Source organism: Trichosurus vulpecula, chromosome 5 (genome assembly GCF_011100635.1).
Source record: "Trichosurus vulpecula isolate mTriVul1 chromosome 5, mTriVul1.pri, whole genome shotgun sequence".
NCBI classification, from domain to species: Eukaryota; Metazoa; Chordata; class Mammalia; order Diprotodontia; family Phalangeridae; genus Trichosurus; species Trichosurus vulpecula.
In genome coordinates, this window is record NC_050577.1 from 44,014,308 (window position 1) to 44,116,601 (window position 102,294).

Sequence of the window (102,294 nt, forward strand, 5' to 3'; positions counted from 1 at the left end):
GCAACAGGGTAGGGTTGTGTGACAGTTAAAAAGAGAAGACAGCTTTCAGCCTTCCCCGACTCTCCCAGAAAGGAAGTGGTATTCTCTGTCACTGAACTCCCTCAAAGGGGTAAGCAATGGGTGGTGACCTTCCTCCTCACCATCCCGACATAGAAATGAGCCCAACTAAGTGACCTTGAGAGCTTGCGCTGCCTTTAGGCTGCCTTTCCTTTTCTGAGAAGGTGATCAAACATTTTTTCTTGAGGCAGAGTTTCTAAGCTCAGAGGTGACCTTCCCAATTCAAGAGGTTTTGGTCCTGAGTTAAATGAGTGGAGCTGACTGGTGGCAAGAGAAACTTTGGCAGTAAGATGACAATCACCGAAGAGGAAGAGCCCAAGGTCCTGGCTTAGCTTGCCAAAACTTAGACTTAGGGACAGCTGGGTGGCACAGTGGGTAGAGCACCAGCCCTAGATTCAAGAGGATCTGAGTTCAAATCTGGCCTCTACACATACTAGCTGTGTGACACTTAACCCTGACAGCCTCCCCACCTCCAACATTTTTGTCAATTCTGTCTCGTCCCCCTCAATCCTCTCTTCCTGATCCCCATTAGACTATAAACTCCTAGAGGTCAGGAATTATGTAGCTTTTTCATCTTTGTAATACCAGTGCCTGGCATATGATGGGCATTGAATAGAATGAAAGAATCTCCCATTTGGGACTGAGAACTCATCCACTCTAGCCAGGATCTGAACAAACCTTCTCTACAACTTATCAGCAAGTGGTCATCCAGCCTCCACTTGAAGACCTCCAGGGAGGACAGAAGCCACTACTGCTTGTCTGCTTTGGGAGGGCTCTGAGGACAGGGGGTCTTTCCTGATATCAAGCTTCAATTTGCCTTCTTGTAACTTCTGCTCTTTATCTAGTTACTGTGGTCATGCATTCCTTCCTCACCTCCCCTTCTTGAAAATCTGAGTAGCCTTTGAAGTTTAGCTTGAATGCTTGCTCCTAGATGAAGCCCTTCCTGACATTCCTCAACTGTTAATACCCTCCCCCACAAAATTGCTTGCATTTATTTTGTATATACATATATATGTAACTGTGGTTGCCCAGGCATGCGCAAATCAGTAAATAGCACCTTGTAAAAGATAACTGAAAGGGCAGCTAGATGGCACATTGAATAGAGCACCAGCTCTTGAGTCAGAAGGACCTGAGTTCAAATCCAGACTCAGATGCTTGCTAGCTGTGTGACCCTGGGCAAGTCATTTAACCCTATTGCCTCCAATAGATAAATGGAACAGGGGCACTATGAGCAGCATACACTGAAGTGGAGGTTTGAATTGATACCATAGAGAAAAATTACCTGACCCTTCAAGGGTATCCCTAGAACCCTGAGAGGGAGATGTGGTCAGCTCCTTTCTGGGATAGTGAGGTCAGGGTCTTACTATCTATTTTTGGTGGCAGAAAATTCTATTTTCCATGGAATGTAGATAGTTAATTTCTGCTAAGCCACATCACACCTACTGTAATAAAGGCTTCTAGTCTCTGGTGGATAATTACTCAAAGAGCATCATTTTTGAGGTTTGCTTAAGAGACTCAAATGCTTTGTCTCAGATCTAACAAACACCTTCTCTTTCCTCGGTTTAAGTCTTTTTCACATTCATATTTCCCCAGTGTTTTCAGGATGTGTCTGACCAGCAGCATGCCTTAAAATGTTTGAAATGCTTGAATGATTCCCAAAGCTAAACACCCTAGGAGAATTTGTTCTTTTCCTACAGAAAGTGAGACCACAACAATTAAAGCAACAAGCCAGGGATTGTGGTACCTGGGGAATAGCTCTGAGGAAGAGATAAGCTTCGGGGACTCCAAACAAAGAGTGAGTTGGACAGCTGGGTCACAGCAGCCACAACTGCCTTTGAAATCCCTCTCAGTAGTTATTGCTTAGGTTAGTTGGCCAGTTTGAGAAGCCACATGGCTAAATCTAATATAAAGCCCCTAGTCCTAAGGTCAAAGATCATTGAATGGGAGAAGAAAGGGACCTTCAAGTTCCCTTCTCATCCAACCCCCCTCAGTTTGTATTTGAGGAAACTGAGGCCCACAGAGGTGAAATAACTTGACAAAGGTCACCCAGGGAAAGAATAGTAGAGTCAGGATTTGAACTAAGGACCTGACTCCAAATATAGGACTCTTTCTCCTATAGATCTCCAAGCACGAGTAAAAGCAATGTGATATTACTCCTCACCACCAGAGACACAGTAACCTCAAAGGTGACCTCATTGACTTTCTTACCCAATGGAGTTACAGGTCAAAAAGAAGTTCGCATTCAGGTATGGACAAAGTGAAAGCATACCACCACTTGTCCACTTCTGCTCAGTATTTGTCTCTTCCCGAGGTTATGTGCCATATAGTCACAAGTAATTACTACAAGAAATATTAATAATAATAATTAGCATTTCCATACACCTACTGTGTGCCAGGCACGTTTTATACATATGTCATTGATCTTCACAACAACCCTGGGAGGTAGATGCTATTATGATCTCCGTTTTACAATTGAGGAAACTGAGGCAAACAGAAGTTACACAGATAGTAACTGTCAGTGCTCTCTCCACTACACCACCAAGTTGTGAGGAAATGCTGTGGATTCTAGCAAGAGAACTGTGAGGAAGCATTTTGGCATTAGCTGCTCAGGTACAGGAGGCTCTCAGTTCTGATCACCTTCTCTGAACTTGTATTGGTCTGTGATGTCCTCCCAGGCAACAGCCTTGGTACTGATGTTTGCCCCAGTGGACCAGGTCCTCTCCAGAATCTGCCAGGTTTCCAGGTCAACATTCATTTTCTTCTTCGCCTCCCAATAGACTATGTCACCATTTACTTCCATGAAAACAAAATGGGTATCATATGGCAGGAAGATATCACCTTGGGACATGGCTCTGAGAGAGGCTGGCACATGCTGGGAGGCAGCACAGGGAACATTAGTATCTTCCCTGGGTGCCACCACTCCTTTATTCTCTGAGCCTCATAGATTGTCAGAGTTTTGAAAAGAACCCTCATCATCATCAAATCCATTTGGATGAAAAAAATGAGGTTAGTGGCTTGTCTAAGATCACAGAGCTCCTTCAGCTCCATTCCACCAGGAAGAGTGACTTCCCAATACCAATATTAGTGTCCTGGCATTTCCGCTCCTGGGTCCCACTTTTCTCCTCTCTTTATCAGAAGGACCAGTCTTGGCCATAGAGATGAGATAAGAAAATAAAATTCCTTTCTTTGGTTGAAGAGGTTGGAGTCTATGGATGTGAAATGTTGCATAAGCTTCCAGAGTTGGCTGATGTATGCCTTGGTTTTGTTTTGACTTGGGTTTTTTTTTCTTTATTACAAGTGGCATTACATAACGTAACAGCAAAATAAATCCAAAAAGCTTTTTAAATTACGGAAAGTGCTTACATCTCACAGATGGCACCTACTACCTGTGTGTAGGTTATTTTTATTCCTTGGCTTCCTCATCTTTAAAAATGGAGGGGTTGAAATAGATGAGATCCCTTCTAGCTTGGGATCTTTGATCTTATGATTTCCCCCTTAACTACATTAATTGTAACCAAGTCATTGCACAATCCTAGAGACTGATCTTCCTAAGGTGCGCCCCCTCCATCCCACTTCAATAAACATCAAAGGCTCCCTGTTAGCTCCAGGATCAAATATAAAATCCTCTGGTTTTTAAAGTCTTTCATAAACTTGCCCCCTCCTGCCTATCTAGTCCTCTTAAACCTTACTCCTCTCACAGGCTCTGTGATCAGGGGACACTCCCTCTCCTTACTGAGTATTTTCACTTGGACCCCCGTGCTTGGAATGAATGCTCTCCCCTCTCATCTCCTCCTCCTAGCTTCTCTGGCTTCCCTCAAGTTTCATTTCAAATCCCAGTTTCTGCAAGAAACTTAAGTCCTTAATCTTAGAGCCTTCCCTTTGAGACCACCCCCAATTTATCCTGTATATGTCTTTTGCACAGAGTTGTCGACATATTGCTCCTGCCAATCAGATTGTGAGCTCCCTGAGAGCTGCAGCTGTTTTTAATTTCATTCATTTATTTGTTTGTTTCTTTTGCCTTCTCTTGCATCCCCAATGCTCGGCACAGGGCTTGGTGTATAGCAGGTACTTAGGTACTTAATAAACGCTGATTGACTGATTTTCTTCCTTTTTTTTTTTTTTTTTTACCCCAGAGAAATACCTTCAGTGCAAATAAACAGGTTCACTCTATGCTCTTCTCCTTGGATGCTCAGCCATCCAGCTTCTTAAGAAGTGTAGCCACAGAGCCTGCCTGTGCAGCCCAATGCACTGTATTCCCTGTTTCCCTCCAGAGGGAAGCTGAGTCACAGGCTGGCAGCAGCATGGAGAGGGTAGCTATGGTTGCCATTCCCTGGCCAACTGATGCTGTGGGGAATTTTCCTCTGATCCACTTGTGAGGCAGGAGGTGGCACAGCCATTCTTCCCAAAGGCTCTCCCACACAGCTTCCATTCTCCCCTGTCCCCTGCAGACCTTAATCTGCTTGGTCTCAACCTCTTGGCCAAAATTCTCTACATTCCAGGTCTGATTATATGTGCATCCTGAATGTGATGGCACCAACAAGGGAGTACATAGACCCAAGGCCCTTTCCGCTGAAGGTTTGACAGCTATTCTCCGGAGAGGTCACATTTGGGTTTTGGAATTAGACTTGGAATCCATTGACACAGTGTATTACCCAAAACAAGTCTGTGGGACTCAGTTTCCTCATCTGTCAAATGCAGCAGATCAGAATATATAGGACTTCCAGCTGGCAAGTCTTTAACACTTAGAAAATGCTTATTGATTGATCACTTAAACAGTTTTTAGCCTACTTTTTTAAAAAAAAAATCAAGTCAAATCGATAAGCACTAATTAAGCACCTACTATGTGCCAGGCACTGTGCCAAGCATTGGCAATATGAAGAAAGGCTATAGCAATCCCTGCCCTCAAAAAGCTCGCAGTCTAACGGGCGAGATGATGTACGAACAATGATGCACGTACAGGATACGTTGTGATACTTTCAAAGGGAAGGCAGTAATATTGAGGGAAACCAGGAAAAGTTTGTTGCAGAAGATGGGATTTTAGCTGAAACTTGAAAGAAGTCATCAAAAAAAATACTGACAAATAACTGGACAGAAATATAGACTCACATAGATGAATATCAGCTACAGAAAATGAATTTTCTAGCTCCCCTATAGGTGTGTCCAGAAGGCAATAGAATGGATTCTGAAAGCTACTCCAATCACATGACCTTGGAAGATCTCCATCCTCCCTCCCCATTTCCACTCCATAAATCTCTTGGGAGTCAGCTAGTGGGTCTTAGAAATTCTGAGAGTTTGAAAGAAGTAGAAAAGCCTTGCCCCCGAGCACTTGCTGATAATCTCAGAGTTGGACCATTGAGCTAATCTGATGCCCTATTCAGTGCATGAATCCTTTGTGCACTATCCCCTATAAATACTGTCCAGCCTCCATTTGAATCCCTGCAGTGCTGGGGGAACTCACTTCTATTTTCAGACAGCTCCAGTTGGTCATTTTTATCCTTAGGATTTCCATTGTGAAATCCTTCAATATGACCCTGCTCATGGGTGTGTGCTTCAAGCTGAGAGAATCCTTTAAAAATGTAGGAGCCTGAGATAAATCACAACAAAATCTGACAAGGCCAAAGCCTGAGGTGGTCAGCTGCATTCTCGTCCATAAGTCAGGTCCCAGTTGACTTTAGTCACGCATTTGCATGACCTACATTTTCTTAAGACACACCCTCTTTCATTCATTTGGTCCCATGCTGCCCTCTTCTGGGAGAAGCATCACAGTCAATGGGTCCCAGCAAGCAATTGACAATAGCTTAAGTCTGATAGTCACTAGAAACTGAAATGGAGGGTACCTCTGAGGTACACCCTCCCCCCCCAACACACACACACACACACAGGATCCCCAGCAAGTAATCAATCAGCCTTCTTCTGAAGAACTCCCATGAAGGAGAATTCGCTACCTCTGAAAGTTAGCCATTCCACTCTGGGGCACTTTTAATGATTAGAAAGCTTTTTACAGGGTCATAGATTTTGAGCTGATAGAAACCTCAGTGTCTAACCCTCTCATTTTACAGATAAAGAAACTGAAACTCAGGTCACAAAATCAAAGAGGTGAACTGGGATTTAAACCCTCTTCGAATTCCAAAGTCAGTGCTTAATCCACAGCACATCCACTCTTTGCAAAAAGAGTCTGAATCTGTACCTCTGCAACAAGGCAATATAAATAAGCTGTTTCCCATCAGCTTGGGCAGCCATATGGTATAGGAGAAAGAACGCTGAACTTGGAGTCAGAGCTTTGTTGTTCAGTCGTTTCAGTCTTGTCCGGTTCTTCATGACCCCATTTGGGCTTTTCTTGGCAGAGATACTAGAGTAGTCTGCCATTTCCTTCTCCAGCTCATCCTACAGATGAGGAAACTGAGGCAAATGGGGTGAAGTGACTTGCCCAGGGTCACCCAGCTAGTAAGTGTTTGAGGCCGGATTTGCACTCAGGTCTTCCTGACTCCAGGTCTGGCACTCTACCCACTGCACCACTTAGCTGCCTCAAATCCCGGCTCCACTGATTACTACATTGCTCCATTACTACGTCTGTGATGCTGGACAAGTCTCTTAATCTCTCTAGGTCTCAGTTTCTTCATGTGTAAAATGAGGGAGTTAGAGGATGAGATCACCTCTAAGGTCCCTTCCAGCCCTAGAGCCATGAGTCTCTGATCTCAGCCAGTGGTTGGCGCACCTGGGGCCAGGCAATCACTTTTCAGGATTTAGGGCAATAAGAATTTTGTAAGGTTTACATCTCTAGGGTACATGCATTTAATGCAGATGTGCCCAGCTGTGTTCAGATACAAAACCTAACACATCTAGAACAGCAGCACCTAGAGGGCCTCTTGTTCCTCTGAACCACATTTATATGGCTCTACAGTGCCAGACCTGGAGTCAGGAAGACCTCAGTTCAAATCCGGCCTCGGACACTTTCTAACTGTGTGACCCTGGGCAAGTCACTTCACCGTTTGCCTCAGTTTCCTCATCTGTAAAATGAGATGGAGAAGGAAATGGCAAACCACTCCAGTATCTCTGCCAAGAAAACCCTAAATGGGGTCACAGAGAGTCAGACACGACTGAACAACAGCATAAGAGCTTACCAGGCTACCCAACTCCAGGTAGGCAAATAAACACACCGGCTCGATCTAGAGACCTATGGAATATCAGAGCTAAAAGGGACCTTACAGATCATCTGTCTGGTGGCAACCTCTCCCTTTTTGCAAACAAGGAAAGGGAAGCTTAGAGACGTGATGTGACTTGCCCAGGAGTGCACACTAGTAAATGGCTGAGCTGGGACTCAAGCCCAGATGGAAAATCCATCTCCCGCTGTGACGCACCACGAGGGCTTTGCCGTACAAGGTAAAAGGCTTCTGAAACTGAATGGTACAAAAGGTCAAAGAATAAGGTGAGCCCCAAAGAAGAAAACACACCTTCCTCAAGCCTTCCCTGTGAGGTTCTGGTCTCATGGGTGTGGAGATAATGTCCAATTTGGTTTCTCGATGTCTTATTCAGTTTGGCTGATTTCTCCCCTCTTCTTCCACTTTGAAATAGGCTTCTTTGTTTAAGATATGGCTCTTTGGTGGGGGAAGGACTCACAGGGAAATCTAAGTGATATAAAAGAGAAACAATATAAAGAAAAATCTTTTTTTTTTAAAAAAAAGGAGAAAAGTGAGCTAGGTCTGCAGCAAATAGCTGTTGCCAAGAGAGATGCCAATTAGTGAAAGCCAATTAGTACATCTGCATTGTTGAAAAAAGGAAAGACCATAGGCGCAGCTTTTCAGGAAACCATTTCAAGATTAAGTCAGTCTATCAGACAGTTAAAAAAAACCAACCCACTGTACAAGTTTTTATAATTGTTTAGTGGAACACCATGGTTCTGGAGGAGAAACACTAAGCACATAGGAATAATAAAAACTATCATTTATATTGCACTTCAAGGTTTGGAAAGCACTTTAAACATGTTATTTCATTGGATTTTCCCAATGACCTTACCAAGTAGTACCTTATACTGATGGCAACACCGAGTCTGAAAGAGGTCCATGGTCCCACAGCCTGGAGCTGCATTTAAACTAGGTCTTCCTGGTTTTAAGTCCAACACTCTATCCACTGTGCCATCTACCAGTCTTTTTAAAAATTTAAAGCAAATAAGAAAGGAAGGAAGGAAGAAGAGAGAGAAAGAAAAAGAAAAAAGAGGGAAGGAAGGAAAGAAAGAAAGAAAGAAAAAGAAAGAAAGGGAAGGAAGGAAAAAGAAAGAGAAAGAAAGAAAAAGAAAGAGAAAGAAAAAGAAAGAGAAAGAAAGAAAAGTTCTGCAGCAACATTGCCAGGTTGGGCTAGATAGCTCTGAGGTCTTTTTCAGTTCTAAATTTATGGTTGTTGGATCCTAAATTAATTAGGTTCTTTGAGCTCCAGTTTCATGATCTGTTAGATGGGAATAATATTTGTAACACCTACCTCATTGGGCTGTTAGGAGAGAAGTACAGCTTATCTCATAGACACCAAAAATCAAACAAAACAAGGTACGACCCACTTTCGCAGCTTGGCTGTGGGTAGCATTTTGGAGTTGGAATGAAGAAGGCTTGGATTCAAATTCATACAAGAATCCCCTTGCTGAGGGAAAAATTTGGATATCAATGTACTGTTGGTGGAGTTGTGAACTGATCTAACCATTCTGGAGAGCAATATGGAACTATGCCCAAAGGACTAAAAAACTGTGCCTACCCTTTGACCTAGCAATACCACTGCTAGGTCAGTATCCCAAAAAGATGAAAAAAAGGAAAAGGATCTATATGTACAAAATATTTATAGCAGCTCTTTGTGGTGGCAAAGAATTGGACATTGAGGTGATGCCCATTAATTGGGGAGTGGCTGAAAAGTTGTGGTATGTGATTGTGATGCATTATTATTATGCTATAAGAAATAATGAGTGGGGTGCTTTCAACAGTAATATTTTACAATAATCAACCATGAATGACTTAGCTATTCTCAGCAATACAATGATCCAAGAAAATTCCAAAGGACTCATGATGGAAAATGCTATCCACATCCAGAGAAAGAACTGATAGATTGAATGCAGATCATAGCATACTTTTTTTTAAACTTTATTTTTCTTGTTTTGTTTTGTCTGTGTTTTCTTTTGCAACGTGGCTGATACGGAAAAATATTTTGCATGACTACACATGTATAATCTAGGCAGTGAGGTGGCACATTGGCTAGAATGCCAGACCTGCAGTCAGGAAGATCTGAATTCAAATTCAGCCTCAGACACTTACTAGTTGTGTGACCCTGGGTGAGTCACTTAACCCTGTTTGCCTCAGTAAAATGAGCTGGAGAAAGAAATGGCAAACCACTCCAGTATCTTTGCTAAGAAAACCCCAAATGGGCTCACAGAGAGTCAGATATGACTGAAACAACAGAACAACAACATATACAATCTACATCAAATTTCTTGCCTTCTTGGGGATATGGGAGGGGAGGGAGAGAAGGGGAGAATTTGAGACTCAAATTTTTTTTTTAAATGTTAAAAATTGGTTTTGTAGGTAATTGGAAAAAAAAATTTTTAAAAAGAAGCCCCTTGTTAAAGAAAGGGTAATCCAGAAACAGACATTTCCACAGCCACTCTGCCCTGGACACAGGCTTGGTTACCTGTTACCAACGCACCTTGAGGGGATGTTCCCTAAAGATCCTCCCAAACATTTACTATCAGAGTAGATGGCTTAATTTGTTAAATGACTTCCCCATCCCCTGTTGATGCTCTTTGTGAAAAGGAAGCAGGGAGGGAGTGTCACATATCTGTCCTTGATTCTGACAAGCGTTTCCTTCTCCACAGTCGTGTCCTCTGACCTGTTCTTTCTTTTCTGAGAAATTGGCGGCCCATCCACTGATTTCTGGATTCTTAATTTTCTCCACAGAGCTCATCTCCCTTGTATGCTTCCATGGCAACCTGTCATCTTTTCTTGCTCAGAGGTTTCTCTGATTTGTTTTAAGGTGAAGGATGTTGGACTGTTACAAAGGTGCTTCTGGGTTCTTCCAATGCTTTCCCTTGACCTGAAGCTTGGTGGGGGGGGGGGGGAATGAGACAAAGCAGCAAAAGGGCCCCCACCTGCCCAGCTCACACCCAGGAGCTGGTGTGGCAAAGCAGAGAAGCTGTGGAGCCAGAGAACCTGAGTTCTGGTCCTGAGTCTGATACCTGTGTGACTTTAGACAAGTCACTGAACCTTTTAGGGACTCAAGGTCTGTAAAATGAGGAGATTGGACCTAAATGACATTCAAGGTTCCCTCCTGCTCCAGCTCAATGATCACTGGATGAGGGAGCAGAGACCTGGGTGTGGGTACTGGCTTTCTCTCTAATTACTTGTGTGAGCTTGGGGCAAGGCAGAAGGGACTCCAGAAACCATTTGTTTCAACCCCTTCCTGAGCAAAATCTCCTTTACAGCCTGACTGTCAAGTGGTCATCCCCTTTTGCTTGAAGACCTCCAGGGATGGGAAACATATGGCCTCCCAATGCGTAGCTCACTCCATCCTAATTGTTTGGAAGTTCTCCCCTGTATCAAGCCTAAGTCAGCATCTCTTCAACTACAACTCAGTGTGCCTAGTTTATGTTCTATGGCCGAGGAGAATGGGTCAAAGCCCTCCTGCTTCCATCCCATCTCTCTGGCCCTCCAGTTTTTCATTTGTAGAATGAGGGGGTTGCAGCAATTAACGTCTAAGGTCGCTTCTGACTCTGATGTTCTGGGCCTCAAGGACAGGACAATAGAGAAGCTCTGGGGGCGCTGCTTTTTACCATTCAGTCCTTACTGGTATCATCCCCATTATTAGCATCATTGTTAAATAGTCTTCGGTAAACCCTTGGCTGAGCCCTGAACCGGACAAGCTGCTGCCCCCTGTCTAGCTCTGCACACAATAGGAATTTTGGTGTAAATGGGGACCCATATAAGAATGTCATATTACTGTGGTGTGAGGAAGGAAGTAGAGGAAGATTCACTGTATCCTGGACATATCCAGATGAGGCAATATCCCTGAAGGCTTCAGTAGGATAAATGTCCTGTTAATTGACCTCATCAATTAACATTTATTAAGGCCCTGCAGTAGGTTAATCTCTTTGCTCTGAGAACATAGAGGGCAATCAGGGGTGGGACGGGGTGGTTTCGGGAGAGGAGCAGAATGGGTGAGGTTTTAGAGTAGCCCATCTAGGGTGTGGCTATAAGGTGGGGGAGAAATCACCATCTAATAGTGTCTTATTTCTTTAAATAATTTTATTTCTTCCTTAGTTACATATAAAGAATATTTTAAACATTTACTCTAAAAGAAACCTTGAGTTCCAAATTTTCTCTTTCCCTTTCTCTCCTCCTTCTTTGAGTGGGTAAGCAATTTGACATAGGTTATCCATGTTCAATCATGCAAAACATATTAACATATTAGTTATGTTGTGAAAAAGGACACAGACCCAAAGGAAAAAAGAATCATGAAAAAATTACAGAAAGTGAAAAATAGTATGCTTCGAGCTACATTCAGACTCCATCAGTTCTCTCTCTGGAGGTGGGTAGCATTTTTCATCATGACTCCTTTGGAATTACCTTAGATCATTGTATTGCTGAGAAGAGCTAAGTCATTCACAGATGATCACTGTACAGTGTTGCAGTTACTGTGTGCAGTGTTCTCCTGGTTCTGCTCACTTCCCTTTGCATCAGTTCATTTAAGTCTTTCAACATTTTTTTTCTGAAATCATCCTGCTCATAATTTCTCATAGCACAGTAATATTCCATTACCATCATATGCCACAGCTTGTTCAGCCATTCCCCAATTGGTGAGCATCCCCTCAATTTCCAATCCTTTGTCACCATAATAAGAACGGCTATAAATATTTTTTTTGTTTTTTTTTAATTTCTTTATTTATTTTTAGTTTACCACATACGGTTCTACATAGTTTTGAGTTCCAGTTTTTCTCCACTCCCTCCCCCCTCCCTCCCCAAGATGGCCTGGAATCTCATATAACTGTCATGTATAACTTCGCATTGAATTAATTTATGCACTAGTCAAGTCGTGGAGAAGAATTTTGACCAATGGAATGAATCATGAGAAAGAAGAAACAGAACCAAAAAAAAAAAAACCCAAAAACAAAAACAAAAAAGCAGCAAAAAAGGCGAGCATGTAGTGCGCCTCGATCTATATTCAAACTTCGCAGTTCTTTCTCTGGATGAAGATAGCATTCTCCATCGTGAGTCCCCTGGAGTTATCCTTGCCCCTTAGGTTGCTGAGAAAAGCGCAGTATGTCAGGGTTGGTCCTCACAGAATCCATATATCTGTGGCTGTGCATAACGTTCTCCTGGCTCTGCTCCGTTCACTCAGCATTATGTCGGCTATAGGTATTTTTGTACAAAAAAGTCCTTCCCCCTGCCCCCCACACACATTTTTTATTTCTTTGGGATGCTAATCTAAGCAATGGTTTTGCTGGACCAAAGGGTATCCAAAACCCTTTGGACATAGTTCCAAATTACTCTCCAAAATGATTGGAACAGTTCACAACTCTACCAACAGAGCATTAGTGTCCTAATTTTCGCACACCTATTCCAATATTTTTCTGTCACGTTAGCCAATCTGATAGGTGTGAGGTGGTATTCAGAGTTGTTTTAATTTGCCTTTAATCAATAGTGATTTAGAGCATTTTCTCATATGACTATAGATAGCTTTGATTTCTCCATCTGAAAACTGCCTATTCATAAACTTTAACCATTTATCACCAGACTGCGAACCCATCTGACAATGTAGGTGGCATTCTGCCCTAGCAGTCTGCCGGGCAGAGACCTTTCCTGGTTACTTAAGGGTCAGTAAGTACCCTCTCTTCCCAGCCACAAGGGCAATGGTGTCCAAACTTTGCTGATTGAGCACCTTATCAGTAATTTTCTGCCTGGTGTGTATGTTGGTGGGGATGGGTTGGGGGAAGGGGAGAGAACATTTTCCAGGTGATGGCTGGGGTTAGGTTATAGCTACCCCAATGGGCTTACCTCAGGGTCAGAAGTAGAAGAGCTGGGAGCTTGCAAAGCAGTAAGATGGGGGTAGAGTTGAAGGGTGAGGTGCTGGGCTATAATAGGTAAAAGGTAGATGTGGTTGTGTTGGAAACAAAACCCTTGAATGGCTAGCATTAGCAGGGTAGGATGTGATCCACCTTCCCACTCTGACTAGTCAGTTAAAGGTTAAACCCCATCTCTGCTGGGGTCACGTCCTAGTTAGCCATCACTATGGAGACAACTATGCCGGAGCTCCTTTCAGAAATCACACTGTCACTATTTAAAGGTGGATCAAGTGGCATTTAAAAAATAGTTGTTGAGTACCTACTTTAGCCCCTTTGCTGAGCATTGTGGGGCAGAAGAGAGGGCAATGGACAGATACAGAGGTTCCTAACTCATGCGCCATGGAGTTGGTGCAAGGAGTATGGAATCCATATGCAGCCCTTAAATAAGCAAACATATCTTCTGTATAATGAATAAATGGCATTTCTCATACACATATGTTAATTTTTCAAATACATATAGATAATATTATTTGTTTCCTCCTTAACTCACTCCCTTATAATCCTTAGTCTTCCAAGCTCACCTTGAGCACTACCTTCTACACGAAGCCTCTTTGGATCCCCCAGCTGTTAGTGCCTCCTCCCCACTTTACCAAAATTACATTTACTTATGTGAGAAGCACAGAGCTTCTCAGACATCTCCCCATGCTGGAGAGCCTGGGGAGCCTGCCTCCAGGAGAGCTGTGGAAATGCCTTGGAGAGACTTAAGAACATGGAGACATTTGGTAACTGGAACACATAGTTAGGAGAAGACTTTTAGATTTGCTGTAGCTGAAACTGGGATTTGCTTCAAATGCTATCATGAGTAAAAGCTTCGTTATTCATTCTGTTTGGCTGCTCTGCTCTTGGTTTGACTCCTTCACTGATGGCATCTGCTGAGATAGAGTGATGAATGGGAAGAGGCCATCCCCAGTGATGGAGGGGAAGTTGAGGCCCACAGATGGGCCCATTAAATGAACCTTGGTCCTTTCCCTTGGTATTTATTCTTTTCTGTTTTAGATAAAGAGATTGGAGACCTCTGAACTTGTGAGTTTTGAAAGGTCAAGAGAGTAAGTCTCTGGAATCTGAGGCTCTATGCATCCTAAAGTCCTAGCACCTAGTGACCTTTGGGACCAAGCCCAGTGGAGCTGAAACCTGAGTTCAAATACAACCCCAGACACTTCCTAGCTGTGTAACCACTTTAACCTCTGTTTGCCTCAGTTTGCTCACCTGTAAAATGGGAAAATAATAGCACCTACCTCCTGGAAGTCCAATGGCCAACTCTGAAGCAAACAGTAAAACTGAATCTGGTGTAGGCAAATATTGATCCCCCCAAGTAAATAATTTATTCATTGATGAGGATCACATCTCTCAGAAGCGGGGAAAGCTTCAGGAGGGCAGGCACTGCATTTGTCTTTCTTTATATCTCTATCGTGAATAAAACTGCTATTACTCTTTGTGAATGTACAGTTCCTCCACCACCAACCCCCAAGCTCCAACCCAAGGATGTTCAACATCCTGGATGGCAAGCTGGCTGCCATCTTCCTCCTCTCCTGCCTGGATTTTGACTCCTTCAACGTAGTTCCTTTCAGCAACTTTTAAAGAAAAGGAAAGATGATAATAGAGGAAATCTATCCTGAGGGCCAGAAAGAAATCCCTGGCTTCATTTCATTCATTCAGCACTTCGAAAACTATCTTCTTCTTCTTGTTACTCAGTGGTGTTGTCCAATTCTCTGTGACCCCATTAGCATTTTCTTAGCAAAGTGGTTTGCCATTTCCTACTCCAGCTCATTTTCCAGATGAGGAAACTGAGGCAAACGGTTAAGTGACCGCCCAGGGTCATACAGCAAATAATTGGCTGAGGCTGGATTTGAACTCAGGTCTTCTTGACTTCGCACCAGGTGTTCTGCCCACCACACCACCTAGATAGAGGCCCTTCTAAAACTATCAGACTGTATCAATAGCACCTTAAACTTTTTGTTTTGGTTTGGTTTTTTTGGAACACCTTAAACTTTTAAAAAATATGTTCTGGATCTGTGGGTGCCCCAGATCCTAGTGAAGTACGTTAGATGCTTAATAAATGTTGGATTCCACTACACTGATTAGGGGAGAGAAGTATAGTGTTTGCTTTGGCTTGGTAGTCAAGTGCTACTTGGATTCATTTTCAGGATAGTTTTATTATTTTGCTATTTTATTATTTTTATTTTCTAAATCACTTTCATTTGTGAGTATATCCCTTCTCCCTCCCCTACTCAGTAAGCATTCCCTTGAAACAAAAAAAGGAAAGAAAAAAGAAAAAAAGTAGTTCAGCAAAATCAACCGATTAAACAAAAATAAGATATATGAATATTTGACACCCATAGACCACCCCACCCCCAATTTGAAATGAAAGGAGGGAGATCCGTTTTCTCAACTCTTCTCCAAGGCTAAACTTCTTGATCTTTATAACTGTACTGTGTTCAGTTTCTTTCTTCCCACCTAAACTGTTGTAGTCATGTATATTGACTTCTTGATTCTGCATCTGTTCATATAAATCTTCTCATGCTTCTCTGAATTCTTCATATCAGTTATTTCTTACACCATAGTTAACCATTAGGTTCGTGTATCACAATTTATTTAACCATTCCCCAAATGATGGGTATCTATTTTGTTTCTATTTCTTTGCTACCACGAAAAGTGCTGCCATGAATATTTTGGTATGTACGGGACCTTTCTTTCTGTCTCTGACCTCTGAAATGTCTCACATGTCCCACCAACTCCTGTTGCAGGCTCACAGGCCCTGCTTTCCTCCCCTTGTGCTCAGGCAAGTCTTATTACCCTTCCCAGCAATTGGGCCTGGTTGTCTCTTGGGGGTTCTTACGGCATCTGCTATCAGGACCTTCTCTCTTTCCCCAGGCCCCCCATTCTCCTCCTCCAAGTTAAAGCCTCCAAGAAGATGTTCCCAGATGCAGAGCTGGATAGGACCTTGGGTCCTACATAGAACTTCAACCACTTGCCATCCCTGGGTTACTTTTAAAGCAAGAGTCTTGGCTTCCCTAATTTTTCATGCTTTGGGGACAAATCTACTACAGCTTGGTTGTGGGGCCATTCACTTTGGTATATGTCCTGCTTTAGATAACCACTTAAGTACATAGATAATGTGTTGTAGGAGTTTGTTGCTCAGTCTCCAAGATGGTTTCTCCCAAGACATGGGCCAGACTAGAACCATGTTTGTGCTTTTTGAGGAAAGAAGAAGTTTCCCTTTCTCTCCCCCCTCCCACATCCTTTACCCCTTGCCCTGTTTTCCCAAATAGAGCACCTTAAGTTATTATTGTATCAATATTTAGTCAAGGCTCCAACAGAGCCAAGAGATAATCTTTGTAAAGCACTTAGGATGGTGCCTGGCACATAGTAGGTCTATATAAATGCTTCTTCGCTCTCCCTTCCTTCAAACAAGCCTCCCTGGGTTGACTAGATTCCCAAAGACATGGCTGACCAGTCTGTGCTCAGATATTGCACAATGTATAGTTAGATATCAGAATCCCACTGTTGGAAAGGAGATCAAAGGCCACCTTGTTCAACCCACACCTGCCCTCTATAATAGCCCCCAAGAATCGTCCAGATATCACTAGAAGACTTGCTGTGCTTCCCAGTTTCTGTGCTTTAGTGTGTGCTATTTCCCTATGTTGGGAATAGCCCCTGCTTCCCTCTCCCCACACCAACATCCACCCTTTGGTCCTCCTTGAGTTCAGCTCAAATGGCTGCATCTTCCCTGAAGCTGCTAACCAGATGGAATCCCTCCTTCCACGGGCCTCTTCTACTGTTGTCACTGTTAGGACCTTATGTTCTAGACTATTATGTTCTTCATGACCCATGACATGCTCGAGGGAGGTAGTGCCTACCTAAAATGAAGAAGTTCCTTTCATTTTGGAGTTGAGGAAATTCAGAGAAGTTAACCGACTCCTCAGTGTTAATAATGTGTCAGAGGCAGGATGGAAACCCGTGGCGTTAGCATCATGACTTGACAAGTTTTAACATCACTATAGTAAATTATTCTAATCTCACACAAGGGGCCTTTTTCCAGTTCAGTTGTTCCATGTTTGTGTCATAGAAATGAATGGGAATCATACTTTTTTGTTGTTTAGGCACAATATGGCATTGAGACATGTGAAATAATCTCTAGATTTCTTTCAATTTTGTTGTAAATTTCCTTTTCTCAATATTAACATTTCCATTCTTGCTTAAAAACCACCACCGCCACAACCACCTCTTTTTGATTGCTAGATTTATTAAGCACTTACATGCCAGACACTAAACTATACGAATACAAGCAAACAAGTGAGTTCCTCCTCTCAAGGAGCTTACAACACATAAAGAGGGACTGGGGTAAGATTTGGGGAATCAAGCCGGGGTGAAGCTGCGAAGCAGGTGGGGGCAGGGGGGAGAGAGAGCTGGGCATGAAGTAAGCACAAGCATGGTTGGGGCTCTTCAGGAAAGGGGGATCCTGGCCAGGGATTCACCAGTGAGCTGAGGAAGCCCCACAGTGGTATCAACTGTATGTTTATCAACTCTAATTTTTTTAAGAACTAAGTTTTACTTAACATTTCACTTATTCTTTGAATATCCATTATAATCATATTCCATCCTTCTCTGAACAATCTCCTTGCTTATGTTTTCCTTCTTGGGGTGACTGTTCTTTTATAGCTGAAGAGGAAGATGGGAGCCAGACTGTGTAGAGCCTCCCTAATGTACTTTGGGGGTGTTCAAATCAATCTCAGAACTGAAAGTTCTATAAAAGAATTATGAGGAAATGCAGATTCTCCTTTGAAGGCATGGGAGTGGAGGGGTGATAGGGAGTAGAGTCTACAACCACTTTGTATAGATTTATATTTAAGTACTTTATACAGTCTACAGTCATATCTGTACTTGTCTAACAAGTTGGGATGGTTCATTTTTGTCTTGATGTCACTAATACTTAGCACTGTGCTTGGCACACAGTAGGAGGTTAATAAATACTTGGGGGTTAGGAGACCCTGTAGCAGGTGCACCTGGCATTTTAGGGTCCTTTATGGTCTGGCTCCTACCTCCCTGTCCAGCCTTGTTTCATACTACCTTCTTCCATGAAGTCTATCTCCACACAAACTAGACAACTACCTGCTCCTCATTCTCCTCTTCCATTTGCCAAGGCTCTTTTCCCTACCTGTAACTCAATTCCTCCATATCTCTTCTTCCTGAAATCCTCTTTATGACCCAGCTCAGCAACCACCTCCTCTGTGAAGCCTTCCCTGATCCCTCCCTAGCTGAAAGGGACTTCTTCCTCCTCAAATTTTTTACGGCACATTGTCTTAGACTAGGGGGTCTTAACCTGGGCACCCTCCTTAAATGTTGTATGGCACATTGTCTTAGATTAAGGGTTCTTAAACTGGGCATCCATGTATTTGTTTGTTTGTTCTAATTTTTTATAACTGCATTCCAATTGAGTTTCTTTTCTAATTCTATGTATTTTGTTTTATTGTTTTTAAAATCTTATTCTGAGAAGGGATCCATAGGCTTCACCAGCCTGCCAATGTCCCCAAAAAGGTTAAGAAACCCTGGTCTTAGATCTTTTCTTTGCTTTTATCCCTTCCCTCCTTTTTTGGGGGGGGTGCTTTTATCACTTTCTAACCAGTATCATTCTTTTTTGTCCCCTCTCAAACAGACTGCATATCCCTCAATGGCAGGGAATGGCATCTTCTCACTAGTTTGGTTTCCAGAGCCTTGTCTAGCCTAGGTGCTTAGCAGTTGTTATTGGCACATAGCAACACCAACTGACCATAAATCCCCATTCAATTAAGATTTATGGTTTGTGATAAACATACTACTGGTGTCACTGGAGCTCCACAGAGAGAGAAAGCAAGACAAACTCGGACCCAAGGTCAATCCCAAGGTCAGCCTTCTCCATTCTGTCTAGGATGCCCCAAGGAGAAACACTCACCAGAGGCAAAGCCTCTTCCTGACATCTGTCCCCTGGGCACAAGGAACATCTGAACATCAACTCCAGCAAGAACAATGCTTTCTCCCTGGGGTTTCTAGACTTCTAGCGGAATTTCTCAACTGAGTTAGAGGCAAAATGCACTTGCCAGAGGCCTAGTGGCACAAGCACGCCCTGCCTGAAGAGATCCTTAAAGCATGAATCAATCAGATGGTATCTAGCACTGGTTTCTTCCATGGATAGGAATTAAAACAACAACAACAACAATGGGACAACACTGCTCCCCAGAACTCAGTGGCCCTCTGGAGGCCTGGGGTTTGGGAGGGCTGACGAGAGCACGAGGAACGTTGGCTTGCGGGTCTGTCCCTACTGGTTCTTCTTTTCCTCCAGCTCCTCTTCAGCGGCCGAGCTTAAGTGCATCAGTGCGAGTCCATAGAGGATGAGGACGACTCCAGCCCACCACATCACGGCGCAGTACTCTCCATACAACAGGTAACCCAGGAAGGCCTGAAGGGGCAGAGGACACGGAGGGGGGAAAACACATTAATTCAGTTCCTCTTGTTGGGCAGCCTCGACAAATTGGTCTCAGTGCAGAGGATTCCTTGTCCACTAGCCTGGGGCCTGTTATGGAAATATGCTTTGTCAACCCAAGCCGATTTGATACCAAGGGAGCCCCCGAAGCTCCACCTACCATCCCCAAGTCCTTGGGGTTCTAACCAACCAGAAGACTCTCTTAGCAAACAGTGCATGCTCTCCTAGCTACTCATCACAGGCTGAGCCCTGGGAAATAGAGGAAGGATGTTGCCTTATATCCAGCCCCTACTTAGCAAAGGTTTGCTTGAGTGTGATGCCAGGCAGCATTGGGACATGGGGACGCAGGATCATGGGTCTAGCGCTCAAAGGGCCTTCAGGGGTCACTCAGTCTCATTGTTTTGTTTTACAGATGGAGACATTGAGGTTTGAGAGAAACTAAGGGACTTGCCCACAGTAGCACAAGTATTCAGTAGTAGAGCCGAGATTCAAACCCAGGGGCAGGGCCCTTTCTACTACAAATGTGAGCTACTAGTACCATAACTGCCTCAGTTTCTCCCTCTGCTCCCTCATAGCTCCACTCTGTCCCACTGAAAAGGAGAGATGAGTGAAACATGTAGTCAGTACTAGCGTTTTCATGTATGCTCTGGAATCTTAGAAGCAAAATTCCCAATGTAGCAGCAGCCCCCTCTGCTAGAGCCTGCAATGAATGAGGTGGCTTAGCCATGATTTCATTCTATGTTTTCAGGCCCCCTTGTGGGCAGCCATGCTAATTGCTCCATCACAGGCTCTCAGAGACCCTGCAGGTTCTCCTAGGCTGGAAAGGAAGGTCACATGAGCCTTAGGATGGAAGGCCTGCCTCCCATCTGAGGACCAGCCTCACTAGGTCTGGAGAGCCTCTAATCGGCTCTGTCTTAGCCACACAAGTACCTCATCATGTGCGTAGGGCCTAAATGTAGTTGGCCACAAGACCAGGGATTGTTTTCATAATAGTTCAAGCCAAGTCAAGAAGCATTTATTGAGCACCTGCCAAAAAAGAACATTAGTGCCTGTTCTCAAGGAGCTCATAAAACAACAGCCTGCTAAAGGGGAGAGGACTTAAGCTATGCCTTGGTGGATAGTATACCCACACAGATGGGTAGAAATCAGCAATCCTCAGAGAAGTTATAAAACTTTGTCAGTATGATTGGATCTCAACAAACAGGTATCATTTCATTTTTTTGTAATCCACATCTGTGATTCCACTGGTATGGGAAAGTCTCAGTCTAGAAACTTCCTCTCCTAATGCATATTAACACTTCATCTAGGACAGTCTTGGCAAGTTGCAGCTGGCACTGAGGTTAAACAATTTTCCCTGGGTCACAGAGCTAGTCTATAACAAAGGGCAGGACATGAATTTGTGATCTCTCAAGAGCCCTGCCCCTTCCCTTCCTTTCCTTTCCCTTCCCTTCTCTTCTCTAGATTTTCCTTGATTTATAAAATGAGGAGGCTGGACTAAATGACTCTAACCATCCCTTCCAGGTCTAAATATTTACTGGCTCCAGGACTGGCCCTCTCCTGTGTACACTACCCATGCCACCTGGTTGTTTTTTATTTCACATACCAAGAAACAGAGCTCAGAGAAATTAAGGGCATTGTACAGGCCCCAGTCCATAGGCACTGGTCACTTACCGAGGCAATGATGTTAGAAGCAGTCATTGTCAGCGAGGCGGTGGCAGAAGATGTAGAAATACTGAGCGCCTTGGAAAAGAAGGCCCACATGAGGGAGTTGCTGACAATCATCAAAGAAAAGGCCATCAGCCGGAACATCAGGGTCAGCTGCAGGGAAGTGAAAGATGCCCAAAAGATTCACTTGAAGGGGCAGGACCTTACAGAATATTTTCACCAATGAGACACTGATGCAAAATAAGAGGGTCTCTGAAGCCCCTCGTTCTAAATCCCAGGGTCCTAAGAATGGGCATTTCTATTCAGACACCTACACCACGTTCTCTTAGGCGTCCAGCAGGACACAATGGGTGAGATACAGAGCTGGGAAGCAAGGTATCAGGGAGCGGAAGGCCTCTTAGGGGAACTGGACACAAACGCAATACAGTCACACACGTTAGAATGCAAATGAGATAATAGAAGTAAGTAGTTTCGAAAACCTTAAATGGCTATGCAAATACCCATGGTTATTCTACCGGTGGCAGGGACTGCATCACCAAAAGAACAATAGATGGTGAGGGACACAAGAGAATAATGACAAATACCAGAAATCTGAGTCGAGGATAGAGGGACATTGATTACTGCGGAATCCTTGATCTTGAGGGGGAATGTGAGGAGGAGGAGCTGACATTCTCTCTCAGACACAAGACTCTGCAGTATTATCCGTTTAAATCAGGGCTTTGGCCAGCGTGGACAAAGTCACCTTTCCTTCCGCAAACCTGCCCCCAACAAAAATCCAGTTCCTCTGTGAGAGAGGATGCAGAGTCATACGCCCCTCCCCCCTCAATCGCTCTCCAAGGGGGAAATACGGCGGGGTCTGGCCCCCTCTATTCATCAGTTCTGCGCGGAGGAGGCGCTACGGGGGCGTTAGCCTCCACTGCCTCCCCAGTAGCAGGTCTGCTCCGAGGGAGTACTGCAGAGGGATCCGTCCAACCCCCATTCAGCTCTGCTGGGGGCGGGGAAGGGCGCATAGGGTCCACCCCCGCCCTCCATCCGTAATCTCTTTCCGAGGGGGTGCAGTAGAGGGGGTATGCCCCCGATCCCCCACCCCCATCTGCAGAGCTATTTGGAGAACTCTTTTCAGAGGAGTTCGCCTTCCTCTCCCCTCCGCCACCCACGTCAGTCACGTTCTAAGGGGGTGCTGCAGAAGGGCACCCCACCGTCTTCGCAGATGCAGTCCTGCTCGGAGTGCGGCTGTAAAAGGATTTTCCCGCCCGCCCCCCACCCTGCAGTCCGGCTCTGAGGGGACTGCGGAGGGCTCAGTCCCCGCCCCTTCCCTGCCCACAGTCCCGCTCCGCTCGGACTCTGCAGAAGTCTCAGTCCCCGCCCCTTCCCCACTCCGCAGTCCTATTCCGAGGGGGCGCTGCAGAGAGCTCAGCCTCCGCCCCCTCCCGACGCTGCAGTTCTGCTCTGAGGGGGCGCAGCAGAGGGCTCAGCCACCGCCCCCTCTCCACTCCGCAGTGCGGCTCCGAGGGGCTCTGCAGGGAGCTCAGCCCCCTCCCTTTCCCCACTCCTCAGTCCCGCTCCGAGGGGCGCTGCAGAGGGGTCCTCCTCGCCCGCATTCCTACTCGAAGGGAGACCTGCAGAGGGCTCTGCACCCGTCCCCTCCTCACCCCGCAGTCCCGCTCCCAGGGGCGCTGCAGAGGGCTCAGCCCCCTCCCTTTCCCCACTCCTCTGTCCCGCTCCGAGGGGCGCTGCAGAGGGCTCAGCCCCCTCCCTTTCCTCACACCGCAGTCCCGTTCCGAGGGGGCTCTGCAGAGAGCTCAATCCCCGCCCTCTCCTCACCCAGCAGTCCCTCTCCGAGGGGCACTGCAGAGGGCGCCCCCTCCCCAGACGTCGCGCCCTACCGGTCATCTGCTCTGCATGGGGCACCTCCCCCCTCCCCGCCAGCACCCTGGACAGCGGGTGCTGCTGCTTCCCTCCCGCCCTGCCCGCCTGCCCGCCTGCTGGCCCGGCTCCGGCTCTTACCCAGGCCTGCATGGCGGGCGGGTAAGGGAGCTCCTGATCGTCCGCCCCCTCCAGGCTCCGGAATGTCGGCTTCAGGGCCAGCTTGGCGAAGGCGGCCCCGAAGGCTCCCAAGTTTCCGGCCGCGATGGAGCAGAAAGCCGAGCCCCAGCGGAGCCGAGCCAGGGCGCTGGGTCCCAGGACGGCCTCCATCGCTTCTGGCACCGGGAGCGGGAGGGCGACGGGGTCTGCGGCGGAGCCGGAGCCGGGAGCCGAGGCCGAGCCCGAGCCTTTGCCGGGGCTCCGTCTTCTGCGACAACTACGCCCCCGCGCCGCCATAGGCTACCTGCTTCACGTGACTTCTGCGGCAAAGTGACTAGCTCTGGGTGAGCTCACCCTTCTCTGAGCCCGAGGCTCCTCCTCCTGCCCCGTCCCCGCCCCGCCCCCGCGGCTCTGCGTGGGAGGCAGGGGGGTGGGGGTGAGGGTTGCTTCTGTTCTCATCTCTGAGCATCCTGGGGATGCAGGAGGCGAGGCAGCCTCAGGGCCAGACCCAGGGCCACTGACCTAGGGCAGTAGGGTTTAGGGATTGTTTGGCTCAGTGCTCTTTCTGCCCTCTGAGTTTCACTGACTCTTTTTCTTTTGTCACGATTCTTTTTTGAACCCCTCTTTCTCCCTCCCTGCCATAAATAGGGGAGTTTCACTGCTCACCCAGATTAAAAACAATAGCAAATAACTACCATTTCTAGAAAAGCGATACTTCCTCGATTCCTGACTGCAGGTGCACCACGTCACACCTACAGTCTCCCACAGCAAGAAGGAAAGGATGGAGGTATATCTTTCTTTTCCCCTGGGCCAAACGTCATCATAATTACAAGGTTTCCAGTTTCCTTTCCTACCTTAGGTTTTACATGGCTGTAATCATTCAATTTTTCCTAGTTTTGCTTAATTCATTCCACCTCGATCACGTGTCTTCCTTTGTTTCTTTAATCCAGCATATCCTTTTTTCTTGTGGCATAGTAATGTTTCCGTACATTCAAGTAGCCGAATGTGTTTAGCCTTTACCTCATCAATGCAATCCCCTTCATCTGTTAGCAAGAAACCGAAGCTCAGATTCGGGAAGTCACCTATCAAAGGTCGTTAACTTAGCAAATCAGACTGTTTCCAATGGTGCAGTGCAGGACTTCCTTCAAGGCTCAGCTCAAGTGTTACCTCCTCCACAGAGCCTTTTCTGGTCAACATGGCTGAAAGTGAGTTTTTATCCCCTCCCTCCAACAGTGGAAAGAGCACTTGTTTTGGAATCGAAAGCAAGTCACTTCTTTTTTCTGCCTCGGTGGCCCCCTTCTGTGAGATGAGAGGCCAGAGCACATCTAATATCCCCTCCAACTCTAAATTCTATGATTCTCAAATGTCCTCATGAGATCAAATTGGCTGGATCCCTCCTTTGTTCTTTACTAGGTTGTAAACACCAGAGCATAGGGCTGCTGTCTATCCTTAACAGGCTTACAGTCGTTGATGGGGGGTGGGGATGAATTGTATATGTATATAGGGAACTAATACAGGCAGAAAGTGAGAGGATAAAGGAGAATCTGGTATTGAGAGACAGCATAGAGGAAATATGAGTTGCAGGAAACCAGGGAAGTTTGGAGTCAACAGTGAAGAGAGAGAACATTCCAGGCATGGGGAGAGCTTGGCCAAATGATCAGTGAAGAATTAGAGTGTCATGTGTGAGGAACAAGCCAGTTTAGATGGATTATAGAAAGAGTGGAGATAAATAAAATGTAAGAAGATTGGAAAGGAGGTGCAGTAGATAGATCACCAGCCCTGGAGTCAGGAGGACCTGAGTTCAAATCAGGTCTCAGACACTTACTGGGCAAGTCACTTCACCTCAATTGCCTAAAAAGAAAAAAGACTGGAAAGGTAGGAAGGGTCCAAGTCATGGGGGACTTAAATGACAGAGGACTTTATATTCAATTTTGAGGGTAAATGGGAGCCACTAGACTATCTTGAGTACGGAGTGGGGTAACATGGTCAGATATGGGTTTTAGGAAAATCACATTAGAATGGGAAGAGGCTTGAGGCAGAGAAATCAATTAGAAGGTTACTGCGATAGTAAAGGTGAGAGGTGATTTGGATCTGAAACAAAGTGTTTGTGTGAGCTGAAAGAAAAGAATATAAATGGAAGGTGTTGTGAGGGTCCAAAAGGCAAGATTTGCCAAGAGTTTGCATGTGTGGGGTGAATGCCAATGAGAAGTTGAGCTTGACACTGAGATTATGAGCTACTAAATGCCCTATGGAGAAACACAGCATCAGCGTGCTTGAAACGAGGTCTTTGTGCCTCCAAGACCAGCCCTCATAGCTTTTTCTGTGAGTTAGTTACTCAATGAGTTTGTTTTGTTTTTAGATCTGAGATTTCACTTGCCAGATCTCTAGAATTTACAGCCTGAGTGTGTTGGTACTTACAGAGACAATAAAGATAAATGACTTGCCCAGAGTCACATGATTCTCAAGTGTCAAAGGCAAGGCTTGAACCCAGGTTTTCCTGACTCCATGGTCTGCCCTCCACCCACAGAATTACACATATAGTCAGTCTTCACCCTCCACTCTTCCTCACCCTACATGTTCAATTCTTTTCCCAGTCTTGTCAATCCTACTTCCTCGACTTCTCTTGAATCTATCCCTTCACTGTAGTCACATAGCCACTCCTTTAGATTAGGCCCTTCCTAGACTACTGCAACAGCCTCCTGACTGGACTTCCTTTCAGTCCCTTCCTTCTCCTGGTCTTCTCCCCAAAACACCCAAAGTCAAACTTTGAAGACAGATTTGACCAAGTAATTTCCATACTATGCAAACTTCTATGGCTCCCTACTGATTCTAGGATAAAATATTAACCCCCTTTTAACATTTAAAGTCCCTCACAGTTTGGCTCCATTTTACCTTTGGAGGGTCATTAAACATATGCACACACACCATGCTCCAGCCTACTTCCTATTGGCCACAAATGACAGTTCATCTCCTGTTTTCATGCATTTCCATGGGCTAATGCCAATGGCTGAATGTAATACCTACTTTACATCTTAGAATCCATTTCTCTCTTAAAAGCTTAGCTCAAGTGCCAGGTCCTCCAAAAGGCCTTTCTGGACCCCCACAAGCTTTTTAATCCTTCTGATACATTACTTGGCTCAGAGTAGGATCTTAATAAATTTTTGTTGCATGCATAAATTAATACTTTAGAGTGAATAAATGAAGACTTGGTCTGCCACTTCTGACAACATGCCAACCCTTGTTGTGCAATATTGTGAACAAAAAAGAGAAAACAGGGATTAGAACAAAATCCACATCAGTGAATAAATAAGCATTTATTAAGTGCCCCCTACGTGACAGACTGGGTATCCCAAGACAAAACAGAAGTCTCTGACCTCAAGGACCTCCCATCCTAAAGGGGAAGGCAACAGATACAAAGTATCTTTATAGATTTAGAGCTAGAAAGGACTCTGGAGGAAACTGAATCCAACCTACCCACTGTATAGAAGAAGAAATTGAGGCATAGAGTAATGAAGACTCACAGAGTCACAAGACTAGTGTTTGAGGTAGGATTGAAACTCAGGACTTTTGGAATCCAAATTCAGCCCTCAACAAACTCTGCAACCTCATAGCAACAAAAAAAGAAATGTGGTGCCCTCTGAAATCACATCTCTGCCTCCCCCACACCAATTTAGGGATTTTGGATTCCAGAGCCAAAGTTTTAAAAACAGCCACCTAAAACTAGAGCGCTGTGAAAAACAAACAGCCTGGGGCACAGGAGAACCAAAAACTAGCAAAAGCCCCAATAAGAGGCTGCTGCCCTTCTATTCTAGGATTTAAATGATTCATCACCGATGGTAACCTCCTGCTGCAGAGCCCAGTGGAGAAGGGGCAAGACAGGGCTGGGAGAGGGCCAGTGCTGAGTACCAGTTACCACACAACAGGGAAGGACCTCAGCAACACTACATAGGTGTCTTTTTGTTTTTCTCCATCCTTCCTCTGACTCTTCATTCTCATTCTTCTTAAATCACAGCTCATACCCCAATCACTGCCCTACTTGGCAAATTCCAGTGGCTCCCAATCACCTAAAGGACCAAATAGAAAATCTTACTGGCACTCCAAGCTCTTCATTAGCTGCCCTTTCCTCACTTTTCCAGTCTTCTCACACTTTACCTGTTCCCATGTATTTTATGCAGTGACATTGGCCTCATTGCTTTTCATCCCACAGGCTATTCCACATTCAGACTGTTGACATTTTCACTGGTTCCCACCTTCTCTCTCTCTCTCTCTCTCTCTCTCTCTCTCTCTCTCTCTCTCTCTCTCTCTCTCTCTCCCTCCCTCTCTCCTCTCTTCTCCCCCTCTTTCTGTTTCTCTGTCTCTTCCCCTCCCCTTTCTTTGTCTCCTGGCTTCCCTAAAATTCCAGCTAAAGCCCTACCTTATACAGAAAGATTTTGCCAATTATCTTTAATTCTAGAGCCTTCTCACAGTTGATTATATCCAATTTGTTCTCTACATATTCTTTTTTTTTTTGTATTGTTGTTTGAATGTTATCTCCCCCATTCAGAATAGGGACTGTCTTTTGACTTATTCATTAACCGCCTACTAAGGTGTCAGGCATTGTACTGAGTGCAGGGGATACAAAAGATGTTTGACTGACATAGTTCCAGTAGATTCTTGGAAACAAAGAGGAAGCAATAAAACCTGGGATCCAGTATGAAACCCTGCTATAGTAGAACTCTCCATTGGGAACAAAGCCCTCAGGATGCTCCGTGGTTTAAATAGACTCCCTCTCTCCTCCCCATCTCCACATCTTCCAGCAGTTCAAGCAACTGGTGTCCAAGCTAGAAAGGTCTGCAGCCATCACCCAATTTAACAGTGGAACAGAACTAAACAGTGTCTGCCTAACAGAACAAGGACCTCCATGACAAGAAATCTTTCAGCCTCTTTTTTTTTTTTTGAAAAGCTACAGAGACGGGGAACTCCACAATATCTAAGGTAACCTACTTTACCTTGGGAAATATCTAATTATTTGAAAAATGTTTCCTTTTATCCAGAGGAAATCTTTTTCACCGTCCACTCAGTGAGTCCCCCTAGTTCTGTTCTCTGAGGACAAACAAAAGCAACCTAATCTCTCCTCTACCTGACATCACCTCAAATGTTCTAGGCTAAACGTTCCCCCTTCGTTAATCGGATTCTCACTTGATTGCTGGTGCCCCCATCCTATTTGAACCTTGGATGCGGTCCAGACTATCGATGGTTTTCCCTGAAAAACGGCCACCACAAAAGTGAAGAGGAGTCTAAGTTCCCTTCCTTCCCGACCTAACCCAGGATGGCAGGCACTACGCCAAGCCGTCCTTCCCTTCCGTCACTTCTGTGGCTCCCCCCACCCCCAGTCCTGCTCCTACTAGGACTCTTGCTGAGGGGTACTTAGCCGCCACCTCCACCATATCCCAGTCAGTCCCGCTCCGAGGGAAAGCAGCAGAAGGGTCAACTCCCCGCCCGCCCCCCGCCCAGTCAGTCTCGGAGGGAGCACTGCGGAGGGTTCCGCCCCCAATCCTGCAGTCGGTTCCTCCCCAGCTCTTGCAGTCCTGCTCGGAGGAGCACTAGAGAGGGCTCCCTCACTGCCCCTGCGGTCTCACTCTGAGAGGCCGCTGCAGAAGGGTCTGTCCCAACCCCCTTCCCACCCGGCAGACACACTCCGAGGGGGCACTGCAGAGGAGTCCACCCCAGCTCCTTCCTCACCCCACAACCCTACTCGGAGGAGGTGCTGCAGAGGGCTCAGCCCCCGTCCCTTTCCCACCCCGAAGTCGCGCTCCGAGGGGGTGCTGCAGAGGGATCCTCCCCACACCGCTGTTCCGCTCCGAAGGGGTGCTGCAGGGGACTCAGCCCCTGCCCTCTCCCCACTCCGCAATCCTCCGAGGGGGCGCTGCAGAGAGCTCAGCCCCCGCCCCCTCCCCATGCTGAAGTTCTAATGGGGGGGGGGGCGCTGCAGAAGGCTCAGCCCCCACCCGCTTCCCACACTGCAGTCCCGCTCGGAGGGGCGTTGCAGAGGGGTCCTCCTCGCCCGCAGTCCTACTCGAAGGGGGCGCTGCAGAGGGTTCAGCCTCCTCCCCTCCCCACTCCGCAGTCCTCCGAGGGGGCGCTGCAGAGAGCTCAGCCCCAGCCCCCTCCCCACGCTGCAGTTCTACTGCGGGGTGGGGGGGGCGCAGCAGAGGGCTCAGCCCCTGCCCCTTCCCCACCCCTCAGTCCCGCTCCGAGGGGCGTTGCAGGGGGGGTCCTCTTCGCCCGCAGTCCTACTCGAAGGGGGCGCTGCAGAGGGCTCAGCCCCAGCCCCCTCCCCACGCTGCAGTTCTAACGGGGGGGGGGGGACGCTGCAGAGGGCTCAGCCCCCACCCGCTTCCCGCACTGCAGTCCCGCTCGGAGGGGAGGCTGCAGAGGGGTCCTCCCCACCCCTCAGTCCCGCTCCGAGGGGAGCTGCAGAGGTGTCCTCCACGCACGCAGTCCTACTCGAAGGGGGCACTGCAGAGAGCTCAGCCCCCGCCCCCTCCCCACCCTCATTACTGCTCCGAGCTGGCGTTGCCGAGGGGTCCTCCCCACGCCTCTGTCCTACTCGGAGGGGGCCTGCAGAGGGCTCAATCCCCACCCCCTCCTTACCCCTCATCCCTCTCCTAGGTCGCCCCTCCCCAGAAGTCGCGCCCTTTCAGTCATCTGCTCTGCAGGGGGCACCTCCCCCCTCTCCGCCCTGCCAGCACCCTGGACAGCGGGTGCCACTGCTCCCCTCCAGCCCTGCCCGCCTGCCCGCCTGCCCGCCTGCTGGCCCGGCTCCGGCTCTTACCCAGGCCTGCATGGCGGGCGGGTAAGGGAGCTCCTGATCGTCCGTCCCCTCCAGGCTCCGGAACGTCGGCTTCAGGGCCAACTTGGCGAAGGCGGCCCCGAAGGCTCCCAAGTTTCCGGCCGCGATGGAGCAGAAGGCCGAGCCCCAGCGGAGCCGAGCCAGGGCGCTGGGTCCCAGGACGGCCTCCATCGCCTCTGGCACCGGGAGCGGGAGCGGGAGTGGGAGCGCGACGGGACCGGTGGCGGAGCCGGAGCCGGTAGCCAAGGCCGAGCCCGAGCCTTTGCCGGGGCTCCGTCTCCTTCGGCAACTACGCCCCCGCGCCGCCATAGGCTACCTGCTTCACGTGACTTCTGCGGGAAAGTGACTAGCTCTGGGTGAGTTCACCCTTCTCTGAGCCCGAGGCTCCTCCTCCTGCCCCGCCCCCCCCGTCTCGCCCCGCCCTCACCCCGCCCCCGCAACTCTGCGTGAGCCGGGAGGTAGAAGGATGAGATGCTTCTGTTCTCATCTCTGAGCAACCTGGGGATGCAGGAGGCGAGGCAGCCTCAGGACCCGACCCAGGGCCACTGACCTAGGGTTTGGGGGCATGGGGATCGTCTGGTCCAGTGCTCTTTCTGCCCTTTGGGTTTCACTGACGCTTTTTCTTTTGTCACGATTTTTTTTCTGAACCCTCTCTTCCCCTCCGCCCCGCAAAATTCAGGGAAGCTTCACTGTTCACACTGATTTAACAACAAAACCAGTCCATGAAAAATGACGCTTCATGGGCTCCTGCTGCAAATCCGCTTTTCCCTCTCACAATCTTCCCCTTCTCTAAGAAAAGGTGTCTTTCTTTTCCTGAGGCCAACGTGAAGGCCAGATGCAGGAGGTCACTCATTCAAGGTTTTTGCTTTGAGAATTAGACCTTGCCCAATGGTGCGGCACTTCAATCACCCCTCCACCATGATGCCTCACCTTATCAATACAAAGTGAACTTCTCCTTTCCTCAGAGGAGAGAGCACGTTTTGGAAGAAGCCAGGAACTCATATCTTGAATTTGGCATTTAATAGTTCTGTGTCCTTGGGTAAGTAATTTCCTCCCTCTTTCAACGTTCCCATCTGTGAGATGACAGATTAGATGATTCCTAAGGTCCACTCCAATTGTAAAGTGTAGGGTTCTCTAATTTCTTTGTGGGACTTTGTGAACTTCTTCTTTTTCCTCTATTGGACTGATGTTCTAGGCCCTGGCCTTACCAAGGACACAGCACAGGTACTCTCTCTGATGTTAACCAGCTTAATGCCATTAACAGCAGATATGAAACATGGACACAAGTAATCGTGAGACAGGCAGAATGTGGCAGGGTAAAGGGAGCCCTGTATTGAGGGGTAGTATGTCAGGTACGTTATCTGTTGGGAGTCACAGATGAAGAGGGAGGACATTCTAGACAAGGGGACAGAACGGCTAAATGCAGAGAATCAGAAGACGGAGTGTTCCTGTGTGAGAAACATCAAGTAGGGCAGTAAAGATGGATAGAATGCAAAATGAATGGAAAAGTGCCCAAGTTGTGAAGGACTTTAAATGACAGAGGACTTCAAATTTGATGCTAGAAGTAACAGGAGCACTGAAGTGTATGGAATGAAGGCAGAGTTGACATGCATAGATTTGACCTTCAGGGAAATCTAACTGGAAAATGGATTGGATTCAAGAAAGACTTGAGCCAGGGAGAGCAATTAGAAGACCACTGACAATATGAGAGATGACGAGGTTTTGAACTAGGGTTGTGGAGAAAAGGGGGCACATAGATAGAAGAGATGCGGCAAAGGTAAAAATGACAAGATTTGACAGAGGTTGGATATGTGAGGTGAGTGTCCCTGAGGAGTTGAGGATGACGCTGAAACAGCGTGCAATTTATTAAGTGACTTACCCAGAAGCCCATCGAGCTCGTGTCTTCCTGTCTCCATGACCAATTCTGACTGCTGTATCAGTGTGTTACTTACCTTTTTTTTTTTTTTTTGCTTAGACCTCAGATTTCATCTGCAACTCATATGTAACTCATAGTCTAAGAGCATTTGTACTCTTTGTGGCACTGGAGGCCAAGACCTTGTCTAGAGCTAAACAACTGGCATGTGTCAAAAGCAGGACATGAGTCCAGATGCTCCTGATTCTCAGGCCTAACCTCCACACACTAAGTAATACAGCCTTCTGGCAGCTATTCATGTTCACAGCCTCAGTCATCACGGACTCTCCACTTCACCCTTACTCTCAATATCCAGTCCCTTTCCAAGTCTAGTCAATTAGAATTCCACAACCTCTCTTGCATCCATCCCATCTCTCCATTCCCACAGTCACTCCCCTAGTCCAGATTCTTATTGCTGCTCACCTAGCAATAGCTTCCTAACTGGTCTGGCCTCCAATCCCTCCTCTCTCCAATTCATCCCCCACATGGCTACCAAAGCAATACTCCCAAAAGACAGGTTGGACCAAGAAATCCCCATACTATAAAAGCTTCAGTGCCTCCCTATTGGCTCTAGGACAAAATATAAATTACTATTTAGCATTTCAATGCCCTTCACAATCTGGCTCCAGCCTACCTTTCCAGGGTTATTACACATTACACTCATACACTACATTCCAGGCTACCTTCTATTCCCTATACATGACAGTCTGCCTCCTGTCTTCATGCATTTGAACAGCCTATTCTGCCATGCCTGGAATGGATTCCCTCCTCAGCCTCTTTGAATCCCTCCTTACTTCCCAAGCTCTCAGATCAACTGCTCCCTCTGACTTAAGGCTTTTCTGGATCCTACCAGCTACTAGCGCTCTTATAAAAGTACTTTGACCACAGTAGGTGCTTAATTAATGCTTGTTGAACAAATACTCTTGGAACACAAAACTGTATTGTGAATAAATGAATAAGTGGCCTGCCCCTTCTGAGATGTTGCCAGGCATTGTTGTAGAATACTGTGAACCAAAAGGAGGGAATGGTGATTGGGATAAAATCTGTATCAATTAGTCAATAAACTCTATTAAGTCCCCATTATCTGACAGGCACTGGGTATAGACAAAAAAAGAAACAGTACCTTTGAGGGCCTTACATTCTAAAGGGGGAGGGGCAACATATACCAAGGATGGTTATACATTTAGGGCAGAAAGGGGCTTTAGATGCCATTGAATACAACCCACTTAAAGATGAACAAGGAAACTGAGGAATACAGAGATTAAGTGACTTGTCAAAGGTCACAAAGGTAATAGTGTTGGAAGTGGGATTAGAATTCAGGTCTTTCTGACTCTAAAGGAAGCATGATAAACACTATTCTGTCTAGTGAAAGCTTTTTTAAAAAAGTGATATTGTCCAAAAAGACCCCTGTTTTACTTTCACATGAATTTAGGGGCTCAAATTCCCAAAGCCAAAATATGAAAATAGGTAAACAATTCTATAGCTTGATGAAAAAAAAACTCAGGCTATAGTAGCATCAGCAACTGGCACATGCCCCTTTCAGAGGCTGTTGCCTTTCTAATTGGTCTAGGACACAAAATGGTTCACCATCCAACTAGTCAACTTCTTCTGCAGAACCCAGAGGTCTGGGTGAGGACCAACAGGTGACAAAGAGTCACTGGGTGTCAATCAGCTCTAATTGGGGAGAACTTTGGCAACACTGCGTGGGCTGACCCTTGTTCAAGTGACTGAGTCTCCTCCCTATCCCTGACACTCCACTGTGGGAATTTCAGCACCAGTTTAGAAAATGGAAGATGGCAAGGGAACCCAAGATATCAATGCAAACCTTGATAAGATAGAAATGTCAACTGGGAATAAAAACCTTAAGATTCTCTGAGGCTTAAACATTCATTCTCCTCTATCTCCATATCTTCAAGTAATTCGAATATCTGGGGTCTCCGTTAGAAAGGTCCTCAGAAGTCACTCACAACCCACATAGAGACAGTACTGCCCTCTGAAACATCCCTGACCAGAGGTCATCTTGTTGAAGGACTCTGGAGATGGGAGACTCTGGACTTAATAAGACAACAAGTTCTATCTTGGGAAAGCTCTAATTGTTTGTAAATGTCCCCTTTTATTAAGGTGAAATCATTCTTTTTGCTATCCTACAGTGAGTTCTCCTAGTTCTGTTCCGTTCAAGCAAAAGGAGTCTAACAGCTTCTCCACCTAATATCCCTTCAGATGTTTCAACGCAGCCATATGTCCCTGTGTCATTCACACTCCTAGTCTTTTCTCTAGGCTAAACATTTTTCCTTTCCTTAACCAGGTCCTCATTTGGTTGCCAATGCCGCCCCCATCCTGGTTGAACCCTGGATGTCCTCCAGGCTGTCTATGGTTCTTCCCCAAACATGGCCCTCACAATAGCGCAGAAACGTCTAAGCGTCTTTATTTTACAACCTCACTCAGGATGGCTGGCACTGCACCAAGCCATCCCTCTTCCCTCTTGCCATTCCTCAGGCTCCACCCCTCTTAGTTCCCTTCCCACCCCGTCTTGCTCAGAAGTGGGGCTTCAGAGGGGTCTGCTCCCACCTCCACCCCAGTCCTGCTTCCTCGAGGGTGCTGTAGAGTGGTCGCCCTCGCCCCCACCCCAATCCCTCTCCGATGAGGCGCTGCAGAGGGGTCTACCCCCGCCTCTGCTGCAGCCGCAGTCCAGCTTGGGGGGGCGGGGGAGGCTGCAAAGGGGTTCACCCCCGCCTCTTACTCAGAGGCAGTCCTGCTCCAAGAGGGTGCTGTAGAAGGGTCGTCCCCATCCCCGCACCCCTAGCCCTCAGTCCTACTCGCGGAGGGCACTACAGATGGGTGGTCCCCACCTCCGCACTCTCCACTCACAGTCCTGCTCCAAGGGGCGCTGCAGAAGGGTCCTCCCTGTCCCAGCCCCCTCCCCATCTCGCAGTCTTACTCCGAGGGGGCGCTGCAGAGGATTCCACCCCGGCCCCTTCCCCACTCCGCAGTCCCGCTCCGAGGGGTCGCTGCAGGGGGGTCTACCTCAAACACCTCCCACCCTGCAGTCCGGCTCCGAGTCGGTGCTGCGGAGGGGTCCGCCCCGCTAGCAGTTCTACTCGGAGGGGGCGCTGCGGAGGTATCTTCCCCCTCCCTTCCCACTCCCCGCAGTCCCGCTGCGAGGGGCGCTGCAGAGGTCGCCCCCTCCCCAGACGTCGCGCCCCATCAGTCATCTGCTCTGCAGGGGGCACCTCCCCCTTCCCCTCCCTGCCAGCACCCTGGACAGCGGGTGCTGCTGCTTCCCTCCCGCCCTGCCCGCCTGCCCGCCTGCTGGCCCGGCTCCGGCTCTTACCCAGGCCTGCATGGCGGGCGGGTAAGGGAGCTCCTGTTCGTCCGTCCCCTCCAGGCTCCGGAACGTCGGCTTCAGGGCCAGCTTGGCGAAGGCGGCCCCGAAGGCTCCCAAGTTTCCGGCCGCGATGGAGCAGAAGGCCGAGCCCCAGCGGAGCCGAGCCAGGGCGCTGGGTCCCAGGACGGCCTCCATCGCCTCTGGCACCGGGAGCGGGAGCGGGAGGGCGACGGGGTCTGCGGCGGAGCCGGAGCCGGGAGCCAAGGCCGAGCCCGAGCCTTTGCCGGGGCTCCGTCTTCTTCGGCAACTACGCCCCCGCGCCGCCATAGGCTACCTGCTTCACGTGACTTCTGCAGGAAAGTGACTAGCTCTGGTGAGCTCACCCTCCTCTGAGCCCGAGGCTCCTCCTCCTGCCCCGCCCAGTCCCATCTCGCCCCGCCTCCGAGGTTCTGCGTGGGAGGGTTGCTTCTGTTCTCATCTCTGAGCATCCTGGGGATGCAGGAGGCGAGGCAGCCTCAGGGCCGGACCTAGGACCACTGACCTAGGGCTAGGGGGTGCCTTAATCAAAAAGCGCTGTCGTCACTACGCCAGTAGGCTTCTATTGGCTTTTGAGTGTTAGTCTGACTAGACAGTCTTTTCCTCCTCATTCATCTATAGCTGCTCAAACCAGATTGCTAAGACAGGTTTGAGCACCTATCTGCAAATGCTTCATGGGTTCTACAGCAAACTAGATGTTCTCCTTTAGTACTGAATGCCCTTCACAATCTGACCTCTACATAATGCCTTTCTTGATTCCACCATCTACTAATGCTACTGCTCTATTAAGTCGGCACATAGATGATTACTTCATACATGAACAATTAAATGTACATTAGTAACAATATCTACAATACATGTACAACAAATACATGTGTACAATAATAAATGTACAATAAATGCCAGTCTAGAAAAGTTGTTGACCCCTTTTCAGGACGTTAAGGAACTTGCTAAAAAAGGAGGAAGAATTTGAACCCTAATTTTCTTGCCTCTATGTGTAACATGTAAAATAAATGCAAGATAATTTTGGGAAGGGTGGTGGCAGCAGTTGGCAGTGGAAAGGTGCAGAAGATCAATAAATACTTCACTGAGGTATTTTAGGCTGAAATCTTGAAGGAAATCAAGGATTCTATGATGTGGAGGTCAAGCATTGCCAACCTAAAGGCAAGGATGGACATGGAGAAAGTGTCATGTGTAAGGGAATTAGTTCTGCCAAAATGCTTGTTTTGACAAGACACAGTTTGATACATTGGAGTACAATTTGAGCATAATTCAAATTTCCAATTTACTTATGCAGTCAATAAACATGAACACCTACCATGTGCTAGGCACCAGGTTAAGTGCTAGGGATATAAAAGAGGCAAACAGAATGACAGTGAGCCACAGCCATTGTTGGCAGAGGTTACAGGTAACCTTCTTTCCACTACTTCGCAGTGACTCGCAAGCTACAACCTGTCTGGCACCACTTCACAAGCAAGTTTTGGGTGTTTTTCAAGGTAAAGAGCATTCCTAGTGCGGTGGAGTTGTGGGCAGAGGATTGGGCTGACTGACCTTCCCCTCCTCCCTGCAAGGCATCCTGGTGTCGCAGCCCAAAGTGGTTGTTCTCTCACACGGATATCAACTATGCCCACTCAGGCCTGTTTGAGAACCAGAATGCAGGCCGAGCAGCAGCCTGAGACAGCCTCACTACGTATTCTAATTTTTTAACAATTCAACATGTATAAAACTGTGCTACCACGTTTATTAGGTTCCTACTTTTTTTTATGTGTCACTAACAAAGTACTGGAGTATGGCCCCCAACTCTACTTTGCCTTTAGGGCATTTTCTATTGTGGAATGTGATTTTTAGGAATGTATATGTTGTGTTATAGCAGAACTGACTGTAGTTTGTATTATGGCTGCAAAAGTTGAAACCAGGTTATGAAAAATATTTGAATGCCCAGAGTTTCTATTTAATCCTAGAGGCACTAGGGAGCCACAGAAGTTGAACAAATATGGCTGTGACATGGCTGGATGTCTGCTTTGGGAAGAGTGAAGAGAACTAGAGCAGGCAGACCAATTACTGATCGCTTTTGAATAGAAAGGGAGGAATGGAAGAAATACAGAAGAGGAAGAAATGAAAAGATTGGCAAATGACTGGATATGTTGGGTCAGAAGGAGGAAGCAAAGAAAGTGCCCCTATTTGTCCACAGCTAGAAAGGTGCTATCCTAGACAGAAATGGAGGGTTGGAAGAGGGGTGGGTTTGTAGCAGGGACAGGATGATTTGTCTTTTTAACGTGCTGAGTTTGAGAGGCTTGTGGATTTCTAGCTCAGAACATTCAGGTGAAAGACCAGGGGCAAGATATACATCTCCGTGAAATCACCTGCATAGGGAGGAACCATTTGCTAAATACTGAGCTTACATCCATCTTGCAATTATTCCCAGCCACGCAAACTGTGTGTGCTCAAGAAGTAAGCATAACAACAAAATCTGTACAAAATCCATTGATATAAACTTTATTTTCAATTCTAACCTGAGATTTCTGAACAATTATTATCTAAAAGATATAAAACAAACAACAATGAGGAATTTGCTGGTATCCTTTAAAAAAACATAGCATCATTATTCTTTTCTTCAGGTGCTAAAGGTGTTCTGGGCCATAGTTAAGTCTAAGGTCTGTGTTGTCCTTCCCTGATGGATCTGGCAAGAGGTACGAGGCCTGATTTGTGGGCTTTCATTCACCAAAGCTGGAGGATAAATGGGGTGAATCCTGAGGAAGTGAATCTACGGAACAGTCACGTCTGGCTTTGTGATGTACACATATTGGCAGACTGACACTGCTACACTAGGGGAGACAAACTGGCAAATCTCTAAGGTCTGCTCCAGGCAAGACGGAGCCCCGTAAGGCCCAACCTGGAGTTCACCATGCCTCTTTAAGGCTCTATCTCCAGATAAGAGGTGGCAAGATGAACATATCCAACACTCCAGGTCTCTGATTATGTTTCATAGTTAACCATATGAATCACAGAACTACAGGAATGTTTGAGGAAAACAACACATGTGCACACTGCACACCTGTCTTTATATAATAAGCCTCAGTAAGAGAGAGACCTATCATTGGAACAAGCCAAAAAGTCAAAGATGTTTTCCGCTGAAAAGAAAAGATGACAGGTTAAGGTACCCCAAAGGGAAGAAATAAAAGTTATTCTGTCTCAGGAAATTTATCTCCACATTAAACAAGAGTATCAATCAAGTGGTTGCTCATTCATATGTGAGAAGCTGAAGTCTGGGTTTTGGGGGACAATAGCACTTTTTTGCCCATTCTCTAAGCTGTTGTCATGTACCATCTTCAAAATTATTTTATTCCCAGATAACAGAAAAGTATAAAGCATTTCCAAAATTTTATTTATGTTCTACCAGATATACTTTGCTAGTACATAGTGCTAGAACAAGTATTTTCTGCTCAACAGACCATACAGTATTAAAAAAATCTCATCAAATGTTTGGCCCAATGACACCAATTGATGCTAAAATAAGTAATAAGAAAAGCTGCTTTTGAACATTCATAGGAAAAATATAGAAAAGAGCAGAGAAGAATGGCAAGAAATATAGCTCAATAACACTGAGGCACATTGAGAGTGACTCCTGTAACCTGTACACCAGGAGCCTCAAGTGAAAACAAAAAGCAATGGTAGCACCAGAGTCGTCATGTAAACCACAGTTCCAGGCTGTGTTTTATTTTCAAAACAGAACCAAACCAAACCAAACAAACCAACAAACCGTCTCCAGCATTTGCAGCTGGGAGGTCTTTTCCAGGAACCTTGAGATGTAGGAATTGGAATGGCATCAGAAGACTGTTAATTACAGGGAGACAAAAATGCCCCATTAGACTTTGAGCTGCCACTTCATTTTTTGTGACAAAGGAAACACACACCAAAACCATGAAGACTTTTAGGGGATTTGATGAGAATCTCAACAAATGTCATATTTTCTGCTTTCTTTTAAGAAGACATTTTCAACACGTAATTTTTCAGCTTCCTGAAAAGAAGAGAATAAAAAATTAAGCTTTAATTTTCAAAGAATTACATGTTTTTGGCATTATTAAATTTAAAATATTAAATCAGAATTACCAAAAGTTGCAGTTTTTCAAACTATTTGTTAGTACAATTAAAGTTAAATGCCTGATGGTTATGATACCTAAATAAATTAGACAGGAGGCATATTTATTGTACAGTAAAGCAAGAACCTAATAAGACTTACATATTTTTAAATGCCTTGAAGTGAGTGGGATTTTTTAGTCTATGTCAGTTCAATAACAGAATTCTGATCAATTTTAAACACTTATGAAAATCAGTGTATTAATGATCTCCACATTAAACATACTTCAGTGAGTCTGGCATTGTCTTTCTTCAGTTTCACCAGGTACTGAATCTTCTGGTTTGGATTTGTGTGCCCTACTAATTTTCCATTTTCTTCTGCAAGAAACTCCACCTGCTTCCTTAGCATGTTAGTCTCCTGTAACGAAAGGGGCAAAAATGAAAAGTGGTTTGTGGCTTGTTATTTATACTTCCAGAGTACTGTGAAGAGCATTTCACCGGGAGAAGACAGAAGAGCACATATACCTGGAGCACAAAATGTGGCTAAGGTCCTTTTCTTTAATCATAAGGCTTTATTTATTTATCATGAGGGCTGCAGCAATTTCCAGCCATGGAAAAATGAACATAATAAACAGAGACTTTTGTACGGATGAGTTCTACAAATATAAGTGGGCTAGACAATACTGAACACCAAACCAACCCAAACCTGTAAAATTTTGTCTTTTTCTTCATAGAGTTCTTCCAGCTTGGATCTCAACTGCTCCTTCTCCTGGAAAGCTTTCAATTCCAGAGCTCTTGTCCGTTCTACTTCCTCCATCATTTTAAGCCAGTCAATTTCTTTGCCTGTAAGGACATCTTTGACTTCTTTTAATCTAGAAAGACAAATGTAATTTTATGGGTAGGTGCGATGTTAAAAATATTAAATGGTCTTCACATATGTGAGGTTCCCCTCAAAGCTCTAAACCTGGAAGGGCGCCTCTATATTGAGCCAATCAAAAGGAAAGTATGGGGAAGATCCTTGCTTACTTCAGGCATCTGTGATTACATTGGTAACTCCCCTATACATAACTTAATATATCATGAATTGTTATGGCTGAGACAACATCATTATGATTATTCAAAGCTCTGGTGATGACCTCAACACACTTAGCTGGACTGGTCCTTAATCAGAGTTAATTAGCAGGCCTAGACCTAACTGAGCTTTTCCAGTTTGGTAGAGCCAGCGAGAGCTGACAGCATTCTATTGGAATATCCTCCAATAATCCAATATCACCTCCATGTGCACAGTAAGCACCTCATAAATGCTTATTCATCCATCTATAACAAGATATGGCTTTGCTAGTGCAGGCACTTTTTTAATAGCAAAAATGACTCTTGACCTGTTTAGTGGCCACATTAACTTGTTTACCTGATCTTTGGGTTTCCCCCTTGCTGGATACAAGAGGATTTCTATTTGGCAACAGAAATTCATGTGGTTTCAGTCTAGTCAGAAACAATACAAAGGAAAAGCAAAATCCCACCATCCCCACTGTTACAAGTGGCACAACACTGTCAGTCCCTTGAATATAAAAAATAACAATTTCTAGGAGCAGACAACATTCAAAATGGGTCCTGGGGCAAGAGAAAACTGGTCTATGGTTCTTTTAGGCTCTGCTGCTCACAGTAATTCTGCAAGCTATATAAAACACAAAGCTGGACTTTCTCATGCAATGTATAGGATTTTTCATTCTGTCACTTTGCTTCATCTTACAGGTTAGGAAATGAAGGCCCAGAGTCACTACTGGGGTGGAGCCAAGATGGAAGAGTAAAAGCAGGGATTTGCTTGAGCTCTTCTCTAACTCCTTCCAAATAACTCTAAAAATGACTCTAAACAAATTTTAGAGCTACAGAACTCACAAAATGACAGAGTGAAACAAATCTCCAACACAAGATAGCCTGGAAGGTTGACGGGAAGGGAGCGGAGTGCAAGCAGGAAATGAAAGCCCAGAGAAGTAAATTACTTAATGCCAGGTACAAGTGAGTTCTAGTCAACAAAAGCACATTTCTAGAGCCACCTGCTAAAAAAGTACAGGCTTCCTTCCTCCTCAAATTTATTTTATTCATAGCAGCCAGAGAAGTTTTAGTACTGAGTGTTGGCCAGGATAAAGAAAAACTGAAATTCTGTGAAAATGATTGAAGATAATGACAATTCACACACACACGCAAGCACGCATGCGCCAAGGGCTCTAGAGAAGAAGTGTCACACTCAACCAGAAATGGGAGTCACCAGATCATACTTAAGGATTCCTTTGGGCTGTATATTGAATTAGAAAAACACATATAAACATTAACCATGTTCTAATGTATTCTTTTACTTGATTAAATATTCCCCAATTACATTTTAATCAGGTTCTGGTGTGGGTTGCACGTTCAACACCCCTGGTCGGCAGGAAACCATTCTAATAGTAACCTTGCAATTTGAAGGCTCAGGAACAGGTGCGGGGGAGGGAGCGAAAAGGAGGTTAAGACGCCCTAGCTACAGGAGGGCATTTGAGAGCTGACCACAAGTGTTTCTTTAGAATCAAAAAAATCACTTTCATACCAAGGTTGATAAGTCAACTTAGCGATAGTTTGACTTTAATTTTTCTGAATACAAACACGAAGTGACTAGAATGAAGGTACAATACTTCCCCAAGCTTTTAAAACTCTAACACTGATCAACAATCTTCCTGTTTTTGACTAACTGGACATTGAATTTGTAGTCTTTCTGACCAGTAAAAATAGAAAAAACACACTACTATATACCTCTCTGGTATTACTGTGCAAGAATATTACATAAAATATATGTGTAATATAAATATGTATGTAAAATCCCTCTTTAGTCACTTAGGAAGTTATATTATGTTATAAAATCTGACATTTTTATTACATAAAAAGTTGCAGTAGGGCCAAAGTTCATACCTTATTAATCTAATAAATGTTTCCTCCTTTATGACTGGAGAATGAAAATAAGCAAAGATTTAGAAGAATTAAATTTTAAAATCATGAAATAATATTTAACTTACTCTGTTTTTATTTTCAGCATTTCTTCAATTGCTTTATTCTGTATAAGATCAAAATGGAAACACATTACTTTGGTTTCTAAAGACTTGTTTAAAATAAATTTTTTAAAAAGATAGAAAAACTTAACAGTCTCCTTTGTCCCCAACAGTGAAAATGAAAGCATGTCTTTGCTCTGTTACATGCTATCATTTCCTGAGGGTGTGCTAAAATGAACAGTGCTGTTTACCTGTAGGAAGATAAGAAATAGCAGGTAACTGAATGATCATTTGCTCCTGTCTTCTCTTCCTGATCATGCCCTGTTTGCCTCATCTCCTCCATGAGAACAGGAGCTCCTGAAGAAGGGGCTGTTTTTACTTTTACTTTTCTCTGTGCTTAGCACAGGACTTTGCATATATTAAATGCTTAATAAATATTTGATTTTTGAATGATTCCAAAAGAAATATTAAATCTTTACTTCAAAAACTTGGAACTCAGGGAAGGGCCCTCTGTGGCTATCTAGTCCAACCCACAACTGAAAAAGAATCTCACGCAACATGTCCAACAACCCTCTTTCATTGCTGTGATCACTGTGAATCCTAGTGGCTTCTTTATAACCAAGACAAAGTTTATCAATACTCAATTTTAAATGGTCTGAAATGACTGCTACATCATATCTAAAAAGAAGATACTTTACTCATAACCATAAAATTATAGACAAGGAAGGGGAAAGGATTTCAAGTCTGCCAGTCCACCTGTTGGACAAATCGTGAGTCATGCCAACGATGACCTTCCCGACAGAGCCATCCACCCAGTCTCTGTCTGCAGGCCCTCAGGGGCCATCACTTCACTGCCCATGAGGCAGTCCATTTCTTCTGGGGGCATCTCTAAGTATGTTGAGATAGGCCTGCCTGTGTAATTTCTGCTCTTCTACACTGTGCCCTCTAGGACCAAGAATCAGATCCTTTACATGACATTGTTCAAATCTTTGAAGACTGCTATCATGCTCCACCTGTCCCTTCTTGTGCTTCTTTTCTCCAGGCTGAGTATCTCCAGCTCCCTCAGCTGCTCCTTGAATAGCATGGCTTCAAATCTATATCTTAGCTGTCTTCCTCTGGATACCCTCTACTTCATATTTGTCCCATCTGAAATGTGGCTTCCATAACTGGACATAACATTCCCAGTGAGGTAACAACAGAGCAGACTACAGCAGGATAACGCCCTGCTTCATTCTGGATCCTACTGTCTATTATTGAAGTAATTTTCTATATCTATATTATTGCTATTTATGACAAGGTTGGCTTTTATTCTACATCATGCTGTTAGGATGGCACTATGTAACATGCTGTTATGATCTACCATGTTTTTTCCACAAGAAGTAATTTCTACTTCTCTCTGCTATTATTTCATATTTCTGCAGTTAATTTTAGAGAACAGGTGTGGGTGGAATCAAAGTGGAGTTCAGTAAAGATTTTTAAGAGTTAGCTATTGGTAGTTAATATACAGGAAGAATGACTTTCTAGCACCAAGTGAAAGTAACAAAAATGTTTACCTAAATAAGAAGGCGGATTTTGGATTCTTTCCCTTGTCTTAAAAAGACCAGGTACATACCTTAGCGAGTCTTTCTTCAGCAATTTCCTTTTCTTGTTCTTTTTTCAGTTGATGAATATCTAGATATTCTTGATTGCTATGTAAAGAAATGACAAAAAATACCAAAAAAATTTATAAAGTATAATTTTATATACTTCCCCAAATCAAAACTGGTTATTAGTCAATTATTAGGATGGTGACAATTTTATGGGTTGTAGGGTGGTGGTGGTGGTGGTGGTGGAGGAGGTCTTAACCCATGATTCAGTTGGTGTAAGGGTTCTCTGGTACTCAAATTCCCTCACAAAGGCAGATAAGCAACTCATCTGTAACTTGTATTCTTACCAAGTTGTCCAGTATATTGAGGGGTTAAGTGATTGGTCTATGGCAGAGGTGAGGAACCTGCCTCCTTGAGGCCACATGTGGTCTTCTAGGTCCTCTAGTACAGCCTTTGATTGTTTCCGAGTTTTGCAGAACAAAGCCTTTTATTAAGTGGATTTGTTCTGTGAAGTTTGGATTCAGTCAAAGGGCTCCACATGTGGCCTCAGGGCTCCAGGTTCTCCACCTCTGGTCTATGGTCATACAACATATATACAAAGAAAAAGAACTAGAACTCATGTGTTCCTGACTCCAAAGCTGGTTCTTCTCATTAGTACATCATACTGTCTCTCATTAACAACAACTAAATTTAAAATTCATATTAGCAGTAAACATGTTTCAATAATTTCCATGTACCACCAAGAAAGTACTTACTAAAACAATTTTGGAAACTGCTAAACCTTATTAACTACTGCTCACAGGCAAGAGAATTAAATTTCCTATGGAAAAAATCACAAGTAACAAGCAAGTAGACTGGAGGGTTTTGTATGCTTTTTCTTACCTGTTTTTCTTTTGCTTCTTAACATCATCAAGTTGGCTCTGCAGGCTTTGATTGGTCTCCGTTAATTGTTGAAGTTCTAGGCGTGTGTTTTCTAATTCACATAACTGCTCCTAAAGACATATAAAACAAGCCTTTCAGGTGGAGCCAACGTGGCAAATTAGGTGCAGCCACCCAGGTGAACTATTCTAACATTGCCCTTCAAATATCTTTAAAAAAATGGCTCAAACCAAATTTTGGAGTGGCAAAGCCAATAAGAAGTTGGGGTGAAATAATTTCACTGCCTTAAAAAGCTTAAGAGGTAGGCAAGAGAAGTCTGTTCACACCTGGGTGGAGGTCTGTCCAGAGCCTACACACATAGCCACAGCAGCAGCAGCTTCAGGAGCTCTCAGCCCAGAGACAGTAGAGGGTTGTAGGACTGGTCAGAATGAGATTAAAGGGGATCCTTTGCTGGGATTGATTGGCAACTATTACCCATATGCAGTTCTAGGTTGCAGTTCCAGGGCAGAGAGCAGGACTCGCGGTCAATTACAAGGGAGCAGGGATTCTCATTACAATTTCAAGGCCAAGAGAAGCACTAGCGTGTGCAGCTATGAGAGACCAGGGGCCATTCCTTGGTAAAGACCAGAGCACAGCATAGGAGAGCAGTGACCATACCTCTTCCCAGGATCACACCACCTTGGAGACACCAAAAACTTGCATACTTCAGACTTGCAGACTGAACAAGCTCTGAAAACAGCAGCATGAAAAAGCCTGAAGCTTGGGACAATGCCTCCAATCCCCCAACAACAAGAAGCAGAGTCTGACTTTAGCATAAAGTTCAAAGGCAGGAAATAGGCTGGAAAATGAGCAAATAATTTAGAAAGAATTTGATCATAAAAAACTACTATGGTGGCAGAGACGACCAAGATAGAAACTCAGAAGAATATACCAGTATGAAAAAGGCTACAAAAGACCTCAAAGAAAATTGCTAATTGGACCTGACTCCAACAAGAATTCCTGGAAGAGTTAAAGGAAAGGCTGAGCAATGCAGGGAAAGAAATGAAAGTAATGCAAGAAACTTAAGAATATTAACAGCTTGATAAAAGAGGCATAAAAATACTGAAGAAAATAACACCTTAAAAAACAGAACTGACCCAATGGTAAATAAGGTACAAAAATTCACCAAAGGAAAAAACTCCTTAAAAAGCAGAATAGGTCAAATTGAAAAGGAGGTACAAAAACTCACTGAAGCTAATAATTCCTCAAAAATCAGAATTGCCTAAGTGGAAACTAACCACTCCACGAGACATCAAGAAACAATAAAACAAAGTCGAAAGAATGAAAAAAATAGAAGAAAACAAAATATCTCGTTGAAAAAACAAGTGACCTGGAAAACAGATCAAGGAGAGATAATTTAAGAATTATCAGACTACTGAAAAGCTGTGAATAAAGAGCCCAGACATCATATTTTGAAAAATTATCAAAGAAAACTGCTGTAATATCCTAGAGGGTAAAATAGAAATTGATGGAATCCACCAATCACTTCCTGAAAGAGATCCCAAAATAAAAATTCCCAGGAATATTACAGCCAAATTCCAGAGCTCCCAGGTCAAAGGGAAAATACTTCATACAGTCTGAAAGGAACAATTCAAGTGTTGTAGAGCCACAGTCAGGATCACATTGGATTGCGCAGCTTCCATGTTAAAGAAGCAGAGGGCCTGGAATATGATATTATGGGAGGTAAAGGAGCTAGGATTAGAAACAAGAATAACCTACCAGTAAAACTAAATATAATCCTTCAGGATGTTTAATGAAATAGAGGACTTCTAAGAATTCCTGGTGAAAAGACCAGAGCTGAAGAGAAAATCTGACATTCAAATAAAAGACTGAACAGAAGCATAAAAAAGTAAACATGAAAGAATAATCATAAAGGAGTCAATAAAATTAAACTGTTTACATTCCTACTTGGGAAGATAATACATGTAACTCCTAAGAACTTTATCATTATTAGGGCAGTTAAAGGGTGTTTACGTAGAGGGTATGGGGGTGGGTAGATTATGTTGGAATGACTGCCAATAAAAATGAAGGGGCGGGAAAGGGATGTACTAGGAGAAGGAGGAAGGAGACACAGAATGGGGAAGATCTCATATAAAAGAGGCATACAATGGAAAGGAGAATGGGTGGCACGTGTGTGCGCGTGTATACACATGCACACAGACAGAGGACTGTGTACAGAAATGTCACTTGCTCAACAGGAAAATAGGAGAGGAAGAGAGAAAGGAATGGAGGATGATAAAAGTGAGGTTAGAGTAGGGAAGGCAGTGGTTAGAAGCAAAATACACTTTTCAGGGGGCACGGGATAAACAGAAAGAAAGAAGAAATAAGGACTAATGGGATAGAGGGAAATACGTAGTAATTGTAACTGTGAATGCGAATGGGACAAGCTCAACCATAAAACAGACATGGATGGCATAATGTATCAGAAACTGATAGCGTAGTGGACCAGAAACCAGAATCCAGCAGTATGATGTTTACAAGAGACACCCTTGAAACACAAAAATACACACACTATTAAAATAAAGAGCCGGAGCAGAAGCTAACATGCTTCCACTGAAGTAAAAAAAAAAAAAAGGCAGGGGTAGCAATCATAATCTCAGACAAAGCAAAAGCAAAAATGGACTTAATTAAAAGAGATAATCAGGGAAACTACATTTTGCTAAAAGGTACCGTAGACAATGAAATAATACTAAAAATTTTTTATAGCAAGTTTCTCTGATAAAGACCTCATTTCTCAAATATATATTGAGTATAGAATTGAGTTAAATTTATAAAAATAAGAGCCATTCCCCAATTGATAAATGATCAAAGGATACAAACAGGCAGTTTTCAGAAGAAGAAATAAAAACTATCTATAGTCATATGAAAAAATGCTCTAAATCACTATTGATTAAAAGCAAATTTAAAAACTCTGAGGTAACACCTCACACCTATTAGAAATGACAAATGCTGGAGGGGATGAGGGAAAATAGGTACACCAATGAACTGGTGGTAGAGTACCGAACTGATCCAACCATTCTGAAGAAAAATTTGGAACTATGCCCAAAAGGCTATAAATCCATACCTTTTGACACAGCAATACCACTACTAGGTCTGTATCCCAAATAGATCAAAGAAAAAGGAAAAGGCCCTATATGTACAAAAATATTTATAGCAGCTCTTTGTGTGCTGGCAAAAAGTTGGAAATTGAGAGCATACTCATTAATTGGGGAATGACTGAACAAGTTGTAGCATATGATTGTGATGGAGACTACAGTCCTGTAAGAAATGAAGAGGGCGGTGGTTACAGAAAAATATGACAAGACCCATATAAACTGAGGCAGAGTTAAGTGGGAAGAACCAGGAGATCATTGTGCTCAAAAACAGCAATGTTGTAATGATGATCAAATGTGAAAGACTTGGCTACTCTGAGGAGTACAGTGATCTAAGACAATTCCAACGGACTCATATGAGAAAAAAATGCCTTCTACCTTCAAAGACAGAACTGATGAACTCTGAATGCAAACTGAAATATACTCTTCCCACTTTTAAAATTTTTCTTGTTTTTGGAAATATGTTTTGCATGATTTCAAATGTATAACTGATATATTGCTGCCTTCTCAGTGGATGGGAGAGTGTGGGAGGGAGAGTTTGGAACAATAAAATTTAAGAAGAAAAAAATGTTAAAAATAAATAATAATAAAAAGAACCATGTCTTTCAGCATAGGCTTTTACTTCTGTTTATAGAAACATCTGATAAGCTAGCAATAATCCTTTCCTGAGAGCCAAATATGTAATTTTGGACATTGTGGGAAAACATAAAATAACCATTAGCCACATTCCCTGTTCTAAATAGTTGGGAGTAATACCCATGAAGCAATGTGAGAACAAAGTAACATTGAATAAGTGCATAAAGAATTACCTTCCTTTTTTTCTTTAGACTTTACTTGTTTCACTGGCACAGGGAACTCACAATAAGAAAACTCTCTTGAGCAAGGCATACTGACAACTGCTTTGCAATTTATAATTCTAAAGAACTGCTGAGAGTACTAAGAGGCTATGTGACTACCCTGGCTTCTGGGTCCAGGAACTGTCAAGGGTGGACTTGTCATCATGACTCCAAGGCTGCCCTTTATGCATATGCTCTGCTGCCTCTTGCAGACAATTCACTGTGTAAAAAATACCTTCATTGTGACCCAAAGCATGCTCACCTTTAATTGTTCTCACTCATCTGCCTAGATCAGATCTGCACAACATATGGCCTCTACATTTTTCACAGGCTGCCCAAAATCCTTTGGAGGGCTGCAAGTGTGCATGGGCCGAATCTTGCGCAAGTCTGGCCTAGATCTTAAGCTCCTTAAGGGCAGGGCTTCTGTTGTGTCTCATTTTTTATTCCCAAGAGTTAGCACAGTGTCTTGCTCACAGGTAGCACTTAAGTTTATGGAACTGAAAAAATAACAAAAAGTGTCGTGGTATTCTGTTTTCTCAAAACTATCATCCTCGCCACATCCTCAATTCTTAATGGGCATCCAATATGACATATTTTATAGTGCAGACCATTAATACCATGAGGAATTATTACTCTCAATGTATTTTCATTTCTTATGACTAATTATTGATAGCCCAATAACCTTTTTCACTTTTAATTTTGACAAGCAGAATGCTGCTGGACTGCTAGAGGAAGCCAGAGACCCATGTATACAGCCAGCAAACATATGTAATCTTGGCATTTATCACTGCTCAATAATCCTCAAAAATTTTTATTCTAAACCATCTCTCTTACTAGATGATCCTGCCTATTTTATCAAAAGAACTGTCTAGCACAAGCTCCCCTAACTACCCCCCTTGCTATCTTAAAAAATCTTAGGCCTGTTCGTTCCCATTTTTGCCTCTCCCTCCGACTCCAGGGAATGAGTAGGCCTCCTCCTTGCCAAAGCTGGAATTCTTTTTCTCATTGCCTCCCTTTGACATCTTATTCAAACAACACAACTGGGCCCCAACCAAATCTTTATTCTCTCCTCGTCCGTTGCCTACAAGGATGCTCAGTTCTCCAATATTCTAAAAACAAACCTTTTCTCCTGACCCAGTTACCCCCGGAAGCTAGTATCCAAACTCCTTCCTAATTCACTACCCACCGAACTTACTGTAATCTGGCTTTTGCCTTCACTGTTCTATGGAACCTGCTTTCCAGGGTCACTGAAGACCTCCATATTTCCCAGTCACATGGCCCTTTGTGAGTCCTTGTCTTCCTTCTTTGTTTCCGTAGTAGTATGGTATAGAAGAGCAGTATATACTATATGTCTATAGTACAGAATAGAAGAGCACCATCACCTTCTTGGGGTGATCCTCAAACTACCTCCCTAATAGGGATATAAATATGAAGTACGGTGGAAAGGCAAGTTGTTCTTCTGCCCTCCAAGGATGGCCCATGTACTGTTTAAAAGGAAAGCACAAGTACCTTCATTCTAAGGATTTCAATGTTTTTGACATCTCTTTCTTCATTCAATTTTGTTACAAGATGCTGCAAGGAGATTGTGGAGGCTCTTCTGTCTTCTATTTCTTGTTCTTGTGTTTCTAGGAGCTTTGCCAGATTTGCTTGAAAACTAGGTGGAGTTTTAGGACTCTGCAAGATATAGTAATTTTTAATTCTTAATTTTAGTGATTTTAACAAAAATTTAATTTTAACTGCATTAGCTCCACATACCTGAAAATATCTTATTGGTTATTGTCTTCCACTTAAAAATCTAAACAGTTTGTTCTATCAGCCAAAATGCACACAGAAAGAATACTTTCATTACTAATGATATATGTTGTTTCAAAGTTTGCAAAACATTTTATAAACACTATTTCATTTTAGCCTCATATCAGCCCTGCAAGGCAAATTCTGTAGGTGTTACCATTCCCATTTTAGAGATGAAGAAACTGAGGATGAGCGAGGTTAAGTGCCTATCCCAACAGCACATAGCTACTGACTGTCAGGAAGCAGGACTTCAGACGGAGGTTGCCTCTGAATCCAGTACTCTCCTGGGCTGTCTCTTAATTGTGTGTAAACAATTAAAAAAAGATCTTTCTAACTATAATTTTCAAATGCACACTTTTGTCATCTCTGAAGCTGTTATCACTATTTGGAAACAGAACTGGTATTCTAAAAGTACCTGTGGAAATACAGAAGCAGAATCCATTACGCATTCTAGGTGTCTCATTTTCAAACTATATGCATTCTTCCTCTGTTCCAATTCTTTATCTTTTTGGCTTAGCTATGAAAACAAAATAAAATATTAACTTTGAAAAGAATACAGGTTTCATACCCACAAAGAAAATGCAAGCTTTTCAGAGGATGTGAAAATTCTACTGGTTTGAACATTTCACAATTTGAAATAGAACAAAATGACAAATACCCCACATTCTTCCTCAAAAGTCCAAGGTCCCACTAAAGTTGCTGTTCCTACCACATGGCTTATTCCAATTGCAGTGAGTTGAAATTACGGTTTTTTTCTTAACCTTGTTACCATCCAGTAAACGAATAACCTTTTATCTACGCGTTGTTAAGGTATTTGACACATTTCTAATAGCCTATTATTAGCAAGAACAAAGTTGCCTTTATATTAGAAGATATCCATGTTCCCAAAGATTCAAAATTCTCCAATTTCATTTAATAATTTCCTGCAAATTATCTAAAAGGCTAGGATGCCCCTGAAGCTTATGTGGATTAGCCAAATTTAAATTACTATTTCACTTAAAATTCTTGCAGAGATAGCCTCATTTAAGTATACCTGTTCCTGAAGTTCCTGAATGAAAGCTTCTTTCTTTGCAAGCTCTTCCTGGGCAGACTGAAGCAACACAGAGTGCTTTTTAGAGGCTTCTGTTAATTTGTTTAGCTGGTCTGTGGCATGAGCTAGATCTTCACACAACATGTCTCTCTGTTAGAATACAACACCCCCAACCCCAAAGGAAAAATGCAATGTTATTTGTGCCAACACCACAAGGAGTCAGTAATCATTACTTTATGTATTCAATTCAAAAAGTTAAAATTAAATTCACCTTAAATTTTTCTTTAATTTTTCAGTGATGTCTTTCATTTTTAAGCCATTTTATTTCTTAATACATCCCTTCCCACTTCCCTTGTCAGAGTGCTACCCCGTGTAACAGAGAATAAAAAATAAAGAGGAAAAACTAAACAATACATCGATCAAGTCTGGCAGTATATAAAATGTCCCATATCCGTAGTCCTATATCTCTGCAAAGGAGGAGAGGGCACGTTTTCTCATCTCTTTTTCACAGACAAGATTGGTTAATATAATCACGCAGCATTCAGTTAAAAAAAATTAATATCAACTTTCAAAAAGGTTTAAAAATCACAGTCATAAAACCAAACCATAGCTAATGGAGAAGAGAAGGAACACCTAATTCTTGTAGGTTAATGGTTGGAGAAGTAATGGCAGGGCCATGAACACCTGGGGCAGCCCAACAGACACCACCAGATCTATCTGTGCTTCCTCACTTTTTAAAGCTCTTGATTAAAAAAAAAATCTGATTAAGGGCCATGACAGGAATTTTTTTTTTAATTGAGGGGGGAAGGCAGGGCAATTGGGGTTAAGTGACTTGCCCAAGGTCACACAGTTAGTAAGTGTGTCAAGTGTCTGAGGCTGGATTTGAACTCAGGTCCTCCTGACTCCAGGGCCAGTGCTCTACTCACTGCACCACCTAGCTGCCCTTATGACAGGAACTTTAAACTCCAAAAGAACTGGACAGCACTTAATGTGGGGGCTTTTCTCCTGTGAGGAGTAGGAACCCACCTACCAAGGCCAAATTGCCTCCTGAAACTGTAATCTGCTCTGGAACCCAGGGTCAAAAGAACTAAGTTTCCAAATTAGGCTTGAGGTAGTATAGAAGGAGCGCTTGCTTAAAATCCAGTACAGTTCTCTCTCTTTCCCCTAACTAAAATCAAAGAATGTTTTTATTTTCTTTTGCTTAAGGCATTTCAGATAGTCAACAAGCATTTAGTAAATGTTTCCTATGTGCATGGCACAGTGCTAAGGTTACAAAGAAGACAAGGTCCCTGCTTCGAAGAGCTCCCACTGAGTGACTCATTTCTAGAGAGTCCTCCGATGTAGAGCTTAGAATTAGGGTGTCATCCAGCCCCAGACTCTCATTTTACTCATGGAGAAACTGGAGTCTGAAGAGAAATTACTTGTTCAAGGTCACGAGAAGCATGATCAGAGCTAGAGCTCAGCTACCCTGACTGAATGCAGTACTCTTTTCATCAGGCTATCTCTTTCATGTTGAATTTTAAAAGAAAAACAAAAATCCCAGAAATAAAAAATCAGAAGAAAAAGGATATGACAGAATAGAATGCAGTGAGCAGCCATGCCAGAGATAAGAAACTGAAGATGACCTCAAGGTGATGGGGTGGTGGGACCTGATCCCCAAAAGCCCTATGTCTAAGTGACCCCTCCCCTACACCCAGCACCCCGTGAGAAAATTTTCCCTAGTTGCAGAACACATTCTCTTAACAGAAGAGACACAATGGTGCCTGGCCCAAGGATTTTTGTACCTGGCTGGCCCAAGTACTCTTCCTGGCATCAGATCCCCAAGGCCCATGCCTCTGGCAGCCAAACAAAAAACCATCTCTTCTCCCTTAATGTCTGGTATCAACAAAGTTATCTCTGAAGACTTCCTGTATTTTCCCATCCACATCACTGATGCCTGCTCAGTAATGCCCTTGCATTACCTTATTAACATCCTTAACATGCCTTTCCCTTCCCCTTTTCTATATAAGCTTTAGATTCACTCCCATTAAGTTGCAGGTTTCCCAAAGGAACTTCGCCCACTACTACTGGCATTGCAATAAGACTTTTGCCACTTGACTGAAAGAAGGCTTGAGTGTGTGAATTCGTTCCACAGAACTTTTCCTAGGCATTCTCAGGGTCCTAGCACCCTTAAACCATGTCAGTACCAGAAACCTCTTCAAAGGCAATTCAGAAGCTAGCTTGGATTCCAGAAGGTCTAAGGGGAAAATGTTGCTTTTTAAAAAAAATTCCTACGAAAAATCAGTTTATAAAAAATTTCCATATTAGCCATGTTGCAAAACCAAACAAAATACAACCCCTCCCCCCAAATAAACAAGAAAAAGCAAGAGACAGAAAAAAGTATGCTTCAATCCACTCTCAGAGTTCATCACTTCTCTCTCTGGAGACTGACAGCATTATTCATCAGGGATCCTCTGGAACTGTCTTGGACCACTGCCTAAGTCTTCCACAACTGATCATCGTTACACTATTGCTGTTAACATGCACGATGTTCTCTTGGCTCTGCTCACTTCACTTTGCATCAGATCATGAGTCCTTCCAGGTTTTTCTGAAACCACTCCCTTTGTCATTTCTTAGAGCACACAATCATATACCACAACTTCTTTGGCCACTCCCCAATTGGTGGGCCTCTCCTCAATTTCTAATTCTTTGCCGCCACAAAAAGAGCAGCTACCAATATTTTTGACCACATAGGTCCTTTTCCCTTTTCTTTGTCAATCCTGCTCCACAAACCAAAATATCCCCTCTCTCCAAAACCACTAACCCTTATTTGCCCCAGGTGCCACCTCTTCCAACTCTCCAAGCATTAGTCTCCAGTCTCCATTTTCCTTGTATTCATCTAGCATCTGTCTTCCTCTAAGTCTGACCAACAGTCCTGAGTTCTTGGCCAAATTCCTTAAGTGATTTAAACATGTTCTCTTTCATTATCATCTACTTAAAACTACTTGCCCTCCAGTTTCTGACCCCACCATGACACTGAAATTTATCTAATATTAATTACAGCTTCTTTCTAGTCAAATCTAAGTCTTAAGTGATAGGGCATAGAGTGCTGGAGGCAGGAAAAACTGGTTTACAGTTGGCCTCAGACACTCACTTGACATGCAACCCTGAGGGAGGCACATCCTCTCACAGCCTTAGTTTCATCATTTGTAAAAGGGGGATAATAATAGCATCACACTCAGAGTTGTTATGGGATTAAATTATAGAAAGCACCCTGCAAATCTTAAAGCTTTGATCATTCCCTCCATGAAACTATTTCCTCCTGGGCCTGTGACTATCTTGGCTCTGTCATTTCTAGCTCTTCCTAGACTCTTCTCCCCTAAAGAGTTTTGGCTTTCTCTATCCATCACCTTCATCAAACATTTCCCCAGACATCTCCAGCCCAATGCTTGTTCTAACTTCCAATTCATATTTTCTGCTGCCTATGGCATATATTCACTCAGATAACTTATCAAAAGAAAGTCCAACAACAAAAGCTAAACTTATTTCTCTCTTCTAATCCATCGATTCTTCTCATTTCCCCATTTCTGTCAATAACATAACTATCTATCCAGTCATGAAAACTTGAGAACTTAAAAGTCCTCTTTGAGAATCTTTTTTTATTTATCCTTCAGACTCAGTCTAGAGCCACATAACTAAAATGTGCAAGAAGAGTTCGGGTGTTCCTGACTCTGAGGCCAGATCTCTGCTCACCAGGACATTTCGCTTCTCAAGATACGCAATTCCCATGCAATCAATGTTAAACATTTCTGGAAAGAAGTTATCTAGCTTTAACCACCATCTATTGCTCAAGTTTAGTAACAGTAGCTGATAAATATTGGCATATGTTTGCAGGTAATCTTATTAAAAAGCACATACAACATACCAAAATTTACCTCAATATCATCAGACAATTTTCTTGAATTAAGGGCTTGTTTCAGTTCCATAATCTGCTCTTCGTGTTTCTTTAAATCTGCTTTACAGTCTTCTTTTTCAGTCAAGGTAGAGTTATATTTGCACTAAAGAAGAACATGTTATGATCAAAAGAGCCATTTATCTGAACACCATGAAAATCAAAATATTATTTTAGTATGTAATAAAACCCCAGCCTGATGACTACACTAGGTTACCATATATCTGGAAAACAGAGAAAATTTTACAGGTAGTGAGAGAATGGGACATTCTGTATTGAAGCCAAGTGGGCAACGGGACATAAATCACCACAGGTACAAAGAGACCCCTGAAGAGTCGACAGAGGGGGAAACATGAGGCCAATGCAGGTATAAACTTTTCCTGACATCAGATTACAAAGGAGGGCTTTTACTGTACTTAAATGCTAATACCTGCATACTGTTATCTTTTATCTTATATATCATTTATATACCCCGCCCCTCCCCATAAGGACTATGGGCAGTTTCTCAATTTTACCATATACTGCCTATGGCTATAGTTTTCTCCTAGCTTACTTAGAGACACATAGTATGGTAATCTAATCTTAATTGCAGATCTTTGTGAAGTTTAAACCATTAACCACGAATAAAAAGTTCTGGTTAAGACACACGCAAGGAATGCAGAGGATGAGAAGGTGCTGCATCTAGATAAATGAATGGCATTACAAATCCATCTAAGAAATATAAGGGAAATAAAGGAAAATACTAAGTGGTAATTTTCTATGCACAGAATTGTAGTAAAAAAATCCAATCTCACACAATGATAACATCTCATTACTAACAGAACTTACTGTAATGTCCTCTAGTTCTCTTGTTAACATATCTATACTCCCATTTTTCTGACTAACAGATGCTTTCAGGTCCTGGATCTGACCCATGAGATCAGTCACAGCTTCCTAAAAAGGATAGAAAAATATCATTTTTGAGTTCACCATTATTTGTTAATGATAATGACTAGGAAGTCCTAGTTCTGAACTGCCTGTCCATTTTCATTTAAAAGGAGACAGTTCTAATCTGTACCTCACTTATGATCCAAACTATTGTACCCCTCTGCGTACCAAGGGATCTGTGACGTTTCATAGAAGCTCCTTAGATGTGAGTCTGTACAGGCTAGAAGAGCCTACCCAACCACCAAAATCAGTCCATTTGTCTACCTCTCTCACTGACAACTTGATTATTAGTACAATTCAAGGTTCTGATACTCGGATGTGAAGACAACAGTTTCCCCAGGATCTCACAACAGTGAAACTGTCTTCAAGGAGTAAAGCCACATGACCTACAGGTGCTGGTTGGGAAAGTGACTACTCTCAGGCCTGAAAATATGACATCGAGGGTGGCAGTTTCAAGGACACAGAATATCTAGTATTTTCTTTGGTCTTTCATATAAACTTTAATCAACTAATTAATCAACACCCATTTTATGAAGTGCCTATTATTTTTCAGGCACAGGGGATATCAATACAATAAATAAAATAATTCTTATTCCCAAGCAGTGTATGTTTTAGTAGGATCGACATGTACACACACACACACACACACACACACACACACACACACACATCCAGAATAGTTAAATAAGTACAAAATAGAAATATGAGGTGGCTGGGGGCAGTTGAGGGCTGAGAAAAGGGTTCAATGGTAAAGTCATCCTTGGCTTTGTCTTAAAGGAAAAGACGGATTCTTTGAGGTGATCTATTTCAAGTAAGCATGGAAAGAGAGTGCTGTATTCCAGAAGCAGAGAAGGCTAAAGGGGCTGGAATGCACAGTGAAGGAGGAGAAGTAATTAACAGTAAGGCTAGAAACATAAGGGAAAGGTTGTGAAAAGCTTTCAAAACTAAACAGAAATGTTTCTATTTGATCTGAGGGGCAACAGGGAGACACTGGAATTTACAGAGTAAGGGTGCGACATTTTTCAGTTCTACACTTAAGGAAAATCACTTTAGCAGCAGTATGAGAAATGGGCTGGAGTAGGGAGACCCTTGAGAAAAACAGACCAGCTTGGAGGCCACTACCATAACTACATAGTTTCCTCAATAATCAAGATTTCCAGCAACCATATCGCTCTAGAACATATCACCAAACGCTGTGAAAACGACCACTGGTAATTGTAACAAGGCCATCATACTTTACTCATTAAGATCAAATATGCTCTAAAGACCACTCCTCTCCAAAAGAGAATTCTTAATAAGCTTAGCTGTATGGTTTCTTAGCATATAAAAACAAGAAGCTGAAAATTAAAAAAAATAAAGGTTACTAGGGAAGGAGGTACACACCGCCATAACTAATGAAATAATCAGGTCTTTGGTCTATGCTTTTTTGGTTTCTTAGCTACTAAGCCATTCAACACTTCATAAGCTAGGAAAAGGATCATGTCATCATTATTAACAGCATACGAACTACCAGTCAGTCAATAAACATGTATTAAGTGCTTACTACGCACTAGGTGCTGTGCTAAGCACTTGGAGATACAAAGAGGCAAAAGATAGCACCTCTCCTTGAGAAGCTCACAGTCTAACGGTGAAGACAACAAGTAAACCACTATGTTACTCGATAGAATCACTACAGAAAAGACACAAGGATTCCTTCCATCCCCTTCTAAGGCCACCCCATGTCCCTCTTTTACTAAATATGACTAACAGTGTTTCAGTACTTGTCAAACTTTAGAAAAAGAGGAAACAGGGCCCAGGTTTGCATTTCATCAGCATGACTGCCATGAAGGACACAACTTCACCTTCACTTTTCACAGAGTAAGAAAAGCTTTACCCTTCTTACCTGGTCAGCAGCCTTTGTCTTCTCTAAAGAGATGATGGTCTTCTCAGCTGTGGACAAGGTCTGTTCCAGCTTCTCTATTTTTGCTGTCTGGGAGTTAGGGAGAAAATGTAGGTTCTTTTATGAATTTAAATTTTCCTCATAGATAGAGAGCATCATATTCGTATTCTATTTTAAAAGTACATGTTTTCTAGAACCCAGATCTATTTACGAAATTAATGAAAATAAAACAGTGAGTATTGGTTCAGAGATCCTGCTGTAATCAGACAAATATGTACAAAAGGGAATCCATTTAAGAGACCACAGCTACATTTTATATAGTATCTCTGAAGCTAATTTAATAAAATAGAATGACTAGAAACCTTATTTCCAATCTTCTAAAACATCCTCCCAATAAACCTATTAAGAACCACAAAATCTCCAATACTGATGTAATAATATGCCAGCTACCTGCTGCTCACACTTAGCAATCTCTTTCTGTTTCTCCTGTTGTACTGAATCGAGAACTTCTAAGAACTTCCTGAAAGAGAAGAAATATATTTCATAGGTGACTTACTTCAAACAAATATTCTATGAATCTAAGTAATCAAGACTTAAAGAGCTAATTTTAAGTTACATCCCCACTATGATCACGATATAAAGATGGGGGGTTATAGAACAGACATTTTAATAACAATTGTTTTCAATTTCCTAAAATTCAATTTTGATTACTTTAGAGAAGCTCAGAGTACTTGAGAGCTAATTATTTATTCTAGTTATGGTTTTTAATTTAATTTTAAATTTCTTTTTAACAAAAGACAACAACGACTAAATGGTAAATATTTGCCAAATTAAGTTTATTCAAACTTTAAATGTTTAACAAAAAAGACCTAATATTTATTTTGAAAACTTTTTTTAAAAGTTATTGTTTGCAATGTAATATCAGAAATAAAAATTTAATAAAGGCATTAAGTTGAAAATATTCTATAATTCTGAAGAAAAAGTACTGAGCCATACTCACTTGGAATTATTTTCTTTGTCCTCTTCCAACTGAGACACCAACTTGTTATTACGTTCTTTTTCTGCTTCTAAAAGCTCCAACACGTTCTAAAGGACACAATTTGTAAAGTCTAATTATAGGCATATTGACACTAGTAATACCTATTCAATCAATCTGCATTTTTTGGCACCTACCACGTGCAAAGTAAAACTCTATTAGACAAGAAGGGAAACAGATGTAAGATATTCTTTATTGAGTGGGACTTCAGATGGGCACTGAACACAGGGGAAGGATTCAGGTATGTGGAGGAAGGTGGGAAGAAAGGACTTCCAGATGGGAAAAAAATGGTGCGGGCAACACTCTGCCCCGTTTGAGAAACAATGAGTAGAATAGTCTGGCTGCTGCTGGAAGAAACTTTGGAAGATAAAGTTCAAAGTGGGGGTGAGCTGGCCTGAGAGTGGAGGCCCCAAATTGTCTAGTTATAGAAAATGGACACTATTTCATAAGCAATGGGGCACCATGGATGGTAGCTAAGCCATGGGGGCCATTGAAGGTTTTCAAGCTGTGATATAAAAAGGGTCACAGAGTTATATGAAATCTAGTCCCTCAGTTCAATAAAAATTTCAGTGACTTACTAAACCCAGTCTTGTATCACTGACTGCCTATCGGACACCTCCAACAGAGGTTCTGTAGGCATCTCAAACTCACCACGACCAAACTAGAACTCACTGTCTTCTCCAACAGAACTGCCCCTCTTCTTAACTGTCCTGCTTTTGTTGAAGGTACCGCCATCTTCCCAGTCAGCCAAGTCTGTAACTCTGTACCAAGACTTGACTTTCTTCATCTTCACCTCTCCTATCTAATCACCTGCTAAGGCTCTCCTTTCCGCCCCCTCCTCCCCATATCCACTGGCCTCCACACAACTGACAAATTGATAATCCCAATGCACAATTCTGACTCTGCTGCTCTAGAAGCTCTCAGGCATCAGTGTCTCTAGGATAAAGGATAACGTCCTGTTTGGCTTTTAAAGTCCTAAATCCTTTGGCTCCAGCCACTTTTTCAAGCCTTTCTCCATATTCTCCATGTTATAATTAAACAGGTCTTTTGGCTGCACACGATCAAATAATTCATCATCCACCTTTGTGCCTTCACCCTGGCTAGTCCCAATGCCTAGAATACACTTCCTCTTCCCTTCCACTTGAGGACCCCCAAATTCTTTCAAAGTTCATCTCATGTGCTATTGCCTATAGGAAGTTTATTTCAAGTCCCAAAGATACTAGTGCTTTCTTTTAGGAAATCACCTTGTATATATTGTGTATTTTAATTTTTCATGGACATGTTGTTTTACCATTTAGACCCTCAGGTCTTTTAGGGCAAGGTCTATCTCATTTCATCTCCAGGGCCTGACACACACTAGGTCTCTACTAAACATTTGCTAAATTGTAGTTATTAACAGACAAGTCTAAGCCCTGTAAGCACAAAGACATGACAAAGATGATACATGTGTGCACGATGCTTTCCTTTCCTTCAAACCATCACCCATTCAAGCACTCCAGAGATGAGAGGGCAAGAAATCAGCATATGAGAACTTTGCTTAGAAGGCCATCTTGTATCCATGTTCAACTCAGCCATCATGTTACCTCCTTAATGGCAGCTAAAAATGTACAACAGAACTTGGCAAGTCTTTTCTATGTATGCCACATTTATTCACACAACAATGACATTTCTATTCATTTTCCAAGTCCCCCAGGGCAATTTTACACAGGATTTACATTTGTTGTGAGAATTTAATTTTAAAAATACCATGGCATTTGTGTGCATGGCAATACATAACAACCCCTAAGTGAATATAGTAGCTACAACCATCAATGGTGTCTAGAAGAGATATCTCAAATGATTTAACCTTAAGAAGCTCAGCACAAGGCAAGGCTTCAGCTTTCAACATTTTGGAAGGGCTACTTCAGTAAAACTGTAAATTGATGAGATTTAGCTTTGATAACACTCTTCAGTTAATTAGTGCATTTTAAGAGTTTCATATCCAAACTGAGTCAAATTTACAAGAATACAAACCATTCCCCAATCGATAAATAGTCAAAGGATATGAACAGGCAGTTTTCAGAAGAAGAAATTAAAGCTATCTATAGTCTTATGAAAAAATGCTCTAAATCACTATTGATTAGAGAGATGCAAATCAAAACAACTCTGAGGTACATCATACCTATCACACTGGCTAATATGACAAAACAGGAAAATGATAAATGTTGGAGAAGATGTGGGAAAGTTGGAACACTAATTCATTGTTGGCGAAATTGTGAGCTGATCCAACCATTCTGGAGAGCAATTTGGAACTATGCCCAAATGACTACAAAAATGTGCATACCCTTTGACCCAGCAATATCGCTTCTAGGGCTGTATCCTAAAGAGATCATAAAAAAAGGGAAAAGGACCCGCATGTACAAAAATATTTATAGCAGCTCTCTGTGGTGGCCAAGAACTGGAAATCAAGGGCATGCCCATCAATTGGGGAATGGCTGAACAAGTTGCGGCATATGAATGTAATGGAATAGTATTGTGCTATAAGAAATCATGAGCAGGCAGACGAGAAAAACCTGGAAAGACTTATATGAACTGATGCTGAACGAAGTGAGGAGAACCAGGAGAACATTGTACACAGTGATATCCACAGTGTTGGAGGACTGATTTTGATAGACTTACTGCTTCTCAGAAATGCAAGAACTTAAAACATTTCCACAGGACTCATGATGGAAAACGCCATCTACATCCAGAGAAAGAACTATGGAGTCAGAATGCAGAGTGAAGCAGACTCTTTCCTCTTTTGTTATGTTTTGTTTTTCTCATGGTTTCTCCCATTCATTATAATTCTTCTGTGCAATATGACTAAAGTGAAAATGTTTAATACGAATGTATGTGTAGAGCCCATATCAGATTGCATGTTGTCTTGGGGAGGGAGGGGGAGAAAATTTTTTATTTTATTTTATTTTTTTTAAATTAATTTCTTTATTTATTTTTAGTTTACCACACACGGTTCTACATAGTTTTGAGTTCCAGATTTTCTCCCCTCCCTCCCCAAGACGGCATGGAATCTCATATAACTGTCATGTATAACTTTGCATTGAATTAATTTATGCACTAGTCAAGTCGTGGAGAAGAATTTTGACCAATGGAATGAATCATGAGAAAGAAGAAACAGAACCAAAAAAAAAAAAACCAACCCAAAAAAACAAAAGAGAAGCAAAAAAAAGGCGATCACGTAGTGCGCCTCGATCTGTATTCAAACTTCACAGTTCTTTCTCTGGATGAAGACAGCATTCTCCATCGTGAGTAGGGGGAGAAAATTTAAAACTTATGGAAGTGAATGTTGAAAACTGAAAACAAATAAATTAATAAATTAGGAAAATAAAATTATAAGATAAAAAAGGGGAAAAAAGGAGTGTCATGTCCACTCACATCAACCAAGGTTGGGATAACTAGTTGTCAAGTTAGTCTAAAATGCCAACTGGCAATAACATTCAAGGACAAGGGAGGAGTGTAAATGCCAGCTCTTGAATACAGCGAGCTGAGCATTACTGATTCTGATCAGAGGCGGTAACTAAAAACAAAAGCAAAAGCCTTACATTGAGTTCAGCTTGAAGAGTCTCATTTGCTTCTTGGCTGTCCTGGAGTTCCTTGGAAAGCTGATCAGTCTCAAACTTCATCACTTCCTGGAGATTATCATAGGAGTCCTGCAGGCAGGCTTTTGTTTCAAGCACCTTTTCATGCTCTAGTCTACATTGTGAAAATATTTTGACAATGTTAAATAGGGACATTCGATGTATTTTAGTTATTCAGGGGTATGTTATTTGCAATTTAATTACTCCACAGCAAACACAATTCAAGTTGGAAGGCACCTAATAATTTCATTCGAATTACAATTTTTAAAAATATCTCAACTCCATCCAATTACTCTGTGCCAGGGAAGATTTGAGAGGACAGAGCTCGACTCATTTTGAGAGAAGGCTATTTCCAAGGAGGTTAGCTGAGAAAGCCAGCTTCTTTACTACCTCCTGGGTAGTCTCCAGTGTGGTTTCATTACAGGTGAGACTTGCTTTACAAAATAGCTAGGTTTGAAAAAAAAAAATTCTGCTTTCAAAATTAAATCATTAAGCATACTAAGCTCACTACTTAAAAGAGAATCCTGGATGAAACGAAAAAATTTTGTTACTCAAAATCAATATACTTGAATAATGATTTCATTTACTTACTTATCTGGAGTTCCCTTAGCTTAAAACAGTCTCTGACCAACCAAAATAAAATCCCCAAGGTCTATAATACACTTCTCCACCACAGAACCCCCCACTTCTTAATTAGGAACCTACTTGGATTTATTCTTTCTTCTGATACAGTTCTAATAAGGTTGTGGTTGGATTTTTTTTTCTGCTTTATTCTAACAACAGATATTAGAAAAAAAAAAAGGAGAGTTCTGCTAAAGAAAAATATATCGACAACAGCATGAAATGCCAATTGACAGATGAACAGATGGTGATAACATTACAAAAAAGCACACAAGAAAAGCAGATGCCATTTTAATAAAAAGTACAATACTATGGGGTCATTTAACATAGGAGCAAAGAAGCCTGCAAATCAACAGCCCCTAAGGATATTACTGTGTTATGGCATAGTGTCACGACTTATTTTCATAATGTGATCCTGCATCATCAAGCAAAGGTTGCTTTAAATTAGGGTTAGTACATCCTGCTTCAGAACCAAAGCAAGAAGATAGGTGCTACGTAATTAAAATCATTAAGACAATGTGTTTTATTCAAACCTAAGCGTAAGCTCCACATTGTTCACCCAATGCCCTCTTAAAGGAGAACCCATTTGCATTTAGGCTGATGGGATTAGAAATGCAGAGATGGAACAGAAGTCAAAGGTCACAGGTTCACAGACTTAGAGTTTGAAAGGACCTTGGAGGTCACAGTCCAATTCCCTCATTTTACAGGACAGGCAACCAAAGCCCAGAGAGTATGGGGCTTGCCCCAAGGCTGAACTGGCAGGAGGTGGCAAAGTGAGCATCCAGATACAGGTCTTCCAAATCCTGCCAGCTTCTCACTGTGCCGGCACAACAGGATCAGAGACACAGAGTGGCAGGGGCCCTGAGCAATTGAGTAGTTAGTTCGACTCTAAAATTTTAGAGTCTTTTACAGACAGTTCACACTGGTGTTTCAGGTGACAGAACTAGGATTCATTCCAGGGCCTCTGATATCAAATTCACTATATGCAAGGAAGGGACGGGAGTGGTTGGTGTTGTTTTTAAATATTAGAAAACTCCAAGGAATCTTTGCCACTCTTCAGCTTACACATAGTAGCAATTCTATACATTTTTTCATACTAGAAGTGTGAGGACTGAGACAGGACTGAGAACAAGGATTCCTGGGTTTGAGGAGTTCCACCTGGGACAGACACTTGTGGGGTAAATTGGTGTGCATTGTCTAACCTCTCAGCATGTTTCCCAAACTGCAGAATGGGGATAAAACTTGCACTTTCTATCTCACTTCTTTGTTGTGAGTGAACATTTTTTTCCCACGTTCTACTGGATTTCCAGGTGAGTGTCTGTCATTCTAAGAATGCTCCGAGTTATATGGGAACACACTGACTTACAAGAGGCCTCTAACAGTGAATGGGACTCACTTTGGAAGGGGAAGCAAATTTTGCTTTAAGTATATTAAATCCACTGTTGTGGAAATAAACTAAATATAACTGTTATATGTCTTAAAAAAGTCAGACCTGTTCCATTAAGTGATAAGCCTAGATTTACAGTTATCAAAATAAAATCCCCTTTATGTTTCTTTAAGCAAAATATGCACAATGAATAAGGTGTACAAAATGCCACAAAAGGCTAATTTATATTCAGAAACACATGGCATCTACGGGGGAGGGAAAAAAAACAACCCAACAAAATGTGAAATGATCACAAATAAGGAATTCTGTCCCCCCACCCCCCACCCCCCTTCACCTTCTCTTTGCTCATAGCATCACTGCCCTAGATAAGGCCTCTCACACGGACTGCTGCAAAAGTCAAGCCTTACTTGGCCTTCCTGCTTCCAGTTTCTCCACTTTCCATGGATCCTCCACACAGCTACCAGACTGACATCTTTCCCTAAAGCATATCTTTGACTATACCACTCTCTTGCTCAGGAAGCTCCAATGACTTCCTCTTGCCTCTAGAATAAAATACACACTCCTCTGCTTGGCTGTTAAAGCCCGTCCCCTGGAGCCCAGGCTGCTCCAGGGTGAAGGCACCCATTGCTCCGGAGCTTCTTTTCAGGCACAGTATTTAGAAGAGAGTTGGTGAAAAAGAAGAGCTTGATGAATGAGAAATGTACTCCTGGACTGACACTGAGTACTCTGCCAAGTCAGCAATGCCAGCTTATTCCGATGTCATGCAGTGAGAGTCTCCTCATCTCACAGAGGTCCCAGGGCTCCCAGGAAGGAATTCAGGCCTTCATACTCTAAAGCTAGGCATCTTTCCACCCCAACTGGATCAAAGCATTGGTACCTGTGTTATTTCTTCAAAGTACGATAGAGAGCAGATCCAAGAAACAATGACAAGACACATAAAACACTGCTTGTGACAGTAAGCTATGGAAATGGCTGACACGAACAACACAAAGTTAATATTCAAATCATTTACAGTCAAAGCTCTATTCGACAACTCTATACAAGATCTATACGATAAACTCTGGATAATCAGTCATCTGAATCATCGATAAAAGAACGCAATACCTGACATTATCTAGTTGGAGTTGGACAGCTATGTGTTTTTGGGAAAGTTGACTGAGCTCCTTTTCCTGATTTTCTCTTAATGAACTGTATTCCAATTTCATTGAAGACAGCTCCTTGTCTGCAGACTGAAGAACTATACGCAGGTCCTGTATTTCACTTGTCATGACTAAAAAACAATATTAATTTTGTAAGATAAATGAGGTTACCTCCACTAAAAATCTATTTTGATGCTACACTGTGGCATGGATGTGACAATCAATAGTCAATTAGTATTTATTAAGTGCCTACTATGTGCTAGGCACTCAGGCCCAGGGATATAGACAAAAACGTATAAACAACTATGTACAAACAAGAAAAAAGTGAAGATACTCTCAGAGAAAAGGCTTCTTGTAGAAAGTGGGATTTGAGCTGCAATGTGAAGGAAACCAGGGGAAGTCAGGAGGTAGAGATTCCTGAATCAGGGCAAAGCAGAGATCCCTGAGAAAGTAATTTTTAAAGACCAATGGATTCTCTAAGACAATACCAGTAGAATATAAGCTCGTAAGGTCCTACGCAAACCTGACTGTGTGAGAACTAGCAGAATGTCAGAGGGGCTCATCAAAGGTGTGTCAACTACTACCATCTATCATGGTGTGAAGAGCTTTGGTGAAAGAAGCATCCATATGTCTCCCATGAAAACTGTATATTCTTGAAATAATAAAATGAACTCAAATTTAACTCATGCCAGTAATCAGCATGTCAGCAAAGTTAAAAAGCTTTCTGAAGTATTGTGTTTGCTGAATTTGAAGTCAAGAGATTGGATAATTAAGCAGTTAATAACCTAGTACATTTGAGAACTCAAAATATTCCTCTTCCTCTACTTCTGGGCCTGTGACTTTATGTAGGATTTCTTTTGTAAACACTAATTATTTTTAAAGAGATAAAGCCAACCTGTTGTATTAGCATTTATTAAGGACCTACTATGTACCACTGTGCTAAGCACTGGGACAGACAATAGCCCCTGTTCTCCAAAAGCTCACAGTCTGTTGGGGAAGGCAACAAGCAAACAACTCTGTACAGATAAGATACAGACAAGATAAATGGAGGCTAGGCTTAGAAGGAAGGCACTAAAACCAAGGGGGATCAGGAAAGGTTTTCTGCAGAAAGTTGGATTTGAACAGAGACTTGAAGGAAGTCAAGAGGCAGAAATGAGAATTCTAGGAATGAGGCCTGGCCAGTGATAAAGGATGGAATTGGGAGTTATCTGGTAGGAGGAATGGCAGGGAGGCCAATATCCCCAGATAAGTATGCTGAGGGTAGTAATCAGAAAACAGCATGCATCCATTATTATTCATTTGATCCTAACACCAATCCTGCCAGGGACATAACAGAAGCAGTTGTTATCATTTCCTCTTGAAAAACCTGAGGATCAGTGACAAAGGTCACAGTCAGAGTAACTGATGAAATCCTAAATCAAATCCAGGTCTTCAGACTCCAAATCGATTGGTTTCCAGTCTCACCTCTCTACCGACTCCACAACAGCCTCTACACAAAGGCCAAAGAGACTTTCCTAAAGCCTGGTCTGGCCATGACACTTTCTAACTTCAGGAACTCCAGTGGCTGGAGCCCTGAGAATCACATGGGAATTGCTGCAGGTATTGGGTGATGTCCTTCACAATCTGGTTCCCACCTCCTCACACACTCTGAGATTTGACTAACTCTGGGCCTTCCAAGCACTTCCTAAATGAGGTCCACAACCACATAACAAACTAGTTCAGTCTAACTATCTGCACAGGAAAAACTAGGCTGAAAAAAGAATGCCTACTGTCCAGACTAAGACACGCATAAACCTTGGAGAGATACTACGGATGGAAAATTAAATGGGCTGGCAAAGTATACAAAGAAAGGAAATGATGACTGATGGAAGAGCTACAGGAAAGCAGACACACTGATACTTCACTGGTGGAACTGTGAACTGGTCTAGTTACTGCAGAGTAGTTTGGAACTAGGTCTCCAGGGTTAGCAAATTGTGCATACCCTTTGATGCAGCAAGACCACCACTAGGCCTGTGACCTGAGGAGCTCAAAGAAATAGGAAAAAGTTCTATATGTACAAAAATATTTATAGCAGCTTCTTGTGACAAAGATGTGGGATGTCCATCAACCGGAGAATGGCCAAATAATCTAAGGTATGTGAATGCAGGGCAGCTAGGTGGTACAATGGATAGAGTGCCCAGCCTGTAGTCAGGAAGATTCATGTTCATGAGTTCAAATCCGACCTTAGACACTTACTAGCTATTTGACACTGGGCAAGTCACTTCACCCTGTTTGCCTCACTTTCCTTATCTGTAAAATGAGTTGGAGAAGGAAATGACAAACCACTCCAGTATCTTTGCCAAGAAAATCCCAATGGGGTCACGAAGAGTGGGTGAACACAACTGAACAACAATAACAATGTGAATATAATGAAATATTATTATTCTGTAAGAAATGAAAAAAGACTTTCAGTGAAACCTGGAAAGATCTGAATGGAGTGGTACAGAGTGAACTGAGCAGGATCAGGATAACAATCCGTACTACAATACCAACACTGTAAAAATGAACAATTATGTAGCCTTAAGAACTCTGACCAACGCAGTGATCAAGACTTCAGAGGACCATAATTAAGACTATGGACCAACATGCAGAAAGAGAAACAATTTTTGGCAGTGTCCGCTATAGGAGTTTATTCTGTTTGATACATATATTTTTCATAAGGGTTGGGTGCGTCCTGCTCCCCTCCCCCACCCGCCCCTGGGGAGGGAGAGAGAAGAGGTGAAAAAATGAAACAAAACATTTGATGATTTTTAAAAAAAATTCAACTGAAAAATTAACTAGGCCCAGAAACGAAAAGGAGATAAGATAGTGGGTGTGATTTGCATTTGGGAAATTTTCATAATCCCAAACTTCTCCCTGAAACAAAGGCTTTTTTTTTTTTAAATATGGACCTTCTTCCAGTGATGCTGTATGGCTTCCAGTGAGTCATGGAATTACCCAGAACTCAACTTTGGATCTCCCAAAGAACAATGCAGAGGTACATAGCAGGAATGGGTAGGCTCTGACACATGATCAAAAATGAACTGCACCAAAGAATGATGTAAAAGATATATCAGGGAGATTTATAAATAGAAAAAGAGGCAGGATGCCTTTATAGCACAAATGAGGAGTAACTGATGATTGCCCACTTGCTCTCTTGGGATCCATGCCATGTCAAGAGCACTCAAGGGCGGCTGCCAACATGTTGGCCGGAAGCACTTCGAGACCCACAAGATAACATGGACAAGTCGCAGGACAAGAAAGCATAGATGGGTCACACTCTGTGCCACTGGAGGGAGTCCTCACATCGATGATATTGCACATGCAAGCACAGGAGTGGAGAAGTAAAAGAAAAATGTAAAAAAGAAAAGGCACTTTTCACGGCAGCTCAAACGTTTTAAATTGTGACAATGTTGTTTTTCCCAAGTGTCATAAATATTTGTGAAAATTGCTTCAAAGGATATACTACGATTACTGCACTTGCTACAATCAAAATATAAGCAGTCCAGCTTCAGCCAAAACCACAAACAGACCTTGAAGGCTATTATTCCCAGGAGCAAGAGATAAAAACAAGACTCGCATGAAACCATATAAAAGAAAGCCGATCTCGCCAAGCACTCACGCTTGTTCTTGCTGCGAGCATCTTGAAGCTGTTTTTCGAGGGAACTCAGCTGTGCGAGATATTCCTGCTGCTGTTTATGCCAATCAGTTCTTTCTGAAGAGAAGAGCTTTGGAAGAAAGGATCACAGTTAAGAAAGAGAACAGAGGCAAATCAAATCACATCTAAAATAATTCACTACTTAGAGTCACGTTTTAAGGTCTTCTGAGTAATAAGAAAAAACCTGGACATCGACTCTCTTTGAATTACCAAAGATTCACATTTTTCTTATCTTGAGCATTTATGGAAAAACATGAGGGGCAATTTGAAGCAAGTCAGAATTCATTCCAGTAGTCACACATTTGTTTCATAAAGTTTCAGATGGCTATTTCTTTGCTTTCTCCTTTGGCACCCTGGTCACGTGATTTTCCCCTTATGTTAGGAATTGTTTTCTGCACTTTCGTACCTCCTGTGTCTGTGTGGAGTGATGCTCCAATTTGTCAATATGCTGCTGAAGCTTCATGTTTCTGCTCTCTTCTTCATCCAGCTTTGTCTGAAGAACACTCAGCTGTTCCTGAAAAAGTGACAAAAGGTCCACTCAGGGATGAAGGCATTTTCACAATGATCACAAATGGTGCAGTCCTACGATTAGGTGGCTAGGTGGCACCAGAGTGCACAGAGCACTGGGCCCGGAGTTCAAATCCAGCCTCAGACATTTACCAGCTGGGTTACCTTGTGCATGTGACTTCACTGGTGTCTGCCACAGTGTCCTCACCTGTAAAATGGGGATGATGATAGCAGCACCTACTCCCCAGTGTTGTTGTAAGGATCAAATGAGATAATATTTGTAAAGCACCCAGCACAGGGCCTGGTACAAAGCAGGTGCTTAATAAGTGCTTGTTTTCTTCCTTCCTACTACCACCAACAGGAGCAGGCTTGGAGGGATATCCATGAACTGCCCAGATTCCAAAGGGAAGCCCAAGGGTGCAACAGGTCTCTATTGCTCAGCGTAGCACTCTCTATCTGGATGCTGCCACCACCCCAGCTCCTCCCCACCAGAGGTAAATGCAGAGTCCCACTTAGCCCATTCCCCCTTTGCCATTGGCAGGGACCAACTAGTTATGGAACATGGCAGCCAGGGCCTTACCCTTAGCCTTGGTCCAGTGACTTACCACCTGTCCCTCAGCTGACCCTTTCTATTCATGCTGTCCTCCAAATTAGAGTGTGAGCTTCCCCAGAGCAGGGGTGGCCTTCCTTTTCTATTGGTGCCTCGGTGCGCACCTCTGAGCTCTGCACATGGTGTTAATAAATACTCCTTTGTTTGGCCAGCCATCACCACAACCTGGGACACCAGAAAAATCCACTAAAAAGCTCAACGGAGGCAAAGGTCCACTTTGTGGCAGGAAAACCCAGCGTGTTTCAGGATCATTGCTAGGCTTTTTCAGCATTTGTTAATGTGGCAAAGCATCAATCTAAAAAACTAGTAACTGAAACTCTGGATTAATCTAGAATTTTCTAGGAAGTTCTTTCTCTAGAAGAGGAAGGGAACAAAGTCTAAACATTTCTGTGGCAACTGATTTTAGACTCAAGTTATTAGAGTATAAGCAAATAGATACCAACAAACCCTAAGTTTTTATTAAAGCTAAGAGCTGAAGCAATCCTTATATTGGAAAATGCATAATCACTCCCTTCTAATTATACCATATTTAAGATAACCCTTAAATACAAAACCAATTTTGATACTGTAGGAAATTAAACAGCTAAGATTCAAGATAAATAAAGGACTAAAACAGAGAATAGCATTGACCTCCTTTCTTTTGGCAACAAGGTACCTGAACCATTTTGAGCTCTTCAGAAATGGCTTCACAAGCTTGTTCATTGATCTCTGGAGGAACTGGCTCATTGAATATATCAGTATCCAAGTCATTTGCGTTCTGAGTGTCCATGGCGTTAAAGTTCAGGACTTCAGGACTTAGTCGAGGTACTAACCGAGACCGAAGCTGATAAGCCTTCGTTGGAGTAGTTATGATCTGTTGCAAAAATGATCATGAAATGAAGCATTAGTACATTTTAATTTAATCATTTAAAAACTGTGTGAAGAGAGAAGATGTGTGCTTCATGGTAAGGTACATCAGATGAAGGTAAGAAATCATCCTCTAAATTTCTAGGGTAAGAGTAGGCTCTAAGAAAAAAACCTTCACTTATAGACAGCGTGTGTGGTAAACCTCAAAGATTACTGGCCTTTTCTTCCTCCTCCTTCTCGATCTCTTTGCAGTGACACTGTCAACCATCACCCACCTCTGGATCGTGCCTTTTGTCTTGGCTTCTGGGTCCTTGTTTCCTTCGGTTTATGGCCGCCTTCCCCCCACCCCCATCTGATCAGTCCTCTTTGGTCTCCTAAGGTGTTTGATCTCCTCTCCTTGACCCCTCTGGATGGTGTCTCCCAAATCTTTGCCTTTAACCCTTCTTTTCTTTTCCCATGACTTCGATGGCTACCTCTTACACACAACTGATGAGGAGGCCCAGAATGACGCTTGGTCTTGATTTTCCTCCTGAGTTCAACATGCTCGAGACTCAACTGAATTCATGGTGTTTCTTTTTCCTTCACAAATTCTATCTGTGGCTCCACCACTGACCCAAATCTAGGGCTATCTTTCACACTTCCTATTTTAGAAAGATTTTAGCAAGGCCACTTTCTTGTGCATAATATGTGATGTGAATTGATTTCGATCCAAAAAGCATTTGTCAAGGACCTACCAGGTATTACCAGCCACTGTGCTGGGCACTAAGAGTTTAGATAAATAGGAACCAATGCCTGCCCTGAAGGAACTTACATTCTACTGGGGAACAATTAAAAATTAGTTTGAAATATTACTTTAATGTTGAACATAATTTTTGATTAAATAATGAAAAAACGAAGAAGATAAAGTTACCAAAACAATCATAAACAGAAATAACTAAAAAAACAAGAGTTTAACATAATGTAAGAAAATAGCCCTTTGTAACCTTGTTGATTGAAAAAACAACTTGTGAGGGGATGTGGCAGAAAAGCCAATTAATCTGAAAATATATCTTCCTCCGTCTGTGGCCACGTTTGAAACTCCTCAATTTCCGGGCATATTCTTGTTCATTTTGCACATCAAGCCCCTAATATTTTGACTTTGAAAAGCAGGTATTGCCACAAACTCTACATGCTTTCTACAGCCCTTCCACTTGGAAGGCTTCTTTTCCTTCCACGTTGGCAGCTCAGTCTCTGGAAAGGCACAGAATTGGAGAGCTGGCGCACTGACCAGGCTGGGACGAGTGGTTGTAAATTCTCAAGATGATAAGCGATGTAGCCAGTAGGACAAGGCATTGACTGACTGAAGATAAAAGGGTGACTTCAGCACCTTCCTGCCCTCCCCAGTGTGACCCCTACCTTCAGTGTCTCTGCATGGATCTTATTCAGTTGAGATACTTGCTGGCGCTTGGACGCTTTGGTGGCCTCTAAGATGCTTTCCAGGCTCCGGTTTGCTTTGCGCAAGGATTGAAGCTCTGACTCCAGTTCCAGCTGCTTTTTCCTGTTTATATATCACCAAAGTATTAACGGGCTTATTTTATTGTGGTTTATGTGACCAATGAGAAGACACGAAATAATTTTTAGTCATGGTTTTCCTTTACAGAATAGAATTAGGTCCTGAGTCTGAAAATGACAGTAATCAAAACAAGTTGATTTTAACATATTAATTCAACATTTAATTTTTTTAAAATCTTAAAGACCACACATTTGCACAAATAGCATTTTAGGGCCATATGAAGGTTTAAAATCTGAAATTCAAGAACGGTATAATTGTTAATGCATTCATAAGACTTGTAAAGTCTGGGCTGGCCTATTCTAGAGAGTAATAAAGAGCTGGATATCAGTCAGTCCATCTATATTTTGGCAAGACATAAAACTGTGGCCATGGTCATTAGCTGGTGAACATTACTAACATTTAAAGTCAGATACAGGATCCCAAATCCAAAGGAGTCAGCATTAAAATTGCTGACATACATCATTGGAAAAAGGGGCTCCTTATTAAAAATCCATTGGATAGAGGTATCGCAAGCAGTCTGTGTGAAGGGCCACCTACTTGGTGAGCTCCTTGAATTCTTCGTATTCTTGCTTTGAAGTACTCAATTCACCCTGTGTTTGGAGAAGTTGTGTTCTTAGCTTTTCTACTGAGGCCGATGAGCTGGATTCTGAGGAAGTCATCAGAGCATGTCCTTGCTGACCTGAATAACAACAGGGCAAAAGCACAGAAACTCTCAACTACTAAACTATTGGTTAATATACAATATTTTCAATACTTCTGTCAGCCACTCAGCCAACAATATTTATCAATCACTCCTTAATTGTAGCATACTGGGCATTATATGTCCTATGCTGAATGGAAGCATGAGGGGGGAGAAGTAAAATGAGAACACACATTTCTGACTTTGAAAAGTTTATGATCTAATTGTAGGCCCAGGACGTACCCAATGTGTTTCAAAGTAACAGAAAACACAAGCTGGGGTGACATAGGATGGGAAATATTTGGTTATGGCTAGAAGATATTAGCTCAGATGGGGAACAAAGAACATAGCTAAATAGGCATTCCTCTGCACACACAACTATTAACAAAATTTGTCACCCAGGGATCAGCTTTGGAAGCACTTGGATTTAAAGTATGGGTAAAAAGCATTTATGAGCGAGCTTCAAACAGGAGTTATAGTTTGTTATATTCCCTAATTTGTTCAAAGTGCTTCCGAGGCCACAAAAGGCCAACAAAACATGGCAAGAGAGGTCACTGGAAACAAAACATTTATGACATTTTAAAAAAGGGCAGTTCGTATTTGGCTGAAATACTGTATGTGATTTTGACCTCTATCTTAGGATGGATAGAGAAAGTCTAGAAAAGAGAACTTAAAATGATCAAGGGTACAAAGGGATTTGTGAAATATGATTATAAAAAATTTAGAATTTCTCATAAAATTTCATCATTAAAAAGTTCAAGCTTCAGTTAAACTCCAGAAAATTAAAGGGTATCTCTTAAGGCTTGAAGGAAATAGTTTTAGTATAAATTATCATCATACAATGTGGAAATAAACTTGTGGAACTCTTTGTCTGAGGGGGTGCTGCAAGCAAGAAAGTATACAGATATTCAAGAAAAGCTTAGGCAACTTCATAGCAGATCGCTGCGTAACAGGTTATTTGGGGAAATGCCCAAAGGGGCTGGGCTTTGTGTTAAGCCCGACAACAAGAGGACACGTGCTGGGAGGGCCCTTCAGCTTGACTGGCTTATCAGTCTGACCCAGGATGGTCTTTATGAGTCTTCTTCCCACACTAAAATCTCCACTGTGGCCTTGTGCATGGTGCAGATCTGGCCCTGGGTTCTCAAAGATTCTGCCAACAGAATACAAGCACTGGTAGGTTCTATGTAGTGGGAAAGGCTTGGGGCCTCAGCCTAGAGACCAAATGCAGGCCTGGTGTCCAAGGACATGCCCAGTGACATTCATGAAGCCTCACCAGAAGAATCTTGGCCGCAAGGTGATCATTTTTTCTAGAAACTTCACTTGAAGAAGTGAAGTTTTTGTTAAGCATGTAGTATGTGGCAGGCTGATAGCCCACCTACTTAACTCCCATCCTCAGGTCACAGCCAAAGGATTGTCTTATACTCCTCTCTCTCCCCCATGTCCAATCAGCTGCAAGGCCTGAGCTTTCAAACTTCCCAACATCTCCTCAAGATGCCCCCTTCTCTTCTCTGACTCTGCTCCCCTCTTTCACCTCATATGGTTTAAGAGCCTGCTGGGGGCGGGGTCTGCTTCCCTCAAGCCTCTCCCCACTCCAGGCATCCTTCACTAAGCTGTCAAGGTATTTTCCTAAAGCACAGCAGGGCTCACCTTTTTAATTTCCTGTTCAATGAAAGTCAGTGACTCCCTCTTACCCCTGGGATCAAAGAGATTTTTTTTGTTTGTTTTTAAAGCCCTTCATAAATAGACCCCTCCCATCTTTCCAGTCTTCTTACACACTTTATTCCATGATCCAGTGGCACTGGCCACCTTGCTCTTCCCCCCACAAGACCCTCTTTCAGAGATTTTCTGGCTGTCCCTCATGCCTAGACCCTTCCACCTGCTCATCTCCACCCGCAGCACCTCTGGCTTCTTTCAAAGAAGCCATTCCCAGTGATTCCCTTTGCTCATTATCTTCCAATTACCCTGTTCATATGTTGCTTGTACTTAGACTCTTCCCTTAGACTGGGAACATCCTGAGAACAGGAACTGTTTTCCTGCTTGGCACCTAGTGTAAAGTCTTACACTGAGTAGGACTTAATAAACGTCTGATGAACTGAACTTTCAGGCTAAGCACTTTAAATGGAAATATCATCTATTACCAAAACATTAGGCTGCATTATGTGAAACTCCAATACTGATTAAATGATAAGTAAAAATAGGCACTTCATTGCTATTTCTATTATGCTACATAATTCATCACTATGATTTTAAAGAAAATGTTTTAGTTTTTAAAAGAAAAAATATGATGCACATAAGTGACAGTCATTTCCACATGCAGAGGACATAACACACAAGGTAGAGTCAGCGCTTAAAGCTAAAATTAAGGCCAAAGCTAGAAAAACATTACAAACGCTATTTAGAAAACAAACTATTTTTACAAGGCAAATTCCTATATTTCTGATGCACAGTATTTCTCAGTCCCTTTTGCTCCTCTATCTTGTTTTTACCTTTATCATTTTTCTCCGTGCCAGAAATTTCAAAGAAAGCTTGCTCTAATTTTGCAATGGTCTGTGCATCCATTTCCTGGGCTCTTTTCACAGATTCTAAGGACCGAAGTCTCTTGTTCTCCTCCCTGAGGGAGTGGTTTTCCATGGCATACTTCACAATACGAGGGTGATGCTCTATCTGTGAGACAGGGGGGTTTATAGACCTGGATTACATTCTTATTGTAGAATACAATTTTCTAAGCAAACAGGTCTGCTGAAACTAAATTTCCCAAAGAGAGATCTAAGATGCCTTTGGAAAGAAAATGTTACAATTAAATGAATCCTGCACATGAGTAACCAGTCAAGAGCAAAGGCCTACTTCCCCAGTTTCATGCACATAAAGGAAATACAACGATCATTTGGACACCAATCATTACATATGTTAACTTTTATCTATTATAATAGCTAGGCTATGCTACTTCCACAGCTATGAAGGCTTCCAAAAACACAGTATTATTGCAATAAACTTCCTACCTTCTATGAATCTTTCCATTTGATCCCTTGATGACTATGCGAGATATGACAGATAGCAAGAATTAACCTTTCTTTATTAAGAGTAATGTTAAGTGACTATGAGGTTGCCCTGATAAAGATAACATCTTAATTATATGGTCAGCGGGTTCTACCAAACTATATTTCATTTAATTTATCCCCTTCCACCCCCACTTTCTTAATTCTGAGCTTTTCTTCTTAGTATTCCTCCCTGTTGGGAGATTATCAACTGTCATGGGAAATAAAATTTTTATTTTTTTAAAATCACAGTACTCAACTGAGTCTATTCCTAGAAGTATATCTCAAAAGTTTTTTTTTTTCTTAAACTCCTGAGTGTGCCTAAAAGTAACCTGGCAGCTTACACGGCTTAGAGTAAATCACTTGTCATCACTGTCCTTAGCAGAAATGTTACTTGAGAAACCAGCCCATCTGCTTTCAACTTCACACTTTAAAATTTATTTTAAAAAAAGTCAAACTAAGTCCTATTCCTTACCCCCCAAATTAGTTTTATAGCTGTATAAAAGATTAACTTGGGTCACAGAAATTAAATCAGAGCCTTAATTGTGTAGTATTAGTTAGTAAGTATTAGTTGTGACAGTATTAAATATAGTCATATTCCATCACCTGGTTTTTGAGAAATTCATTATGACCCATTATATACCACGTGAAAGCTGTTATTTCTACCCAAGATTCATTTATTTTTTGAGCTCACCCCCAAATAAAATCCTGTTAAAACCAAACAAGGTTGGTTGAGAGGTGCAAATGCAGCATAACACAAAAAGTGTTGAGTGAACAAGTTATTTGGGAATGTGGGAAGCCCCAATGGCAGCAGCTTCTGAAGGTGCTCCTGGAGGCTACAGGTGCTTCTTTTTGGCCCAGTGGCTTTGGCCTCTATCCTGGCTGATGGACGCAGTCTCACTCTACAACTTACCTCTCCCCATCTCAGACTGAGAGAGATTGAAGGAAATCAACTAACAAACTAGTTACCTGAATTAAATAGCTCAAGTGGCTTAACCAATAAGATTCATGAAAAAAACAGTCACTTCAACAAATCATGCACCCACCTGCCCTATCTTTGCTGTTGCGTTTATGAAGTTTTCTGCTCTCAGAGAGCAGCCCAAGTAACCTGGCCTCACCTGTTCTCGCAGAGTCTGGATCTCTTCCCTTAACTCATGGAGCAGCTCCTCCTGTTCTACGGGTAGAAAACAGCCCCTCACTTCTCTCTGGAGTTTCTCTAAGCGCGTTATATGATCCTCCCGAAATTTAACGATCATTTTATTGGATTGAATGAATTTTTCCTTCTTGACACTGAGATCTTCCAACTGTGCAACTTTTTCTAACAAAGACTTGAGGAAGAGATAATTTAGTAAAATTAATGACAAATGAGCCTCCCTCAACATTTCTTAAGCATTCACAAAGCAGATAACAGAATCTGTAAATATTAGCTTCAAATTAAACCTTAATTCGGATATTTTATATTCTTCCTAGTTTGTATTTTTAACATTTTGACTGGTAAAAATCTGTTTCAGTTTTGGAAAGTTAAAAAAAAGGATGCCCTAAATAGCTCTAGTCACACCACAGTAAAACTGTTTCTTACCTTCTTTTCATGTTCAGATTTCTTCAAGAATAACATTGCCTCTCGAAAACAGTTCATGTATTTAGTATTTTCTTCATCTAAAATAAAAGAGAAATGTCATTTCTTCCTCACAAAAATACTAAGAATAAACTTTTCAAAATCCCAACAACAAGTAACAGGAGTAAAATTTTCTTTTGCATGTAAGAAGATTTTTCCAGTATGACAGAAAATCAGAATTTCAAGGCTGAAACAAGCTTAAAGCATCAGTTCAATCTCTCCATTTACAGGGGGATGTATTTCTAGGACCTTTACTTATCGGATCCAGTAGTCATTCCATGAAAAAAAATAAGATTTTCTTGTCCTGAGTAGCAAAACTATACACATGTATAATGTCTAAAAGGAATAACAGGTCTAACAATTTTACTAAGATCTTTTTTATCATAGTTATCTGAATACAGGCAAAAAAATCAGATTTCTGAGCTGTATCATATGAATAGCAATAGAAAGGGAGAGATGAGTATGGGCAGAATATTTGTACTTAAAAACAAGACTGTAGAAAATGTCTAAAAAAATAAGTCTCATCCTTTTAAGCACTGACACACAAGTATGGACACAGGTATTAGAATTTGGGTTTATGAAGCAAAGCTGTACTAAAATGAACTAGAAGTCACAGCAATTAAAAATTTACCTAGAAATCTCTATGGAATTGCAAATATATGAAGGATATGAAGGGATACACTTTGTAGATAAGCACTTAATAAACATCAATTGAACTGTATTGCTAAAAAGGATCTTTCGGAGTAGGAGAGTAGAAAATCCACTTTTTGGCAATTGTGTACATTTAAATTTGCTCTGAGGTCTAATTCCAATATCTTTTAAGGCAGGGCTGTCCAACCTTAGGTTTTTGTTGAAACAATAGACAATATATTTTGATTTACCATTTTAGTGAGAGCTCTGTGGTAGCTCGGCTTCATTTACTAAAGCATTTATGTAAATTTCTATGCTTGTAGGTGGGTCACATGTGGCCACTGGCTGCACTTTGGACAGCCCTGCTTTAAGGGATAAAGAAAATACTACACCCAAATTTAATTTTACTGTGAAAATACCATTAGAAGACTCAGACTGGGCCTGGAGTAAGGAAGGTCTGAGTTCAAATCTGGCCCCAGGCATTTTTACTAGCTGCATGACCTTGGACAAGTAACTAAACCTGTTTGCCTTAATCCACTGGAGAAGGAAATAGCAAACCACTCTAGTATCTTTGCAAGAAAACCCCATAGACAGTATAATCCATAGGGTCACAAAGAGTCAGACATGACTGAACAAATGAATGACAATATATGAACTACAAACTTAAGAACTGGAGTCACTTGGAAGTTTCCCAGATGTGCTCTTGAAGCATTCTAAGTATGGGAAACAAAAGATGGTAGGTAAGAGACTTATGACCAGAAGTAATTTATTTCAATACAAGGAATGCTACACATGAGAACAAGCTCTAGTGCTCTTCCAGCTCTGTGCCCACCCCTGGACCTCCCCCGGTCCTTTGGTGGGTCTCACCAGGTAGGCCATGGGTACTTTCCTGATCCTCCTCTCCCCCTTCAGCCCCATTCACATAGGCAGAAGCTATCTTTTGTTTTGCTCCATGTTTATTCCTAGCACTCAGCACCCCACATGGCATACAGCAAGTGTTTAATATATGCTTGTTGACTCAAGAAGCTACTGCTCAATCATTAAGGAAAACAAAGTACATCAGTTGACCTCAATGTCAATTTTAAGGGTTGTCGATTTGATTTCAATTCTAGTTATTTGAAATTCTGGGTATTAAATATTCTTAGGACAAAAGAGATTGGCACTGGGAGTCAAGAGAATGACTTTTTTGGTCATGGGGCTACAGAAATTCCTCACCAAAGCAGACAGGCCACCATTTCTGCAGTATATTAAGTGACTTTTGCAGGATCACACAGCCGGAATGAGTTAGAAGTAGGCCTTGAACCCGAGTTTTCCTGACTCTGAGGCTGGCTACCAAACTACTCTTTCTTTTCTACCTTCCAGTGGTAATTGTGTGGCTTACCAAATATTTTCTTCCGAACAGTTCTACACGGTACGTATCAGAAACTCAGGGCCGCAAAAGACAAATGATTCACTCCTGCTTACCTTGTCAGTAAATGATATAGCCAGGACTTCAGGCTGCCTACCTTAAGGAGGCTTGATGGAAAAGCTAGTCTTTTAAAAATGGGAGGGATAATGGTGATGGCATACATGTATGTTAAATCCTGCACTGACAACTCAGCATGGAAAACGAAAAAACATGCTTTGATTTTTAGTTCCTTAGGTTTATAAAACAGAGAATAAATCTGCATGCTGATGATGGGAGGAACCATTTTTGGATTCTACACAGCAATAGAAATGGAAATGATGATCAAGAAGCTGACCTTCTACTGCTCAATGTTGAGGACAAAGAGAAACAGACACTATTTTAGTATTTTTTAAGCAGATTTGGGACAAAGGATGAGAATGGGCTGACATGGGTCATGTGAGTCCTGCAAAGGTCATAGGAATGAGGCAAATCTACAAGGCTTTGCTGTATGAACAAAAACTTTCAAACTACTTTTGATGTGGCCTCTACCATTTGGGTCATGTATACATTTGGAGCTCACTGTGGTACATGGTCCAGAGCTCTTTTCTAAAAATTGCTTTCCAGAGTAGCCACAAACTGTGGGGTGAAATCCTCTCCCCTCTGGGCTGATGTGCTTGTTGGTGTGCATTCTCACTCATCTGCTTTTTCCTCCAATCCCTTCTTCTGTGTTTTAGTGACTACTATCTTGTAACAGAGCTTGAGATCTGCTCGTCCTGGGCCCCCTCTGCCATTTGATCTCTATCCTTTGCCTTTTGCTCCTTCAAAGGGAAGCTGTTCCTCTGTCTCGCTGTAGATGGGAGCTCCTTGGTCATTTGACTGGGGCAGCACTAACATGCTGGGTTAAGTCCAGACCACTCTGGAGTAAAACAGGATGAGAAACACTGTGGCTGCCTCACCTGGGACAGCACTGGCGCCCACAGTCAGGTGAGCCAGTTGTTCTTTGAGCTTTTTCACTTCTGCCTGAAGCTGGCTCACATTGCCTTGCATGTCTTCATTTACCACAGCCTGATGCAAAAAAAAAGGGACAAAGATAGTGAAAATTATTCTTCTGCTACACAGCTTCCCAAGTTAAAGTTCAGTTCCCACTGAACTTTAAATATAATGATGAAGTTTATAAATATTGGGGAGGATAAAGACTTGAAATGCTCCCAGTGAAAAAGAAGAGATTGGCATCATTTTGAAAGAGAATTAAGCCTATTTTCATGCTGAAAGATTGCTGTGTTATGTGTACACATGCATCTGACTTTTAATATTTTTAGAGGGAAAAATATGACAGGCACCCATATTCTTATTTTTAGGTTATACATGTGTAGTCATGCAAAACATATACATAATAGTCATGTGTGAAAGAAAACATAAACTAAAAACTCAAGAAAAATAAAGTAAAAAAGAAAGTATGCTTCAATCTATATTCAGACACCATCAGTTCCTTCTCTAGGAATGGATAGCACTTTTCATCGTAAGTCCTGCAGAGATGTCTTGGATCTTTGTATTGCTGAGAATACCTAGGTCATTCACAGCTGATCATCTTACAATACTGCTGTTACTCTGTACTTTCCATCAGCCCATGCAAGTCTTTCCAGGTTTTGCTGAGAGAATCCTGCTCATCATTTCTTATAGTACAATAGTATCCCATCATAATCATATACCACAACTTATTCTGCTATTCCTGAATTGATGGGCATCCCCTCAATTTCCAATTCTTTATCCCCAGAAAACAGCTGCTATAAATATTTTTATACACATAGGTCCCTTTCTCTTGTTTTTTAATTTTCTTTTTTTAAATTTAATTTATTTAATATTTTTAGTTTTAAGCATTGATTTTCACAAGGGTTTGAATTACAAATTTTCTCCCCATTTCTACCTTCCCTCCCACTCGAAGATGGCATATATTCTGGTTGCCCCATTCCCCAGTCAGCTCTCCCATCTGTCACCCCACTCCCCCTGCCATTCCCTTTTCCCTTACTTTGTTGTAGGGAAAGATAAATTTCTATGTCCCATTGCCTGTATATCTTATTTCCTAGTTGCATGCAAAAACTTTTTTTTTTTGAACACCTGTTTTTAAAACTTTGAGTTCCAAACTCTCTCCCCTCTTCCCTCCCCAAGGCAAGCAATTCAACATAGGCCACATGTATATCATTATGTAAAACCCTTCCACAATACTCATGTTGTGAAAGACTAACTATATTTTGCTCCTTCCTATCCTATCCCCCTTTATTCAATTTTCTCCCTTGACCCTGTCCCTTTTCAAAAGTGTTTGCTTTTGATTACCTCCTCCCCCATCTGCCCTCCCTTCTATCATCCCCCCCTTTTTATCTCCTTCCTCCTTCATTCCTGTGCAGTAAGATAACCAATTGAATGTGTATGTTATTTCCTCCTCAGGTCAAATCTGATGAAAGCAGGATTCACTCATTCCCCCTCACCTGCCCCCTCTTCCCTTCCTACAGAACTGCTTTTTCTTGCTACTTTTATGTGAGATAATTTGCCCCATTCTATCTCTCCCTTTCTCAATATATTCTTCTCACAACCCTTAATTTTATTTTTTTTAGATATCATCCCTTTATATTCAACTCACCCTGTGCCCTCTGTCTCTCTCTCTCTCTATATATACATATACATATATGTAAACACACACATATATGCATGTATGTATATTCCCTTCAGCTACCCTAATACTGAGGTCTCATGAATTATACACATTGTCTTGTTTACCTTTTCATGCTTCTCTTGATTCGTGTTTGAAAGTCAAATTTTCTATTCGGCTCTGGTCTTTTCACTGAGAAAGCTTGAAAGTCTTCTATTTTATTGAAAATCCATATTTTGCCTTGGAGCATGATACTCAGTTTTACTGGGTAGGTGATTCTTGGTTTTAATCCTAGCTCCATTGACCTCCAGAATATCATATTCCAAGCCCTTTGATCCCTTAATGTAGAAGCTGCTAGATCTTGTGTTATCCTGATTGTTTCCACAATACTCAAATTGTTTCTTTTTGGCTGCTTGCAGTATTTTCTCCTTCATCTGGGAACTCTGGAATTTGGCGACAATATTCCTAGGAGTTTTCTTTTTGGGATCTTTGTCAGGAGGCGATCAGTGGATTCTTCCAATTTCTATTTTACCCTCTGGCTCTAGAATATCAGGGCAGTTCTCCTTGATAGTTTCTTGAAAGATGATATCTAGGCTCTTTTTTTGATCATGGCTTTCAGGTAGTCCAGTAATTTTTAAATTATCTCTCATGGATCTATTTTCCAGGTCACTGGTTCTTCCAATGAGATATTTGAGATTGTCTTCCATTTTCTCATTCCTTTGGTTTATAATATAATATCTTGATTTCTCATCAAGTCACTAGCTTCCACTTGCTCCAATCTAATTTTTAAGGTAGCATTTTCTTCAGTGGTCTTTTGGACCTCCTTTTCCATTTGGCTAATTCTGCCTTTCAAGGCATTCTTCTCCTTATTGGCTTTTTGGAGCTCTTTGGCCATTTGAGTTACTCTATTTTTTAAGGTGTTATTTTCTTTAGCATTTTTTTGGGATCTCCTTTAGCAAGTCATTGACTTGTTTTTCATGGCTTTCTCGCATCCTTCTCATTTCTCTTCCCAATTTTCCCTCTACTTCTCTAACTTGCTTTTCCAAATCCTTTTTGACCTCTTCCATGGCCTGAGACCAGTTCACGTTTTTCTTGGAGGCTTTTGTTGTAGGCTCTTTGATTTTGTTGACTTCTTCTGGCTGTATGTTTTGGTCTTGTCACTAAAGAGAGATTCCAAAGTCTGAGTCTGAATCTGAGTCCATTTTCACTGCCTGGCCATGTTCCCAGCCAACTTACTTGACCCTTGAGTTTTTTGCTGGGGTGTGACTGCTTGTAGAAAGTACTCTGTCCCAACCTTGAGCGGCTGTGCTGTTGTTTTCACTTATTTCTACACAGCAAGCTCTGCCATAGCAGCTCTACTCCTCCCCCAAGAACTGCCAACCTGGACAGGACTCAGATCTAAGCAGGCTCTGCACTCCAGCTCTGATCTGCCACTTAATTCCTCCCACCAGGTGGGCCTGGGGCCAGAAGCAACTGCAGCTGTAGTTCTGTAGCTGCACCTCCTCTGCTTCACCCAGGGTGGTGGCCAAACTGTGAACTCCTATCACTCTGTCCCCCTCAGTTTTTCCCACTAACTTCCTCTGTTGTCTTTGGTGTTTGTGGGTTGAGAAGTCTGGTAACTGCCACAGCTCACTGATTCAGGGTGCTAGGGCCTGCTCTGCCTGGCTCTGGGTCTTGTTGGTCCAGGCGCAGCCCACACTGGGCTCTGCTGCCAGTTCCGTGTGATAGACCTTACCCAGGTGACCATCCAGGCTGTCCTGGGCTGGAGCCCTGCTTTCCTCTGCTATTTTGTGGGTTCTGTAGTTCTAGAATTTGTTCAGAGCCATTTTTTATAGGTGTTTGGAGGGACCTGAGGGGGAGCTCACACAAGTCCCTGCTTTCCAGCTGCCATCTTGGCTCTGCCTTCTCCCATATTCTTAATTAATCATTCATACTGCATAGTTTTACATTCAAATTTGTCTATTATGCAGGATGACAAAAAAATAATACTATTCCACACACAAACAGCAACAACACACCCAGAATAAAAAATGCAGAGACATCAAGGACCTTGAAGATCATTTGATACCAATATCTCATTGCTAAGAAAATGGAAGCCCATCAAGAAATGACTTGCCAAAAGTCACTAACCATACTGGTGGAAATCCGGGAACGAGAACTAATGGGTCTGGGCACCTAGTGATCTGGGACTTGAGGCCCAGTCCAGGGTGCCATTATTATCAATTACTCAAAAAGTATTTCTTAAGTACCCAGGTTCCAGATGCTGTGGGAGGTGCTGGAGCAACATATGCTAATAGTGATATAATCCCTGTCCTCAGAGTGCATACATTTTATCAGGAGGCTACAATATGTCCTATATTCATTTCTCTATGCTTAAAAAAATTACACAGTGAATTGTATATGTCTAAAAATATATGCAGGGGCACCATTAGGGGATTCAGGAAAGGTTCTCTCAAAGACAGCCCTGGGGTTAATCCTTGATAGGGTCTAAGGGTTCTAAGAAGAAATGGGAATGAGGATGGAGAGCATTCTAAGAACGGAAGTCTGTGCAAAGGCCCAGAAGAGGATGATTCGATGTCTCAACATCTCAATAAGCAGTAGTGACCCAGACAGCCTGAGGTCGGCTCTGCAGGACAAAACTAACAAGGCACCTAAACACCATCTTTTGGTCTAGAGCTCTCAGAGGGACAAGAGCTCCAAGTGACCTGGCTGGGAGCTTACTCCAGATTTCCTGAGCCTAGGTTCTTAGAGCAAACTCCCTCTTTTTCTCCTCTCTCAACTTCTCCCACAAAAGATAAAAGTCATTTGGAGTTCCTGTCTCTGGTACCTAGCCCTAGCACATAAGCCTGGCTACAGGCTCCCTCAAGGAAATAGCTTTTAAAAATAGGTTCCCTGTCTCACTGGAGATCCTTTCCTTACTGCCTGCCTCCTGACAAGTTTTTCCCCATTCTAATTATCCAACATGCTTATTAAGGCCAGTCTCCCAATTTCCCTTCTGCCAAACAGCTCTGCTCTGCTATGTTGGTCCCCTTTCTATGGAGTACATACTTGCTTCAGTTCTTCAAAGATCATGGTTTTGTCAGTGTGGATACGTCGTCTCCACCAACATAGACCATACCCCTCAGATACCTTTTGTCAGAAGGCTTTCTTGAGTTTCTGTGGCTGAAAAATTTCACCATCCTGCAGTCAACCTTCTCTGAAAATTGCAGATAAAGTCTGTCACCAGGCCCAGGCTCACAGCTCTTCTGGCCCAGTAGGAGCTTATACCCCTCTGGCTGAGCCTTTAAGACTCCAGAATTACTCCACACTGAGGCGTCAGAGGTCTTTAGGGGAGAATTTTTCACATGCTTGTTAATCAAGGTGCATACTGTCCTGGTGGGAGTTGTGTGCGCTGACTACAACTCTACTAACTCATGGTGAGTGGTCACTTACTTCTCAGTCGCTTAAGTTAACCTCTACCCTTGTTGGGAACTGGCAAAGGATCCCTCTCATAGGGAAGACAATTTGCACAGAAGGCTGCAAAGAGAATAAGAGAGGAATCCTCCTCTGATCTTAAATGGTTCCTAGTGTCCTGTTGCTCTTGCTGAGTTCAAGTCACTAGAGCAAGATGAACCATATCATAGGATACTTAAAACTATGGAAAGGTACCATAGAATTGGATTGTCTTAGAAAAAGGAAAGAGTATAGTCTGCCAACTAAGCCAATAAGCTTGACTTGTTCCTGTTGAAATCCTGACCTGTATTATTAAAGAAAATGAAAATAAATAGCTAGAAAAGGAAATGGTGATTACAAACGGCCAGTATAACTCGATCATGAACATTCCATGCCAGATTAACATAATTTCCTTTAACAAAAATCATCATTTGAGATTAGGAAATACGGATGATGCTGTGGATAAAGTTTACCCAGATTACAGCAAAATATTTGACAAAGTTCCTTGTGGTATTCTTCTGAACAAGATGACGAGATATGCAGGCGTATGAGATGTGCTTAGAACTGACAATGTCTGGATCCTAAAAGGGCTGATTAATGGTTCTGTGTCAACCTGGAAGCACAAATTTAGTGGCGTGCCCCTGGAATCTGTGCTTAGCCTTGCACTGTTTAACATTTTTATCAATGCCTTGGATAAAGGTACAGGTGGCACGGCTATGATATCTGCAGATGACACAAAGCTATCACAGTTCTAGTCTTCAGTCAAGTCTGAAGCCTGCACAGGAGGAATCAAGGTAGGAATCCCAGGACAGAGGGGCCCCTGCAGTTGGGTTACTCAGAGCCAGCACAGCTTTCTAGCTACCTGACAGTAGCTAAGTCCAGCCACAGTCCACTGGAGCTCCCAACCGGGGACAAGCCAACAGGAGTGTAAGCACACCCAGACATGGGTCAGAGACCTGCAAAGCTCAGACCAGGTGGGCAGCAATCAGACTTTATCGTGGGGAGCACTGATAGTTTGTAGGTTCCCAGCCTGAACTATCCCTAAGATTCTGTAATAACACAACACTCAATAGCCAAGAAGGCGGCAGCAGAACAAGAAGCGTACCTGGCCCTAACATAAAAAGTCTGAAGTTAGAAGGTGGGCTAGAAAAATGAATAAACAAAATATCCCACCGTAAAAAGTTATTGTGGTGACAGAGACGCTCAAGCTATAAACCCAGGAGAAAAGAAGAACTCCAAAACATCCACAAAGCCTCAAAGAAAAAAACACAGCCTAGGCACCAATTCAACTAGAATTGAAATATGAGTTGGACTAGACAGATAGCCTCTGATGTTCTTGATATCTCTGAGATGGTGTAAGAATAATTTAGGAAATTTAGCTTCAAAGTGTCAGTTATCCTTAAGCTTACAATGCTCCTGAAAGAGAAAACAAAACAATTTTCCTATAGCCATGCCCCACAAAATAGCTCCTAACCATAAAAACTACCCAGGGAGAAAGTACTCTAAGCCCTAAGGCTCAATATTGAGTGTTCCTTTTTATATGTGTCTTTCAGCATCTGAATATAAGCTTTTTGAAGGCCGGAACTGCCTTTCTTTTTGCTTTTATTTGTATCCTCAGTGATTAGCACAGCTGCCTGGCATACAGTAAATGCTTAATAAATTGCTTACTTGATTTGACCATAAAATAAATGGCCAGCATTCCATGAAATAATTTTTTTAATTTTACTGGTAATAAAAGATATTCATAAAAAAATTTACCTTGTTTTTAATCAGCTTAGCTCTCTGAGCAAAGTTAAGAGTTGAGAGAGTTTCTCCAAAACACTTGGATCCAGGGTGGACATTTGCAATTATGGCTGTTTTGGCATTACCTCCAAGAGAATCCTGTTTATTAATATTAATTATTAGTTTAAAAAATCAGACAATAATTTTCCCCTACAGTAAATATATAATTGGCAAACAGAATAAGAAAGAGTTGTTTCTATGACCAATTCAGTTAGTGTGACTTTTAAAATAGTCACGTCCCACTTTACCCGTAGTAAGAAAGTAAGTTTGGAGTCCCGGTAGCACACGTGTCTCTGTTTTCCATTACCAACATCTACAAGCGCTGTAATCACTTGTCCGAGACAGCTCAATGATCGATTTATATTACCTGCTTCCTAATCACGAGAGAAAAAGAGGAAATGCTTAGTTTAGCATAGGTACTTGTTTTGTAACTAATAAAATCACAAATAGCAGTAGCTGAAACTTTGACTGGCAAGTGACAAAAAACAACAGTACTGGTGATGACGAGAGTGCCTGATCACACTAATCTTTCCCTACATTTACGTTTTGTGCAATTTTTAGTACTTAAAGGGAAGCAAAGAAACATTTTGTTGTTCAGTCACTTTTTTAGTTGTGTTTGACTCTGACTCCATTTAGGGTTTTCTTGGCAAAGATAATGGAGTGGTTTATCATTTCCTTCTCCAAGTCATTTTACAGATGAGGAAACCGAGGCAAATTGGTTTAAGTGACTCCAGGCCTGGCACTCTCTCCACTGTGCCACCGAACTGCCCAAAGAAACGTATTAGATTTAATTTTGTAAAATACAGTGGACCCCTGTATAATAACTGACTTTTGGAAACAGAATGAATACATGTCTATTAGGTTTTTTTGTGCGAAGCTGTTTCAGTAATTTGGTTTGAGATAATAGAGTTTTAAAAGGAATATACCAGAAAGCAACATGAGTTGGCATTGGTTACCTTTTTTTGCATTGCTCTGTTATCAGTGGAAGTATGAGCTTTAGGAGGTGAGGAAGGAAATGAGAGGGTCCATGTAGTGTGGATAATCCCTTTCACTTAGTTCCTTCATAATCTGGGTCTATTCTATCCATCCAAACTCTCTTCTCACTTCTCCCTAAAGTAAAGCTTCTATTCTAACCAGAAATGGATGATGGTCTCACCATTTTCTGAAAATGCCATGCCCCTTGTCTTGTCCATATAGTTACCTTGATCTGGGATGAGCTTTCCTCTTATCTAAATCCTACCTAGTCTTCAGACGTTGCCAAAGTCCACTTCCCTCCATGAAGCATTTTTCAACCATTCTTGGCCAATTTAATCTCTCCCTTTTTAAAACTGCTTCTCAGCTACAGTACTGACATCCTATCTACCCAGTAACAGAGTAAACCCCTCAAAAGTATATGTTGTACATCATACTTTTCAGCCTTTAGCCCAATGCTGCAAGAGGGGGTCAAATTTCCAGGTCCACTGAAGATCCCACACTGAATTCTTACCTTCAATCTCAAGCCTTCTGTGTGTGTATCTTTCTGTCTTTCAGATCCAGCTAAGTCTACCAGGTTTAGTTGGGAGGACCGAATATTGACAACATCTTTGTTTTTCTCCATTGATTCTACTGTAATTGTAAAGACAGCATGAGACCTGGAAGACTCTCTGTTCATAGATGTAGCTGCCACACGTCTATTTCGCCATCCCCCAGATAATACCTCGGAAGAAAGAAAGATAACAAAAAATCAGCAACAGCCACATCCAAGCAATAACTGATATTGCTAACCGGGAACTGGACAATAACTTTATTTTATTAAGAAATTAAGGGACAGCTCCAAGAAAGTTTAACCCGCCCCCTCCCACTCATTTATATAATAAATGTTTCAACTTTAGAACAGAGCAGAGAAACATGCTACTTCCATCTTAATTTCACTTGGTCTTCTGGTCAAATGCCAAGTGGTTTATGAGGCAGGGTACTGTACTCTATGACTTTTAAAGTTCCTTCCAAGCCCAGAATTCTATGATGTCATGGTGAGATCCTATTTTGTACCAATATATACAACAATACCACCACTTTAATGTCATGAACATGACCAAAGGGTTACATGACAGAAACCATTTAACTAGTTTTAGGACTTTTACCTCCTAAGCCTCAGTTAACTCAGCCGCAAAATGAAAAGTTGGGCAAGATCATCTATAAGATTCCTGCCAGAGCTAAAAATCTATGAGCCACAGCCTATCCCAACACTTTTACCAAAGCATGAGCTGAATTAACGCTGAACAGTATAGTCTTCAACTTGTCACACCTGACAAGTGGTCAGGAAGCCTCTGCCTAGAGATCTTCACTGATCACAACTCCCTCCCTCCCCCTGTGGATAGTTCGAATTATCAGGAAGTGATTTCTAACAGAAACTTGCCTTACAGCAACTTCTGCCCACTGTTCTTACTTCTGCCCTTGGGGGCAAAATAATGTCAAATTCACCTTCCTTTCAAATACTTGAAGGCAGCGACACCTCCTCAAAAAAGTGGAGAAGGAAACAGGTCCTGGACATCCTGAGCTGGGTTTTTGTCGGTGCTCTCTTTGTACTGCCTTTTCTAAGTCTCTTGCTGGTTCATCATCCATATCATGCCCCCTAACTGTGGGGATACCCCAAGTCTCTGTCCTGGGCCTTCCTCTCTGCTATACACTGTCAGTGACCTCATGAGCTACCATGATTCTAATCATCTTCTCTATGCAGATGATTTCCAAATCTATTCCAGGACTAGTCTCTCTCTTGCATCCCAATCACCCTTCTCCAACCGTCTAATGTATATTTCAAATTCAGCATGTCCAAATTCATTATCTTTACCCCAAACCCATTGCTTTTTGGAACTTCCCTATTTCTGTTGAGGGTACCACCATCTGTCTGGTGAAATAATGATGGTATCCTTCACTCCTTACTCTCCCTCACCCTACATATCCTATCAGTTACTAATCTCATGATTTCTACCTCCACATCTCCCTCCTCCTTGCATCACCTTTTGCCTGCACTACTGCAAGGGTCTCCTACATGAAAAGAATTGAACTTGGAGTCACAAAGACCCGTTCAAATTCTGCACCAGATACTAGTTATATGAATGTAGGCAATTCATTTACCAGCTTCACATCTCCTCATCTGTAAAATGAGGATATTAGCTCTCAGGGTTGTTGTGAAGATCAAATGAGATAACATTTGTAAAGTGCTCTGTAAAACTTAAAGCCTTATATTATTGCTAGTTATTAATTGGCCTTCATGCTAAGTCTCCCCGACAGCTGCCAAAAGAATGTACTAAAGTATAGGTCTGACTGGATATTCCTCTACTCGTTAAATCTCAATGACTCCCTAGTGCCTCTATGTTCAAATATAAAATCCTTTGTCTTGCTTTTAAAGCCCTTTCACAGCTCAGTCCCAACCTGTCTTTCTAACCTTTTCATACATTACTCCCCTTTCTTCACTCTACAATCCAGCTCAACTGGACTTCCTGCTTCTTCTAACCCGCATCTCTGCATCTTTGCATTCATTCTAATAAGAGAAGGCAACACGGAGGGATGGTTCAACTGCAAGGCCAATGCAAAGGCCCAGTAGTCCTCAGGCTCAGTGTCAAAGCAGATGGTAATGGATCCTCTTTAATATGGCCACTGATAAAACCACAACCACTTCTGATGCTGAACCACTTGCCAGTGCTAAGGACTTTGATGGTGACAATTTCTTTTCTAGGTCATCTGTAGGTATGGCTGCTAAGGAGTAAAGGGATGGGCCAAGGTGGCTGTGCCTGTAGGGCAGTCAATAAGCAGCATCTCCAGAAAGGTAGACTCCTGTATGATGGCTGTTGGGGCTGAGCTCCATGGGGATCTTTTGTCTCCTCTTAATACGCCACAATATACATTTCTCTTTTACCTTGTTGCTTATATTTATGTCACCACAAGTAGTTACTGTATCAGGCAGGAAGAAAATGTACACACCCTGCAGATCACAGATAATTTAAATCAAAAACAAGCAGGGCCTGTTTTAAGTGCTGGGGATACAAAAAAAAAATCCCTGCCCTCAAGGAACTCACAGTCTAACCGGGGAGAGACAACAGGCAAACAACTATGGGGAAATAAACCCACCTATGTGATGCAAACGTGCAATACATCAAATGTTCTGAAAGGAGTATGACAGTTTAGGTAAAACACAGAGTACATGAAGTGCAGCATCCGGCCAGATCAGTCCAGAAAGTCGGACTGATGTCAAATTGAGAGGGCCAGTACATGCCAAACAGGGGATTTGCGTTCCTCTCTAGACTTTCACCATCAGTTTGTCTTTTATGGAAGCTCTGTCCTTCCTAGAATGTGACACCCAGAATTAAAACAGGGTACTCCAGGCTCTCTCCCAGTGTTCGGTGGCTTCATAACTTCCCTAGTCCTTGACATTAGGACTCTGAACATAGCATGAGCCCTTGGGGCTGCTTCATCATATCACTCACACATACTGAGAGCCTGGAATCCATTAAAATCCAGAGTTTTTTTTTTTTAGATTAACTAAAGTCTGGACACATTTCCCTTATCTTATACTGGGAAACTGCATTTTATAATAATCTCTAGTAAGTTTAATCTTATTAGATGGTCTAAAGAGGAAACATATAACAAAATGCTTTAAAACAATTACTTTTAGAAGAATGGTTTAAATAGCCAAAGATGACAATGTTAATAAAAACTCATGTGATACTTGAGTAGCCAGCTATTGCTAGAAAAACCCTGCCCCCAGCCCCTAACTAAAAAACCCCAGTTTGTGTAAGAAAATCAGACTTAGTTCCTGCCGTTGGGCGTTCAGTGGGTGTCCTTGACACCGCCCCTCCCCCCCACCATGACTGTTCTGGGAGTATGGAGTATGGCCAAGGCAAGGGCCTGATGCTTAGCAATCTCTGTTTCTTTCCTGAGCGGGCTGAGAGACGACTCTATCTCGTTTCAACAAACCCAGCTGGAGCATCCCTCGGTCTGCCTATGGCCTTGAAAGATGAAAGCCTCAGCCCCAGATATTCTTTTGAATTATGTGACTGTTCCTAGCTCTTATCTCATGAGTCATGTTGTGGGACGTATGGCAAACTGGACACAGAGATTCTGGGTTGTAATTCAGTTGACACTTAGTCAGCTGTCTGATATGTTGTATCTACAATCTATTAAGGAGTTTCCTTTGATCATGGTCATAAAAGGTACAGGCGTGCCGAGTCTGCAAAATGACATTTCAAGAGATAATTAAGCACTGAATCCTGTATTCTCTATAAAAACTACCCTTTCACTTTAAAACGGGGCCATTGATTTGGGAAGCCCCAATGGCCACCGGCTAAATAAATTCTCCACTTAAAACTTATACTCTGTGGCGTGTGTCACTCGCTTCTGGCATAACACTCAAAAGAAGCATTTGCCGGAGTCATGCTACTACGAAGATAGCTAAGTTTACTGTGTGAGAATTTTGGCAGCCAGACTCCCCCAGGAATTAATAAGGATAAAAATACTCGATATTAAATATTTAAATAACATTTTACCACCAAAAATGTTTATTTCTTCATGCAAAGGTGAAACCTATGAAAAGCTATATTTTTCTCTTTTTCATATGTACATTCTCTGTTACTCCTTTGCAAAATATTTATCAATTTTATTTTTGGCACTTTTACTTCTGACAACAGTGTGTGCCTCAACTACATGGGAATGCTGCCTAAACACCAAATAACACAAGAAGGGTTACCTGATAGGCTTCAGTGGCAGATGTTACCACCTGTTCAACAGCACCGACAACACAGACACCCTTCTTGATGTGTTCCCTTAATAACAGCCCAGTAGAGGCGGAATCCAAGAGATCAAATATCTGCTCATTGTAAATTTCAATGAATGAGCACTTACAAAGGAAAGTCTTTCCAGCACCAGCCTGGAAAACAGCATTTTACATGGATGTATCATTTTCACAAAAGCACTTCCCTAGCACAGCTGCAATCATGATAATCATATCTTACAGTCACTTCATAAGGCCGACATTTCCTGTGATAGTTAACAAAATACAAAAAGCACAAGACACTAATGTTTTTTATTCCCCCCTCCATACCTATATTAGCTACACAGTTTCTATATTTTATAAAACATGCTATCTACTTTTCTAACAAATGTCTTATATGTATATATAAACCTACGCACATCTCAACTACTACACAGCGCTTAGTTTAAGTGGCAGTCAGGTGGCAGTTGCTGAACTGGACTGAGCACTGTCTACCAAATATGAGAGGACAGAGCACATGACAACGGTTATAGTTTTAAAATCCATGTTAAATGGGCGCCACAACTTTGGATTCACTAAAGTAGAGCCCCAAACAAGAGAAGATACAGACTGAGAGGAAAGGCACTGGAAGGACTGAATCCTCTACTGACTGACAAATAGCCCCCATTGGGATGTCTAGATGCTATGTGGAGGAGACCTGCCCAAAGGCAGGTGGGAGGTGTCTATGCAAGGCACGCAGCATGGCAAAGTGAGACTGGGCACAAGGCAAACAAAAATATTTTGAGAATATTATTTCTTTTGACAAGTGTGAGACTAAAGTAATTATCTTCTCCTTTTTTGCTGACTTGCAGTTAGGATTTATTTTTACTAATAACCAAATTAAATCCATGTGTAATTATGATGAATCCAATTCCTTTCTCTTTCCTTGAGAACTGGGTTCTATATATCACGCAACTAATGTTTTTGCCCTCCCCCCCATGTTTTCAACATGTTCTTATAAATAGCATCACTTTTACATTCTAATATGCTCAAAATCTTATATCCTATGCCTCTTAAAAATAAAACTTACCTTCTCCTTTTCACGATCAATTAAAAAAAAGAGATATTCAAAAGTTCTGGGAATTACTCCTCTAAGGTTATGAGTGAAATTATCAGATTCAGATGGTCCTAAAGAAAACAAAATTTGAAAAAGTTCATAAAATCATCAAGTTTTTGTTTTTATAGCACTAGACTAGCTATTTCACAAGAGTGAAAAACAATCAACACATTACTGAAAATTAAACAAATTTTACCTACAAACCTATTTTCTTACTTATGCTTTAGCATAAGGTTAACTTTAAAAATTTGTAGAAAATCTAAATAACAACCCAAAGCAACATTATCCGCAAAGCAAAGGCGCAAGAGAGGATCCATAGAGACCAATCTAAGTCATTTCTTTAATAGCTTTAAAGATCTATCAATTTTTTGCTGTGGGTTCTATCTTCCAACAGCAACAGATCACCAACTAGTTGACTTTTTTCAGTCACAGCAAATGGGTAGCTCCTGGAAAACATGTGGGGAGGTGCTCTAGTGGTTTGGCCTTATTTGGGTTGAATACCTACTCTCTGATCATAAACTGCTCCAGAAAGGCAAAACTCAGTAGAGTTCACCATCACTTTGCCATAGCCTTCAAAATCTCCACATCATGAGGAGGAATTGAACTATCACATTCCTGTGTTATTTTAACACAGAAAAAGCAACATGGGCACTGGACTTGACAATTTACTAACTTCCAAATCTCAAAACAAATGTACTTTATTCCAGATGACACTTAGCTCTTCAAGGTACTGAAAAAAAATCAAGCAAGAGAAACTACACTTTAAGGTCTCAAAATATGCAGGAGAGCAGAAAAGGGTAAAGTGGGTATTTGCTGCCTGTTAAAGAGAGAAAGACTGTAGATAAACAAGGTAAGATCTCTAAGAGAAAATGATTTAAACTCTACTTAAAAAAGATGACACCCTCCGAATTAACAATAACAATCCAAGAAGAGCCCAAGAAGTCATCCTAGACATTGATCCATGTACCAGTGGCCAAAAAGGCAGAGAAAATATTCAAGAAAGGGGAGGAGGACAGGCGGAGCTACAATACGAATTTTAACTTTTATTAAATGATACCACTTACAAGAGATAAATTTAAAATGAACTTAATATTTAATTTTAATATTTAATATTACTTTATACAGTGAGTGGAACATAAAATGAATGTAGTTCATCACCCCTCAAAAGCACGCATAAGATAGAAACTTTTTAAAAATGTATAAAAGGTTTACTTTAATTCATGGATGACAAAACCAAAAATAATTAAGAGATAAATTTTGCTACGTTCCCATATTCTGAGTTTGATAACAAATAAACCCTGTCTTCTTAGAAAACATCCTTGGATGCCATTCTCAAAAAAAAAAAAAACAACAAAAAAACCAATCTAAGCTGGAGAAACCACTATCTGATCCAGCAGAATTTTTATTTACTTACCCATCATAGTAAATGTTTTTCCTGAGCCAGTTTGTCCACTAGAAAAGAAAAAATTAAAAAATAACATTGAAAAGATTACTTGGAAAGGGTGCCCACTTCCTTTTAATGATATCTACCGAATAATAATTTTTTTTAAGAGCTAAGTGTTTCTTAAAAGCAAACCACTAAATCCTTCCACGTAAGACTTTGGGGTTTAGAGGAATATAAAAATGTTCTCTTTCTGTTCAGCTATTATTAAAACTAATAGGAAGACCAAGAATGGACCAAAAAATGTCTACATACATGAACTTGACTCAGAGAGAAAACTCAATTCACTTATAAATTCTAACAAGAGTACATGACAGTAGAATTCTTACATTTTTCCATCTTGATGAAAAAATTCTTTAGTTATATACCATGAATACTGGTTGCACGGTATTATAAATTTTGAGTTTCCTGTAGCTGGGACATTTATTTTTCTGAGTTATTTGCACTAGGTACCACTGAAAGCCTTTTTTAAAAAAAGTCATTATGTACTGTGCAAGCTAAGCATTACAATTAATGACTGCAATCTACAAAGATAATGGTCTTGAAATAAAATATTTCAGGCTACTATGTTTTTATTTAAAATTAATTTTTAAAAATTCTACTACCAAAAATATTCCCTAAAATCATTACTCTGCTGGGAAAGCAACATTAGAAAAGTATTATCTGCCTCACTGCCCAGGAAAGGAAATTTAATTCTCCTGAATAAATTACTTCACTTTTTATAGGAGGATGAGTGAGTAGCAAAAGTGAATCTTCCTTGTACAACGTATAAAATATGAGAACTGTTATTTATCATGTCTTTTGACTTTTTCTCATTTGGGCCACTTAAAGAACCATAATAAAGACATAAATCCAAAAGACCTTAAAATATTATGTACAACTCATGACATTCTTTGTCACAATACCCCCGGTAGAATAAAAAAGTTTGTCAGATGCTGCAGAAAAAGTGCTGTGCTACCGAATGCTGAAAAAGTACACAGACATTTTATATAGCCTTCTGGAACAAACTGCTTTGCCCCTGTACTAACATTTACCTACAAAATTACACTTTGTTACTCTAGCCCATAAACTACTTGTCATTTCTGACATTAGGATTGCAGCAGCCTATAATTCTCAAAATACTAAAAAAAAAAAAAAACCATCCTATAATTTCATTAATATTTCTAGTAACATTTTTTACATCTTACATAAACTAAACTAAACTTACTATGCAAAGATGGTACCATTGTAACCATTCATGCAGGATTCAACAATGCCTTTGGCCACACTTGAGAATATCGATTCCTGTGAATTAAATACCAAAACGTGTTGTTAAAATTTTATAGTTAAAAAATATCCTAAACCACTTTATGCTGGTTGAATTGAATTTTAATTTAAGTAGGACGATGAAACACGAATTCATAAAATTATAATGCACAGCATTCTGTAAGGGCATTTACAAAGCAGGCCTATGTGAGATCTGAGGAAAAATGCTGTTAACAACTCAGACCACTCTGCACCATATTAATATTAATCAGTATATTAATAAAGAAATTGAATGAGTGTTCCCATGAATTAAATTTATTTTTTGAAGAAGAGAGTGTTTATATGAAGTTCTAACACTGGTGACAAATGCAATCTATAGGAAAAGTTTGCTCACAAATTACAAATAAGAATGTCTCAACATCAAAATTCCAAAAACATTAAAAAAAAAAAATCCTCCAGCTTCACGGTCAGTTTTACAAGGTGACTATGCCTCTTTCAATGTTGTGCACTTGGTGAAATGCTTTCAGTACAGTAGTGCTCAACCTTTTTTTTTTTTTTTTGGCATAGACCTCTTTGAGAGCCTGGTTAAGACCTATGGACCCTTCCTCAGAATGTTTTTAAATGCATAGAATATGCATAGGATTATGAAGAAACTATATTGAAGTACAGTTATCAAGATACATTTTTTTTAAAGTTCATATGTTTCAAGTTAAAAACTCCTGCTTCATTACTAATAGCCTTCATAAGAGACTCATGCCCATCCATGTAACTGTCTTATTATGCAGTGGTTTGAATAACAACATTTAAAGTTACCAGAAGGCAGAAGAATTTAATTTGGTGACCATGAGTTCCCTTCCAACTCAGGTTCTATGATTCTAAAACACATTATTTATATTGTATACATATTATATATAGATACTATATATTATATCTAAAACATAATTTCTATTAAGCTACCTAATCACACAAAATTCAATTCATAAAGGGAAATCATACCTTCACAAAACTTACGTGAACTAGGTTTGTTACAGGAGGAACAAACATGTATGTGGAAATCAAAGCCAGAGCAAAGAGTTCATGGTCCTTACAGAAGTTTACACTTTTATAATAGCAGGAAAAAAGGAGGAGGGGATCAGGAAGGGGCATGACATGGGACGGGAACGGTGCAGAAAAGGTGGGAAAAAAAGACAAGACCATTCCCCACGGGGAGAAGCAAGGTGATGGCAAAAGCTGCATTCTTTTCCCTCAGAAACTGCTAGACTATGAAGATGGGAGGGCCCACTTATTTGCAAAGGATCCCAGCTGCACAAGCATTATCCCAACCTGGCACAGACTGGCTAGTACCTGTCTAGCCTCCCAAGGATACACAGGGAGTCCAACTGGGGGGCAACAACAAATTATGTCAGCTGGGGGTGGGGGTGGGGGGGCTTCATCCTTGACACATTCAGGGCCTCCTGCATGCTCTGGGTCCAATGTTTCTGGAAAATATGGCAACTCAAAAAGACAAGTTCAGGGGACCCCTTAATAGTCACAATAACAAATGTTTTCTATTGTCATTTATAGACAATGCAATTATTCACGGACTGATTATTTTATAAATTACTATAAATGGTTAATTCTGATTCCCTTCAAATTTGGAATCTGCAAGATTGTAGGTATGTGATTCTGAACCAATAACTAGGAAACTTTCTTACTTTTCAGATTCCCAGGGATCTACTCATGGGCTAGAAAATTCTTGTTTTAAACATTCATAGATCAAAGGCTCAAAATATTAAGGATGCCCTTAATATCTGCGTTCAGAAATTCTCATGTGTTATATTAATATAATTAATTCTCATATAGTACATGTTTATGTAATGTAAGTCAATCATGAATTATAACTTTCTCATTAACTTACACAGCAATATGGTAGACAGAATGTTGGAGTCAAGAAGACCTGGGTTCAAACCCTGCCTCTGACAAGACAGCTGTGTGGCCACTGACAAGTCACTTAACCTCCCTGTGATCCGTAAATCAGGATAACATCCACAGTAGCCACTTCACAGGGTTGTAAGCCTGATAGCTAAGTATTTTGTAATTTTAAACACAAAATAAATATCAGTTATTACTCCAATTCAGTTAATACTTATTTTTATTTTAATTTATCATACGTACATTATAAGTAATAAAATAGTATTTATTTTAAAACAGCCTATAAATCAGTTTTTTCGTTAAGCCATATTGGATTTTCCCCCAAGAAGCATATGGGCCATTAAGCCTTTTGCTTATTTTTTGGCAATTCAGTATGATAATCATCAGATAAAAAAGTAAAGCAGACTAGGCAGTTTCAGTAAAAGTTCTGATGAAAGAAGAGAATCAAACTATTTATCAAAATTAGTCCTCTGTATTACTTGAAAATTTAAAAAAAATCTTTTTTCTATTCCATATTACTCTCATAACAGAGAGCAAAAGGTAATCGCTAAAACCAATACCTCAAAAAACTCCAAAAAACATAGAACAAAACTACTGATTCTTCATGTACACATAAAGGCTCTCCTTTTCAGATTACCTGAGTGGTGTCCATATCCGCAACATGATCAAATGTGAAGATCTTAGGCTCGGGTTTAGAATGTAGACGGAGGGTATTGGAGGTGAGCACTGATAAGCACATGCCAGGACGTTCCCCATCATTTAGTATGGGCCCCTCCGTAGGGGGACGGACTCTTATAAAAACTTTGATGACATCACCCTCATTACTACGGGAAAACAAATATTTAAAGACAAAGTCTACTAAAGATGAGTTTCTAGTTAAAAGATACTTAAACATATGAACTCTAATCTACCTGAAAATTCTCTATTCAACAAATCAACCTCAACACCAATCTATCTTATCCATTCTCTCTCTCTGCCCCTCCCCCCCAACAACCATAAGGTATTCATTTCCAGAAGCTCTAAGTGTTTCTCAAAGCTCACTGTGGCATCACCTCAAGAGAAGAAATATCACATTACTGTTCACAAAGATTAGATTAGATTATAGATTGGAAGTGATTTGCCCAAGTTTCACTCAACAAAGAAAAGGTAACAAGGAATAGACACAGGAGCTTACGATGCTACATGTATATATCTCTTCAGAGTTTCCAAAATGCTTTCCTCATAGGAACCTTGTGAGGCAAGCAGTATAAGTATCACTACTCTCCTTTATAATGAAGAAAAGGAGGGTCAGAGAAATTCAATGGCTTGCCTGGGGTCATTCAGCTATTAGGTGTTAGACCCAGGACGTTAGTCAACGTCTGGACTCAAAGTCCACTCCTTTCATTAAGGCCCTACTGACCTCCAGTCTATGCTGCCTTTTCAGACTAAATGGTTCAAGAACACATTTCTACACCATCTTCAAAATGCCATCAAAGAAGTTTCTCTTACCTTACTTGGTTAGATTGAGATGGTGTTATGGCACGTAAACCATCTAGAAATGAGATAGGAAAAGATTATTAAATGTGAATTAAAAAGGCACCGTAGGACACTCAGATACGGATAAGATTTTTTTTTATTCTTACCTCCCCAACAGTTAACAAGTGACAGAGTGAAAGTGATATGTGAAATTAAAAATGATCTTTACTTTTCAATTGAGAGTGACATATATTCTCAATGAAAAGTGATTTTTGAAAGCAGAAAGTACCATATAACAAAACCTCAGTTACCTCAGACCTATACTTCTAGCAATCAACCCATATATATATGGATAGTTCTAGATTCAAGCATAGATTTTTTTAAAAAAATAATATTTTACAGCACAGTTGCACTTTCTGGGTTTTCTAAGTAACAAAAACAGAAGCACAGGATGGCTGTGACTGATTGTTCACATCCAGAAAAAAAAAAGCCAGTCTTTTTACACAAGAAAAAGTAGAGGAAGGAAAATCACTTATACATTTCTTGTGTATTCAACACCCATACCTATGAAGTCACAGATCTCTCTAATGCGGAAGAAATGAACTGTCCTTACTGCAGTACTGAGTTTGACTTAAACTGTGACCACATTTAATTCATCTATATGAGCATTATAGACACAGTGTAGCCAAGCGGACAGAGGCAGTAAGAAGTGGGTTCAAATCCTG

General features: G+C 41.9%; 2 protein-coding genes across 3 annotated transcripts; both read right to left on the reverse strand.

The window, feature by feature from the left end:
• Nucleotides 1–17,729: 17,729 nt before the first annotated feature.
• Nucleotides 17,730–35,725, reverse strand: TMEM42 (transmembrane protein 42). Of its 2 annotated transcripts, none has more exons than XM_036761417.1 (3): nt 35,370–35,725; nt 21,276–21,422; nt 17,730–19,580 (listed from the first exon to the last, which is right to left on the reverse strand). In XM_036761417.1, the coding sequence occupies exons 1-3, from the start codon at nt 35,688–35,690 to the stop codon at nt 19,440–19,442; spliced, it is 609 nt and encodes a 202-aa protein (XP_036617312.1). In that variant the 5' UTR covers nt 35,691–35,725; the 3' UTR covers nt 17,730–19,439. The 2 variants fall into 2 exon arrangements, with proteins under 2 accessions (XP_036617312.1, XP_036617313.1); XM_036761418.1 differs by lacking the exon at nt 35,370–35,725 and adding an exon at nt 23,277–23,626.
• Nucleotides 35,726–37,981: 2,256 nt separating this feature from the next.
• Nucleotides 37,982–98,239, reverse strand: KIF15 (kinesin family member 15). Its single transcript, XM_036759456.1, has 32 exons — nt 98,166–98,239; nt 96,932–96,969; nt 95,491–95,588; nt 94,398–94,577; nt 90,162–90,371; nt 88,924–89,049; nt 88,652–88,774; nt 81,774–81,882; nt 78,765–78,841; nt 78,304–78,513; nt 76,637–76,814; nt 74,009–74,150; nt 73,315–73,456; nt 71,729–71,926; nt 70,363–70,470; nt 69,921–70,026; nt 66,246–66,411; nt 63,098–63,248; nt 59,484–59,569; nt 58,934–59,003; nt 58,487–58,573; nt 56,506–56,610; nt 55,661–55,783; nt 51,750–51,896; nt 51,132–51,233; nt 50,435–50,599; nt 44,962–45,071; nt 44,106–44,181; nt 42,521–42,558; nt 40,183–40,348; nt 39,763–39,894; nt 37,982–39,417 (listed from the first exon to the last, which is right to left on the reverse strand). Exons 1-32 carry the CDS (start codon nt 98,195–98,197, stop codon nt 39,352–39,354), a joined length of 3,867 nt encoding a protein of 1,288 aa, XP_036615351.1. The 5' UTR covers nt 98,198–98,239; the 3' UTR covers nt 37,982–39,351.
• Between the last annotated feature and the right edge of the window lie 4,055 nt (nt 98,240–102,294).

What these genes read in the sequence shown, in the direction of transcription:
- TMEM42 (XM_036761417.1), bottom strand. Translation starts at nt 35,690, where the DNA reads ATGGCGGCGCGGGGGCGTAGTTGCCGAAGAAGACGGAGCCCCGGCAAA. An exon ending in CGCCCGCCATGCAGGCCTGG is followed by an intron (nt 21,423 to 35,369) that starts GTAAGAGCCGGA and finishes ACTTCCCTGCAG; the next exon opens with CTGACCCTGATGTTCCGGCT. An exon ending in CTTCTAACATCATTGCCTCG is followed by an intron (nt 19,581 to 21,275) that starts GTAAGTGACCAG and finishes CTGCCCCTTCAG; the next exon opens with GCCTTCCTGGGTTACCTGTT.
- KIF15 (XM_036759456.1), bottom strand. Translation starts at nt 98,197, where the DNA reads ATGAATGGTTACAATGGTACCATCTTTGCATA. An exon ending in GGGCGCCAGTGCTGTCCCAG is followed by an intron (nt 78,842 to 81,773) that starts GTGAGGCAGCCA and finishes CTTTTATTTTAG; the next exon opens with ATGAAGAAAATACTAAATAC. An exon ending in CTCCAACTAGATAATGTCAG is followed by an intron (nt 63,249 to 66,245) that starts GTATTGCGTTCT and finishes TTCACAATGTAG; the next exon opens with ACTAGAGCATGAAAAGGTGC.